This window comes from Salvelinus namaycush, chromosome 3 (genome assembly GCF_016432855.1).
Source record: "Salvelinus namaycush isolate Seneca chromosome 3, SaNama_1.0, whole genome shotgun sequence".
NCBI lineage: Eukaryota > Metazoa > Chordata > Actinopteri > Salmoniformes > Salmonidae > Salvelinus > Salvelinus namaycush.
The window spans coordinates 53726862-53871040 of NC_052309.1; the positions used below are offsets into that span (position 1 = coordinate 53726862).

At 41.5% G+C, this 144179-nt stretch overlaps 3 protein-coding genes across 4 annotated transcripts in view; 2 read left to right on the forward strand and 1 right to left on the reverse strand.

The window, feature by feature from the left end:
• LOC120044421 (insulin) overlaps window positions 1–266 on the forward strand; it is a 1230-nt gene extending 964 nt beyond the window's left edge. The window contains exon 3 of the mRNA XM_038989069.1: window positions 1–266. This exon is cut by the window's left edge and continues 31 nt beyond it. Within this exon, the coding sequence (XP_038844997.1) occupies window positions 1–112 (112 nt within the window). The 3' untranslated portion in view covers window positions 113–266.
• A 5541-nt stretch (window positions 267–5807) lies between these two features.
• Window positions 5808–21072, forward strand: LOC120044422 (magnesium transporter NIPA2-like). Its single transcript, XM_038989071.1, has 7 exons — window positions 5808–5847; window positions 13759–13796; window positions 14300–14531; window positions 15288–15344; window positions 16301–16391; window positions 20055–20215; window positions 20474–21072. The coding sequence occupies exons 1-7, from the start codon at window positions 5808–5810 to the stop codon at window positions 21070–21072; spliced, it is 1218 nt and encodes a 405-aa protein (XP_038844999.1).
• Window positions 21073–36302: 15230 nt separating this feature from the next.
• On the reverse strand, window positions 36303–117602 carry LOC120044423 (glutamate receptor 1-like). Of its 2 annotated transcripts, XM_038989073.1 has the most exons (17): window positions 117186–117240; window positions 89508–89747; window positions 73134–73321; window positions 66101–66154; window positions 63585–63743; window positions 63309–63476; window positions 62646–62750; window positions 61662–61772; window positions 57743–57949; window positions 54443–54713; window positions 54223–54325; window positions 44783–44981; window positions 43637–43884; window positions 40258–40372; window positions 38677–38815; window positions 37745–37761; window positions 36303–37114 (listed from the first exon to the last, which is right to left on the reverse strand). In XM_038989073.1, exons 1-17 carry the CDS (start codon window positions 117223–117225, stop codon window positions 36950–36952), a joined length of 2529 nt encoding a protein of 842 aa, XP_038845001.1. In that variant the 5' UTR covers window positions 117226–117240; the 3' UTR covers window positions 36303–36949. The 2 variants fall into 2 exon arrangements, with proteins under 2 accessions (XP_038845001.1, XP_038845000.1); XM_038989072.1 differs by lacking the exons at window positions 37745–37761; window positions 40258–40372 and adding exons at window positions 40906–41020; window positions 117518–117602 and having other exon boundaries at window positions 38681–38815; window positions 54223–54713; window positions 117186–117320.
• Window positions 117603–144179: the final 26577 nt, after the last annotated feature.

Below are 144179 nucleotides of genomic sequence, written 5' to 3' on the forward strand. Positions count from 1 at the left end.
CGAAGAGTACCCCTTCAAAGACCAGATGGAGATGATGGTAAAGAGAGGTATTGTAGAGCAGTGCTGTCACAAGCCCTGCAACATCTTCGACCTGCAAAACTACTGCAACTGAGGCCTGTCGCATCACTTAGCCTGCTTTCACCCACTGCCACGCTCAAATTCTCAGAGACAGCATCCTATTTCAAAGATTTGCAAACATGGAGTGCAAACAAGAAATGGTCTAGACATGTTTTATTTTTCCCAGAAAATAAAGTTATATGAAATTAGCAAGGACTTTGAGTTTTCCTTTTGTGAATGGGCCTTAGGTTCTGAGTAGGCTACTATGACTTCTGTGCAATTTGTGGTTTTGAGTTTACATGATATTGTAAATTCATATTGTTGGAGTTCAGACATGTTCGTATCATGTCCTCTTAGTTGCCTCGATTGTGGTACTATGCAGCTAAGAGCGGCCTTGCACAATTACCATTTTGTTCCCCCTTTTTCTCCCGGTATTGCATTCTTTTGACGTTCTACCTTATCATAATCAACTAATATTACAGTGTTTTCAGATATATTATGCTCTTTGCTAACATCAGTCAGTGTTTTTGAGATAAGCCTATGCACAGCTTCATTCTCCTTGCTACTGTGCTTGGTTGATTCACCATCATGTTATAGCTCTCAGACAAGCGTTTGGTTTATGAAACTTTATTTAGTGTTTGCTAATTATTATACATTTTTCTGTCTTTAAAATTCCTTCATTACTCACTTATGAAATCTTAATCACGTGGGCCCAGTTTTTCAAAACGTTTAATCTGGATCTGAGTGATCCGGATTCAGATCGATCGGGCTGTTTTTTTAGAAAGAAAAAAACCCCTGATATCACCCTCTCACCAAAGGCTCAGATAAATCAGCATGGAAATAATCGTGAAAAGGATGAACTTGTATGAAATTGACTCGTTAGGGGGGAAATGAGAAGCTAGGGATATTTCCTAATAGATATTTAAAGGCTAAGATTACTGTTTCCAGAATGTGTTCCCATGTAATAAGAATAAATGCAGTATGACTCAATAAAAATACAAACACACACGGAATACTATTTGACATGGATGTGTTATTACTGTTATGAATAAAGACGATCAGAAATACAATACAATACAATATAACAAAGAATAAATAGAAAACCCGGGTATTAGAGTACACTCTTAAAACTCAGCCACTGACACTGTTCGATCTAGCTTGCAAGCTAATGCCGGCGCGCATTGGAGCTTAATGAATGTCGATCGAAGACGAATGATTCAGTGAATGAATGGGAAACCAAATGGTACTGAGAAACCATGTAGGCTTTCTGTTACATGTAGTATAGTGGTCCCGTGTGGCTCAGTTGGTAGAGCATGGCGCTTGCAACGCCAGGGTTGTGGGTTCATTCCCCACGGGGGGACCAGGATGAATATGTATGAACTTTCCAATTTGTAAGTTGCTCTGGATAAGAGTGTCTGCTAAATGACTTAAATGTAAATGTATAGCAAAGTCATTTTCAGTTTGATTACTGCCACTAAAATGCCACAGTAATCCTTACAAAAAGTAGGAATGTTCGTTCAAATCGTTAACATGTTACATGTTCGCCTTGTTGAACTTACCTCCGGTTACATCAGTTCACATGAACGTAAACTTACATTAGTTCACATGAACGTAAACGTCAAAATACTTAAGTGGATGGTACATTGAATAATTAAAACCAACACTGATTCTTAAACTATTGGCATGTTGTTTCTTTGAAGCTTGCACATGAAAGTAGCACAAGTGTTTGACGCGATGCAAGCAACAGGCTTCACCAAAATAAGCATGTCCTCATGACAAGCAAACTAGTGTAAAGAACCGAATGTACAAACACAGTAAATGTGTCAATCCTTGTTTTCTGTTGCCTAGAGTATCTAAAAGGGAGTAAGGGATATCCAGAGTATTACCCAGTCCACTTGTATATGAAGGAGACATGTCTCACTATAGGAGCACACACCACATTAGGAACTCCAGGTGTGTCAGAGGTGAGTAGTGTAGGAGCTTTCTTAGTTATTTGAGATATTCTTATCTCTGTTTCTGCTTCCTCCCTTTCTTCTGGGTTCTCTTCAACTGGGTCAGATTCCTCAACCTACAGTCACTTGTTTCTGTTGCTTCTTCAGCTTCATTTCTTTCTTCAGTGGACTCTGTTTCATTTTTTCCTCCTGAACTCGCCACAGGTTCTCTAGTCATTACATTCTAAATCCAAACTGAAAGGTTCTGACATTTTTTCATCTTCTCTGTCTTGAAAGTTGTCTTCATCTTCTGAATCAACATCTTCAGATTTCTCTGGATTTGTCCAGTTTTTCTTCTTCACTTGAAGTACAGCCTTCTGGCTTGTTCAATCCCAGTTAATTGGTCTTATTTTCTTTCTTTCTTCTTCTTTGCAGGGTTCTTTGACTCGGTGTTGGATCAACGTCAGCCACAGATTCTAGGCACACTTGCTTTGCTAGCAGTAACAGGTAATTCCGATGAAGGATTTTGATGGGTCCATCTCCATTTTCTGGCTTCAACCGGAATGCAGTTAAGTTGAATTATTGACTGTATGTTTGTTTATTCCATGTGTAACTCTGTGTTGTTGTATGTGTCGAACTTCTTTGTATTATCTTGGCCAGGTCGCAGTTGCAAATGAGAACTTGTTCTCAACTAGCCTACCTGGTTAAATAAAGGTGAAATAAAAAATAAGAAAATAAAAGTTTGGCATTTGACTTTCAACAACATGCTGCGTAGAGGCCCAGCAATCTGCCAACTTGTGCTCTCCTTTCAGTCCTAGATTCCGTATCAGGACTCTGTCTCAGGCATAAGATTGGAATGATGAATCTTGATCATTTCCTGTGTTCTCTATGTTCTGTTTTTCCTGCAGTGGTCTCTGCGAGTTTGTATACAGCTTGCAACTTTTTGTGTCAGACTTTTCTGATGCACCATCACTCGAGACTCCAAAGCATAGATCTACAGGTAACCTTGCTTCACGGCCAACATGATAAAGTACAGAGAATATCCGGTTGCTTCGATCTGAGTGCAATTGTACGAATATACAAGATGTCTCAGGTTGAGGATCACCATAATGGTTAAATACTTCTCCCACAACCCTTTTGCAACCGTGGATGCTTTCTGATTCTTTGTAGGAAAGACAAGCATGTCTTATACAGTGATCTGTATTGACTATGACATTTGCTGTCTTACTGGAATCTGGTTCAATGGACAGGAAATCCATGCAGACAAGATCCAAAGGTCCGTCGCTATGTATATGAGACAAAGGAGCAACTATTTTGAGTAGAGTCTTTCTATGGATACAGCGAGCACAGGACATGCAGTAGTCTTTGACCTCTGGTTTCATACGTGGCCACTAGAAACTGTCTCTTACTAATCCATAAGTATTGTCGAAACCCCAGATGACCTGAGTCATCGTGTAGTGACTTCAACACATGTAGTGACTTCTCTGGCAGAAGTAGCTGAGTTCAGTGAGGTCTGTTTGGAGGATTTGTATAGCAAAATATATGGCAAATAGAAATCCAAGATGGATGGTGTTAAGAGATAGATTGGAGGGGTTGAATGGAGCTGAAGGGTGAGACTAATAACAACAAGAACACAAATGTAAAAGATATTAAGTCGGTAAAATGTATATTTCAATATACTTTTATATACTTCAAAACTTGAAATTCAAAGTTCAGACGGGGATGAACTTCTACTGATTAATGTGACTGGACGCAGGATTTGATCCTTGTATTCTCGTTACAGTATTCTGCCTAACGCTTAACCGCTTACACCGATATGTAGTATATATGGCTTTCAAGAGCCTGCACCAGCCTGCACCTGTGCCGACACAGTGTCTGGTCTCGGCCATGTGGTTACTGCTTCGATCTTTGATGGATCTATAGCCATTCGATCTTGGGAAACTGTGTGTCCAACATAGTTGACTGACGTTCAGCAGAATTGACCAGGCAACGGGTGGCTATTGTCGAAACCCCAGATGACCTGAGTCATCGTGTAGTGACTTTTTAAAGAATCTGAAATATAAAATGCATTTTGATTTGTTTAACACTTTTTTGGTTACTACATGTTTCCATATGCGTTATTTCATAGTTTTGATGTCTTCACTATTATTCTACAATGTAGAAAATAGTCAAAATAAAGAAAAACCCTTGAATGAGTAGGTGTTCTAAAACTTTTGACCGGTAGTGTAGGCCTACTGCAGCTCTAACTGGTTATGATGCACAAGTCTGTGTAGAGTACAGGCCTGAGTACTGCCTGTCAATGCAATAGAATCCTACTCCAATGTGCTTTGCCAACAACAAAATCTCTTCCATAGTTAGTTTTGCATACTAAATCTTGCATAGTTTGTTTTGATTCAGTATGTTGCATTGAAAGTAGCTAATGTTGCGTTGATTCGATCACAATTCCCACAGTAAAGGGAAACGTTGATAGTGTTAACTAACGGAGAAAACTCTAGAAAGTTGAGTGAAGTTCAATCTCGTGCTTCTCTGCACAGGCTGATTTCACGAGCAGTTTAGAGTTGACATTGCTCATAAGCCTCTTTGATGGCAGGATGAACTCTTAGTGTGCTCAGGCAGTCTTCACGTCCTTTCTCTTTGCAGGCCGTCATTAGCCTTCTCACCACATAAATGTTCATTTCAACCAGGATAGAGACTTACGCTTCCATGGCAGTGTCTGGACAAACCAACACAAGTGCTTCAATTGCCTCTGCTACACCTACTACTGATTCTGAAAACTTCAGCAACAAATAACCATCGTAGGGGTATGAAGAGGACGGAACTGCTCCAGACAGTATTCCGTGCAGCTCCTTGTCTATGACATCCTTCAATCCCAAGAAGCGTTCAGCTGCAGATATGATGATATTGATCTTTCTTGAGTTCTTATGGACTCTGGCAGTGCAGTTTATCACCTTAGCAATACATTAAAAAAAATATTATTTCACTATGAGGGTATCTGGATGGTACAGCTGGCAAACAGAACTAGACTGTGGTGTCCTCACCATGACAACTGACACACTTGCACTTTCTTTCACTATTTTGGGATTACTTCTCTTTAAATGTAATTTGCCTGATGATGCGCTAGTGGAGAAGGGTGATTCCTCACAAAACTGGAACAAAAAAAGACCATAAAAAGGTCTGTTGGAGGAAAGACATTGTTGACATATTTGACATGTATATCTTAAAGCATAACTGAGAAATCATTTATTGACTTTATTGAATATTTGAGACATTTTGGCCTCACTCAGGTCTCACTTAAGACACCATAATGTTTCATCTGTAGGTGCTACAAAACAAAAGTAGGTGTCATATGGAGGTTTACAGCTTGCTCTGTAATAGGAGTATATTCTTACTTAAATGTATGAATTCTGAAAAATATATAGAAAATAAACTGTTTTTTGATTTGTAAAATATTTCGACATATTCTAGAACATAAAATACTCTACAACTGCAAAGTATTGAAAGGGGCATGGAATTGATTAGATGTGAAAGCGCAAGCGCTGTATTCTAACGGAGGAAATTGGGCGGGCCAGACGTACACCTGAGCAGGTCAGGTTGACTTGTTTGTTTTGTTTGTCCACACTGGATGAGATAAGACACCCTGTAGCATCGATTTGTTTTAGTTAAACCTTTTATTTGTGCTTGGAATGAAAAGTCCATCCGAACTGTTTGGATAGAGAAGGAGCACATTTGATAGGAACAGATTCTTTTATACGTCTCTTTTTATCCTACTACCAGTTCTGCTACTTCGAGAGCTGTTGGATAATAGCTTTAATCAACACAATGCAAGATCTTAATTTATCTGAGGAGTCATGCCAAAACGGTAAGTTTACAGGCTTACGCTTCTATATCATTATATTAAATGGAGGCTATATTCTCTTTTTGAATGGAGGCCTACAGTATTTAGAATGCTTGTAAGGGTATTGATTTACAGTAGTCTTATTCGTGAAGGGCGTTGTTGGCCGAGCCTAGAAAAGAAGAACTGTTGGGTTGACATACATGAATAGCTTACATGAAAAACGAATAGCTTACATGAACAAAATATGATATTGTCAGAACGTCTTCATTTTGACCAGGACAGATTTTAGGATTTTAGGATAACAGCAGCTGATGTTTTTAAATGTTTTTGAATATTAAGTTTGGTTGTTCATGTCTTTGAAATATTTGAATAGGACAATTTCAAAAGGCAGTTTTTCTTCAGAACATACCACTTGAAATGTCCATATAATTGGTGATTTCTAAACTCACGAGAATAGTCACCCGTGTGTTTAAGAACACCTTTCGTCGACAGAGCAAACATGTCGTTGCATCATGGTACCAAAGTGCGGGCCTAGTTCAAGTAGTGAGGTCATGTATTGAATTACAGAAACTGTCAGTCTCACGAACATGAAATGTCACATTGATTTCTAAAGTATCTTCTTACGTTTTTGTCCATATGAAATCCGAAAGAAATTGAGCCTCATTTTATTTGACCATTACAGTATTTAATTGGGCTTTGTGTGGATAGGCTAGTGTTGATAAAAAACAACATGAATACAATGGTATCATTCTGATAATTGTCATGGTTGTCACTGGTGTGACATAACAGTCAGTCATCAAATGACCTCAGTAAAGATAGTCCTTAATTAAAACAATAAAAAAGCGGATACCCTGTCACTGTTTCGGTAAAAAGGGATAAGCCTGGAGAAATGTAACCATTCTCAAATTCATAGACAGAGCTATGGATGCAAGGATTGACCATCCATGATATCCAAATTATAGTTTTAACCATGTTTTGAGGTTATACAATGTTTGTTTACATTTACATTGTTTACAAACATAGCCCCCTTTTTTTCAATTTTCACCTAAATGACATACCCAAATCTAACTGCCTGTAGCTCAGGCCCTGAAGCAAGGATATGCATATTCTTGGTACCATTTGAAAGGAAACACTTTGTAGTTTGTGGAAATGTGAACTGAATGTAGGAGAATATAACACAATAGATCTGGTAGAAGAAAATACAAAGAATAAACCAATCTGTCTTTTTCTACCACCATCTTTGAAATGCAAGAGATAGGTCTTAGTTATAGCCATCACTCTGGTTGTAATTCCGATAGTGTCCACAAGATGACAGCAGTGTATGTGCAACGTTTCAGATGGATAACTTGAAAAATGAGTGAACAACAAGACTTTTAGTGTGAAGTCCCCAGGTACATTTGGGAAAATTGTGAAGGAGACATTCACATTCATATTCCATTTTTCTGCAAGAATATCATCAAATCTGTATACTTGGACTTTGATTTAGCTTTCCAAGTATTAGTAGCCATATTATAAGTACAACATTTGCAAAAAAAACAGTTTTCAAAACTTCATAACTGAATATCCTTATAATTTTTGTCCAAAATGAAAAGGCATGCTGTCGTACAAGGTAAATAGTTACATTTTACGACATATACACAGGGTGGCGCAGTGATCTAAGGCACTGCACTGCAGTGCTAGCTGTGCCGCGACCGGGAGGCCCATGGGGCGGCGCACAATTGGCCCAGCATCGTCCGGTTTAGGGAGGGTTTGGCCGGCAGGGATATCCTTGTCTCATGTGGCGGGCCGGGCGCAGTGCTCGCTGACCAGGTCGCTAGGTGTATGGTGTTTCCTCCGACACATTGGTGCGGCTGGCTTCCGGGTTGGATGCGCACTGTGTTAAGAAGTGCGGCTTGGTTGGGTTGTGTTTCGGAGGACACATGGCTCGACTTTCGCCTCTCCCGAGTCTGTACAGGAGGTGCAGCGATGAGACAAGACAGTAACTAGTAACAATTGGATACCACGAAATTGGGGGGTGGGGGGGAAAGGGGGTAAAAAATATAATTGGCTATCTAGCTAGCTTTGTTTGACCCCGATTGGTGCTTATTTGACAAAGATACAGTCGTTCAAGTGATGGCCGCCCGCGTCATCGGGGTGCCATGAAGGCGTCGCTCTCTGACCAAATATGGTGTCCTATAGGATATACTACACCTCTAATGAAATAGTGAAGTCTTGTTAGGATCTCTGAGGAATAGATACGAATGTGATTTGACTCATTGAAACAACGTTTAGGGTGAGATCTTCACAGATTCCTTTCTTTGCAAATTGAACGAGTGGAAATACAAAATCGATCATGCATGCTATATGGATCTTTTTAGGATATGAAAAAGGATTTTATCTAACAAAACGACACTTCATGGTATCTCTGGGACCCTTTGGATGACAAATTATAGCAAGATTTCACAATGTAAATACACATTTCACCTTCAGAGGTGAATTTATCAAACCTGTTGCAAAGAAAAAAGTGTTTTGTTGTTAGGAGCTCTCCTCAAACAATGACAAGCATGGCATTTTTTCGCAGTAATAGCTACTGTAAATTGGACAGTGCAGTTATATTAACAAGAATTTAAGCTTTGAGCTGATATAAGACACTTATATGTACCGACATTTGTTATTTCTTAAAAAATCTGCGATCTTGACATAACGCGTTGCATGATTTACAACTGTCCCGTTGACGGAACGCCGATCCTTAAATTATACAATGTTTGTTTACATTTACATTGTTTACAAACATTGGAATTAAACAGGCTTATATTTTGGGCTCTGATGGGGTATTACAGTTGAACGAATGGGTATATATAATTCATTTATAAGTCCAAAGATGGACATCAACTAAGGATTCTAGCTTTAAAGGCCCAGTGCAGTCAAGAATATTCATTTTGAAAAGACCCCCAGAAATGTTTGCCTGTTTTGGTGGGATGGAGTTACAGTGGGGCAAAAACATATTTAGTCAGCCACCAAGAGGCCTGTAATTTTCATCATAGGTACACTTTAGTTTATGTGTCGGGGGGCTAGGGTCAGTTGGTTATATCTGGAGTACTTCTCCTGTCTTATCCAGTGTCCTGTGTGAATTTAAGTATGCTCTCTCTAATTCTCTCCTTCACTCTTTCTTTCTCTCTCTCGGAGAACCTGAGCCCTAGGACCATACGTCAGGACTACCGGGCATGATGACTCCTTGCTGTCCCCAGTCCACCTGGCCTTGCTGCTGTTCCAGTTTCAACTGTTCTGCCTGCGGTTATGGAACCCCTACCTGTCCCAGACCTGCTGCTTTCAACTCTTAATGATCGGCTATGAAAAGCCAACTGACATTTATTCCTGATTATTATTTGACCATGCTTGTCATTTATGAACATTTTGAAAATCTTGGCTCTCTCTAATTCTCTCCTTCTCTCTTTCTTTCTCTCTCTCGGAGGACCTGAGCCCTAGGACCATACGTCAGGACTACCGGGCATGATGACTCCTTGCTGTCCCCAGTCCACCTGGCCTTGCTGCTATTCCAGTTTCAACTGTTCTGCCTGCGGTTATGGAACCCCTACCTGTCCCAGACCTGCTGTTTTCAACTCTTAATGATCGGCTATGAAAAGCCAACTGACATGTATTCCTGATTATTATTTGACCATGCTTGTCACTTATGAACATTTTGAACATCTTGGCCATGTTCTGTTATAATCTCCACCCGGCACAGCCAGAAGAGGACTGGCCACCCCTCATAGCCTGGGTCTAGGTTTCTTCCTAGGTTTTGGCCTTTCTAGGGAGTTTTTCCTAGCCACCGTGCTTCTACACCTGCATTGCTTGCTGTTTGGGGTTTTAGGCTGGGTTTCTGTACAGCACAACGAGATATTAGCTGATGTACGAAGAGCTATATAAAATAAACTTGATTTGATTTGATACACTTCAACTATGACAGAAAAAATGAGAAAAAAAATCAAGAAAATCACATTGTAGGATTTTTTATGAATTTATTTGCAAATTATGGTGGAAAATAAGTATTTGGTCAATAACAAAAGTTTATCTCAATACTTTGTTATATACCCTTTGTTGGCAGAGGTCAAACTTTTCTGTAAGTCTTCACAAGGTTTTCACACACTGTTGCTGGTATTTTGGCCCATTCCTCCATGCAGATCTCCTCTAGAGCAGTGATGTTTTGGGGCTGTTGCTGGGCAACACGGACTTTCAACTCCCTCCAAAGATTTTCTATGGGGTTGAGATCTGGAGACTGGCTAGGCCACTCCAGGACCTTGAAATGCTTCTTACGAAGCCACTCCTTCGTTGCCCGGGCGGTGTGTTTGGGATCATTGTCATGCTGAAAGACCCAGCCACGTTTCATCTTCAATGCCCTTGCTGATGGAAGGAGGTTTTCACTCAAAATCTCACGATACATGGCCCCATTCATTCTTTCCTTTACACGGATCAGTCGTCCTGGTCCCTTTGCAGAAAAACAGCCCCAAAGCATGATGTTTCCACCCCCATGCTTCACAGTAGGTATGGTGTTCTTTGGATGCAACTCAGCATTCTTTGTCCTCCAAACACGACGAGTTGAGTTTTTACCAAAAAGTTATATTTTGGTTTCATCTGACCATATGACATTCTCCCAATCTTCTTCTGGATCATCCAAATGCTCTCTACCAAACTTCAGATGGGCCTGGACATGTACTGGCTTAAGCAGGGGGACACGTCTGGCACTGCAGGATTTGAGTCCCTGGCGGCGTAGTGTGTTACTGATGGTAGGCTTTGTTACTTTGGTCCCAGCTCTCTGCAGGTCATTCACTAGGTCCCCCCGTGTGGTTCTGGGATTTTTGCTCACCGTTCTTGTGATCATTTTGACCCCACGGGGTGAGATCTTGCGTGGAGCCCCAGATCGAGGGAGATTATCAGTGGTCTTGTATGTCTTCCATTATCCCTTTACACTTGTGTGTATAAGGTAGTAGTTGTGGAATTGTTAGGTTAGATTACTTGTTGGTTATTACTGCATTGTCGGAACTAGAAGCACAAGCATTTCGCTACACTCGCATTAACATCTGCTAACCATGTGTATGTGACAAATAAAATTTGATTTGATTTGATTTCCTAATAATTGCTCCCACAGTTGATTTCTTCAAACCAAGCTGCTTACCTATTGCAGATTCAGTCTTCCCAGCCTGGTGCAGGTCTACAATTTTGTTTCTGGTGTCCTTTGACAGCTCTTTGGTCTTGGCCATAGTGGAGTTTGGAGTGTGACTGTTTGAGGTTGTGGACAGGTGTCTTTTATACTGATAACAAGTTCAAACAGGTGCCATTAATACAGGTAACGAGTGGAGGACAGAGGAGCCTCTTAAAGAAATTGTTACAGGTCTGTGAGAACAAGAAATCTTGCTTGTTTGTAGGTGACCAAATACTTATTTTCCACCATAATTTGCAAATAAATTCATAAAAAATCCTACAATGTGATTTTCTGGATTTTTTTTCTCTCATTTTGTCTGTCATAGTTGAAGTGTACCTATGATGAAAATTACAGGCCTCTCTCATCTTTTTAAGTGGGAGAACTTGCACAATTGGTGGCTGACTAAATACTTTTTTGCCCCACTGTATCTCCTGCCTTGTGACATCACCAGGTGCTGAATTAGTTAATAGACCAATAGACCAATAGTAGTAATAGACCAAACTTTTCTGCCAATAACAGCTAATTTTCAGTTTTCCCCTCCCAACTCAGACCACTCCCAGACAGTCCTAGCAAAATTATTGCTTGCAAAATTGCTCTTTGCCAAGCTAATTTTGTTTCTTTTTGACAATTTTAATTGAAAATATTCACAGTAAGGTACTCATTTATTATCCAGAAATAATTTGATGTTCACATAAAACGGCTGCATTGGACCTTTAAAACCTGTTTAGGCCAGGGGTGCCGCTAGCGGCACTCCTCCCACATTCCATTGAAAAGGCAGAGCGGCAAATTCAAAAAAAAAATTCTTTGAAATATTTAACTTTCACACATTAACAAGTCCAATACAGCTAATGAAAGATACAGATCGTGTGAATCCAGCCAACATGTCCGATTTTTTAAATGTTTTACAGGGAAGACACAATATGTAAATCTATTAGCTAAACACCTTAGCAAAAGACACCATTTTTTCTTTGTCCACCAACACCACTAGCTATCACCAATTCGGCCAAATAAAGATATTGATAGCCACTAACCAAGAAAAAACCTCATCAGATGACAGTCTGATAACATATTTATGGTATAGGATAGGTTTTGTTAGAAAAATGTGCATATTTCAGGTATAAATCATAGTTTACAATTGCACCCACCGTCACAACTCGACTAGAATAAATACATAGAGCAACGTGTATTACCTAATTACTAATCATAAAACATTTCGTAAAAATACACAGCATACACTAATCGAAAGAGACAGATCCTGTGAATACAGACAATATTTCAGATTTTCTAAGTGTCTTACAGCGAAAACACAATAAATCGTTATATTAGCATAGCACATGTGCAAACATTACCAGAGCATTGATTCTAGCCAAAGAGAGCGATAACGTCAACATCGCCAAAATATATTAATTTTTTCACTAACCTTCTCAGAATTCTTCAGATGACACTCCTGTAACATCATATTACAACATACATATAGAGTTTGTTCGAAAATGTGCATATTTAGCCACCAAAATCATGGTTAGACAATGACAAAAGTTGCCCAGCTGGTCAGAAAATGTCGTGCGACATATTAGACAGTGATCTAGTCGTATACATAAATACTCATAAACGTGACTAAAAAATATAGGGTGGACAGCGATTGATAGACAATTTAATTCTTAATACAATCGCTGATTTACATTTTTTAAATTATCCTTACTTTTCAATACAGTTTGCGCCAAGCGAAGCTACATCTAACAAAATGGCGGCATAAGCGATTAACATTTTTCGACAGAAACACGATTTATCATAATAAATTGTTCTTACTTTGAGCTGTTCTTCCATCAGAATCTTGGGCAAAGAATCCTTTCTTGGGTCTAATCGTCTTTTGGTCGAAAGCTGTCCTCTTGCTATGTGGAAATGCCCACTGCGTTCGGCATGAACTGGAAACGTGCCCAGAAGTTCAAAGTGTCTCAGAAATAAATGTCCCAAAATCGCACTAAACGGATATAAATTGCTATAAAACGGTTTAAATTAACTACCTTATGATGTCTTTAACACCTATTACAAGTAAAAACATGACCGGAGAAATATTACTGGCTACACTAAAGCTTGGAAAAAGAGCAGGTCGGTGTCCACCGTGCGTCCGGCGCAGCTGGAAAAGGGAAACTACCTACACGTTGTTCTGTTTTATAGAGGCTGTGATTGCGCAATCGACTCCATTCAAAGCGTCATCACGTAAAGACATCCAGGGGAAGACGTAAGCAGTGTTTGTATCCTCATAGCATTCACAGGGACCTTTAAACTGACTCCAGATCAGGGGCCAAGATGTGTGAAATCTGACTCCATGTCAGGGAAAGTGCTGTAGAATGAGTTCTGTTCCACTCAGAGACAAAATTTCAACGGCTATATAAACTAGAGAGTGTTTTCTATCCAATAATAATAATAATATGCATATTGTACGAGCAAGAATTGAGTAGGAAGCCGTTTAAAAATTACACGATTTCCAGAAAAAGTGACAACAGCACCCCCTATCCCAATGAAGTTAAGCAATCTGCATCTCTATGTAGGTCATTATCTCTGTTGTTCATTTCAATTTGAACTGGGTGATTTGGATTGGTTTCTTTTCAACAGATATTCTGATAGCAGGAATATACTTTATTTTACAGAAACGCCAGGTATTTATTTAAAAGTACATGGTAAATACACAATATTAGCACAACAGCTTTTATAAAGCTATCATGTTAAAAGTTATTGCACTCTGCTTGTTTTTCCAGGTTCCATAATAAGGCTGCTGTGTCTGTCAAAGACTGCTGTGTGGGGGGCCTCCCGGGTGGCGCAGTGGTCTAGGGCACTGCATCGCAGTGCTAACTGCGCCACCAGAGTCTCTGGGTTCGCGCCCAGGCTCTGTCGCAGCCGGCCGCGACCGGGAGGTCCGTGGGGCGACGCACAATTGGCATAGCGTCGTCCGGGTTAGGGAGGGTTTGGCCGGTAGGGATATCCTTGTCTCATCGCGCTCCAGCGACTCCTGTGGCGGGCCGGGCGCAGTGCGCGCTAACCAAGGGGGCCAGGTACACGGTGTTTCCTCCGACACATTGGTGCGGCTGGCTTCCGGGTTGGAGGCGCGCTGTGTTAAGAAGCAGTGCGGCTTGGTTGGGTTGTGCTTCAGAGGACGCATGGCTTTCGACCTTCGACTCTCCCGAGCCCGTACGGGAGTTGTAGCGATGAGACAAGATAGTAATTACTAGCGATTGGATACCACGAAAAATTGGGGAGAAAATGGGATTAAAAAAAAAAAAAAAAAAAAAAAAAAAAAAGGCTGCTGTGTGTATAGTCAATGGGGACACAGGCCTACTTAACACCTCATTCACTGACAATCACAATGCCACTGAGACAGGGCTATCAGCTGTCGGCAACAAGTGGAACAGCTATAACTTCTGGATTTGTTTGACCCTGGCGGTGCTGTCTGCCTTCCTGATTGAAGGAAGTGTGATGCTGAAGAAAAAGGCTCTGCTTCGTCTAGCCTATTTTTTTGCTCCTTTGCACCCCAGTATCTCTACTTGCACAGTGTTTACTTGCTAAATTGTAATTATTTTGCCACTATGGCCTATTTATTGCCTTACCTCCCTAATCTTACTACATTTGCACACACTGTATATAGATTTTTCTATTGTGTTATTGACTGTACGTTTGTTTATCCCATGTGTAACTGTCTTGTTTGTGCCGCACTGCTTTGCTTTATCTTGGCCAGGTCGCAGTTGTAAATGAGAACTTGTTCTCAACTGGCCTACCTGGTTAAATAAAGGTTAAATAAAAAAAATTGCCTGTATTGAACAGACAAGAGCAAGTGAGTGTCTTCTCAGGAAACAATGTTTAAGGATGTAGAAAAACAAAAAGACATCTACAGTATAGGGCTTTGTTCCTGTTCAATGAAGTGGTATCAACTGACAGTAGTTCTTGCACTATGACCTTACAGTATGATATTTCAGCTATCCATAAGAAAAGGGAAATTGAACAGTACATCCAGCCACTGTTAAAGGTTGTTGTAGCACTCGAAACTGGGCAGGAACCCTGACCGGAGCAATGCTCTGTCTATAAAGGGTTCTCTTAGTCAGTTTTATATAACATCTGATTGAACACACTGTACTAGCATCAAGGTTTTCTGAGGGCATGAAACAACTTCATGGCCTTTACAGGAGGTTGGAGGTTTCATGTCAAGCAATCAATCAACTATATTTGTTATTGGTTGATGTTATTTATTTGTTTTTCTTCTCTTTTATTGAGTGCCTTGTCTGTGTTTGTGCAGGTGAAGGTGGTCATGGATATTTAAAGGACTGGCTATGGTGGGGTGGCCTTCTAACCAGTGAGTTTGTTTTGCCAAGTAGCAAAATCTACTCTCAATATTCGCCAGAAGCACTGTAGGGCTGGAAATTGCCAGGGACCTCACGATACAATATTACCACCATACTTAGGTGCCGATACGATATGTATTATGATTGTCACAGATCTACGTGTATTACGATTCGATATTCCGATTCGATACTGCGATTTAATTGCAATTTGATGTTCCAAACATAATGCTCACCATTATGTCTGCTGCAGAGAGATGAGAGAGAGCATGATAACATTTTTTGGATCAGTCATGGAAATAAAAGTCCTGTAAACATGTTGGCTCACTATTTAAAAAAGAGAACAATCTATAGGATGAAAATACATTTGTCTTGGCTCAGGTACAGCCAACAAGCTACTAGTGTTAGCTAACGCTACCGAGCGTTTTTTTACAAATCGATACTTTGAGTCAAAGTAATAATATTGCGATGTGTAACTGTTTAAATATTTTCCCCTCATCACTAACTATATGTCATGTGGGAATACTTGTATTTTGAGTAGTTTCACTATATTTCTGTTGGGTTACTGTCACGACTTCCACCGAAGTCGGTTCCTCTCCTTGTTCGGGCGGCGTTCGGCGGTCGGTGTCGCCGGTCTTCTAGCCATCTTTGATCCACTTTCATTTTCCACTTGTTTTGTCTTGTTTTCCTACACACCTGGTTTTCATTTCCCTCATTAATTGTTGTGTATTTAACCCTCTGTTCCCCCCATGTCTTTGTGTGGAATTGCTGGTTGTAAGTGTTTGTGCACATGTTTACTGGTGCGTGTCGGGGTTTTGTACCCATTTTGGTTATTTCTTTATGCCGTTGGTTTTTGCAATTAAACTGCTCCGGCTATTACCTAGTTCTGCTCTCCTTCGTCTGACTTCCCTGCCACCAGTTACGCACCCCTTACAGTTACATAAATGTTTGTTATTTTAAGCACCCACAGTGGGTGCCGGCAAAGCGGCCAACTTTGCAGCATACATGTTTGCCCCAGCTACTGTGGTGATTCCTTTTGGTACACTGAGTGTCCTTATCAGGTACCCTTACCTCTCTGTTACCTGGCTTATATCTACATACAGCTAGCTATCATTGCATTCTCTCTGGTGCCTCACTTTCCATGACTGGAAAACCATATACCTATGTCACAAACCAGGTACCCATCCAGCCTTTTTATGCTAGTAACGAGCAAAGTACAGGTCAGATAAAAAATGTTACGACAGGCCTGATGGAAACAGAACATTTGTCTGTAAACTTTCCAAATGTCGACAAAACAAAATATCCTAGACAAGATGTGATCTTTTTGTGTCGGTAAAATTAATTATGCGAGAAATGTCAGTGGAAATGCTTTTATGTGCAAATATTGATATAATAACTATCATATCGAAGTGTACTCGGAGTCACGCGATGACATGTTGTGTGGTCCTCCCACTACGACTCATCGGGAAAGCATGCAGGTTATTAGGCTATAGAGTAAATAAATGATAATGAACGTCACAGAGTGGTGAAAGTGCAAGGTGAGTAGCTTGATGCTCCTTTCCTATTAATATTGAGGGTCTTATTCTGGTGACATGATCATGCTTGCCTGCCATCTGACAAATAAAAATTATATTTTGTCCATAATATTTTCATCATGTAAGCTATACCCGCACTGCATCTGCGAGCTGTTGGCGAGAGATCCTGTGCCAATACCAAAATGTGCACAGTCCCTATACACTGAGTGTACAAAACATTAGGAACACCTGCTCTTTCCGTTACATAGATTGACCAGGTGAATCCAGGTGAAAGATATGATCCCTTATTGATGTCACTTGTTAAATCCACTTCAATCAGTGTAGATAAAGTGGAGAAGACAAGTTAAAGGATTTTTAAGCCTGAAAACAACTGAGACATGGATTGTGTATGTGTGTCATTCAGAGGGTGAATTAGCAAGACAAAATATTTAAGTACCTTTGAACATGGTATGATAGTAGGTGCCAGGCAAAACGTTTTCAGTGTGTCAAGAACTGCAACGTTGCTGGGTTTTTAATGCTCAACAGTTTCCCGTGTGTATCAAGAATGGTCCACCACCCAAAGGACATCCAGCCAACTTGACACAACTGTGTATCACGTTCGTCATACGAAGGAGACCAAGGTGCAGCGTGGTATGCGTACATTCTTCTTTATTTAAATAGAATGAACACTGAACAAACTAACAAAATAACAAAACGAACCGTGAAGCTATATGAATAGTGCAGACAGTCAACTAAACATAGAACAAGAACCCACAAACACCAAAGGGGAAATGGCTACCTAAATATGATCCCCAATCAGAGACAACGATAAATAGCTGCCTCTGATTGGGAACCATATCAGGCCACCATAAACATACAAATACCTAGACCTACAAAACCCTAGACAATAAAAAAACCCTAGACAATACAAAACCCCTAGACAATACAAAAACTAACGTAATCCACCCTAGTCACACCCTGACCTAACCAAAATATAAAGAAAACAGAGATATCTCAGGTCAGGGCGTGACACTGTGGGAAACATTGGAGTCACCATGGGCCAGTATCCCTGTGGAACACTTTCGACACCTTGTAGAGTCTATGCCCCGATGAATTGAGGCTGTTCTGAGGAGATGTTCCTAATGTTTTGTGAGAAATGCACCATTTTTTGTGAGAGCAGAGTTGAAAATGACATGGAATATTTTTTATTCAGTACATGGGAATTTAACCGCTAAAGGTATTTTTATGTGCAATACCTCATCACGCACAGCCTTTTATCTGCCACAAGTCAATTTGATGGAAACACATCTCTGGTGGAAAAATGCACATATTGTTTATATGCAGATTTGAGAATATTCGCATGAAAATCTGTTGCCAATTAGATGAAAACCTAGCTAATGTTATCATGTTGTACCCTTATGTTGGTATATGTGAACGAGTGCTGAGTGATTAGTGCTTTTTGAGGTCTGTTAGTTTTTTTTTTACATTAAATGTATTATGTGGATTCAATGCTGTAACAACACGGAATAAAACAATTAATACAAGTCTCATGATGGTAGTGACTGTCCAATACTGCTTATCACTTTTTAACCATCATTTATTCACATTTGTTTTATTTGATGACTTAATTATTTAATTCCAAGTCATCATCTCATCTCTAAAGAGCTGCTGTCTGACAAAAAAATAAACATTCTTTTAGGAGTTCTTCAAAGTAAATCAACTTAAATCTGTTTTACCTCATTTCTACCACCATGTTACATGTGCATTAAGAGAAAAAAAAACTCTAGACCACCTTTACTTGCTCAATACGAAAGTGGTCAGATGATGCAGATGCTAAGCTACAGGACTGGTTTGCTAGCACAGACTGGAATATGTTCCGGGACTCATCCGATGGCATCGAGGAGTATACCACATCAGTCACCGGGTTCATCAATAAGTGCATCGATGACATTGTCCCCACAGTGACCGTACGTACATACCCCAAACAGAAGCCATGGATTACAGGCAACTTCCTCACTGAGCTAAAGGGTAGAGCTGCCGCTTTCAAGGATCAGGACTCGAACCCGCCGTAGCCGATATGAGTAAGACCTTTAAACAGGTCAATATTCACAAGGCAGCAGGGCCAGACAGATTACCAGGACGTGTACACCGAGCATGCGCTGACCAACTGGCAAGCATCTTCACTGACATTTTCAACCTGTCCCTGGCCGAGACTGTAATACCTACAGTTGAAGAAACAAAACAACCATTCATTGTGTAGCTGGGACCCTTGGGATTGCAAACAGAGGAAGATCTTCAAAGGTAAGTTTGTGATTTTGTGACGCCTGTGCTGGTTTGAAAAAGTATTTTGATGTGGTGCACTGTCCTCAGATAATTGCATGGTATGCTTTCGCCGTAAGGCCTTTTTGAAATCTGACAACGCAGTTGGATTAACAAGAAGTTAAGCTTTTAAAAGATGTAAGACACTTGTATTTTCATGAATGTTTAATAATATGATTTTGAATTTTGCGCTCTGCAATTTCACCGGATGTTGTCTTAGTGGGATGTTGTCTTAGTGGAACGCTAGCGGGACACCGAGCCGTAAGAGGGCTATTAAGTAAGCATTTCACTGTAAGGTCTACACATGTTGTATTCAGCGCATGTGACAAATAACATTTGATTTGATTTTGATAAATAAGGCATACTTTTATGGCTGCTAAATACCAACTATCAATCACTAAGATCATGTACTTTCAGGTAGAGATACCTCGCGAAGCAACTGCTCTTTACGCCTCTCAATCACGCGTTCTTCTTTCTTCTCTCCATCTCCGTGTCTACCCCATACAGACCGTAAGCGGCAATGGATTGTGGTCATTGTAGTTAATTACTATGTTTTCTGCGCTAAACTATAGAGAATATCGGCCTGATGGAAACTACAACTCCCTACTACATCACACAGTTCGGGCTTATTCTGATTTATCTCTAGAGAAACTGTGTATTGAGCTCACAGAAAAAATCTGAATGAAATGGTTGGTCAATTAGTTGCTTAAAAACCTAACGTGGACTCAGAAATTCAAAAGTTTTGAGAATATTTCTGGCCAAAACTTACCTAAAAAACTATTTAATTGTCAGGAGCTGTTCTGTGTAAGTCATTGGTCTACAGCAATCTGCTGTTTTGTGGTTTGCATTGATATTGAAATGACTGTAGTTCTGGCTTCTCTCTCGACACAGTGCAGTGCTTTCCTCCTACCTGTTGGGGGAGACTCTAAATCTGTTTGGGAAGCTGGGCTGTGTGCTCAGCGTACTGGGCAGCATCCTCATGGTGATCCACGCACCCGAAGAAGAGGAAGTGACAACCCTGCACCAGATGACTGACAAACTGCTTGACCCAGGTACATTATTTCTATTCATTAAAGTATAATGAGGTAATGAGCATGTAATCAAGAGGAGAGAACTTAAAAGATAACAAAATGCTAACGTCGTTGTTGAGCAAGTATGTAGACATAATGACGGACGATACTTCTGCACCAGGGAATAACACCTGTCTGTTCCCTAACCACCATCCACCACATCCTAGAGCAACACTTCTCTCTCTCCTCTGTGCCAAGCCTCACTATTATGGCTCCTGTGTATCCGCTTTGTATCTCTAGGCTTCCTTGTGTTTGCCAGTATCCTGCTGGTGGCCTGCCTGCTGCTTATCTTCTACTTCTCCCCCCGTGTGGGCCAGACCAACATTCTGGTCTACATCGGCATCTGTTGCCTGCTGGGGGCCTTCACCGTCTCCTCCGTTAAGGGCCTGGGCATTGCCATCCGCACAGTGCTCTCTGACCCAGCCGTGGTGCGCCACCCGCTGACCTGGATCCTGCTGGCCTCCTTGGTGAGTTCCATCGTCATCCAGGTCAACTACCTGAACAAATCGCTGCACACCTTCAACACACTACTAGTCTACCCCATCTACTACGTGTGCGTTACCACCATCGTGCTCACCACCTCCATCATCCTATTTCAAGAGTGGGGGACCATGTCTGGGGTAGACATGGTATGCACTATGGGTGGCATCTTGGTCATCATCCTGGGGATGGCCATGCTGCACCTGTTCAAAGACATCCATGTCACCCTGGAGGGCCTGACCAGCAGCATGTGTCAGCTGCTGGAGGAGAAACAGGAAGACAAACACATCCTCATTGAGGAAATGGAGAGCCTGCCTCCCATGAGAGAAGACGCAACCATGGTCTTCATCATCAGCTGAGAGGCTGGCACCGTAGAGGACTCTTAGCACTTTAACTTACAGTACCTATCAAAAGTTTGGATACACCTACTCATTCAAGGGTTTACTTTATGTGACTGTTTTCAACATTGTAGAAAAATAGTGAAGACCTCAAAACTATGAAATAACACATGGAATCATGTAGTAACCAAAAAGGTGTTAAACAAATCAAAATATATTTTTGATTTTAGAATCTTCAAAGGTGCCACCCTTTGCCTTGATGACAGCTTTGCACACTCTTGGCATTCTCTCAACCAGCTTCACCTGGAATGCTATTCCAACAGTCTTGAATGAGTTCCCACATATGCTGAGCATTTGTTGGCTGCTTTCTCAATTGGTTTGATTTTGGGTGATTGTGGAAGCCAGGTCATCTGATGCAGCACTCCATCACTCTCCTTCTTGGTCAAATAGCCCTTACACAGCCTGGAGGTGTGTTTTTAGCTCATTGTCTTGTTGAAAATTAAATGATAGTGCCACTAAGCGCAAACCAGATGGGATGGCGTATCGCTGCAGAATGCTGTGGTAGCCATGCTGGTTAGGTGTGTCTCGAATTCTAAATATATCACTGACAGTGTCACCAGCAAAGCACCCCCACACCGTCGCACCTCCTCCTCCTCCATGCTTCACTGTGGGAACCACACATGCAGAGATCATCCGTTCACCTATTCTGCGTCTCACAAAGACACGGCGGTTGGAACCAAAAATCTAACATTTTGACTCAGACCAAAGGACAGATTTCCACCGGTCTAATGTCCATTGCTCGTGTTTCTTGGCACAAGCAAGTCTCTTATTATTATTGGTGTCCTTTAGTAGGGGTTTCTTTGCAGCAATTTGACCATGAAGGCCTGATTCACACGGTCTCCTCTGAACAGTTGATGTTGAGATGTGTGTTACTTGAACTGTATTTGGGCTACAATATTTGAGTCTGGTAACTCTATCCTCTGCAGCAGAAGTAACTCTGTGTCTTCCTTTCCTGTGATGGTCCTCATGATAGCGCTTGGTGGTTTTTGCGACTGCACTTGAAGAAACTTTCAAAGTTTTAGAAATTTTCCGCATTGACTGACCTTCATGTTGTTTCTCTTTGCTTATTTGAGCTGTTCTTGCCATAATAAGGAATTGGTATTTTATCAAATAGGGCTATCTTCTGTATACCACCCATACCTTGTCACAACACAACTGATTGGCTAAAATGCATTATGAAGGAAAGAAATTCCACAAAGTAACGTTTAACTAGGCACACCTGTTAATTGAAATGCATTCCAGGTGATTACCTCATGAAGCTTGTTGAGAGAAGGCCAAGAGTGTGCAAAGCTGTCATCATTTAACACTTTTTTGGTTACTACATGATTCCGTATGTGTTATTTCACAGTTTTGATGTAGAAAATACAATGTAGAAAATAGTAAAAATAAAGAAAAACCCTGGAATGAGTATGTGTCCAAACTTTTGACTGGTACTGTGTGTAAATATGTATTTGTTTTTTTAATGTTTGTTTTATGTAGATTTGTGACCAAAGCTGCTGGGGACTGTGGTCTATGATGCTGCATGCTGAGGATCTCTGTCTATGATGCTCCAAGGCACCAGAGAATATATGTATTTTATACAGTTGATTATAGTTGTGGGTCTTTTTTTTACCTCAATTACAGATAAAGTAATAATAATAGTGGTTGCTGATGACTCTGAGCTATGATCCTGCAGGCCACGTAAACGGCTGCTGAGCACCCCTGTTCATGATGCATCAAGGTATTTAAAAAGGCTATGGTTATTTCAAACCCAGTATTACAGATTATTGCAAAATAGACACAAATTGCTTATTTGAACATTTGTACAGGCACACGAATAAGTATACTTTCTTTGTGTGCAGTGCATGATTTTGCATTCAGTGCATTTCAATCACAGATAAAGACAGTAAGTTACTTAAGACAGAAACAATAGGAGGGTAGTTGTTGGGGAGGATGAGTGGTTGTATAATACAAATGTCTAGTATCACAAAGGTTGTGTGTGAATCTCATTGTGGACAACTTGAGCTAATTAGCAACTACTTACTACTACTTACCACAGCAAAATTGTCAAAGTCTCCAGCCACCCTAGTCATAGACTGTTTTCTCTGCTACCGCATGGCAAGCGGTACCAGAGCTCCAAGTCTATGTCCAAGAAGTTTCTAAACAGCTTCTACCCCCAAGCCATAAGACTACTGAAAATCTAATCAAATGGCTACCCAGACTACTTGCATTGCCCCCCACCCTTTACGCTGCTGCTGCTTTCTGTTATTATCTATGCATAAGTCACTTTAGTAACTCTACGCACATGTATATATTACCTCAACTAACCAGTGCCCCCGCTAACCGGTGCCCCCGCACATTGACTGTGTACTGGTACCCCCTGTATATAGCCTCGCTATTGTTATTTTACTGCTGCTCTTTAATTATTTGTGACTTTATTTCTTATTTTTGTAGGTATTTTTCTTAAAACTGCATTGTTGGTTAAGGGCTTGTAAGTAAGCATTTCACTGTTGTATTCGGCGCATGTGACAAATAAAATTTGATTCGAATTTTAGCTACTTTTCATGTCTTTTGTAGAGGCATTGTTTTGTCTGAGTCACTTCATTGTGTGTGTGTTCGTGTGTGCTTGTGTCTGTGCGCACACGTGTGTGTGCCTGTACATGCGTGTGTGTTTGTTTTAGGAATTGGAGTCTAATAATTCAATCCACAGTATGTAGGATCTAATAATTTTGCTACAATATGAACACTATGATATTCCTCTTTGTAAACAGGATCCAGTACCATTTAAAAGTGAAATAATTACTGTAATGTGAAGTCATTATCCTTTTTCAACAATGGTCCTTATTACAGGTCAATTGATTGAATGCCAACACAGAACCCCTTAAACTGTAACAGTGCAGTTGAACATTGAATTAATATTCAGTAAGTTATTCAGTGTACTTGTTTTGGACTCCTAACTATATTCCACTATGAGACAAACAGGTTTCCCTGCTTTCTTTCCAGGAGGAAGTGTGAACTGGTCCCAGTCAACAAAGAAGTGTCAGGTGTCTGAAGCACTGAGCTTTGTCAGGAGCAGAACAGACTAATGATGTGGGTTTGTTATTAACGGCTGAGCTGAGAGCGGGACCATACTCTCTCAGACAGAGCCCAGGGACAGGTTGCTATAGAGCCCTCAGAAAGGTAACAGACTAACATAATATCAACCCTACATAAAAATACTACAGTTTACTATAGAATACTATACTACACTACGTAGTATCCCTCGATCATGTAGTGTTTAGTATATAATATTGTAGTATACTGTAGAATACTATACCACACACTGTATTGATATGCTAATATTAAGTTTGCATATGCCCTGCCCCATTCCCTCCCCCTTAATCCAAATTGTGCCACCCATGACTGAAAAATCTACTGGCCAAGTATAGATCATATATTGCGTTCCTTACCTGTTATAGATAAAAAAGCACAAGTGCTGAACTGAGCTAGTCAGACTGCAATCTGACTGACCGACCTACCTACAGGTTATGGATAATTTGCACTTTTAGAGTTTGTTCAGTAAGGAGAAAGCCCCCCCCAAAAAATATCATTAACATTACAGTATAATTTTCCATGTGGGACGCAAATACACAAATTAGTGTTTCAGTGTGACTACACCATCACTGAAGTATCTAAAACCCACAGGTCATGTAAGGGTTAATGGGTAGCCTAGTGTTACTAAGAGATTGATTCTATCATATGGTAAACTAAGCCTGCTCTGGTTCCTTGTGTATCACTATCCCAGTCTCAGCAAGGTGTACTGTGGAGAGGAGAGCACGTTTCCCCCATCCTCACACTTCAATCCCTGTTCCCTTATGAAAATCCTCATCATAATAATTTGTTAAAACGCTCGTGGTCACTGTCTGTTCTTCACATTAATTGTACGACTTTTAAATGATAATCTAAGGACTGCGTTGGAGTTTTAGAACATTAATGGTTCATGTTTCACATTGTGCATCTAATAATAAGCATACAGTAGAAAATGAAGCTTGACTGATAGCCAAACTTAATAGCACCAATAAAAGCACCAAGACATAATGATGTCACAAGCAATACACAAGATGTCCAGTAGATGGAGCTACGCACCCAGTTATAGACAAGTCTAACCATTCTTCTGGTTTAGGCTACTTATCACCCATACTACCTTAGACGACAAGAACACAATACCAGCATGCAGAATAACAGATATCTTAAATTCGTACATATCGTACAAAAACAGCTTAGACTCTTAAGAGGAATGTCTACTTAGGGTGTATTAGGGACTATTGTACTATCTTGATATAGACGCATTAGCAGCCTACACATTAGTGACAGACATTATGAACCAGTCAGCATCAGTCAAAGGTCAGGGTTGTGGCTTAGAGAAAGGTAATTTAACTGCAACACAGACGTCAATAGAATTGTTGTCCACGATTTAGTTAATCAGCTCTTTGACTGTGAAGAGAGTTTATCCTTGTGTGAAAATGTCCCAGAAGCACAAGCAATATGGAAATATATGACTTTTCTAAACTTTCCTTCAATTTGCAATCAGTATAGCCAAGAGATGATCATATTGTGTTTTTCTACTCCAATCATCGGCATTATGATTATGTCATAATTATGTCGAAGGCTGAGGAGGAGGAGGACTCATTCTGTTCTGTAATAGAAAATATAGAAGATATCGCTGTTGTTTGCTTCGTTGACCATAATGTGGTGTTGATGAAGTTATTAGTCTCAGTCATTCATCAGCCAGTGCGTCAGTGAGCCCATCACACCCTGTTCCTCCTCATGTTTATCAACCAGTTGGTTTCTGCCTTTGATGGTCATTAAAATCCCTAATCTTCTCACAGGGATTTGTCTCGCTGCCACTCAACTTGAAACAACATTTTGGTCACAGTAATATATTATGTTGTGCTTCCCTCCTTCAATCGTTCTAGTTGTATATAGTAGCAAAAACATGTTATTAACCGAAAGTGGCAAAGGGTTAAATGCATAGGCCTTCATAAGTCTGTGCATATTTCCTTTTTGTAAAATGCCTTTTGTTCACCCTCATTGTGTTGTTGTGTTAATTACTGCAATCACTCACCATTGAGTCCCGCTCGGGGTTTCAGCTGCCTCCCACTCAAATGAAGGATGCACAGAAACGATCTTTGTAATATACTCATAAAGCTTACATGTAGCTAACCTTTACGTGTAGAAACTAGAGTGCATTCGGAAAGTAATCACTTTTGGACTTTTTCCACATTTTGTTACGTTACAGGCTTATTCTAAAATTGATTAAATAAAACAATTCCTTGTCAATCTACACACAATACCCCATAATGACAAAGCGAAAACAGGTTTTTAAAAATGTTTGCAAATGTATAAAAATTACAAAACAGAAATAACTTATTTACACACTTCAAGTATTCAGACCCTTTGCTATGAGACTCGAATTGAGCTCAGTTGCATCCTGTTTCCATTGATCATCCTTGAAATGTTTCTACAACTTGATTGGAATCCACTTGTAGTAAATTCAATTGATTGGACATGATTTGGAAAGGCACACACCTGTTCATATAAGGTCCCAAAGTTGACAGCGCATGTCAGAGCAAAAAAGACAGGATGGTGTCGAGGCACAGATCTGGTTAAGGGTACCAAAAAAATTCTGCAGCATTGAAGGTCTGCAAAAACACAATGGCCTCCATCATTCTTAAGTGGAAGAAGTTTGTAACCACCAAGACTCGGCCAATCTCGGCCAAACTCGGCCAAACTGAGCAATCTGGGGAGAAGAGCCTTGGTCAAGGAGGTGACCAAGAACCCGATGGTCACTCTGACAGAGATCCAGAGTTCCTCTGTGGAGATGGGAGAAAGTTACAGAAGGACAACCATCTCTGCAGCACTCCATCCAATCAGGCCTTTATTGTAGAGTGGCCAGACGGAAGCCACTCCTCAGCGGCAGGGACTGGGAGACTAGTCAGGATCGACTGAAAGATGAACGGAGAAAAGTACAGAGGGATCCTTGATGAAAACCTGCTCCAGAGCGCTCAGGACCTCAGACTGGGGCAAAGACCTTCCAGGACCTAAGACCTTCCAACAGGACAATGCAGGAGTGGCTTCGGGACAAGTCTCTGAATGTCCTTGAGTGGCCCAGCCATAGCCCGGAATTAAACCCAATCGAACATCTCTGGAGAGACCTGAAAATAGTTGTGCAGCGATGCTCCACATCCAACCTGACAGAGCTTGAGAGGATCTGCAGAGAAGAATGGGAGAAACTCCCCAAATACAGGTGTGCCAAGCTTGTAGCGTCATACCCAAGAAGACTATAGCCTGTAATCGCTGCCAAAGATGTTTCAACAAAATCTCCATTGATCTTTGTGGTTGAATCTGTGTTTGAAATTCACTGCTCGATTGAGGGACGTTACAGTTAATTGTATATGTGGGGTACAGAGATGAGGTACTTATTAAAAAGTCCATGCAACTTATTATGTGACTTGTTAAGCACATTTTTACTCCTACATTTATTTAGGCTTGCCATAACAAAGAGGTTCAATACTTACTGACTCAAGCCATTTCAGCTTTTCATTTTTAATACATTTGTTAAAATTAATACATAATTCCACTTTGATATTATGGGGCATTGTGTGTAGGCCAGTGACACAGTCTCAATTTTATCAATTTTAAATTCAGGCTGTAACAAAACAAAATATAGAAAAAGTAAAGGGGTGTGAGTACTTTCTGAAGGCACTGCAACTATATTATATAGGCAGCAAGGATAGTTGTAACGCATGTCTTATAAATTATTTGTGGATGTTATAGAAGTAACATGTTAGAAATGCTCGTCAAGCTTCTGAACTCACAACTCAATTATTTGTTGACTATAGACTTTCAAGCCTCTCCAGATGCAAGTGGATCTCCAATGCCACCATAATCTGATTAACTTCAATCAGGCATTTCCCTCTCCTAATACATAGAAAATGCATTCGACGTTGTGGAGCTGTCATCCTAAGTACACAAGGAAGAGGCATTATAAAGACTCCATATTTTTTATGTGTGCTAAGGTCAATGTGCACGTGTCCATGTGTTAAACATCTGGATGTCTAGGCTGCCAACCAGAGGCAACAGTTTTAAAAGGATTTTCTTTATGCACACTTTATGGACAACACAACCTGTCCATGGACCAACTTTAGGCTACCTGCTATTAGAGAAGTCTCTGTGTCTGTGAAATAATGTCCAATCGTCTTTGTGCAAGGATTCGATCTCACGCCTTATGGCACACTTGATATCGTGCAGTTTAACACTCAGTTGGAATACATTTCATAACATCACATTCTCAGCACATTGGGCTGAAGTTCACCATTGTGTAACAATAAGAGAGATGTAAGAAAACAGAAACGCCACTGACTCTGCAGCAACCAGGCTCATTCAAGGACTCAAGTCATGTCGGTAGAATTGCAAAGTTGGCATGGCAAAATTTTGGGGGACTGAAAATGGAGAGGTAGTGTTAACACCTTGAACAATGAAGTTCTCCTTGAGTGTGTAAAGATACTGCTGTGCTGCCTAGGCCCCCTAGCCCACTAGTCTAAGACCCGACACAGACAGTTGACTTGATACAAGGCGGGTTCATTCTTCTCCACCCTGGGCTCTGGGAGATCTGCTTCATTAGCCCAGGCAGGCAATAAGGGTCAGTCCACTCTGGAGGGACGAGCTATTGTTCATTTGTTGTCGCCACATGGAACGATGGCCAGAGGTTGACAACACATTAGATCACGTGGTGTACAGAGGGATTGAGCCAGCGCTCATCTATCCTGGAGAGGTCTTAGATGAAGACGCTATGGTTTATACAGTGCGTACTGCAAGCATTGCATAAGGCACAAGAGAGAAGATGACAAAGTCAAGTCAACAACAACAGAAATCTTTCAGCTCCTTCTCCTTGAATCAAATGTCTCTTATCAGCTGTAACAATGCTCCCATAATGCTCCCCACTCAGGGACTTATTCAACTGGAAGTGTGAAGGAGAGAGATGGAGAGAGCAAGAGAGGGATAATAAAGTGCTGTCATTATTGCGTGGTATATCAGGAATGGTGTCTTTTTTATTTGATAAATACTTGCAAGTATTCCTGAATATTCCTGATGAAAAGGCACCTTTTCATATGAGCTTACGGCGTCTATGCGATGTCAAGAATCAGCAAGCTCACTCTGTACATAGTGAGTTTGGGATTTCAGCTACAAACCTTTTAAGATGCAAAGGTGGGTGGAAGAGATAAGAGTGGGACAAAATTATTCTATTTAAGAGCCCCATACTGTATGCACAAACTTATTTTACTCACAAAGGAAAATAAGTCACTTTACAACCTGTATGAAGATTTATAACTCTCAATAGCCTGTCAGTCCATGTAAAAAAAGCCAGTTCGTTCAAATTCAGAGGTTGGCAGTAAGTGTGACTGCAGATAAGGAAGGTTTTCTTTGGTGGATGATGGAGATCAATTTGGCTCTCTAAAGCTAAAATATGAACTGCTTTAGAAGACGTCTAATGCTTGAAACTTGGAGAATACTGTCAACTAGCAAAATTCTATACTGAACAACAAAAAATGTATAAATGGTCTCACTATCAAATAGTCATGAAATAATAAAACAATAATATTAGCTTCAAGAGACAATCAAGTGGGCCTAGAAATTTTGCAACCATATAACGGTCAGTTGTCACTGGACCCAACGCTGCTAATAGAAATACAAGGGAGGGCACAAATATCATGTAAAGAATTATGTTTATTCACAAATAAATCAGATGACGTAACAGAATAAAAAAAAAAAAAAAACTCAAATCTATATGCTCAGCCAAATTAAAATGCAAATTAACTATCTATTTTAGATCGCTAAAACAGATTCGATATGTGAATGCTTCCATACAGCCAGTACACAGTAGGTAGGGTAAAGCATAGCAGAGAGAACATTCGACCAACCTTTACTTGGCAATACTTAACTCCCGACTTGGAAGACTTCTAAACTTCCATGTCTAGTTGCAGGGGGTTCATTTGAATTTAGAAAATGCTCCATTATTAAATTAATGTTTTTCTCCATGAACTAATCCAACAATGTGTACCCCTGTACACATTGTTGGATTACTTCCTCTCTTCCTAACACACTCACTTGCTATATCAACTCAAAACAGGAAGGAAAAGTGGGATCCTTGGGATGTCCATCTCGGACGTGACCCCGTTGAAGTTGAAATGTAAAACTGTTAAGGTAAGGGTTAAGGTTAGGGTTAGGTAAGGGTTATTATAGTTTAATTTAGGGTAAGGGTAGGGTTTAAGATTAGGGTTATGGATAGAGACGTCCCAAGGATCCGGTGTGGCTAGAGGGTGACCGGGGTGGAGCCCAGAGACTATACACACTCAAGGAACCATGGAACCTTGTGGGTAACAGCTATATGAAGGTGGCAGCAGGTAGCCTAGAAGTTAAGAGTGTTGGGCCAGTAACCAAAAGGTCGCTGGTTTGAATCCTTGAGTTGACTAGATGAAACATAACATTTGTTGATGTGCCCTTGAGCAAGGCATTTAACCCCAATTGCTCCTGTAAGTTGCTCTGGATGAGAGCATCTGCTAAAATATAAAGAACAACAGTTGAAGTCGGAAGTTTACATACACCTTAGCCATATACATTTCAACTCAGTTTTTCACAATTCTTGACATTTAATCCTAGTAAGAATTCCCTATTTTAGGTCAGTTAGGATCACCACTTTATTTTAAGAATGTGAAATGTCAGAAGAAATAGAGAAAATTATTTATTTCAGCTTTTATTTCTTTCATCACATTCCCAGTGGGTCAGAAGTTTACATACACTCAATTAGTATTTGGTAGCATTGCCTTTAAATTGTTTAACTTGGGTCAAACATTTCAGGTAGCCTTCCACAAGCTCGCTCGCACACGCTTTTTCAGTTCTGCCCACACATTTTCTGTAGGATTGAGGTCAGGGCTTTGTGATTACCACTCCAATACCTTGACTTTGTTGTCCTTAAGCCATTTTGCCACAACTTTGGAAGTATGCTTTGGGTCATTGTCCATTTGGAAGAGTCATTTGCGACCAAGCTTTAACTTCCTGACTGATGTCTTGAGATGTTGCTTCAATATATTCACATAATTGTCATTCCTCATGATGCCATATATTTTGTGAAGTGCACCAGTCCCTCCTGCAGCAAAGCACCCCCACAACATGCTGCCACCCCCGTGCTTCACGGTTGGGATGGTGTTCTTCGGCTTGCAAGCCTCCCCCTTTTTCCTCCAAACATAACAATGGTCATTATGGGCATGCAGTACAATTTTTGTTTCATCAGACCAGAGGACATTTCTCCAAAAAGTACGATCTTTGTCCCATGTGCAGTTGCAAACCGTAGTCTGGCTTTTTTATGGCGGTTTGGACCAATGACTTCTTCCTTGCTGAGCGGCCTTTCAGATTATGTCGATATAGGACTCGTTTTAATGTGGATACATACACTTTTGTACTTGTTTCCTCCAGCATCTTCACAAGGTCCTTTGCTGTTGTTCTGGGATTGATTTGCACTTTTCGCACCAAAGTACGTTCATCTCTAGGAGACAGAACGCGTCTCCTTCCTGAGCGGTATGACGGCTGCGTGGTCCCATGGTGTTTATACTTGCGTACTATTGTTTGTACAGATGAACGTGGTACCTTCAGGCATTTGGAAATTGCTCCCAAAGATGAACCGGACTTGTGGAGGTCTACCATTTTTTTTCTGAGGTTTCTGCTGATTTCTTTTGATTTTCCCATGATGTCAAGCAAAGAGGCACTGAGTTTGAAGGTAGGCCTTGAAATACCTCCACAGGTACACCTCCAATTGACTCAAATGATGTCAATTAGCATATCAGAAGCTTCTAAAGCCATGACATCATTTTCTGGAATTTTCCAAGCTGTTTAAAGGCACAGTCAACTTAGTGTATGCAAACTTCTGACCCACTGGAATTGTGATACAGTGAATTATAAGTGAAATAATCAGTCTGTAAACAATTTTTGGAAAAATTACTTGTGTCATGCACACTGTAGATATCCTAACCGACTTGCCAAAACTATAGTTTGTTAACAAGTGGTTGAGTGGTTGAAAAACAAGTTTTAAAATCTCCCACCTAAGTGTATGTAATCTTCCGACTTCAACTGTATGTGGTTAAACAGCTCCATATCCTTACAATGTGTATTAAGGTGACAATGTGTATTAAGGTGTCACAAATAGGCTACTGCTGGACATAATGTTGGAATTGAACATGCTGTTTTCCAATCTGAGGCTATTCTGAAATGTTGACATTTTAGACCAAGTGTGTAGATGATGTCCAATTTCATGCAAATTGGTTCAGTGGTTGATTCCATAGCCATTGACACAGGTGCTTCTTCACACAGGCAGGTAGACTTGAATCTGGGTCAATCTACAGTACTGATTTTTACATATATTTTTTACAATTTAACTAGGCAAGTCAGTTAAGAACAAATTCTTATTTACATTGACGGCCTAATCCTGAACAACGCTGGGCAAATTGTACACCGCCTATGGGACTCCCAATCATGGTCGGATGTGATACAGCCTGGATTCAAACCAGGGACTGTTGTGATGCCTCTTGCACTGAGATGCAGTGCTTTAGACCGCTGCGCCACTCAGGAGCCCACATGGGATGCTGGAGTGCCTTATCAGTGGACAGCTGCTGGAACATCCGGGAGGGTCAATATCTCCTATGGTTTCACTTGAAACTCTTCCATTTCTATATTACGCTCTCAGACATTGTGCTAAAGTTATTTTGGAATCCATTTCATCCTGTAGTGCTGCAATGCTGTGCAGGCGACGTGTCTGTTATCTGTGTGCAGAGATACAGTAGGCTCACTGAATTAGATATTTATGTGAATAACATTTTTTACAGTGTGGGGGTAGATCTACTAAACCATTCTAGTACCGTAGGCATGTGCAGATACTGTACGAATTGTAAGGGCACTGTATGTAGGCCTATGGAACATTGACATGCAGGACACTGCGATATATAAAACATTGGCGGTTGCATTTGATCAGGTTAGATACTGGGTAGATGTTGATGATTCACTTATGAACCAACTAATGAAGCAACATCCTCAGACTGTCTCTATATAGAGAACAAGCTAACGATGATAATAATACAATCTACATCAGCAGAAAATTTAATTCACATACTTAACAAGTACCAAGATCAGATTGAACTAGTGACTTAGCCCTGTGACACTACAAGACTTCCCCAGAAAGTTTTAATGAGGGAACAATATGATGTAATGACCCATTAACTCACAATTATGGGCTTCTCAACTAATTGCCAGCTCTTTTTTTAGCGTGTCTCTCTCCCCTCCTGACGCAAGTGCAGTGATTAATGTTGTGTTATGCTGTCTGATGCCTCCAGTTCACAACAGAAAGAACAAAAGGTCCTGGACCAGGGATAATCAACTAGATTCAGCTTGAGCGGATCATTTGTAGACTGCAAATTCACAGCAAGAAGCCCAAACAAGCCCCCTTTTGCCCTCAGAACAGCCTCAATTCGTCAGGGCATGGAATCTTCAAGGTGTTGAAACCGTTCCCCAGGGATGCTGGCTCATGTTGACTCCAATGCTTCCCACAGTTTTTGTCAAGTTCACTGGATGTCCTTTGGGTGGTGGACCATTCTTGATACACACAGGAAACTGTTGAGCGTGAAAAACCCAGCAGCGTTGCGGTTCTTGACTCAAACTGATGCGCCAGGCACCTACTACCATACCCTGTTCAAAGGCACTTAAATATTTTGTCTTGCCAATTCACCCTCTGAATGGCACACATACGCAATCCATGTCTCAGTTGTCTCAAAGTTTAAAAATCCTTCTTTAACATGTCTCCCCCTTTCATCTACACTGACTGAAAGAGATTTAACAAGTGACATCAATAAGGGATCATAGCTTTCACCTGGATTCACCTGGTTAGTGTCAGTGTCATACTCAGTGTATGACAGTGTATCTCTATGTTATGTGTGGGAATACTTTGGAACAGATTTCCAAAATTAATATCACTTGGATATGTTAGTTTTTACAGTCCATTATGTCCAACAATAAAAATAAATGATCAGTAGCCAGTTGAGGAACCCTGTCATATATGTTTGATGCATTGGACATTTTGTCTCTTTAGTTTGAAGAGTAAAAACTCGTTCACTCAGAGAAAATAACAGAAAGAAGTGACAGAAAGGAACAGAGGGAAACGGAGAGATAAAATCTGAAACACTGCCATTTGAGGCCCAGTAGGTTTCAGCTAGCCCTGAAATTGTATCACGTCTGAACCTTTTTTTCCATTCTTTTAAAACCACAAAAATGCCTCAGGATGTTTCCTGTGTTTGGTATCGAGTGAAAATGGGCTGGGGTTTCTCCGACAGCGCCTTGCCTGGAAAGGTCAGCTCCGTGGGGGAAATGAAAGTGAGAACAAATGTGGCATTTATTATGCTCAATACCCCACTCTGGGCCAACAGGAAGAGTCTCACAACACAGCAGGCCATGTGAAAAGAAGACCATTGAGACAATGTATCTATGTACTCAACACCAAACACACATGCATGTACTGGTACTCACCTGTAGGAAAATCAGGGGAGGGTAAATAGGAGAAAATGTTTTACTCCTACGTAGTAATGAGGTGGGATCCACTTGATACCTTCAGTTTCAGATATTTCATCGGGCCTTTTGTGAGGATTCTAAAAGGCACTCTTAAAACAATTACCCATCTTCAGTTCACTGATTTAATGACACTGTAGACTATAGAGATACACACAAGGGGAGAGTCTCTTTCTCTCTCCCCAGACTATTTTCACTCTTAGCCTCATCCATCCATCCTCCCTAGAGCGCTGAGTAAAAGAAAAGAGAATCCAGACTATCCCAGTCATGTGGTTACAAAACTTATTTTATTGAGAGCACTGTTACTAAACAAAGTTGATTTCCCCACCTATTGAAATCCAAGTCACATCGTGGATTAGTATTTTCTAAAAGTTATCTCTTGAGACAAATGTGAACACAAAGACATAAGGTAGCTGTTTCTTGCATTTTTAGAAGTAAATTAAACAAAGTAGTGGCAGACCAAAAATAGTATTTAAAGGACAACATACATTGAATCTGACTATAAATGCACAAAATGAATTGGACTGAAAATAGATTAAAACAAAACTGGCTGAACCAATAGTCAACTGAATGGAACACCATTTCAATATCATCAGGGTGTCTGCACATATAGTTCATATCATACAAATGTGGATATTATTTTATTTTTTTAAACAAATTGATTAAGGTACAAAAACATTTTCATTTATGTGACACTCCCTTTTATTGTGCTATGCCAAAGATGATGACAAATAGGGAGGAAATGTATAGAATACAATTACTCTCAAGTCATACAGTAACATATTAGGTGATGGATAGTAACAGATACGATGGATGGCTGCTCAATGGACTATGAGATGCTTTCCCTTAACAGTAGAATACCATGTTACAGTACATACAGTATAATATACAGTGTGTATTTGGGTCCATTTTAAGAGTGTTCTTAAAAGGGAATCTTTATCACAAATCCATTCATGTACTGGTACTCACCTTAGATGTACTATGGATCAGCTGTGGAAAACTGTCTTCAATCATATGCCTTATTTCAAAATCACCATCCACAAATTAATTTAGTAGGTGTAAACGAATGAAACGTTAGTGGATTTGTAGAGTTAAATAAAAAGGCACACCTTCATTTATGGGCTAATTCTGACATCCTCTCACATTCCCTCATTTGCAGTTCTAAAGCCACTCTATTAATCATCTCATTAATGTCAAAGATGTTAAACCACTAGATGTTGTACTGCCATCTACTTACCAGCTAATTGGTAGTGGAACATTTCCATCTCTTTGTCAATGGCTTATACTTCAACCCTGAAGTATTAATGGCAAAATGCATCATGAAATACCAGGTAGAAAATATAATCTCTTCTATCTGTACTCCGTTTAACCCTTTCACCTTAGTTTGAAATCTAGTTGGATTCTTGCCAAACGTCGCTGCACTTAAAGGATATCACTGTGGTATCAAATGACAGGTTAATAGATTGCCTACAGACTGGTGGTTTAAAACATTTATGAACAACAGAGAAAATGGTTGGGAAATATGTAATGTCTGCACCAAAAATGTCTCTCTCAATAGTCATTTCAAAATGTCACATTTTTCTCCATGTCAGGTGTTGAGCAAATTAGAGAGGACATCTGTAAGTAGGCATTCCATTTCAATGGAGTGACATTAACAGAATGACAACAACAACAAAAATCCAGTCCTGTGATGTGTCCTTCCAGTGCAAACATACAACAATACTTTTATTCAGCATACTGTATGCAACTATAGATAGTGTACTAAGTGGATGTGAGTCAAATGTTTGGAATTGGAAATGCTTGGATCTTTGTGTCTCAAGGAACAAAACCACTGTTCAGTATAAGGCAGACGACATAGCTGTTCATGACTGTTATTGACATATCAAAGTAAACAGGACAAACTGAAATGGCATAGTGCAATAAGTGTCACTATTCTTGGGTTGGGGAAGAGCTTCTCTTTTTAGATACACCAAAATTATGCCCTCGATCAAAGTCCAAGACAGCCTTTTTATTGCAGCAGAAGAGATCCGAATAAATCTCTTTAGACAAGTCATTTTGTTCATTCTTTCTATCTTCAGGAGTCCAGCGTGAGCAGTCAGTAAATCCTTTTGGCAGTAGTTCAGTGGCGGTTGAGCGAAATGCCGCAGTGCAACACTTTCCCACCTTCTCTTTTTCCTTTCCTCATTTTTGTGGGGTTTGGGGAAAGGCTGCCCGATTACATACCCGTGGTGCTCAGGCCCATGCCCGCCTGGCTCATGCAGGGGAGAGTCTGTGCAGCTTTGGGGAAGTCATGGGCGACCAGCCGTCCGTTCTCTCCCCCGCTCCCTGTCCTGGTCATTCTGCTCAGGGTGGAGCTCAGCATGGCCGCATCAATGATTTGCTGCATGGGAGAGTTTCATTACACTACTGTGTTACATAACAACAACACGGAGATCACATGATAGTTACGCATGAACTCTACTGAACTCCACTAAGGTAATCTGTTGAACTATTGAACTCTACTGAGTTAATCTAATGAACTCTACTGGGTTCCTTTTCCTTTTCTGAGTTCAATCCCTCGGTTATGCGTAAAAACAATAAAAAAATTACTTGAAACAGCCACTAAGTCATCATTATCGGTTCAGTGACTTTGTATAAAGCAGGGATTCGCAAACAGACAATCCTGACTTCGGTACTCTGAGTCACTCAGTTGCTTTTATTCCTTTGTAAACTCTTGTGAAAGATGAGAGCATGAACTCATTCTCTCTGCTTATTTCTCTCTGTTTATTTCACACAGTGGAGGGCCATGTGCAATGATTGTACCATGCAAAATATGAGGCCGAACCCATAACAATAATGCAAGCAGAACCGCGCGGCGCTAGCTCCCAGCCTACTCTCTTTTGCATTAGTTTAACATAATGAAACCCTGTAGGCTTGAAACTGGAGCTAATGATCTAGATGTGGGCTGCTACATCCTCTGTGTATAAATGATTTAAATCCAGCACACTTCAATGGATTCCGAGGATTATGCTCTTCGGATGATGCAGGCTAATTGGTGTATTCGCAGCAGCGATTTGTGGCTGTGATGCTTTAAACACAGCAGTTAGGTGATTCTGCTGTCGTTCACGACATGACAAGGAAACATTTTCAACAGAATGGTTGTTTTATGCGGGAGAGTTGGACGTGTACTGTAAAGCAGGCATGTATCATATATACATTCAAGTACAATCATGTAATTAAATCACTTTTGTTGCTCATATGCACACAAAAAAAGTCCCTAGTTTCATGTCTTCTTAACTGATGTAATTGGATGTTCGTTTTTTTTTATAGAAAAACATTCAAAACCAAAACGTTGTTTGGGAAACCCTGCACTAACTGTGAGTAGCTCTGGATAAGAGGCTCTGCTAAATGAATACAATGTTTTTTTTTTTAAATGATACATTCTAATATTAAGCATTAAGTTCATGAGGTCAATGAGACGTTGCAAATGAAAGTTATATACAAGTCTGAACTAATTCTCTGATAAGATGAAAAGATACCCACATCTTTGATCGAAACAGGAACTTCTACTCTAGCATGATCAAATGCACAACACAAACGTCTCTATTTCCAGAAGATACAATACACCACAGGAGAGAATAAGTACTGTACAACTAAGAAGTGGTGTGACATATTTTCCACCTACACACAAACTCCTCAGCACAATTACTCAAATCATAGTCATCTAGTAGCTGTAGGACTGCATCGAACCCTTCATTAAAGCGGCTCTATGCCCCACAAATTGCTTTAGTCTTCAGTCCTGTAGTTCAGGGGGATGTACAGTATCTCTGTATGAGTCATAGGGGCGGCATAAGTAGATAATAATGGGTGCCAAGGTAGAGTCATGAATATTGGCTCTTATTACATTACAGAGCCTTCGTCATTGCATAAAGGTTATGGCAAGCGCTGCCTGTAGTCCTGCACTTACCTTCATCCTCCTGGACTCAATCCTGGACTTGTAACAGAACTCGACCAAGGCCACGAGCATAGCCAGCCCCAGCCCACCAATCAAGATGTAGAACACCCCGGCCACATTGCTGAGGCTCAGAGCACTGGTCTTGTCCTACAGGCACAGAGACACAGGGTAAGATGCACTAAATCATGCCCAAGAGACACACCACAACACATCATAATACACAAATATAAAAGGTAGGATAACCATAAAACTGCTCTCTAAGGCTACTATACTGTCATAGTGACCTTATAAGGCACATACCCTTAAGCGTGCCTTCATGATTAATCAACAGGTTATTGTTTATCACCTATAAAGGTGCTGGCATGTCTTTCTAATTTAAGTGACTACTATCGACAACAAACTTGATACAGTATGTATCTAAGACTGACAGAAACATGCAGAGTCATGCATATCTAACAAGCTTGGGGTGAACATATCCTCAGAAAGTAGCGAATTCATGTGCATTTATGGTATACTGTATCTTTTATATGACATAATGTCCAGTCAGTCAAAATCACATATGCATTAAAAACCATGAATTGCATTCTATATCTCCTCGCTTATTTATTTATCCTTTATTTAACCAGGAAGTCCCAGAATTATATGTAGTTGGTGTTGTGTATTCTAAATAATTCCAAGACTTGTTCTAATAGAGTGGAACCATGCAAGAGGAAAAAAGGTCAACATTGTTTTAGGTTTACTTCCTAGGTAGGGGTATCTCTATAAAATATCATTACATTTTCAAATAAATGCACCAAATAAGGGAGGGCAATTGGTTCGACAAACCATGGTAGTCATGACATCACAAGAGGGTTGTGCACATCCATGACATGCATAGTCTGGGTTTGGTGACCGACAGGCCGTGCCTTGGGTCTTATACAATAGCATGCACACTGTCTAAATAAAAGACAGAGACGAGGAAAACAGCACTAGAGGGGCCGATTCTGGGAGAGAAGATCGAGATATGGAGTTGGTCTCGTATCAAGGGCTTTCTCTCCGCACCGTCATTTACACTTGTGTCTCTTTATTTGATTTTGAAAGTTAAGATCACAAATCAATCAAAATTAAATTCAGTCAGCAAACTCTGAATACTTTGTCCGTTGATGACTCAAGAATATCCCAGACATTGGAAAAGATGGTATTGGAGCTGACAGTAACTTTATGGTTTTTAGCCATGTTTTTCATATACTATACAACTTCTATTGTTATCATTGCAATTGGCTGCATCAGAATTAGCTTCTCGGATTTTGGAGAAGAGAATCCAACCCTAGGTATACGTTTTGGTTAGATGAAACAAGCACTTGCCAAGATCTAATTACGGGCCGTTGACTTATCCATAGGATGTGAGGACACAGCAATTAACACTAATCACTAAGGTGTCTGAGTTCCACAGCTGACATGAATCGCAGTTATAAGGACACCAGTTTGGGTAAATGGCAGATTGGAGACAAAGAGAAAAAGTGCTGAGTGCTAGGAAGGGGACGAGGGACCTTACAGAAGTGCTAATGCTCAATCTTGGTGTTAAGTATAGGACCAACACATGGACTGACCTTTCTTCCGGAGTCCTTGCTTCCACACTCTCCCTTATCGTACCACCATTTGTTCTTTAGTTTGTCTAAGACGGCTTGCTCATTGAGTTTCAACACCGCTAGGTTTACGGGGATTCTTCAACCAGGGAAATAACATAAATAACATTACCCATGTTATCTTATGTTATTCAGCACATAGTAAACATACACCCATTATTATGTATAGATATCTAGATAGATAAACAAAAAAAAACACAATCACAACTTGAAACTGTCACTGCCAAAGTGATATGCATTAATACTCCATCTAGCTTTGTGTCCTTTCTCCCTACTGCAAGATGTGTATTACTATATCACTTTGGGTAACCGGCAAAATGTAAACACTCAGATATGCAAACCTGTCAATTATTGTTGCTCTATAAAGACAGTAATTGAGAAAACATACTCAAAACTGTGTTCTTTCGGGGATTGCTAATACAACTACTTTGAAAGTAAAAAGGCAAATTTTTGAAGAATTTATAATACAATATAGTTCTACGGTTAAACAAACTAACGTCACCAAGGACGAAGGGGGATTTGTGGTATTGCAGCCAGTGTGTTTTTGAAGGTACATTGCCGGTTACCCCCATCGTCGTGGTTACCCGCTAGGTTTCTCATACTGGGGCTGACCTTGGAATCACCTCCCCCGCTGCCGCATTCGCCCTTGTCGTACCACCATTTGTTTTTCAATTTGTCCAACAGGCCCTGCTCGTTCAGTTTTAACACTGCCAAGTTTACTGGGTTTCTTGAAATGATAATAGAATAATACTGGTCAGCATTTATGGAGATGTGATATGTGGTGTGTGGCAGAGGTAGTTCAGAAATAAAGTCTAAATACTAAAAAGTAGGTATTGTCGTCAGAAGAATGAGAAATGTATAAAAAAATAAGTAACTAATAATGTGGCTGACACTGTATAATTAAGAAAAACATTTGTTTCTAGTATGTAAAAAATTATATAATATGGCTAAACCATGACAGATTTTACCAAGCAAGACAACGGTTGTAGGTATGAGAACTATAAATGTCAGTAATGTCTTAGATTTTGGTGTGTGATCATATCGTTCTATGAACATTTCCTGAAATAAGTAGTTCCCTGGATAAGGAAAAGACGTAAATAGCCAACTTGCTGATTCACTTTGCAATATTCAGTTTCCGTCAGTCATCATCATTCATTGTGTTATTGTTGTGGTCAAGGAGCACCATCCAAAGCATTACTGATATTGTCCATTGTGGTCCATTCCCTTGTCTTAACCCTTTGCTATTGCTGGTCCACTGTGGACAACCCTCTTATTACTAACATGGCAGAAGGTGCTGCTGAAAAGAAGACTAATGGAAACATATAGCAGCATGAACCTCAGCAAGCTAGAGTCTTTCTCAGTAAAACCCCTGAATTCTTTCTTATCCAGAGAGAATTGGAAAGAAAGAGGTCAGTCTGCCTTATGGATGAGTAAAAGAAATCCACATCCTGTATTAGGATTAGTAGCATTTATCTTTGAGAGCATCAGTTTTCTTGTGATGCAGCTGACAAAATAAAGGGATGTGAGTGACGTTGATGTGGGGAAAAACAGGAAGGAAGAACATTACGTTTTCAACAGGTAAGGCAAGATTAGGCAAGGGTGAGATGGAATGGTGGGCCACATCAGAAGCATAGCAATGAATGACTCTTGGTCCATTTGTGTTTCATGGATATTATGGAGAACTGATTACAACTTTATATGATGGTGGATAAGGGTGTTGTCCGAATCTGACAGAGCAACATTGGTCGTATTTAGAACTCATGGTTAAGAGATTTTCCAAATGATCAAAAACAAAGCTCATATAGAATACTGTGCATCTGATGTGGCACAGTTGTTACAGTTCATACAGTAGTTATTTCAACAGTATTTTCTACTTCCAACATACACAAACTATCACTATCAAAGTGCAAATATAGTACACTGTGGCATGGTGATCATTGATTGGTTAAAGCTAGTTTTAGATGGTTCGTTTTCAAGAGCAAGATTTTTACAACTTCAAGAATATAGAATAGGAAAACATCAATCCATATACAGTACGTAAATCCAAATAAAGATCAATTCACATAATTGGCTCAGAACTTGACAGCGAATTTGAATTCCCAGCCACAGTGTGATACAAGACAGTTAATCTCAGAGCATGTATGAGGCAGTCCAGCCCAATCCGTTCCATCCATCACATCAGTGAGTGTAACTATTAAAGCCTTTGTGAAACACCACTCGCTTCAGTCACATTGATAAAGATATTATATGTGTATCAAACATATGTGATGCAGGTAATGTGGAATTGGTAGACTATAAACTAGGTAAATGACATGAGTGATCAATCAAACAGGCTGCTAGGTGTGGTTGCCAAAGCCTATGGGCTTTGTGAATGGTTCATTAACACGGGCATGTTAATATGAGGAAAATAAAATCTGATTGAACACAGATGCATGAAAAGTGGTGAAACTCATGACTTCCTAAATTTGACATAAATAAAACTGGGTTACAGTGCCTTTGCCCTGAAATAACTAGGCAAATACTGGGTAATAATTGTTTTTTGGTACTAAAATAAAATGGTAATTAAATCATGAGAGATTGTACAGGAAAGGTAACAACTAAAATGTAGGATTCTATTTCTAGGGCTCTTTCTTGCAAAAATTCTGATTTGATATTTACTACCAAAGTACACATCGTTTGTAGTGTCTCCATTGTCTACTGTGTTTCCAAATTAAGCAGTGTAACAGCACCACAGAGCTCGAAGATAAAAAAGCTGCATGTAATAACATCAGGGCTTCATTTAAAGTTCCTTTTAATTGGCTTTCATGTACTATATGTCAAGACTGAATTTATATTGTCATAACCGTTGTCGTCCCGTTTGCTTAGTTATTTAATGGAGAAAGACATTGTAACATGATATTGTATGAATAAGTAAAAGGACTGAACAGTCATGCTTCCAACATAAGTACGTGTTGATGATACTTTATTAACTGAGTTGAGACAGTGGGGACACAAGCATTCTAGAATATTGGTGAGAGTGGTTACAAACCATAAGTACAGTATAGTTATCTATGGCTGAATGAGATCTCACTATACCACTACATTAACTATTATGTAGGTATTATGCATTATTACTGAAACAGACAAAATGTTCATAATTTACCCATGAATTGTGAAATTAATATAACATTTAACTAAATGTATTGAAGCAATTATCTCTTCACTCATTATTATCTACTTTAAATTCATAATTTCATAATTCATAATTTATGTAAGCTCACTCACCTCATTGTGTCTTTGGTATTCACATGTAAAACACAACATGTGCTCGATCGTCATGGTGATGTGACCAGCCTGTAATTACCTTAGTGCTGATCCCTTGGGCGTAGCAATGCCGTATCCTTTAGAGTCCAGGTTCCCGCCCACCTTCATAGTGTCACATGGTTTCCTCTGCTCGATGTACTCGTTCATGGTGGACTCCAGCAGGTAAGCATACCTCCCTTTGGACTTCCTGACCCGCACCACGCCCTCGTCTGTGGTCTTCACAAACACTGACGGGTCAGCAGACTTCATGTAGGACCACATCTTCTCAAACACGGCGATCTTCGATCTCTGGGGTGCAAAAACATGAATGACTTGAGTGAACTATAAAAGGCTACAGATGTGCTCTTTGAGAATGTAACCGTCACATCAGAAACTATATAGCCACATCATGACTTGCTCCAGAGTGGCGCAGCGGTCTAAGGCACTGCATTTCAGGGCTAGAGGAGTCACTACAGACCCTGGTTCGATCCCGGGTGTGATCGGGAGTCCCAGAGGGCAGCGCACAATTGGCTCAGCGTCATCCGGGTTAGGGGAGGGTTTAGCCGGGGTAGGCCGTCATTGTAAATAATAATTTGTTCTTAACTGACTTGCCTAGTTAAATAAAGGTTCAATTAAAAAAAATGTAAATGACCATGCTTTTTCAGTGATAACATCGAGAGGCCCAAAAAATTGTCAATGACTCCAGTCACCCAAGTCATAGACTGTTCTCTCTGCTACTGCACGGCAAACGGTACTGGAGCGTCAAGTCTACGTCCAAAAGGCTCCTTAACAGCTTCTACCCCCAAGCCATAAGACTGCTGAACAATTAATCAAATGGCCACCTAGACTCTTTACATTTATCCCCCGCCCCCTCTTTGTTGTTACACTTCTGCTACTTGCTGTTTATTATCTATGCATTGTCACTTTACCCCTACCTACATGTACAAATTACCTCGACTAACCTGTACCCCCGCACATTGACTCGGTACCGGTACCCCCTGTATATAGCCTCATTATTGTTCTTTTGTGACTTTTTATTTCATTTTTTACTTTAGTTTATTTAGTAAATGTTTTCTTAACTATTTCTTGAACTGCATTTTTGGTTAAGGGCTAGTAATTAAGCATTTCACTGTAAGGTCTACACCTGTTGTATTCGGTGCATGTGACAAATACAATTTGAGTTGACTTGACTAGAGCAGCAGCTCACCCTAAAGAACTCTTTGGTGGAGCCTCCGTCTAGGGTACCATAGGCGATCTCTGTCTGCTTGGCCAGGTCCTCAGCACTCTCTATGGGTGACACCATCCTCTCTACTGTGAGGAAAGCAGCCAGGTTGGCCGTGTAGGAGGAGATGATGATGAGGGTGAAGAACCACCACACGCCCCCCACGATGCGACCAGAGAGGGACCTAGAGAGAAGAGAGAGGTATCTTTAACATTGCCAATCTATGATAGAAGCAAATGAAAAGGGAAAGTGTTGCGTGAGGGGAGTGACAAATCCATTTTTCAAGAGTAACACTAATCGTTTCTTGGCACACAATGACACTGCATTGCATTCTGTTGATACTACGGATAACCACTCAATCAATTGGATAATCACAGTTTCTCACAATGCCACAGGTATAGGGAGATGTCTAACATACACAATATGAGCAAAAGATAAGCACTTCAAATATTAGCGATCAATCATAGCAATAATTCTACCTTCAAAAGACCTGGCACGTCATTTATCAACTGTGCGGAAATTTCTCAGTAAATTCTGGCATATGTGGAGATTCTAGGATTTGCGTGCTCAACACATTTTGGGGGTTCATCAAACTGTCACATGTAACATATACTCATGCTTTCATTGATAAATTAGAGCCATACTATATTTGTGCGCTCGTGAACGAGTGCTACAACCCCACTTGGAAAATGCCTTCCATTCAACTTTTATGGTAACAAAAACCCTCATTTGCTGTATGATTTGGAAATGTTGGAACTGGGCCATGTTACTAAAAGAAAGCACAATGGCTAATCTTTTGCAGTGACTTTTTCAAACTGAATATGCACGCCGCCTATAACAAGTGCCAAACACTGGCCACACAATCTGCAAGATCGATATTATATTCAAACAATTTCAATGTAAATGCTGCCTACAGCCCATACGTCTATGCAAAAGACGAATGATTGTGTTTCTATCTCCTGCCTCGGTATAGGCTCTGAGATTAAACAGGCTATGATGTCGCACTGCTTACACACAGAAATGCTGATACTGTCAAATATTTTAAATAGGCTATTGGTCTATTTACTTTTGAGCGTGGTTGACTATCAAATGAGCGATGGATAAATGGTAGCCTCATATTTGTTGTGTAGCGTGAATAAACCAGTCATGTCAGAAAAGGAGAAACATGCCCTGTAATATGATTATGATTTAGGCCTATATAATAAAAGTAAAATAAATATATTAGGTGGGATGCTGCTACTTGATCTCCTCCAATGGCAAATGCATCTGTTTTATCATTAGGCCTACATTTTTATGTTTTTATTAGACTACCATTATTATAATTCCTGTGCATCAAACACTATTTTCCCCAAAATAACTATATTTGCTTGCAATGCAGTTGATCAACCGCTAGAAGTTGTGCGTGCGCATAGTCTGAGACTTGCATGGAGATACGCACACTTTCCCGTCAAGTTCAAAAGGGATCACTACCAACCTTTGCGGGAAAACCGGCGCACGCAAACCTTTGATAAATGAGGACCCTGAACCCATCCTAGGTCTAAATCTGAGAGCCTTCTACGTTCTGCTACAAATGTGTTCTAAACCACAGCAGGGACAGAGATAGCTGCTGCAGCATGTCTGCTCCAAAGATCACAGCGTCGCTGCGAAACAGTGATCACATTGATGTCAACAGAAACACGTATTGCTGGATTGTCTTTTGTAGGCGGCACCCATCCAATTATAATGCATTGTAGGAAACAATCGTCTCAAATTCAGGCAGATCAGGCGTAAACAAACATGAACGTTGTGTGGGCTGAGGGGAAGATGGGGAAAGCTGATAGATCTGTAGCAAATGGCGTTCAGCATTACAGGAGCACTGGGGGTAAATGCAGATTTCTCAAAGATGACACTTCTCTCTTGGAAGCAGCGAGGCAGCCAACCAAAGCAGAGGAATTGTGTGAAAATAAAAATAGCAAAGTGTTGTTCTCTGTTGTTTCATGCAAAGCAGAGGATAAGCCGACTCCAGTATTTGGATTCACCCTGCATATTCGGGGAGAAGAACATCCTCACCCACAGACCTGTTCCCAAATCCGGAAATCACGGCAACCGTTACTCTGGAAGATTTGCTAAATAAAAGCTCATTTTATTGCCCTGAATCCCTGCTGCACAATGCAGCTCACACACTAAAAGAGAATTTAAAAACAGCAACAACAGAGGGAGCCCAGGAATAGAGGTGGGGGGGTGGCATGTGAGAATGCCACTGATAATACCAACAAAGGAAAGCAAAAACAACTAAAGAAGTACATTTCCAGAAGAAACTGTGTGTTTGCTAGCTTGTGGTTGTGAAATAAGTTATAGTAGCGGAAGTAACTACAGTGGTAATGGCAGTGACTTGTTATAGTTGAAAAAGTAGGTAGATGGGAGAATTGATAGATTGATTCATTGATCGAATTATTCATAGGATATGATAGCTTGAACATGTGAAAGTTGTTTTGGTGTCTCTCTCTTAAACGATTCAAGAGTTGGTGGGTTGTTTTATGCTAATTTATGCAAATATAAATAGATATTAACATTGTTTAAATGTTTGTAGATTAAATTGTTAAAGAGCAGTAGCATTTAACATGTTTACCACTGTGTTTTTATAGTTGGCATTGAACCCATTAAGTTCTATGCTAATTTATGCAAATTAAATTGCTTTATAGTTCATAAAGATTTTAGAGTTGGTCTTGTAATTGGCCAAGGAGCAGGACCATTTGGAATAGCTACCACTGTATTCCTATGGTTCTTATTCAAACCCATGTTATTTTATGCAAATCATATTTGTAATTGTTATTGTTGAAAAAAAATGTATAGTATAAAAAATCTGAATGCAAACAATATAAGTTGGCTCAGTCTGAATATCTCAACGTTGGTTTGGTGTTGATAGCTTAAACGGTGAAAGAGGAGATAGGTCTAGAATTTGTATTTATTTTTACCGTTCAAGTCTCGCCCTTTTGTGCCATTGAAATGCATTGGTAGCTAATTTAAGTATTATTGTAGTTTCAAGTTTATATGGTTACAGAGATATGGCTTTTGCTCTAATATGGAAATGTAGGAACATTTTTACTTAATAACGGACGGAGAAATTAAATAATGAAGTTGAGTTTCTATCTTGAATGGTTAGAAAGTAGTGGCACTGTGAGAATCTACCTCTTATAGTCACCATTTACTCTAACGTAAATATTGTACGTTTTAAATACATAGTAAAAAGTATAAATAGTATCAAAAAGCCTTTGATATGACATCTAAGTAGGGCCGTTCTCAACATCCTAACGTTGGTTTAAACGGTGAAAGAGGAGATGCTTCACCATTCAAGTCTATGGCTATTGACTTGCATTGAGTTTTAATGCAAATATGGTTGTAGTACAAAAAGTATAAGAGGTTTCAAAAATACGTTCTTAAGGAACCTGAAGTGGTTCTAACGTTGATTTGGTGTTAATAACTTCAGCAGTTTAAGCGCTAGATAGAGCGGAATAATAATAATAATACTAATAATAATGTAAGTATGTAAGAAATCTAGAGTGTTCTTGCCTTCAGCAGGCACACTAATAAGCCATTTCTTCTGTTCAACTTCCATTCATGACAGCTAACAGGCACAAGAACTGGACACAGGGGAATGCTCCAGGTCCAGCCACAAGACGGGGAAAACCTCAGCGTGGTCGTCCACTTACACTTCCAGCATGTTAGCAGCAGGGACCTCTTCTAAAATTGACATTTGTTTACTTACATTTTCATGAAAATGCAACTAACTGGTCAGCAGGGTTGATATTAATGTGGATAGCTATAACACTGCCATCAATTCAATATAAGAGGTAATGAGGTACAATAACCACACACAAATTGCCAATGGCAACAGTAAAATGAAAATGACATAATTTCCCAAGTGTGTGCTACAGCAAACACATGCCCACACGCATACACACACACACACACACACTAAGTTCTCCGTCACGGTGAACTGTCCTCTCCAAACATTTGAGCTCATCAGAGGGAGGCAGTGTTATGTCAGTAGGTCTTTCAGCCAAGTCTGAGCAGGTAACGAGTCTCCAGAGGTCTGTATTATCTGAACAGGACAGTGCAATGATAGCAGTATACAGCTCAGATGTGACGGTCATCTCTGTTTTTGACAGAACTGTTGTTCTGTTAAACAATGTTGAGCATGTCATAACACTCAGGGTGACTGGGTCACCTCTGCACTGTGAAAGGGCTGTGAGGCACGCAGGGTTGAGTTTGTGTCTGTGTGTGTGTGTGTGTGTGTGTGTGTGTGTGTGTGTGTGTGTGTGTGTGTGTGTGTGTGTGTGTGTGTGTGTGTCTGTACGTGCATGACTATGTGTGTATGTGTTTGAGTGGGTCGGAGAAACAGTGTGTACTGTAAAAGGAGGAGAATGTGTGAGTGTGTAAACGTTTGTAGCTATGGGATGGCTGGGTGTGTAACAGCAGAGCTGAAATGACAGGCTGTGCCTGGGGAAGGAAGAGGAGCGTCTGGGCATCTGGTCACGCTGATCACATCTGCCTGGGGCCTGGAGATCTGACCCTTTCAAGACCATGGCTCACTGCAGACACACAGACAGGAGGACAGGGGGACTAGCCAATGATTACACAGTGATCCTTCTCCACTGTGTACACCAGCGGAGGCTCCTCAGGAGAGGAAGGGGAGGACCATCCTCTTCAGTGAATTTCTTTTTTTTTAAATTGTAAAACATTTTAAAAAGTTATCCTTTTTAGATAAAACTATACTAAATATATTAATGTCACCAAATAATAGACTAAAACAAAGCACCATGGTTTAGACACCTAACTTCCGTCCTCCTCTGGGTTCATTGACCAATACAAAATCTAGGAGGCTCATGGTTCGCACCCCCTTCCATATACTCACACAGTAATTATGACAACTTCCAGAGGACATCCAACCTATCAGAGCTCTTGCAGCATGAACTGACATTTTGTTCACCCAATCAAAGGATCAGAGAATTAATCTAGTTCTGAAAGCATACGCTACAGCTAGCTAGCACTGTGGTGAGTAGTTGACTCAAAGAGAGAGAAAGACAATAGTTGAACAGTTTAACAAATTAATTTCTTCCAAAATGAAGGATAAGCAAGAGAGAGATGAAGAAAGATTTTTTAAATTGAACTTTCTTAGCTAGCAAATGCAGCTAGCTAGTTCAGCCTACTCAAACACCCAGCTCAAACCAAGGGATACTATGTTAGCTAGATGGCTATGACTATCCAACACAACACTGGAACTCTTCCCAGGCAAGGTACGTTTTTGGTTTTACTCATTTATTGCCACCAAGTGCTAAACTGCTTACTGACTGTACAATGTAACATTACTGCATGATTTTAGTGGGTTTACTAATGCTTCAGTTCCATTAGCTATGTTGTCTATGACAATACTTTCTCTAATAAGGTGACAACGATGTAGGCTCTGTGTAGCGTTTATGATATGGTTTGGCTTGGAAAGGTTTTGTCGCCTGGTCACATACAGCTGATGTGTTGTGCATTTAAGTCCACAAGCCAAGGGAAAAGGTGAGAGGAGGAGAGCGCGTAGATGCGAGAAGGAATACAACGTGGCTGCTATGAAGGTGAACTGTGTTTACAAGTGATCAGGGGTGTATTCATTCCGCCGATTCTGTTGAAAAAAAACCCGCTTCTTAAACGGAAGCAAATGGAACAAAACGGGGATAAACGTAACTGAATTTGTCTAATAGAACATTCTCATTTGCAACTGCTGGACTAATAATTACACCCTAGATCAGCTAGATGCAGGCAAGAGTGTGCAAGGCGGTATTGAATGTGTGACTGTCTGTCCAAGTGTCACCTCAAAAAAAATTATTGACTTGTGTGCACCTACGTTATAAACTTTCATTCATAGGCTAGGTTGTGGCAACCTCACGATGTGTATAGGAAAAACTTGAGTATCATGTAGTATCTTAAACCTATCACTGTTACATTGAACTGGGTGAATGGAATATGAATGACAGTCATCCAATATGTTGTAATAGAAATGAGGCCATGCTCATTGAAAAAAAGTGTCCTCTCATCTTAAATGGCACCGACCTCTACTGGTGTGCACACACATACGTACTGTTCACAACTCACCTATCTACAGAAGCCTCTGTATGACATAGGTAAGTATGCAATACTTGTCCAGTAAATTACATTCATATGGTGTGAAACGTTACAGTAATGTTAGAGGTGCAGCACACATTCCTCCAGCAATAGAAGCGGAGTGTATGAGACAGAGCGAGAGGGGCGAGGCCTCGCGAAGGTGTTCATAATCAACACTGCCACTTCTTCACTGCCTCACTCAATCCCTCAGTAAAACTCAAACTATTAGATTGCCTCATTGAATGGGAGAGAATCCCATCAGCTTTGCACAGGGGAGAACAAAAAGGTTAGTGTTCGCTCTAAATCTAGCTGTCATGTATACATTGAGTATACCAAACATAAGGAATACCTTCCTAATATTGAGTTGCACCTCCCCCTTTTGTCCTCAGAATAGCCTCAATTCATTGGTGTATGGATTCTACAAAGTGTAGAAAGCATTCTAGAGGGATGCTGGCTCATGTTGACTCCAATGCTTCCCACAGTTGTGTCAAGTTGGCTGGGTGTCCTTTGGGTGGTGGACCATTCTTGATACACAAGAGAAACTGTTGAGCATGAAAAAGCCAGCAGCGTTGCAGTTCTTGACACAAATCGGTGCACCTGGCAACTACTACCATACCCTGTTCAAAGGCACTTAAATATTTTGTGTTGCCCATTCACCCTCTGAATGGCACACATAGACAATCCATGTATCAATTGTCTCAAGTTGTGAAAATCCTTCTTTAACTTGTGTCCACCCATTCATCTACACTGATTGAAGTGGATTAAAACAAGTTACATCAATAAGGGATCATAGATTTCACCTGGATTATATACTCAGTGTACATGCTGAATTAATTAATTAATGATGGATGGATTAATGCAGCTTTATGTCTGTTAAACTAATCAGTAATCTGTAATCAGCATGTATTAAGACGTCACACACAGACATTTACCTCAGAAGTTAAACTAGGCGTTAAGCGGCTCCTGTGAGTTGCAATGTGACGAGCCCTCTCCGAGTGGCAGTGCTGACATTTACAGAGAACAAACACATTTTTACCATGAATAAATAGCTGGGGTTTGCCCACAAAGCTGCTCCTTCCGTCTCCCATTGCTCTTGTAAAGATGTTGTTCTTCAAAGTCACGTTTCGATCTGGCTGTTTGGAGATTACCATCATTATGCACAACATGGCAGGTCTGCTAGTTACCGCATTCTCTGACAAATAACATCCTGCCAAACGCAGCTGGCCGACCAGTCTTTAAACTGCTTCCTCAGAGCTGTTGTCTATATATAACATTTGAGTTGTTGCACTGCAGGCCTTCTCACTGAACTCCCCAGTATGGGTAGCTAGTTGACCTTTATTTATACTGACCTTCAGGTGACCTTTCCCAATCCCCCACATCTCAGCAGCAAATTAGACCCCCTCAGAGATACAGTACCATCACTGTAGTGTACATACTCGCTCAGCATCACATTGCACACCGTGAAATGTATGCAATACTGAAGAACCTACATGTGTATACAAAACACTTAGAACACCTGCTTTTTCCATGAGAGACTGACCAGGTCAATCCAGGTGAAAGCTATGATCCCTTATTGATGTCACCTGTTAAATCCACTTCGATCAGTGTAAATGAAGAGGAGGAGATAGGTTAAAGAAGGATTTTTAAGCCTTGAGACAATTGACACATGGATTTGTTTGTGTGCCATTCAGAGGGCAAATGGGCAAGCCAAAAGATTGAAGTGCCTTTGAACAGGGTATGGTAGTAGGTGTCAGGCACGCAGGTTTGTATCAAGAACTGCAATGCTGCTGGGTTTTTCACGCTCAAAAGTTTCCCATGTGTATCAAAAATGGTCCACCACCCAAAGGACATCCAGCCAACTTGACACAACTGTGGGCCAACATCCCTGTGGAATTCCTTCGACACCTTGTAGAGCACATGCCCCAACAAATTGAGGCTGTTCTGGGGGCAAAGGGGGGGGGGGGGGGGGCAACTCAATACTAGGAAGGCGTTCCTAATGTTTGGTATACTCAGTGCAGATTCTTGCCATAAAAAATCTCAGAATGAGAAAGAGCGAAGCATAATAGTCTTCAAAGTAATGGGAGATGTGTTCTTATATAAGTAGTACCTCCATTGTGATGTGTTACTGATTAAGAGACCCCCTATGTGTGAGAGACATGAATGTAGCTCATCTGTGCTCTGGCCCCATGGGTAAAGAGCTCCTCATCCCACTGAATTCTTTCATCACTGTCTGACCCCCTGAGGTAGCAGGGAGGTGAATCACCACCGTGTCAGGCAACCTCCTCTCTTCTGACAGCCTAGGAGACAAAGTCAAATCACCCGTCCGCCCAGAGGCTTAGACTATGAAACCCGAGAGACAGACAGAGAAAGAGAGGGAGAGAGAGAGGGAGAGCGCTCCCAAGCAAGTCAACTGAGGAGAAGGCACTGAAATGTTGGGCAAAAATAGCAGATGAGAGAAGATCAACGCATTTGTAAAGATTTGATTTTGAGCAATCACCCATCTGCAGTACACCACCATGCCTGGTTGGAGAGTATAAAAGGGACAGAGGAATAGGGGAGAGGAAAATAAACATGTACAGTACAAACTAAGGCGGAGTGCTTGGGAGGTTCTTCTCCTGAAGCTTAACCATTCTGGCAGAGCTAAACGGACGCATCTATGACAGGGAAAACAACATCTGTCACAGGCAGCTTTCTGCAAATGTAATCTAATTTGAGCCCATTAGTTCCCCCCAAAGTAAAAGGATACACATGTCCTACCTAAATGTCAGACAGTGGCTGAGGAGCCAGCAGTTAGCACAAGCCAAGCGCCCAAAGGAGGAGGAGGCAGTGAGCCATCAGCAGGAACGTCACCAGACTGACCTGCACTATTGATCTTGTAAAGAATCCCCATAACTACTTTTGTTCTTGACCTAATTCATCACCATGTGGAAGGGGGTATGGGGGGGGACAGTGCATTTCATCACACTGGAGGATTTATCTTTAGCAGAGTGCAGTTGCAGTAGATTGACAATGGTCACCTGCCTTTATCAGTTCAAATGTTTTCACGCATTACCTGGGTTAATTGTATTTGCATTTCCTTGGTATTAATCATAATCATTTATTTTGTTGCAAGACATTGTATGGAGGATCTCACTGTTAACAAATACTGTATTACTCAAGTACAACAATAAAAAAAAACACAATTCAAGATTATGTCTGCTGATGATGATACACAGTAATACTGATGAATGAGGAAGGACGTTAACGTTGTTAATAGAAACACTACAGTTAACAGCGGGGGTAGAAAACAGATCACCTACCGTGGCGAGATGTCACAGCCCTGCTGCATGAAGGCGCCCAGAGAGAACCACAAGCTGTTGAATATCCCAAACTCATTGGTGTGCCCCTCGTTCTGTCCCTGGCCTTGTCCCTGTCCTTGGCCCTGGTTTTGGCCCTGTTGGGACTGGGACTGACCTGGCTCTCTCCTGGGACTGGAGGACGACGGCTGGTTGTGCTGCTGTCTCTGCTGCTGCGCTTGACCCTCCTCCCCATCAGAGTCGTCCCCCTGCCACTCGTACGGGCTGAAGCGACTGACCAGGAAGAGAACCACGCTCACGCCGATGTAAGCAAACACAATGCACATCCAGATCTCGTAGGCCAGAGGATCCAGGAAGGAAAAGACTCCAGGTTTGGACTTGGTAGGCTTCTTGATCATGATGGAGATGCCCAGGGACATGAAGGGCTTGGAAAAGTCAATCACCTCCTCTCTTACCAGGGTGATGGTCAACGGGGCTACTGCCACATCCGCTTTCTAGGAGGCAAGGAGATAATTACGTGTTTATCTACGTATCCATCAATTCAATTCAAATCAATTCACCAAGAGTATCCCTACACTCAGAAATCCCATCTCTGTACTCGTCCTTCCACCCATAAAGTCTTCAAGTGGAGATGACAAAAGTATGTCCTTAAGGTGAGGTGAAGGAATGTAAATAACTATTCCCACGGGCAGTGATTAGCATGCACATCAGTAATAGTAAACTCTCTTTTCATAAAGAGAGGACTTTCTGAGATAACTCTCTCTCGAGAGAGAGAGAGCTCCAGCTTACATAAACACTCAGTCTTTTCAAGCTGAATAATAATGAATCGCTTTCAAGAAATATTAGGCTTAATACTCTGAGAGAAAAAACAAAAACCCTCCAAGCGAGACTTGATTTGGTTGAGTCCACCCAGCACCTCTGTCATTGTATGGACAGAACATATTCTACATTACCCTAGACCAAACTGTTAGAGCGTATCTTTCATATCAAGTTCCTGAGGGCAGAGAAATAGGGTTTGACATGATTCCCATGAAAACATTGAAGATATGGGAAGTGACAGTTTGGTAAGGGACATTTCAATAACAGACTTCCTGGAATACACATCCAGCTACTGTATTGTGCTCATTCGGTTGCCTGTTACTCAACTTTTGTGGGGTAACGGGCAACGGCTTTTGACTATTTGGTACCTTACCACTTGGTACCTTACCAACATTGACAGCCTATCTGGGCCCATCTGCATTGTGTAGTTATGTTTTGACATTGAGGGAGCTGCTGGACACGTAAAGTGAGAGGTATAGACCTTTGTCAGAACATATCTTAGAGCTCATATGGACATATGGACATTGTGTCCTGACACATTGTTATTCTTCTCGGAGGTTTTATGTTAACCCTACATAGTATTGGAAAGAATTAAACTGCACTACAGTATGTCCTTTGGCTACAGCAGCAACATAACGTACAATGTAGATCTGTACGTGTTCCAGAGAACAGAACAGTATTTATACGAAAAGCCACATTGAATTTGTTTTGTGTATTTAGTGTGTGACAAACATCCACTAATGAGATCATTGTCTTTTGTAGACATTTGTTAGGTTAAAAATAGGTTTAAAGTAGTGTCTGGTTGAATATTGAAGCATATCACTGGGGAAGAGCTATAGTGAAGGTTGTGATGCAGGTATTCCCAAACTGGGGTATGCCCAAATCAAATCAAATTTTATTTGTCACATACACATGGTTATGTGATGATCAGATGTTAATCCGAGTGTAGCGAAATGCTTGTGCTTCTAGTTCCAACCATGCAGTAATATCTAACAAGTAATCTAACCTAACAATTTCACAACAACTACCTTATACACACAAGTGTAAAGGAATGAATAAGAATATGTACATAAAAATATATGAATGAGTGTGTCAAGGAGAGGGACCGACTCCGGCGGAAGTTGTGACAGAGTGATGACCGAACGGCATAGGCAAGATGCAGTAGATGGTATAGAGTACAGTATATACATATGAGATGAGTAATGTAGAGTATGTAAACATTATATAAAGTGGGGTACGCGCAATGCCGTTGGAGGTACGCCAAATAAAAATGTGATTCACATTTTCTCTTCACATTTTCAAACTGTCCATTTATATTTCCCAACGGGGCTATACATTTGGGTGAGTTTTTTTCTCTCACCTGAGTAGCCTTGTTTCACTGCCAAAAATCAAATTAAACCATCTAGTTCTCAGCGAAATAACAACACAATGTCAAATACAGGTAGCCTTGTCAAATAATGAACATCAATCACATTAACCGTTACTCTCTCAAGGGAATTCCACTAACAGTCCATATGTAGCCAAACGTAGCTGCTGCTCATGTTGGTATCTGTACTGATGGCGCAAAAGCCATGACAGGGAGACATAGTGGAGTGGTAACGCGCGTGCAAGTAGTTGTTCCCGACGCCACTTGGGTACACTGCAGCATCCACGAAGAGGCTCTTGCTGCTAAGGGAATGCCTGTCAGCTTGAAAGATGTTTTGGACACTACAGTGAAAATTGTTAACTTTGTTAAAGCAAGGCCCCTGAACTCTCATGTATTTTCTGCATTATGCAATGATATGGGCAGCGACCATGTAACGCTTTTACACATACAAAAGTGCGCTGGTTATCAAGGGGCAAAGTATTGACACCTTTTTTTAAATTGAGAGACGAGCTTAAAGTTTTCTTTACTGACCATCATTTTCACTTGTCAGAGTTTCTCACAACTGGCCTATCTGGGTGATGTTTTTTCTCGCCTGAATGATCTGAATCTTGGATTACAGGGACTCTCTGCATCTATATTTAATGTGCGGGACAAAATTGAGGCTATGATTAAGAAGTTGGGGCTCTTCTCTGTCTGCATTAACAAGGACAACACACAGGTCTTTTCATCATTGTATGATTTTTTGTGTGAAAATGAACTCAAGCTTACGGACAATGTCAAATGTGATCTAGCGAAGCACCTGAGCGAGTTGGGCGAGCAATTACACAGGTACTTTCCCGAAATGGATGACACAAACAACTGGATTCATTATCCCTTTCATGCCCTGCCTCTAGTCCACTTACCGATATCTGAACAAGAGAGCCTCATTGAAATTGCAACAAGCAGTTCTGTATGTGTGGCAGGCTTACAATGATGGCAAAAAACAACATTTGAGAGTGTGCTGACCCTGGTGCTAGAGGGGGTACGCAGCTGGAGGTTGAATGTTTGAAGGGGTACAGGAGTATAGAACGTTTGGGAATAGGGATGGTACAATGGTGTGTACTGTTGCAAATATTGCACCACATTTGGACCATTCTATTTTAGTTACTGCCACTTTATCAACCGAATGAGCGGTTACATTAAAAATGAGTCAGGCTGTGTCAAATTAAAATGCTATTTTTGTCCTTGCCATTGGACGAATTCCATGGACTGCTGTGTTGTCTGAGAGTGTATGATAAACACATTTGTCCTCTTAGAGCCTAGTGAGGTGCCCGATATGTTCATGAGATGGTTACTAACCCCATAAACCAGCTCGCCCACCATCCCGTTCCACATCTTGGACTCAGCGTCTCTGGCTCCGTACTTGCCATCGCTTACGACCTCTAGTTTATAGGTGTAGCCCACATGCTTGGCGATCTCGGCGGCCAGCTCCACACAATAGCCCTCATACTTATCGTTCCCCACCAGCTGCTCGTGGTTCTTCTTTAGCATCACGTATGGAGATTCCTTGGAAACATGAAGGACAACATTGTTGCATGGTTCTTTTAAACATTTTCATCACATATTGCATGCATTCACCACACACTTATTATAAAGCTTTTCTTGTCTACCTTTCTTTGGGATAATGTACACGGTACGGTATACTATATCACCTATGCAAACATTGGGCAGTGGTATAGTGCAATTTTTTTGGTCATAAGTTTGTACTGACAGTTTGTACTGACAGATGCAGCCTATTGAATATCATTGTAGAATAGGCCTATGCATAAAATGCATCCTCCAATTGCAACATCTGCCTATGACCACAGAAAGCATTAAGAAAATATAATATTTTTAATATCCTCAAACAAACAAAAAAAAAAATAGGCCATTATCACTGTCAATCGTGAATGATTATTCTTCACGTTTTACCAGTGAAATATCCAAACTGCATGCCAATCAATTGATCTCAATCAGTTTCATGGGAATATGCATTTAGATCTTCTTGAATTACTGTTTCATGAGCAAATTAAAGCAAATGGTGGTAACAAACTATTAGCCTTTCTTGTAGGCTTATTTTGTTTAAATCAAAGCATTTATCCTGCCCAGTGGCGCGTGCAGTTGATATTTTTTTGGTCTATTCAGCTTCAGATAAGAAATGACTGAGGTGTTTATGGTGTAACATATTGTAGGCCTACTATGCTACAGTATATGCTATTATACTGAACCAAAATATAAACGCAACATGCAACAATCTGCCAATTAGGGCCTAATGGGAATACAGATATGCATCTGTTGGTCACAGACACCTTAAAAAAAGGTAGGGGTGTGGGTCAGAAAACCAGTCTATCTGGTGTGACCTCCATTTGCTTGCCTCATGCATCTCCTTCGCATACAGTTGATCAGGCTGTTGATTGTGGCCTGTGGAATGTTGTTCCACTCCTCTTCAATGGCTGTGCGAAGTTGCTGGATATTGACGCGAACTGGAACACACTGTCGTACATGTCGATCCAGAGCATCCCAAACAAGCTTAAATGGGTGACATGTCTTAGAGAAAATGCAGGCCATGTAAGAACTGGGATATTTTCAGCTTCCAGGAATTGTGTACAGATCCTTGTGACATGGGGCTGTGCATTATCATGCTGAAACATGAGATGATGGAGGTGGATGAATGGCATGACATCGATAAAATGCAATTGTTTTTGTGGTCCGTAGCTTATGCCTGCCCATTCCATAACCCCACCGCCACCATGGGGCACTCTGTTCACAACAGCAAACCGCTTGCCCACACGACGCCAGACACGTGGTCTGCGGTTGTGAGGCCTGTTGGACGAACTGCCAAATTCTCTAAAACGACATTGGAGGCAGCTTATGGTAGAGAAATGAACATTCAATTCTCTGGCAACACCTCTGGTGGACATTCCTGCAGTCAGCATGCCAATTGCACTCCCCTCAAAACTTGAGACATCTGTGGCATTGTGTTGTGTGACAAAACTGCACATTTTAGATTGGCCTTTTATTGTATCAATCACAAGGTGCACCTGTGTAATGATCATGCTATTTAATCAGCTTCTTGATATGCCACACCTGTCAGTTGGATGGATTATCTTGGCAATGGAGAAATGCTCACAAACAGGGATGGTAACAAATTTGTGCACAACATTTGAGAGAAAAACGTTTTTTTGAGTATGGAAAATGTCTGTGATTTTATATTTTAGCTCTTGAATCATGGGACCAAGACTTTACATTTTGTTCAGTGTATCTTTGGTTCTGTTATGTAAAATACTAATGAATCATTATGTGATCTTGCGAGACATTGATTTAGCTTTGGTGTACCTTTACTAATCGAGCATCATTGTGAGAAGTGATAAGCTTCTATTTGTAATATTATTATAATTATTAAGTGATGAGTAGAACTAATAGGCAACAGATCTTGATGAGGGTTATTTTAAGTGATTTGAACATGCTTTGAATCATGGTGGTGAAAGAACAGCACCGTAACCAAGTGCTCGCATATCGTTCTGGGTTCCACTGCGCAGGAGGGGTCCCGTGGAGCTTTATGAACGTCAAGGCAGACACACTGTAAATTTGGATCCTTGATCTCGTCGGTGTGATGATGAGGTTCGTGCGGTGGATCAATTTGTCTGAATACGCAACAGAGGTGGTACTTTTCTGTAAGCTAAGCTCTCGGACAGTAAGGCGAGTTCAAGTGCGTCATACGTTGGCCCCAAGTCCATAACAAACTGTTTTGAGGACAGCCGTGTTAGAAACCCCTGGTAGAGTATTCTGTCTATCTTGCTATGTTGGATTTGGCCCGCTCAAAGTGGTCAAGCGTCCGACCAACGGGCCTCCGCACACACACGACTACAGTTATTCATAATTCGCGCCACTGCCAGAGAGAGAGAAGACAGGGAGGAAACCACCATTTACCTACCTATAGGCTGCTATAGCCTACATATTTATGTAGTTACTTGTTCTATCGTTTTCATGGAATCTTTGTGGTAATTAAATCAGAATAAAATGTACTGAAATATTTTTACCAGCCGTGCTATGGCAGCACTACATCCCTGACCATGGGGCTTCACCCCAATGTATGTACATTTCTTTGTGTAGCCTACACGAAGGGGCCTTCAAATGGCATTATTCATGGCCACCCTCTCGCACCTTCTCCTTGGTGTGGGTTGACTCAGATCTGATGGGCGAGCAGCACTCCTGCTATTTCTGTCTGGCCAGGCCGGGGTGACTGTAAAGGGGCTGTGTGGAGCTCTGCCCTCCAGATAAAGCAGAAGAGAGCTGCTGTGAAAACAGCCCTCGTGGCAAGGCTACAGGTGGACACAGCATAGCGTACAATCTGGAAATAGACCATAGTGTGGTCGAGATGGTGGTTTCAAAAGGACAGAATGAAGAGTTTAGATTAGGCCAGAAGCATTTTGAAACAGGTATGGGCTCTCCCTCCCTGATCCCTTCCTACCTCATGTAGATGACTTGACCCACTGGTATTGATAGACCATTTCAACAGGGATTGCTTAGATGGATGAATGTGCTGTACGAAATAGAAACCCTGAAATTAGGATATGAAAAGTTTAAATAAATACACTCCAATTTATCGGGGATAGTTGCCAATCATTTCTATCCCTCTGTGAATCTAACCCAAAAAAATCCCTATTTTTCAGTATAGCCTTTCCACCTGGCCATCATTCTCATGCCAGTTCTACTGGCAGTGTTATTCGGCACAGCCGACGGGACTGATCAGAGGTGACCTGAACCTCTCTGATGTGTTGATATGGCAGAGCTACAATGGAGAAGCTGAATGCAGTCACCATGCAGAAAGGGAAAGAGCATAATCAGCAGGCTTGCCAACTCTGACTGCTCGGACTTCATAGCCAGGCAGGAGAGTCACTTCTGGGACAGCCCTCAAAGACACACTAATACCACGGATTCTGCTGCCAGGGCATTGTCATATGACAACATGAGAGAATTTGTGTATCTGTTCTTTTGCTGCGGCTACCTTCTGTTTACAAAGCTGTGCAGATATCACTATGCCAAAAAAATACAGACAGTTCTCAGGACTTTGTACCATTATACTGCACTGCCATACTGCTACATGGGTTGATACAAGCGACTCTACTGTTCTATGTTTCCATACCAAACACAGCTTTAAACAACTGTCGTCTTTTGGTCCATGGAACATTATCATCACACAAATGTTGAGCCTTTCAGTTAAGCTAGTGAGACTCACAAGGATAGTGGTCACAACGTATGTCCTGTTTTGCAGTCCGAAGAATTCTTCAACCACCGGCGTGTATACCGCTGTGTTCACATAGTTCTCATTCTCATTCCAGTAGCCCACCTGCAGTCAGAAGGGGTACAGTAAATCAACACACATAGCAGAGGAAATACTACACTTCTATTTATAGTGTCATAAATATGAATATACTGTAGTGGTAGTGTGGGGATAAGCACATCCCTTAACTCATATGGTTAATCCCCTCGCTAGTCCTTAAGCCATACTCCGTGATAACCAACACCTCCTACTGTACTTCTTGGCCAGCCTGTCCTACTCTCAGGTTGTAAGACTGTCTTGGTGATAACATTAAAGAGAAATATACAGTCATCTTAATGCCCAAACACCCTGCATACTAAATGATAAGAGGAATTTGCTCCACCTATGCACGATCACTAAGTTCTATAGCTAACGTGCCTCTGGTTGAATTAATGTATTTACTCTGATAAAATGTACATTTTGTCATGTGAAATATAAATGGGTATATTATAAACTCAAAGAACTAGGGTAACTCATTTTCTGATTCAATGTAAAGAAATGATTTGCATATGAATAAAATAATATGAAAATAAAACAACTACGCTATGAAAGCAAATACAGTATGTCACATTCTGACATGACGTGAACATTGGAGACACTCATTATAGACAATGCCAATTTGTTCATTTTACTGTTATGTTTTGCTCGGCTCCAGCTGTTCTTGATGCTGGGCATATTGTTAGTAAATGACCAGTCCATTTTTAATTGAAACATTAACATTTAAATCAATCATTAAATCAAACATTTAAATCAAATCGGATGGATTCATCCTACTGTGTCTACTGTGTCTAGGTCAAATATCACACAGTATACTGTCTAACTGTACACAACAGATGTGCCCTGAGGATGAGAAAGAGGTTGATTGATCATTCTAGAGATTATAGACAAGTCCCGATTCACCTTCAGTGGTCCACTTGGGCTCAGCTCCATTATGCTGACCGTGAAGTTGGTCCGATGGCCTTTCTCGTTGAACTGGACATGTCCAGTCAATCCCTCAATCCGAACCTGTGGGACAAACCAGATATAGACCAGGATTGGTATGAAGAACTGCTAACTCTCGGAGATATGTGCAACCTGGAATCTGAATAACGCTCAAGGCTTTTTAACAGTACACAAAGAAATCAACATCTGCTACATTTTCACACAATACTGTATACATCAGCATAGCTACAAGCAAAAATATCATGACATCATTTTTCTTATCTCAAGAACACAAGATTGCTATCTCAGGATTATAATATTACCAGCTGGTTGGGTTGACATTGCATGATGTCTAACATAATATAAGTCTCCAGGTCACAAGATAACTATCTAAGAATTACATATCGCTCATAGGCTTGCAATTGCTGCTTCTTAAAATGTTGGTGGGCCTGAAACTGAGGGTTTTAACGCAATAGTACTTAATTAAGCTGGTATTGTATTTTATTGCATTGCATTTTATTGTATTGTACAGTATTTCTCATAGTCATACATGATTCATTACCTGTGCGGCTAGTATTGAGTTTGAATCGAAGTCATTGTCATCCAGCTGTGGCTGTGGAGTGAGTGATGCTAACTGCCTACCTGCTGTAGGGCTCTCTGGATGTCGATACCCTGGCCCCAGGGAGCTGGTGGGTTGGCCAGACACTCGCCAGCATTACCTCGCCGGGAAATGTCAATACGCTGCTTCCGAAGGTTCTGAAATGCAGTTGCCATGACGCTCACTCCGTCGTATGTGAGGGCTCCTGTGTACTGAGAGGGCAAATCCAAGGAGGCAACATTAGAGGCTAACATACGTTTATTGTAACCTTGAACACTTTAATAGAAAGATCTCTGAACAATGAGACAATTCGGTCACACCTTCAGTCTTCCCTTGGGTAGTTTGAGGTCTTTGCTGTCAAAGTCCACCCACTCCTCTATGGCCTTGCTGACATTTTCGTCTGAGTAGTTCATTAGTTGGAACCCGGTGATATTGGCACCACTCTTCTGGAACTCAGTGAAGTTCATGTCCAAAAAGCCCTAGGAAAGAAGGAATTCACTTCTTTCAAAACAGAAGCAAACTTGAGCTAAGTAAACAAAACAGAGCCAAAAATGTCCCAGCCGTAATGATGGTGCAGATAATTGTATGACAGTCTCTTTTCAGACTGCTGGTATTGAAAGTTTTGATTTCTCAGAGCTGCTATTCAGCTGTTCAACCCCACTTGAGAAGCCAGAGATTAAAAGTCCAAGCAATCATTACAAATCTATGAAGCGCAAGACAAAAAAACACTTTTCTACAGTTCGACAAGCAATCTCCGCAGCTGTCTTTTCAACTTCATCTGCCCTCTTTTGCTATATTGATTTACAAATATGACTACCTATATTCATGCAAAGATAGAATAACACATTTGTTTCAAGTCACACACGGGACGGCACTCTCACAGTCTTTGAGCATGCGGGTAAGTGTGCATACTAAAACATACATCAAGAAAATTGCCTGAGGACTTCAAATTGGAACTTCAAATTGAATTGTTCCTAGTGCTTTCTTTGATTGACGTAGGGATATGGTGGGCAACCATGTGGCAGAGACTCCCCTCGCCGTATTTGCATGTAATTACCTGCATCTCCTGAGTCTAAGAGCATCAAACTACATTAAACCTCCCATCTGGAGTCATACTGCAGCTTGCCTCGGAAACAGGCTTCAGCAAACATTATTTGAATGCTTTCTTTGAATGATAAAAAGTCCCATAATACATATTTCATTCTTACCCTGAGGCTATAATTAATCAGAAGAGCACTGGAAGTATAGGGAATCTTCACAGGGTTGATAACTAAGATCAAGTCTTGTTACATAGGCCATGCTTAATCAATAAAGAGAGGGAGTGTGAATGTGTTTGTGAGTTTATGTTTGTGTGTGTGTGCCCCCCTCCAGAAAATAGCTCCCATGGTAATGAACCGCAGGGATCCTATTCACACAGAGTGTTGCATCTTGCTGCCTTTATGATCATCATTATTTTAGAGTTGACAGCTCCCCCGTTTACTGGACCCAATTATAAACGAAGAAATTCTACTTGTACAATTGCCGTTTTGGGGTGTTTCTTTTTCCTATAGCACAAGCCAATTATGAATTTAACAATCCTGCCTGTGAAGTCACTGTTTTTTCTTCTTCTCTGTTTCACAGTCCAATTATGAGGTCTACCACAAATGTTTCCAGATCTCTGAGTTGAGCACTCTGGAGTGCCCTTTTAAACCATGCTCTTGACATGCAACCTCAAGCCAAATGTACAGCATCCTCTCCTAAAGAAGTACTCCGTATAACACACCTAAAAGTTAACCCAACATACCACTAGAGCAAGATGCTGGCTTGTTGCCTCAAGGGCGACAGTTAACTTCAGATCTCTGTATGAAGCTATGCTAACGTGAGAGGCAACCATAACTTACTAGACACTACAGTCCTATTTCTATGGAAACGTCTATGCTACAGTACACCTGGATACAGTAAGTGTAAATGCAGAAGCATTCTAACAGAGTCCCTTCTGCCTAATATTTATTGTATCTACTATAAGCTCATAAGATCCCTGCTGAATTTGATTTACCATCACAGTGCTTATCATTTTAGCCTACGAACAATAATAAAGTGATGGTGGCCAATGAATATAAACATCAAGCAATGAATTGATTCCATTAATAATGGAGGAATAACTTCTGTTTAGTTATGCAAAGAAAACACACACACACACACACACACACACACACACACACACACACACACACACACACACACACACACACACACACACACACACACACACACACACACACACACACTCCAATACCAAATATATAAGCACAAGTATAGTGTAAACATGCACGCCCTTACTCTTACACATGCACACTTACACACGCACGCACACACATTTTCCTACACATGAAAAGCTCAGAGCCCTACAATGCCTTGCAGGAGAATCATTCCCTTGCTCAGCGGGTAATCAGCCATCTGTCTACATTGTGTTCTGCATAGACAAGCAGAAGAGCTACAGTCAGTCAGATACAGAGAAGATGAAGAGACGCCAATACATGGAACGACGCCACCATCGATTAATCTAAACACTCCGTTTCTATCAATCCTGCATAAAATTAAGCTACAGTTGTGCTTCAAAGTTTTTGATCCTTCAGTGGGGATGGAGTTATTATTTTACTTCTCACTGTGGCATCTGTAGTGTTGTGAACAAAACAAATTCATACACCTTTCACAGTAGTGTTTCCTTACAGGGAGTTTCAGTAATATCTACGATGACATTTGAAATAGATTGAAAATAAATAATGAAATTGTATTATGCAATGGAGCTTGCATATTGCATTAAAGCTTCCATTGTTTCAGAGAGGGCCAGACTTACCAGGTTTGCCAATATGTAGTGATACTTTTTCAGGTTTTTCTTCTGAGCAGCGATCTGGAAAGCATAATAGAAAGGAAAATGATGTCATTTGGATCAAGCATTTTGCATCACGTCTAATGAAGATGAGGCTATTTCATTACAGATGTGGATTGAAGCGTCCCATTAATCGTGGTCATCCCAAAATAGGAGCTAATTGGTCCCATATTTGAGGAATTAATTGCTCATCACCCATCTCTGCCTGGATGTCTGAGTAAAATATCAAGGCTCAGTAGAAAATGGGCAGCTGGAACAACTCACCGTGGAGGGCTGGGAAGGATCTGGCATATGTCACTGTGGGAAGCCCAATTAGATCTTTAATGAATACATGTGCACAATCTGCATCAAAATCACTACTACACCTGTGATTGACAGGCCCAGGACAGCCTCTGGCTGGGGGACACAAAATGAAGCAGCCGTCAGGGTTAATTGAGCCTGACCACTGATTTCCAAATGCTCATCTGAAACCTACATGTTTGTGAACATACTAGTTTCACTAGCTCTCTGCTATTCAGACACCATGGCTGCGTTTACACAGGCAGCCCATCTCGTATCTTTTTCTACTAATTGGTATTTTCCAATAATTGGCAAAAGATCAGAATCAGGTGACCTGTTGGTAAAGTGGACACAGAGGAACATGTATGAGTACAGGGCCTGTTCTGCTCAATATCTTCATGTTGATGTCATCAAATTCTAACATCAGCATACAGTCCATTGGAAAAAGACAGTACTGAAGAGATCTTACATATTCAAAATAGCTCAAAGGAACTGTTCTCTCTCTCAAACAAGATACACTACATTTATAAAAAGATTTTTGATGGTCTTGAAAGATTTTTTTTAATTAAAAAAAATATATATACTCACTGTGGGGATGACATTTCCAGTACAGTAAATAACTGTTACCAGGGAACTGTTGTTGTTCCCGGAGAACAGACTGATGTTATGATCTAAATCATACATATCTTTCTCTTCACTACAGACCTCTCTCCACTATCCCCTGTCCAGAGACTGGCAAAGTATAGCACAGAGACACTATCAACATTACAATGTGTACAAACTGAACCCTTTTTAACCCCTTACACTCAGGGGAATTGGACTATATGGATAGGGCTAAAATGAAGTGTTTCGTACAGAAGAAATATGGAAATGCATAACCATGGTTGCAATTTGAAAAACAGAACAGTTGAGATTATGGGAACATTAGACTAAACGTGAGGACACAAAAGTTCACTTGACACAAGATGGAATACAAACATTACTTGATTTTATGTGCATTTGATATTTACTGTACTTTCTGCTGCATTTGTTGATATCTACATCTGAAAATACACTCAGTAACAATATTCTTGGAAAATTTGGGGTAGGAACTGTCCAAAGTGTGCACAGTTCCTAAGTAATTTCAATGCACTTTTGTGACTCAAAGAGTCTTCAACTAAAAGGTGCTTTTTGAGCTCTCCTAGCTGTGTCGTTGGATGAACTATAACAAACACACTTAGTTTTGTTTGGAACACAGCCCTGCATCCCCACCTTTACACAATTACTGTTGTTTACACAATCCAAAAACGGCCCATTATAAATCGCAATCTGGGTCAGGGGGAATCATTTGGAAGCGTGTTCTATTGCCAACATGACTAGTTAAATTATAAAATACAATCTTAGTGTTAGGCTTTCACAAGGCAGTTCAGAGAAGCGGGTTGTCATTATTGTGCGCATAGAATGAGTAATTCATGCATTCAGATGTGCGGTCCATCTCAAAATGTCTTACAAATACGAACATAGGCATTCTGTTCAGGACAACCCAGGGTTTAACACCATGGCATCTTGTAACTGTACATCAAACAGTGATCATGAACATTGACACTGTATAACACTTGAGTTTTATGGAAATTGGAAGTGCACTTTGACTCACTGATGTTTGGCTTGTTTGTGACATTAAAGCGGAATTTATAATCCTTAACGTCTCATCTTTCAAAATACACAGAGTCCTCGTAATTTACAGCATTTCCCTTACTCAGACAACAAAAAAATGGCAAAAGTTGCCCAATTACCGGGAGGTATGGGAGCAACTTCTTGTTGCGCGCACGGTGTTCAAGTTCTGAACAGTTGTAAAGCAAAACCCATATACAGAGTTGTGAAATACATTTCCTGAGCTCTAACGTCACGTATAACATGTTACTGCGTTCCAATTTAGGCACTCAGTGTCCAAATCTGCCATTTTCAACCAGTATAAAGGTACAAGTGTAAAGGGCTACCTGAACCGTTGTCAATACCTTGAGTTGGAAAACTTAATGTAACGATGACGCCGTGAGTCGAGAAGCAGGAGCAGGTAAAACGTTTAATGAAACAAGAACAGTAACAGAAGCGAGGTAACATGAACACAGGTGCAATACCAACTGAGGAATGAACAAAAGGAATGGACCTATAAAGGAGAGGTAATGAGGTCCAGGCGTGAGTCATAACGATGAGTGCCAGGTGCGCGTAATGATTCCCAGGACCAGTGGTTAGTATTCCGGTAACGCACGCCGGAGGGGAGGAGCAGACATGACAGTACCGACCAGGAGGATGACCCCGGGGACGAGGAGCGGGTCAATTCGGGCGGTGAAGGTGGAAATCACGGATGATGTTGGGATTCAGAATGTCCTCCACCGAAACCCAACACCGCTCCTCAGGGTCATACCCCTCCCAGTCCACCAGATACTGGAGCCGACCCCCACGACACCGGGAGTCCAGCAGAGATCTGAAAGCATACGCCGGACTGCCCTCGATGTCCAGGGGGGGTGGTGGGGTGTCGTGGGGGACAGCAGCCACTAGGGGACCAGGGACCACCGGCCTGAGAAGGGAGACATGAAACGAGGGTGAGATACGGTAGTGACTGGGCAGCTATAACCTATACGTCATCTCGTTGACCCTCCTTGAAAGGCCTTGAAAGGCCCCACAAACCAGAGGCTCAGTTTCTTGCAGGGCAGGTGGAGGTTCCTGGCAGAGAGCCAGACGCGATCCCCAGGGTGGAACACAGGGGTCTCACTGCGGTGGCGGTCTGCCTGTTCTTTTTTACGATGGACGGTGCGCTGGAGTCTCAGGTGAGCGTCGCTCCACACTTCTGCATGCCGGAACCAATCAACCGCAGGAGCCTCGGTCTGGCCCGGAGTCCATGGAGCCAGGGTCGGCTGAAAACCCAGAACATACCGGAAAGGAGTCAACCCAGTGGAGGAGTGTTGCAGTGAATTCTAGGCATACTCTGCCCATGGAAGGAATTGAACCCAATGCCGGTCCAGACAGTGACTCCTTAGGAACCTCCCCAGCTCCTGGTTCATCCTCTCCACCTGCCTGAGGCCAATACCCAGAAGTGAGGCTGACCGTGACCCCGAGCTTCTCCATGAAGGCCCTCCATACTCATGATGGGAATTGGGGGCCACGGTCGGAGACGATGTCCTCCGGAAGACCATAATGCCAGAAGACCTGCTGGAAGAGTGCCTCAGCAACCTGGAGAGCAGTGGGGAGACCTGACTTCAAAAATCTATCCACCGCCACTAGAATGGTGGTGAAACCGTCAGAGGGGAAATTGGTTACAAAGTCAATGGATAGATGAGACCAGGGTTGCTGAGGCACGGGAAGCAGTAGGAACTTCCCTGCTGGAGCATTCCAGGGAGACTTGATTTGGGCACATACGGAACAGGAGTTGAAATAACAAGTGACATCCTGTGCCAAGGTGGGCCACCAGTACTTCTCAGTGATGGAGTGGATGGTGCGAGAAATACCTGGATGTCCAGCGACGACAGCGGGGTGTGCCCAGGTCAGCAGCCGATCCCTTATCCTTGTAGGAATGTAGGTGTTCCCGGGAGGACAGTTCAGGGGTGCGGGCTCCCTCTCCAGAGCCTGGCGGCTCTCCACATATACGTCCCAGACCACAGGAGCTACTATGTCCAAGACCACAGGAGCTACTACTCGGGAGGATAGGATTATAGGCTCATTCAGGACAAGGCCCTCTCCTGAATCGTAGAGGTGGGACAAGGAATCGGCCTTGGTGTTCTTTGAGCCTGGGCGACAGATTAGTGTGAAGATAAACCTGGTGAAGAAAAGGGCCCACCTGGCTTGGTGTGGATTCAGCCTCCTCACTGTCCGTATGTACTCCAGGTTCCGATGGTCGGTGAAAATGATGAATGGTTCTGTCATTGAGACAAAACTGTCATTGAGACAAAACTGCCCCGCGCCTACCTCGGAAGCGTCCACCTCCACCACAAAGGATATAATGGGAGCTGGATGTTTCAGCACTGGGGTGGAGGTGAAACGTTCCTTGAGAAGACAAAAGGCCTCATCGGCTGCTGGACCCCACACCAACCTACGGGGGCCTCCCTTAAGGAGAGAGCTGAAATTCCTGATGATCGACGGTAGAAGTTGGCAAATCCCTAAAACCGTTGTAACCCTTTAAGTGTGGTTGGGACTGGCCATGACCTGACTGCATCTACTTTCTTGTCATCCATCTTCACTCCCTGCTGGCTGATTTGGTAACCCAAGAAAGAGACCTCCCTCTGATGGAACTCACACTTCTCAGCTTTGACGAACAGTTGATGGGCTAGGAGGCGTTCCAGGACTGCTCGAACATGTGTGATGTGATCCTCCAGATTAACCGAGAAGATGAAGGTATACGTCAATGTATACGATCACCTGGCATCTGAGCATGTCCCTGAACACCTCATTGACGAATGCCTGGAACACTGACGGAGCATTGGCTAAGCCAAAGGGCATCACCAAGTACTCGTAGTGAACAGACATTGTGCTGAATGCAGTCTTCCAGTCATCCTCCTACCGGATGCGGATGAGATTGTAGGCACTCCGCAGGTCCAATTTGGTGAAGAAGCGGGCCCCGCGGAGCTGCTCGATGGCAGACGGCACCAATACTTCATCGAGTCCTCTGTAACAAGTGCAAGGGTGTAATCCTACACCCTTCTTGGCCACGAAGAAGAACCCAGCTGACGCAGGAGAAGTAGACGTGCGGATGAACCACTGTTGGAGCGCCTCCTGAATGTAATCCTCCATTGCCTGGTTCTCAGCCACAGACAGAGGGTAGATGCATCTGCACGGAGGTGTTGCATCAGCAAGCAGGTTGATGGCACAGTCCCAGGGGCGATGAGGGAGACAGGTGGCCCGGGTCTTGGAGAATACCTCCCTCAGATCCTGGTATACCTCCGGGATGTTGGGCTGAAAGGCAACCAAAGGGCTCTCAACCAACATGGAACCACAGGGAACAGGGAAACAGGTCCTCTGACATTCAGGTGTCCAGTCTGTGATTTTCATCCTCGACCATGAAATGGTGGGGTTACGGCGTTGAAGCCAAGGGAGGCCGAGGATGATCTTGTGAACTGGTGATGAAGGGGATATTCTCCTGATGATTGGACTCCACAGTGAGGGTAAGCAGTTGAGTGATGTGTGTAATGGTTCCGGATCCTAATGGCCGACAATCTGGGCCTTGCACCGGAAAAGGAGAGGAGAGCGGGTATGAAGTAATATTGAGAGAGGCGGCAAGGGTCTGATCCATAAAATTGCCTGCGGCACCGGAATCCACTAAAACTATTGACACAGGACATGAGGGACAGTTTATTGTGTTATTGGCTTGTTTATTGTTTACTCCATGTGTAACTCTGTGTTGTCTGTGTCACACTATTTTGCTTTATCTTTGCCAGGTTGCAGTTGTAAATGAGAACTTGTTCTCAACTAGCCTACCTGGTTAAATAAAGGTGAAATAAAATACATTTATCAAATCAAATCAAATTTTATTTGTCACATACACATGGTTAGCAGATGTTAATGCGAGTGTAGCGAAATGCTTGAATTTAAAAAGTCAACCAACGAGATGAACACCAAAAAGAGCCTAGCAGGAAGTGATGAAGATGGAATATTCACTCCTGGCCCAGGGAATGGCAGATCACGTGACCGTCCCGCTGTTCTAGTAGATCCAGGATTCGGACGTGCCGGACACCGCTGGAGTCTGTGCCCTCCTTGACCACAGTACATACAGAGCCCCAGTTGTATCCATCTGCAGCGCTCCGCCGCGGGGAGGTGTGTGACCCCTTCCTCCATGGGTTCAGGCTCTGATTCCGAGTGTTCGCTCAAGGAGGGAGAGAAGCGATGAGTCCCGACACTCCCGGAAAAGGTTATGAGCGCGTCCAGGGTAAGGTTGTCGTCTCGGCAGGCCAATTCCGTCTGGACCTCGTCGCGCAGACCTCTTCTAAATAGCGTGCGAAGCGCTGGAAGGTGAGCGCGTACTCAGCAGCCGCCTGATCGCCCTGCCGTGATTGAAGTAGATGCTCACCTCCCTCTCTAGCCTCCGGGAGATGATCAAAGATCCATTTAAACAGAGCCATGAACCCCTCATGAATTTAGCTCCTCTCCTTGACCGCCGTAGCCCATTCCAATGCCCGACCTGTCAGCAGAGAAATAACCATGGCAACCTTACACCTCTCGGGGGTAGGGGTTTCCATCTGGTGTGTAAAATAAAGTGTGCACTGAAGTAAGAAGCCACGGCATTTGGATTGGGTACCGTCATATTTCTCTGGGAGGGATAAATGGGCGTCGCTGACCTGAGCAGTTTGCTGAATGGATTTTTTTTTTTAAACGTGAAACAAGACAGTGTGACAGAAGCAAGGTAACATGAACACAGGTGCAATACCAACTGAGGAATGAACAAAAGGGACCTATAAAGGGGAGGTAATGAGGTCCAGGTGTGAGTCATAATGATGAGTGCCAGGTGCGCATAATGATGAGTGCCAGGTGTGCGCAATGATGATTCCCAGGTTAGTATTCCGGCGCCGTCGCATGCCAGAGGGGAGGAGCAGGAGTAGACGTGACACTTAAGTAAGAGGAGAAAGGGTTATTTTGTCACTCTAGCTGAGTGGTCCTCTTGTTGGAGTGAACCCATCCCGTCATTGAAGTAATGTGTCTAGTTTACATCTATCTCCCTTTTCATTACTGGACAGTCTGTCAATCCAATGTTATTTACCAGGTTGAGGATCATGTTGAGTCTCTCCAGCTCACAGTCCAGGATGATGTTGTACTCCTTCTTCTTCTCTAGGTCCTGAACCACCTTCAAGAAGGCCGTCTGATCCATACCACTGTCCAGGTTCACTGATGTCACCTGCCATGCCTTCTCTGCTGCTGTGTCCAGAATCTTCTGGAGTACTGTCAGGCCTAAATGACAAGGCAAACACCAAAGGTAAATACTAATTAGTCTGGGCATATTTGAGTAAGTAAACCAAACTTAGGTCTATATATGTAATTTCTTTTCATCCTTTGTAGCCACTTAAATTGCATTTACACCTGCTTACTTGACTTCACCTACTGTATGTAGCAAGTCACAACAACGTTGTGACCTACAAAACCTATTGAATTGACAGAGTTGATTTTCTCTAATCAGCTTCTATAGTAGAGTGCCTTCATAAAGTATTCACACCCTTTGACTTACAGCCTGAATTTAAAAAGTATTACATTAAGATTTTGTGTAACTGGCCTACACACAATACCCCATAATGTCAAAGAGGAAATATATTTTTCAAAAATGTATTAAAAATGAAAAGCAGAGTCAATAAGTATTCAACCCATTTGTTATGGCAAGCCTAAATAAGTTCAGGAGTAAAAATGTGCTTAACAAGTCATATAATTATTTGCATAGGCTCACTCTGTGGACAATAATAGTATTGAACATGATTTTTGAATGACTACCTCATCTCTGTACCTCACACATACAATCATCTGTAATGTCCTTCAGTCGAGCAGTGAATTTCAAACACAGATTCAACCACAAAGACCAGGGAGGTTTTCCAATGCCTCTCAAAGAAGGGCACCTATTGGTAGATGGGTAAAAAAAAAGGACAATGAATATACCTTTGAGCATATTAATTACACTTTGGATGGTGTCTCAATATACCCAGTCACTACAAAGATGCAGGCGTCCTTCCTAACTCAGTTGCCGCAGAGGAAGGAAACTGCTTAGGGATTTCAATGGTGACTTTAAAACAATTACAGAGTTTAATAGCTGTGATAGGAGAAAACTGAGAATGGAACAACATTGTAGTTGCTCCACAATACTAACCTAAATGACAGAGTGAAAAGAAGGAAGCCTGCACAGAACCCAAATATTCCAAAACATGCATCCTATTTGCAATAAGGCACTAAAGTAAAACTGCAAAAAATGTGTCAAATAAATGTACTTTGTCCTGAATACAACTCATTATGTTTTGGGCAAATACAACACATCACTGAGGACCGCTCTCCATATTTTCAAGCATGGTGGTGGATGCATCATGTTATGGGTATGCTTGTCATCGGCAATGACAAGGGAGTTTTTTTGGGGACAAAAAGTGAGGGCCGCCACCAACCCAGAAGATTGGGTGATCTCGCTCTCCGGGGCCAACTTGAGTAAAGTCTTTAATCAGGTCAATACCCACAAGGCCGCGGGGCCCGATGGTATTTCAGGGTGCATTCGCAGAACAGCTAACCGGTATACTCAAGGTCATTTTCAACCTCTCCTTGTCCCAGTCTGTAATCCCCACATGTTTTAAGATGACCACCATCATTCCTGTTCCCAAGAACTTAAAGGCTTCCTGCCACAATGAGTACCGGCTTTAGCACTCATATCTGTAATCATGAAGTGCTTTGGCGAGGCTGGTTATGAGACACATCAACTAGATCCACTCCAATTTGCATACCGTCCCAACGGAGCCATAGACAACGCAATCTCAATTGCACCCCACACTGTCCTCACCCAACCTAGATAAGAGGAATACCTATGTGAAAAATGCTGTTCATTGTTTACAGCTCACCGATCAACACCATTGTCCCCTCCAAGCTCGTCACCAAGCTTAGGACGCTGATGGAGTGAGACTGAACACCTCCCTCTGCAAACTGGATCCTGGACTTCCTGACGGGCCGACCCCAGGTGGAGAGGGTAGGCAACATCGCCTCGCTAAGCTGACCCTCAACACGGGGACCCCACAGGGGTGTATGCTCAGTCCCATCCTGTACACCATCACAAGTTTGCTGACGACACGACTTGGTAGGCCTAATCACTGGCGACAATGAGAGCCTACAGGGAGGTGGTCAGTGACCTGGCAGTGTGGGGCTGGAAGAACTACAGGAAATTTGGGCATGAGCACGCCCTTATCCACATTGTTGGTGCTGCAGGGAAGCGTGTCAAGAGCTTCAAGTTCCTTATGTCGAAATCACTAAGAACTTAAAATGGTCCACACACATACGCGCAGTCGTTTAGAAGGCGCGTTGAAAAGGTTTGGCATGGCCGTCAAATCCTAAAAAATATATACAGTTGCACCATTGAGAGCATCTTAGCTGGCTGCATCACTGCTTGGTTTGAAAATAGCACCGCCCTCAATTGCATGGCGCTACAGAAGGTGGTGCGGACAGCCCATTACGTCACTGGCGCCGAGCTTCCTGCCAACCAGAACCTCTATATCAGGCAGTGTGAAAGGAATGCCAGGAAAATGGTTAACAACTTCAACCACCCAAGCCATAGACTGTTCTCTCTGCTTACGCACGGCAAGCAGTACCAGTGCATCAAGTCTGACATCAACAGGCTCCTGAACAGGTTATGATCCCCATACCATACCATCCCCATACCCATACCATATGACTAGCTAACAGCTGAGTTGACATTTTGTATTTTATTCTTATTTTTTTCACTGTCTATTCACAGGGCCCTACACACTAATCACATTGATACTGCAACACACATACAAACACTCACTCCATCATTTGCTCTCACACACATAACATGCACATGCATGTATAGTGACTCTACACACTCCCATACAATCATCATATACGCTGCTGCTACTGTTTATCATATATCTTGATGCCTAGACACCTTAGCCAAATACATTTAAACTCAGTTTTTCACAATTCCTGACATTTAATCCTAGTAAAAATGTAATGTCTTAGGTCAGTTAGGATCACCACTTTATGTTAAGAATGTGAAATGTCAGAATAATAGTAGAGAATTATTTATTTCAGCTTTTATTTCTTTCATCACATTCCCAGTGGGTCAGAAGTTTACATACACTCAATTAGTATTCAGTAGCATTGCCTTTAAATTGTTTAACTTGGGTCAAACGTTACGGGAAGCCTTCCACAAGCTTCTCACAATGAGTTGGGTGAATTTTGGCCCATTCCTCCTGACAGAGCTGGTGTAACTGAGTCAGGTTTGTAGGCCTCCTTGCTCGCACACGATTTTTCAGTTCTGCCCACAAATTTTCTATGGGATTGAGGTCAGGGTTTTGTGATGACCACTCCAATACCTTGACTTGTTGTCCTTAAGCCATTTTGCCACAACGTTGGAAGTATGCTTGGGGTCATTGTCCATTTGGAAGACCAATTTGCGACAAAGCTTTAACTTCCTGACTGATGTCTTGAGATGTTGCTTCAATATATCCACGTAATTGTCCTACCTCATGATGCCATCTATTTTGTGAAGTGCACCAGTTCCTCCTGCAGCCAAGCACCCCCACAACATGATGCTGCCACCCCCGTGCGTCACGGTTGGGATGGTGTTCTTCGGCTTGCAAGCCTCCCCCTTTTTCCTCCAAACATAATGATGGTCATTATGGCCAAACAGTTATATTTTTGTTTCATCAGACCAGAGGGTATTTCTCGAAATGTACAATCTTTGTCCCATGTGCAGTTGCAAACGGTAGTCTGGCTTTTTTAATGGCGGTTTTGGAGCAGTGGCTTCTTCCTTGCTGAGCGGCCTTTCAGGTTATGTCAATATAGGACTTGTTTTACTGTGGATATAGATACTTTTGCACCTGTTTCCTCCAGCATCTTCCCAAGGTCCTTTGCTGTTGTTCTGGGATTGATTTGCACAACAGTATGTTCATGTCTAGGAGACAGAACGCGTCTCCTTCCTGAGCGGTATGACGGCTGCGTGGTTCCATGGTGTTTATACTTGCGTACTATTGTTTGTACAGATGAACGTGGTACCTGATGGTACCTGATGTCAAGCAAACAGGCACTGAATTTGAAAGTAGGCCTTGAAATACATCCACAGGTACACCTCCAATTGACTCAAATGATGTCAATTAGCCTATCAGAAGCTTCTAAAGCCATGACATAATTTTCTGGAATTTTCCAAGCTGTTTAAAGGCACAGTCAACTTAGTGTATGTAAACTTTTGACCCACTGGAATTGTGATACAGTGAATTATAAGTGAAATAATCTCTGTAAACAATTGTTGGAAAAATTACTTGTATCATGCACAAAGTAGACGTCCTAACCGACTTGCCAAAACTATAGTTTGTTCACAAGAAATTTGTGGAGTTGATGAAAAACGAGTTTTAATGTCTCCAACCTAAGTGTATGTAAACTTCCGACTTCAACTGTATACTACCACCGTTCGAAAGTTTGGGGTCACTTAGAAATGTCCTTGTTTTTTAAAGAAAAGCACAATAAAATAACATCAAGTTCATCAAATATACAGTGTAGAAATTGTTCATGTTGTAAATGACTATTGTAGCTGGAAACTGCTTTAAAAATATATATATATTGGAATATCTACATAGGCGTACAGTCTAAAGTAGGCCAGATTAATTGCTTCTTTAATCAGTACAACTGTTTTCAGCTGTGCTAACATAATTACAAAAGTGTTTTATAATGATCAATCAGCCTTTTAAAATAATAAATTTGGGTTAGCTAACACAGCGTGCCATTGGAACACAGGAGTGGTGGTTGCTGATAATGGGCCTCTGTATGGCTATGTAGATATTCCATTAAAAGTCAGACGTTTCCAGCTACAATAGTCATGTACAACATTAACAGTGAAGACAATGTATTTCTGATTCATTTGATGTATTTTAATGGGCAATTTTTTTTTTGCTTTTCTTTCAAAAACAAGGACATTTCTAAGTGACCCCAAACTTTTGAACGGTAGAATGTATGTATGTATGTATGCATGTCGATCCAGTATCCCTTCAAATTGTAAATATGGTACTTGTACTGACCCTGTATATAGTATGCTTGCTTGCTTTATCATGTTCTTATTCTTATTTCTTCTGTGTTTTGGTTTTAACTTGTTATTTTTAGTTTTACATTGTTATTGTTACTGCATTGTTGGGTTTAGAGCTTGCAAGAAAGGCATTTCTCTGTACATGTGCATGTGACATTAAAACTTGAAACTAGAGCTAAGTACAGGCAAAATCTTACAGGAAAACCTGGTTCAGTCTGCTTTCCAACAGACACTGGGAGCCAAATTCACCTTTCAGCAGGACAATAACCCATAACACAAGGCCAAATGTACACTGCAGCTGATTACCAAGATGCCATTGAATGTTCCTGAGTGGCCTAGTTACAGTTTTGACTTGAATCGGCTTGAAAATCTATGGCAAGACTTGGCTGTCGCGCAATGATCAACAATCAACATGACAGAGCTTGAAGAATTTTGTACAATCCCGGTGTGCAAAGCTCTTACAGACTTACCCGGAAAGACTTGCAGCTGTAATCACTGCCAAATGTGTTTCTAACATGTTTAATTTTCAATACATTTACAAAATAAAAAATAAAAAACATGTTGTTTTCACTTTATGGGGTATTGTGTGTGTGTGTGTAGATTGGTGAGAAACAAACAATTTAATCCATTTGGAATTCAGGCTGTAACAAAATGTGTAAGTCAAGGGGTGTAAATACTTTCTGAAGGCACTATACAGACTATGTGTACTCTTGCCTTTAAAGCCACCTTGGTAAATAAACAAGTATTATAAATTCATAATGCTTTTTGATCAGGAGTGGTTTGTTTAGCACAGTGCCACTGCATAGAGAGAACAGAGGATATCACCGAGCTAAACAGCAGACTGCGTGCGAGGCAGAGCTGCCCAGGTTGTTTTCACACCAGTCACCTGAAATCACTGTCACCACACCTAAAATTGACAGCCAAGCTGAGGCACCATGCTGCTGTGTGCATGCCTATTTATTCTCCTCAGCCAAATTAAATGTGCTGCTTCGTATCTGCTTTCCCAAAGGCCCAAAGTTTAAAACCGGACAAATTTAGCATTTCAAATGGCTTCCCCCCCCCCCGTTCAATACTGGAAATGGAAAGGCTGAGTATTTTGCAATGAGGAAGATAAGGAGGAAGTATGTTTGAAGACAGTTAATCTGAAGACATTATGCAGTTGGGGGTGATCGTAGTAAAAAGAGCCTATGAAGTGGAGGGAACTACTTCAGTGGCCCCCCTCTCCCCTTCCTTCCCCCATTCACGTCTCTTCTCTCCTTGAGGAACACGACTTGGAACTTAGATGGGTGACGTGCGACTGCAGCTGAACGATTTGAATTAATGCCATTCCTTCCCTGTATCAATGCCTTTCCTTCCCTGTATCAATAACACCGGCTCATCAATATTCCCCCCATATAAATTCCGTTCGATTTAAGTTCACCCGTATGTTTAATGATGTGGTGGAGGAAGTGAGGCTTGGGTTTTCTTTCTAGTGTGCCCTTCTGTTTATGTAAATCCGTTTTGAAGCAGAAGTATTAGCATGAAAATAAGGAACTTCTGTTCTGAGACATTGTTTCTGACATATCGTACACTCCCCTACACATTTAATGTATTTGGACAGTGAAGCTAAAATGTTTAATTTGGATCTATATTCTGGCATTTGTCTTGATAAAATGTGTCATATGAGGTGACAGTGCAGAATGTCACCTTTTATTTGAGGTTATTTTCATACATATTTTTTACCACTCGTTTTTCAACCACTCCACAAATATCTTGTTAACAAACTATAGATTTGGCAAGTCGGTTAGGACATCTACTTTGTGCATGATACAAGTAATTTTTCCAACAATTGTTTACGGAGATTATTTCACTTATAATTCACTGTATCACAATTCCAGTGGGTCAGAAATTTACAAACACTAAGTTGACTGTGCCTTTAAACAGCTTGGAAAATTCCAGAAAATGATGTCATGGCTTTAGAAGCTTCAGAGAGGCTAATTGACATCATTTGATTCAATTGGAGGTGTACCTGTGGATGTACTTCAAGGCCTACCTTCAAACTCAGTGCCTGTTTGCTTGACATCATGGGAAAATCAAAAGAAATCATTCAAGACCTCAGAAAAAAAATAGTAGACCTCCACAAGTCTGGTTCATCCTTGGAAGCAATTTCCAAATGCCTGAAGGTACCGCGTTCATCTGTACAAACAATAATACGCAAGTATAAACACCATGGGACCACGCAGCCATCATACCGCTCAGGAAGGAGACGTGTTCTGTCTCCTAGAGATGAACGTACTGTGGTGCGAAAAGTGCAAATCAATCCCAGAACAACAGCAAAGGACCCGTCAGAATGCTCTCGATGGTGCAACTGTAGAACCTTTTTTGAGGATCTGAGGACGCATGCCAAATCTTCTCCTGAGGGCGAATAGGTTTGTTGTGCCCTTTTCACGACTGTCTTGGAGTGCTTGGACCATGTTACTTTGTTGGTGATGTGGACGCCAAGGAACTTGAAGCTCTCAACTTGATCCACTACAGCCCCATCGAGGAGAATTGGGGGCGTGCTCGGTCCTCTTTTTCCTGTTGTCCACAATCATCTCCTTTGTCTTGATCACGTTGAGGGAGAAGTTGTTGTCCTTGCACCACACGGTCAGGTCTCTGACCTCCTCCCTATAGGCTGTCTCGTCGGTGATCAGGCCTACCACTGTTGTCATCAAACTTAATGATGGTGTTGGAGTCATGCCTGGCCGAGTGAACAGTGAATACAGGAGGGGACTGAGCACTCACCCCTGAGGGGATCCCGTGTTGAGGATCAGCATGGTGGATATGTTGTTACCTACCCTTACCACCTGGGGGTGGCCTGTCAGGAAGTCCAGGATCCAGTTTCAGAGGAAGGTGTTTAGTCCCAGGGTTATTAGCTTAGTGATGAGCTTTGAGGGCACTATGGTGTTGAACACTGAGCTGTAGACAATGAATAGCATTCTCACATAGGTGTTCCTTTTGTACAGGTGAGAAAGGGCAGTGTGGAGTGCAATAGAGATTGCATCATCTGTGGATTTGTTGGGGCGATATGCAAATTGGAGTGGGTCTAGAGTTTCTGGGATAATGGTGTTGACGTGAGCCATGACCAGCCTTTCAAAGCACTTCATTACTATGGCTCGGTAGTCATTTTGGCAGGTTAACTTTGTGTTCTTGGGCACAGGGACTATGGTGGTCTGCTTGAAACATGTTGGTATTACACTCAGACAGGGAGAGGTTGAAAATGTCAGTGAAGACACTTGCCAGTTGGTCGGTGAATGCTCGGAGTACACGTCCTGGTAATCTGTCTGGTCCTGAGGCCTTGTGAATGTTGACCTGTTTAAAGTTCTTACTCACATCGGCTGCAGAGAGCATGATCACACAGTCATCCGGAACAGCTGATGCTCTCATGCATGTTTCAGTGTTACTTGCCTTGAAGCAAGCATAGTAATTTAGCTCGTCTGGTAGGCTCGTGTCACTGGGCAGCTCTCGGCTGTGCTTCCCTTTGTAGTCTAATAGTTTGCAAGCCCTGCCACATCCGACAAGCGTCGGTGCCGGTGTAGTACGATTTGATCTTAGTCCTGTATTGATGCTTTGCCTGTTTGATGGTGCGTCAGAGGGCATAGTGGGATTTCTTATAAGCTTCTGGGTTAGAGTCCATCTCCTTGAAAGTGGCAGCTCTACCCTGTAGCTCAGTGCGGATGTTGCCTGTAATCCATGGCTTCTGGTTGGGGTATGTACGTACAGTCACTGTGGGGACGACGTCCTCGATGCACTTATTGATAAAGCCAGTGACTGTAGTGTACTCAATGCCATCGGAAAAATCCCGGAACATATTCCAGTCTGTGCTAGCAAAACAGTCCTGGAGTTTAGCATCTGCTTCATCTGACCACTTTTTTATAGGCCGAGTCACTGGTGCTTCATGCTTTAATTTTTGCTTGTAAGCAGAAATCAGGAGGATAGAATTATGATCGGGGGATCTGGGCCTGGTTGGGTGTCTGTAGTATATCCCTCGCATCCGACTCATTGAAGAACTCCTCATCAAATTTGAGGTGAGTAATCCCAGTTCTGAAGTCCAGAAGCTCTTTTCGGAGATAAGAGACGGTAGCTGCAACATTATGTACAGAATAAGTTACGAACAACGCGGGGGAAAAAATAGCATGGTTGGTTAAGAGCCGATAAGACGGCAGCCCTCCCCTCTGGCGCCATCTTGATAGCCTACGCTGCTATCATGCCAAACAAGGAGGACAGCATCACACGTACGCAGGTGAAATATATTTTAAACCAACAACAAAAAATGTCTACAGGAAGCTGTTAAAACTGGAGGAAAATAGCTTCACAAGCTTTATCCAAATACTGGCAGACTCAATAAACAAAAGAATGGCTGATCTGACCAGAGAGGTCCAGGACCTGAAAAAACTGTCTGCATTTCTCTTAAGGAGAGCTTGATGAGTTGAAAAGGGACTGCAGCAACATGAGAACTGTGAGTCCTCGAGAAAAGACATCAACGCTGTCTAGGAATCGATGTCGATGGAATCCCAGAGTCTCCACATGATACCTGGATGGAGTACGAGGAGAAAGTGAGAAAAATCATTGATAAACTGGAGATGGATGACCATCGGGTTCTTGGTCACCTCCCTGACCAAGGCCCTTCTCCCCCGATTGCTCAGTTTGGCCGGGCGGCCAGCTCTCGGAAGAGTCTTGGTGATTCCAAAATTCTTCCATTTAAGAAAGATGGAGGCCACTGTGTTCTTGGGGAACTTCATAGCTGCAGAAATGTTTTGTTACCCTTCCCAAGATATGTGCTTCGACACAATCCTGTCTCGGCGCTCAATGGACAATTCCTTCAAACTCATGGCTTGGTTTTTGCTCTGACATGCACTGTCAAGTGTGGGATCTTATATAGACAGGTGTGTGCCTTTCCAAATCATGTCCAATCAATTGAATTTACCACAGGTGGACTCCAATCAAGTTGTAGAAACATCTCAAGGATGATCAATGGAAACAGGATGCACCTGAGCTAAATTTCAAGTCTAATAGCAAAGGGTCTGAATACTTATGTGAATAAGGTATTTCTGTTTTTTATTTGTCCCATCGCTGCAACTCTCGTACGGACTCGGGAGAGGGTAAGGTCAAGAGCCATACGTCCTCCAAAATATGACACTGCCAAGCCGCACTGTTTCTTGACACACTGCTCGCTTAACCCGGAAGCCAGCCGCACCAATATGTCAGAGGAAACACTGTACAACTGGCGACCGAAGTCATTGTGCATGCGCCCACCCCGCATGTTTTTTAATACTTTTGCAAAAATGTGAGAAGAACAAAAGTTTTCACTTTGTCGCTATGGGGTATTGTGTGTACATTTTAGAATAAGGCTGTAACGTAACAGAATGTGGAAAAAAGGGAAGGGGTCTGAATACTTAACGAATTCACTGTATAAGCTGGAAGTAGAAGCCTAAGTATTGTTGTCCATTAGTTTACTTCAATTAGGGGATGGTGGTAGGTTAGAGGAAAAACAATGAAGAAGGAAAATATATTTAAAAATCGATATATTTATCGAGGATTGGAAGTCATGCAGACAGTTGAAAAAAAGTCAGCTAAATTCTCACTTCAAAGACGCCCCCATTCTACCTTTACCTCACGGCCAGAGTGACTATCTTCAAATCACATTTTTGATCAAAACAGACAGCCTCCTACAAAATACCACTGCTAGGCAATCTTGTTAAGGCAACAATTAACAATACAGCTTAAACAAAAGTATCAGATGCAATTTAAACACACCACCTTCAGCTCTGACCTGAAAATGACCAACCTGATAAATGACTTTATAATTCATCAGGGAAGTAGGCTACTTAGCATTTTCATACGTTATAGTATAGAGGCAATTCCAGGAATTGTTAAAAAGGCAAGCCGCCACCTTTAGGATTTGGTTGGCGGATCGCATTCAACTTTTAGGTGCCTTCACCGCCACCTACTGTACTGGTGTGTGACCTACCTACATTAAATTCTTCATACGGTAATACAAAATTATTAGCCCTCTCAACAACAAAAAAACACCACCCCATTACACTATTTAACCCTATCTAATCCTCCTCCAGACCAACGGTCTGAGAGGACAGAACACTCCCGAATTCTGTCATTCTGCCCCTGAGCAAGGCAGTTAACCCAGGTGCCGATGACGTGGATGTCGATTCCGAGGGGTTGGGTTAAATGCGGAAGACACATTTCAGTTGAATGCATTCAGTTGTACAACTGACTAGGTATGCCCATTTCCTTTTACCACTCAACACCCCCTGCAACTGTTTTGTAGTAAATCCTCGCAATCCCAAGTACTTCTCAGCTGGTGCCACCACAACCTCTATTTTCTGTGATTTCTGATCCATTTATGCAGTACAATTGACAAGCATGGCTATGAATGCTAAAAAGCCCACCGTACTGAAGCACATACTCTTCCCATCGCTCTCTGTCTACTCACAGGAATCCTTTCAGTATCCCTCACTCTGCAACCAATCTCCCTCCTACACACTGCTGCAACATGCACATAAACTTGACACCTTAAACATTGTAGTATTTCAGAACAAAAGCTCTCAAGGGAGAACTTACACTTCCTAACTTGTCCTTGTCAGGCAAAGACTCTACATCAAAACACAGCAGGACAGACAATTACTTCTCTGTTTCCCCAAGCTCTCCACCGGGGGTCTGCGTCGCACCAAATGGCGGGCATCACAGACACCGGCAATATTACATTTCTGATCCTCCTCAACACTTAATGCCACCTCTGTTATCACTTCTTTCAAAGGCGCCCTGCTCCGGAGAGCAAAGAAAGTCACATTTCTCCCAAAGAAAGTCACCCTCTCCCTCTGGACTGAAGAAACACAATAAATCATCACAATTCCACTCCGAGTTACTCTCACCAACTCAAGTCCCCAACCTCTTCTCCACCCAACCTTACACCTCTTCTCCACCCAACCTTACACCACATATGGATCAGCCAAAATGCAAGGATCGATTCTCGCCACAAATCTCACTCCCACTGAGCCAGAATGATCCTTTTCATCCTCGGGACGAGGCCCGAACTCGGCGGTCCTCACCGCACGTACTACATCCATACTTTCGGCAGGTTCCATCTCTGAGAAATTAGAACCTGTATGCCTCTTTTTGCACTTGGCACCAACCTTCCTCACCACACCGCATCCCTCTACACTCAGCTCCTTCTCAGCAGTCATCACTGTACCGCCCCCACAATTAATTCGCCCTCACTCTCTTCACGTTCACTTTCCTTCTCTAACTCTTCCAAAAGTTCTGTGCGATCCTCCATTCCGTATTCCCTCAAAACATATTCCACTTTTTTTTTTTTTCCCTTATCCGCCATCTTCTCCATCACCAGATCTTCCAGAAGTCTTGTGCACTCCCCCACTCCATTTTTCTTTGTCCTTTTGTCTTGTCCAAGGCCGCTTAAGGCAAGCCTTCTCAACCAAACTATAGTATGTTCCAAACCTAACCCTAGAGTAAAATACCCAAATACCCATACCCATACCCAAAATACCCAAATACCCACTAGTGCCCAAAAGCCTGTTTTAGCATGGCAGGACCTTCACCAACTGGGAGGGACTCAGACGCAATAACAGGACAGATAAAATGAAGTGTGCTTTAAATACCTGCGAAAGATGCACTAACTGAAGTGGAAGGAGACGGGTGTCTGCAATGCAACCAAGCGTCTTGATTGGTTGGGAAAATGGCAGTAGGGTGCTGGGAGATTCACAGGTGATGTGAAGTTGGTGGTGAGAACAGTTCGCTTTTTTTTTTTTACAATAATGAAGTTGAAATTATCCTTATTGTTAGTCAAGTAAAACAGTAACTATGGGTTAGTGGTTAAGAGCATTGGGCCAGTAACCGAAAGGTTTCAGGTTTGAATCCCAAAGGCGGCAAGGTGGAAAAATCTTCCATTCTGCCCTTGAGCAAGGCAGTTAACCCCTAACAATTGCCCCCTGGGTGCAGATGATGTTGATTAAGGTAGCCCCGCAAAACCTCCTTGGCATGAACAAAGTGGGAGATGATTTCTTTAGTTGCGATATGGGAGAGATTGTTGTTGTTTTCTCTGGCCCTCTGTTTATAGTAGTATATGTTGTCTGAATCAACCAGTGGGCGACCTCAGTACCAAAGTCCTCAGAATTCTCTCTAAAACAACAGCTTTGTTCAGAAGGAAGAGCATAAGATGACATTTAGGTCTGGGTAGAGAGGAAATTGTAAATATAGATCTCTTTCTACACCGCATATGATTTGCATAAACATTAACAATGCATATCATTTACCAAAAATACCCAAGTACACCCAAATGGAGATCATACATTTGGAACCACAGCAAGATGCTGCCTTTTCTATATCAAGCTATCACTGGAGCCATGCAGTCTATGTATTAATGCACTCATAAAATTAGTCACAGCTTTTAATTTGTATGCAGATAGAGCAATTACATTATGCATTTGTGATGCACAAGGCTAAGAGTTTTCCTGACCATGTGACCTGACAAGGAAAATCTCCTAGTGATGTGTGCTATGTATAATAATTTTGCCTTTGCATTCATTAGCAGTAAAAACAAAATATTTCATGCTCTGAGAGAGATTGAATGGTTAACTAAGTCTGTTATTTTCTGTCATATATAGAAACAGAAAGTGATGTTTTTCTCATTTTAGTTGCGACATGGATTACGCAACAGATGACAAAAGTAGGTTGTCAGAAGTAACAGTGAGGTTGAAATGCATTTAATGTTAATTAAAACACTATGTCGAATCAAATTTTTAAACTGCCTCTGCTCGCCTTGCGATACACTTCCTGTCCTCGCTGTACAGGCACATAGAGCTTGTCTCAGCAGCTGTGAAATTGTCTCACACTGGAGAGCAAAACCAGCTTTATCGTCCACTGAGCAGCACTAACCTGCAGATAAACTAGGGAGACAAACGCTGTGCTCCCTCTATCTGTCGAGCGCTAGCAACGCGTCACACCACTGCAGCAGTGAAACGGAAGAGATCAGTGTTGGGATTGGCAAAGAAAGCCGCCTGGGCTCCTATCGGCCCCTTTCTCTGCTGCTTTCACTGACCTGCCCATCACAGCTCCTCTCAAATGTCGCACAAACCCAAATTCAATTTCTGCACTGTCTCTATTTGTGTAGTGTAGATTTTTTAACCCCCATATACAGTGTTTATTTAAGCGGATTTTGGTCTTTATAATATAGACCCTGTCTAGGTTAAGAGGCTGAGGCTTTGACAATAGCGTTGTCTTCTTTTTTACTATTGCAAACTAGCAAGGCAGGAAAATAAGGGTTCATATCTAATCAAACTTCATCCACCTCTACCACCACTCCCCCCCCCCCCCCCCCCCCCCCCCTCCTCCGGGACTGCACTGTGGGATGGAGTCAGTCACAAGAGGAGCCGAAAACTGGATTACAATTCTAAAGAGTCACGGAAAGCAAAAGATACCACACAACACAAAATGTAAAAAACAAGTTAAACCTTTTACAGTCCTCTTGTAGTCTGTGAGAGCAATCATTAGGGCCAGGACGATACCAGTATCGTGATACTCGTTAGTATCTAGGCAAGGAATTTAACTTCTTTAGAAATGCAGCCCTAATGTTGGAAACAAACATCAGGACATTGTTGTCATCCAGAGTCACATGTATTTATTTTCCAATCTATGACACACAATATTTTACATTCAGAAGGTTTTTAAAGGACCAAAGAGGTTAGGTCTGCTTCATGTTTGAAGTTTAGCCATGGAAAACAAATATTGTGAAACTGCTATCGTTCCAGCCCTAGCAATCATACTGTAATGTAGCACTTAAGGGAAAGTGGGATACCTAGTCAGTTGTACGACGGAATGCATCTTCCGCATTTAACCCCTCTGAATCAGAGCGGTGAAGCCTTACACTTACATCATCTGCACCCGGAGAGCAGTTGTTGGGGGTTAACTGCCTTGCTCAGGGGCTGAACTACAGATTTTTACCTTGTCAGCTCAGGGATTTGATCCAGCAACCTTTCAGTTACTGGCCCAATGGGCCTACCCACCAGACTACGGGGAATCATGTCTTTCCGTATGGTTACAAAACTGTTCTCTGGAGTCTAGCCTTGAGGCGTCACACTACTGAGCAGGGCAGTGTGGTTTCTCGAGGCCTGAGCTCTGGCTTTAGAGTTAGAGTAATGCAGGAGTGATTCATCTCTGGTTACATCCTGAAGAGTACATATGTAATGTAAGCCTCAGCGCACGCACACACACACACACACACATTACACAGACACATAGTCACAGACATAAACATTGGAGTGAAGTTCCCTAAAAGGCTTAAATAACCACTGACTGTGCAGTGCAGTATCCAGGCAACAGGGCTTGAATCAATGGCGGTGAGGGGGGTGTGTCACTCGGATGTGTCATGAAGAGGTCGACAACCTTGAGTTCCTTGTCCAAGACTAAAGCGCTACAGCTAGATAAACAAATCGATGGAGCAATTGTCCCGCTGCATGGATCTCACCGGAAATATACAACAACAAAAAACTATCCATTGTCAAAGAACCACTTATGTGCAGATCAAAGACTGTACATGTTAAAAATAAGCAAGCAAGTACACATTATGTCATTAGATTTGTTCATCTATGGTTCAGACACTTAGGTCTTACGTGTCCTGGGCACATCCACTGCATCAACCAGACTCTGCATCATTAAGCAGTTCACATCTCCTACTAGCTGCATCTGTTTCTGATGGCACTGAAGTTGAGTGAAGGTTACAGTCGAGTGGCTGCAAATTGAAGAGGAACACGCACCAGGGGCTCATTTCCCATAGGAGACCATCGCAGTTAAATATGCCCATCCAAGCACAAAATGTGCATTGAGGACGTACAGTTTACAGAGTACAGCTTACACATCGAGAGGAGCTTCTGGCAGAATACCAAACAACGCATTTAACAAACACAAATACATCCACAGATGTTGTACAACAATATCACATACCATATACAGCATGGCAACACTCGTAGTCAGAGAGGAAACAGTACAGCAAACTTTAATTGGACGGGTCTGACTGTACAACATTCCAAACCATTTCAATTAATGCCACTCTGAACCGAGAGAGAATACATCTACCAAATATCAACAATATATCCACAAATACTTCAATAATAGAACGTATCCAGAATAAGAGCGAGGTTACTTCAAATGTATCCACAACAACAATTGCAGAGACGCTTGAGCTTAACATTGATCAACTGTGCTTTATCTGTGTATTGTGAAAGTATGCATCTCTTTTTGCCAAGTAGCCTAGTGTACAGTTTGACTTTCCCAAGAGGTTCCACAAAACAAACATGACAGAATGATGAACAGTACCTGAATGTGAGCTGTACATGTAAACGAACTTGGTCCATTTGTAGTGCTGGATCAGGGCAATGAGGGGCTCCTGGAGTTCCGGTCTCAGCTGGATTACAAACTGGTTGTTGGTTTCTATGGGGAAACTGGGTGTCACAAAGCAGACGTGGAGAGCCCCACAGAATGACATGAGCATGTTCATGGTCTTCCTGTCATACAGTCCGATGATGGCGTAGACTCCTTTGGAAAACTGTGAACAAACTGTGGAGAGGAAAAAGAAAGATGAGGAGAGGTGATCACATCTGATTGCTATGTTTATTCATACAAAAGACTGAACAGACAGAAAATCGGTGAGACATTAGAATGGGTGTAGGCATACATGTTAACTGTTAACTCCCCTAGAACAGAGATGGGACCGCCTTAAGTAGGCCCGGGGATAATTTTTTTTAAAGGAACTCAGTCGGGGTCTCAACTTACTGTATACACAAAGTGCAAATTCGAAATTTGTTTGTGCATCAGCAATTTTTCTCTTATGTCAGTCACCGATAGTCACTCAATTAGCCCGTGTCAGCAAAAAATGTGATCGGTAAGTAAGTCTAGCCAGCTTTCTAAACTTGTAGTGATCGTGGTTGAATTACCGACCCGGGCGGCCCCCATTTTGATTTTGTTAGTCACTCTCGGATATCATATTAAAAACGGCAAACATTTCTCTCCACCCTATGGATCAGTAGAATTGCATGAAATTACTTATGAAATTTCAAAATCTTCTCTCTGCCCCATGGCAAAATTTGTGAACTGCAGCAAACTTGCTTTAAGTCTAATTAGGTTTTTATCTATTGGCATGATAATGTTTTTGATAAATAAAATTGTTATTTAATTATTTTAAATGAAATATCCTTGGAATGTTATCCTAGCATTCACTAAAATGTTGTGCACAACCTCTGTAACAACCACCATAGAACATTCCCAAAAAGTTCTCATTAGGTTTCCAGGTGATAACACAATGTACCTGTCATGTTTTCCAGAACATTCGTCAAGGTTGTGGCAAATGTTTTCATAACACAAAAACTGTCCAGTTGTGCTGTTGATTAGACAATGTTTGTATAAAACATTTGCCAGAACACATTTTGTCTGTTCTTTTAAAGGTTCACAGAATGTTTCATTAGGTTATGGGAACAGTCTGATGGGTACATTGTAGGGACATCACAAAATATATGTTCCCAAAACCCCAAAACTGTCCAGTTGTATGGATGATTATACAATGTTTCTTTTGGGCTGCAAAAAAACATTCACCTGATGTTACAAGAACATTCTCAGAACACATTTTGTCTGATATGTAAAGGTTCTCAGAATGTTTCTTTAGGTTTTGGGAACATTGTGGGGATATGACTAGAGTTCCAAAACACAAAAGTGACTAAAACATGGTCCAGCTCCTCTTTTTTTAACCAGCTCATGTTTAAAACAAATACAATGTGTTAAACCACCACTGGAGATACAGCTCAATACTATACCTGTGCCTCTGCTCTAGCCATTTTGTTTGCCTCCCTGTTGTGCTGTCTATCTGTCTCAGCATCTTTTCTGCTGTCATTATGTGCTTCTTCTTGTTCTCTGTCTGTCTTTATGCCTTTATGTTATTAAAGCCAAGCTAATGACATAAGATAAACTGCAAATTAGTGCCATGTCATGTGTTTTCCTACCCTAAGTTTTAATTAGTATTACAGGGCTCCCGACTAACATGCTCCCCTGGTATCTCTGGTGCCATTAACTTTTACAGTTTGTGGGACCAGCCCATGATTTGGTCGGACCCAAAATCATGAGTAATCATCTTGTGAAGTCATTCATAGTGCTTTATCAAGAAGTATGATACATAGACTACTGGGGTATTCAATAAATAAGTTGTTTCATCTAACATCTCCAAGCAGGAATGCATGATTCAAGATATTTTAATGGGCAACTTTAATCCAGTGATTATCATGAATTTTGGGTTGACAATTAGACTATAGTTACTGTCAAAAAAGGACTGCATAATGTCTTGATTTCTTTTTGTACAATAGAGATTAATCTTTGTGCACTAACTCATATCCAAGCTGGTCATTAGAAATAGACGTTGATTTGAAAAGGTCGTAGAACGTCCATATATACATTTAAAAATGTAAAAAAGATCGCCCAGCACTGGGCGCGAACTCATAGATCATACTGATATCGCAGGCTTACATTCTGTTTTGCTACAAATACAGTCTGGCCACCACCAGATTCAAACTATTTGAGCCCCTCCCTTCCATCCACTGTATGGCCCGACCAATCGGCGTCCTCTGATAATCTGTGGGGGTGGTTTAGTTGATGACGACAACGAGAAGCGCCTGTACTGGCTGCAGAAGTCAAATCATAACAAAACTGGCTGCTCTTGAGGAGGTTGGTGTTGATGCTGGTATGGCAGCAGTTAATTCAGAACTGGAGGGCATAACTTAATTGAAAGAAAAGAAAATAACAGCATTGAAGGCTTTTCTCAGGGGTGAAGACATATTTGCTCTTCCCCCGACTGGAGTTCATCAAGAGCTTGATTTACCAGCTACCAGCTAGCTATTTTTTCATGTCTCTCCAGAGATGTTCGATCGGGTTCAAGTCCGGGCTCTGGCTGGGCCACTCAAGGACTTGTCCCGAAACCTCTCCTGCATTGTCTTGGCTGTTTGCTTAGGGTCATTGTCCTGTTGGAAGCTGAACCTTCACCCCAGTCTGAGGTCCTGAGCGCTCTGGAGAAGGTTTTCAACAAGGATCTCTCTGTACGTTGCTCTTTTCATCTTTCCCTCGATCCTGACTAGGCTCCCTGTCCCTCAAGCTGAAAAACATCCCCACAGCATGATGCTGCCACCACCATGATTCATTGTAGGGATGGTGCCAGGTTTCCTCCAGACATGACACTTGGCATTCAGGCCAAAGAGTTCAATATTGGTTTCATCAGGCCAGAGAATCTTGTTTCTCATGGTCTTAGAGTTCCTTAGGTGCCTTTTGGCAAACTCCAAGAGGGCTGTCATGTGCCTTTTACTGATGAGTGTCTTCTGTCTGGCCACTCTACCATAAAGGCCTGATTGGTGGAGTGCGGTAGAGATGGGCGTCCTTATGGAAGGTTCTCCCATCTCCACAGAGGAGCTCTGTCAGAGTGACCATCGGGATCTTGATCAGAACCAAGAACCTGATGCATAATTTGCATGCTTGCATAATTTGATATCAAATGAGTCCTTGCTATCGATAAAAGACAATACTGTGCAGTCGTCTTCATCGACCTGGCCAAGGTTTTCGACTCTGTCAATCACCGTATTCTTATCAGCAGACTCAACAGCCTTGGTTTCTCTAATGACTGCCTCGCCTGGTTCACTAACGACTTCTCAGATAGAGTTCAGTGTCTCAAATCGTAGGGCCTGTTGTCCGGACCTCTGGCAGTCTCTATGGTGTCACAGGGTTCAATTCTCGGGACGGTTCTTTTCTTTGTATATATCAATGATGTCGCTCTTGCTGCGGGTGATTCTTTGATCCACCTCTATGCAGACGACACCATTCTGTATACATCTGGTCCTTCTTTGGACACTGTTTTAACAAACCACCAAACAAGCTTCAACGCCATACAACACTCCTTCCGGGGACTCAAACTGCTCTTAAATGCTAGTAAAACAAAATGCATGCTCTTCAACCGATCGCTGCCCGCCCAACTAGCATCACTACTCTGGACGTTCCGACTTAGAATATGTGGACAACTATAAATACCCAGGTGTCTAGCTAGACAGTAAACTCTCCTTCCAGACTAATATTAAGCATCTCCAATCCGAAGATAAATCTAGAATCAGCTTCCTATTTCGCAACAAAGCCTCCTTCACTCATGCTGCCAAACATACCCTCGTAAAACTGACTATCCTACCAATCCTTGACTTCGGCGATGTCATTTACAAAATTGCCTCCAACACTCTACTCAGCAAATTGGATGTAGTCTATCACAGTGCCATCCGTTTTGTCACCAAAGCCCCATATACTATCCACCACTGCAACCTGTATGCTCTCGTTCGCTGGTCCTCGCTTCATATTCGTCGCCAAACCCACTGGCTCCAGGTCAACTATAAGTCTTTGCTAGATAAAGCCCCGCCTTATCTCAGCTCACTGGTCACCATAGCAACACCCACCCGTAGCATGCGTTCCAGCAGGTATATTTCACTGGTCATCCCCAAAGCCAACACCTCCTTTGGTCACCTTTCCTTCCAGTTCTCTGCTGCCAATGACTAGAACAAATTGCAAAAATCACTGAAGTTGGAGACTTATATCTCCCTCACTAACTTTAAGCGTCAGCTGGCAGAGCAGCTTAGCCCATCCAACCAACCAACTATCTACCTCATCCCCATATTTGTTTTTGTTTTTCTGCTCTTTTGCACGCCAGTATTTCTACTTGCACATCTATCACTCCAGTGTAAATTGCTAAATTGTAATTACTTCGTCGCCTTAACTCCTTACTTAATTTGCACACACTGTATACAGATTTGTCTATTGTGTTATTGACTGTACGTTTGTTTATCCCATATGTAACTCTGTTGTTTTTGTCGCACTGCTTTGCTTTATCTTGGCCAAGTCGCAGTTGTATATGAGAACTTGCTCTCCTGGCCTACCTGGTTAAATAAAGGTTAAATAAAAAAAGTTGAACATTAATTGTACTCCTAGCTAGCAGTGGATAAGTAACAGGCCTTCTCAAAGACAATAAGCTAGCTAGCTTAGTTAGCAAACTTTAGCTAGCTATATGACTTACCCTAACATAACGTTGCAATGTTACGGACAGTAATGGACAATATGATGACTTCTGTTTGCAAGTCCATAAATATGGATGTTATTGATATACTTTCTCATTTAGACTCTTTTGGATCTTATTTTCTTTAAAGTCAAATGTTTGTCACATGCTTCGTAAACAACAGGTGTAGACTAACAGTGAAATGCTTACTTATGGGTCCTTCCCAACAATGCAGAATACAATAAAAGAATGCAATAATAACAGAAAAACATAGTGACGCGAGGAATAAATACACAATGAGCAATGATAGCTTGGCTAAATACATGGGGTATCATTACCGAGTTTGTGTGCAGGGTTACAGCAGCATAACACCATGCATCCCACTGCCTGCTTGCCTCTGAAGCTAAGCAAGGTTAGTCCTGGATGGGAGACCAGATGCTGCTGGAAGTGGTGTTGGAGGGCCAGTACAAGGCACTCTTTTCTCTGGTCAAAACACATATACTGTATATATAAATTCCCCAGGGCAGTGATTGGGGACATTATCCTGTGTAGGGTGCTGTCTTTTGGATAGGACGTTAAACGGGAGTCCTGACTCTGTGGTCACTAAAAATGCCAGGGCACTTATCGTAAGAGTAGGGGTGTTAAGCCCGGTGTCCTGGCTAAATTCCCAATCTGGCTCTCATACCATCATTTCCACCTAATCATCCCCAGCTTCCAATTGGCTCATTCTTCTCCACTGTACCTATTCCCCAGATTGTTGCTGTAAATGAGAATGTGTTCGCAGTCAACTTACCTGGTAAAATAAGGTTTAAATACAACATGTAAATGTGTACATAGGAGAGAAGTGACTAGGCTACAGGATAGATAATTGACAGTAGGTGTGTATGTGTTGTAGTGTCAGTGTGGGTAGAGTCCAGTGTGTGTGCATAGAGTCAAAAAGGGTTAGTGCGAGGGTCAAAGCAGATAGTTAACCAAATAGCTACCCGGACTATTTTAGCAATCTTATGGCTTGGTGGTATTTGTATTTGTTATCGCTCCCCATTAGCTGCTGCCAAGGCACCAGCTACTCTTCCTAGGGTCCAGCAACATTTAAGCAGTTATACCACCATTTTTAAACATTACAATACATTTCACAATACATTGTGTGTCATCACGCCACTACTCTACTACATCATATATGCAACACAAAATCCATGTGTAGTGTGTGTATAGTGCATATGTTCTCATGTGTATGTGTGTGTCTCCTCACAGTCCCCGCTGTTTCATAAGGTGTATTATATACCTGGTTTTTCAATCTCATTTTACTGCTTGCAAGAGTTACAGTACCTGATGTGGAATAGAGTTCTGTGTAGTCATGGCTCTATGTAGTACTGTGCACCTCCCATAGTCTGTTCTGGACTTGGGGACAGTGAAGAGACCTCTGGTGGCATGTCTTGTGGGGTATGCAGCTGTGTCTGAGGTTTATGTTAGTAGTTTTTACAGACAGCTCAGTGCATTCAACATGTCAAAACTTCTCACAAATACAAGAAGTGATGAAGTTAATCTCTCCTCTACTTTGAGCCAGGAAAGATGGACATGCATATTAATGTTAGCTCTCCTTGTACCAGTGTTGTAGTACTCGTCTCGGTCTCGAGACCTCATATTGAATGTCTCGGTGGATACATTTGTACTCGGTCTCGGACAGTGAGGACTCGTAATTTCCTCCCGATACGAGTGGAGACCAGGCCAAATATATACTTTCTTTTTTTTATATATATCTTAACAGCCTTTATATCTATTATAGACATTTTTGTGATTCTGAAAGGACAGCAACCGTAATACCAGCGCACTCATGTAGAAGAGTGCACTTTTTGTAAAACACAAAGGGCCAGTGGTGGAGAGGAGGCTACACTTAAGCAATAAGGCACGGGGGGGTGTGGTATATGCCAATATACCACAGCTAACGGCTGTTCTTAGGCACGACGCATACAGCGTTTAGCCGTGGTATATTATCCTTATACGACAAACCCCCGAAGTGCCTTATTGTTATTATAAATTGGTTACTAAACTAATTAGAGCAGTAAAAATAAATGTTTTGTCATACCCATGGTATACGTTCTGATATACCACGGCTGTCAGCCAATCAGTATTCAGGGCTCGAACCACCCAGTTTATAATCAGGTATATGCCGTATACCCATATACCCAGGTAGGAAAGAGGTTTCAACTTGTATCTACCAGTAAATGCTGACCACACCGTTCGCATTACGTGAGTGAGCGTTGCAAAATAAATGTACACATACATGTTATTCAATCATTGCATCCAAACTGCTCGTGCGTGTCAACGAACGTCTGCGTAGCCAGGCACAAAAATAGAACTTGGTTCTATTTGTGACTCTTGATGTGCTGCAAGTCCCGCCTCTCCCATCTCCTCGTTGGTTTTTAGGAACATATTCTCACGTGGGTAGTTGAAAGATGAACTGAGGTCCACATTACAGTGCAGTTGGTGGTGGTAATGCACCTTAAAGTTGGTTGTCAACCGCCATTTGAAGAAGAAGAAGAAGAAGAGATTACTAGAAACGAACTCGGTTTACCCTTTTATCTGTGGATTCATTGTCAGAGTAGAGGACCTTGTGCATTTCAGGTAAAATAACAACCCAATATTTAGATCCCAGGAAAAATTAGCTAGCAACAGCAAATTAGCTACCTAAATTGCCATGAATATTTAATGTTTTTTGACCTGTCCCCAAATTAATATAGTTGATTCAGAGTTCATTTTGATATTTCATCCTGCATGTCCTGATCGTGTCTGGTGTGGATGGACAAAATTAACATTAGACGCACGCACACGCCAGGTCTAGTCAGCATGTAAAAGCAACAATGGGTATGCAAGCCAGTTATTGAAAAAGTTTATTCCGAAGTGGTGGTTAGTAGGCTATTTGTGATGCACAATGAATCAGGGGTGTAGACATGTATGGGCCTGGGTTGACAGAGACCCACCCACTGGGGAGCCAGGCCCTGACAGGCCCACCCAATCAGATTGATGTGGTTTAAGCATTGTTGTGGACTTAGACCATCACATTTTTTGTATTTTTTTTTCTATGAAAAAAAGTGTGATTTGAGATTGAAAATCTCAAAAATCTATTGGAAAACATTTTTCACCCAAGGTGCCTTTCATTCGCTGGACGGGCCGTTTGGGGACTTCTTGGCAAAATTAGAGTACAGTATATCCACTTCTCCAGGCTCCACTACACCACTGCATAGGGCAGATGGGAAGACAGCAGTCACACACAGCATTATGTTAAAGGATAAGTAGTCAATGAACATAATAAGCCAGTAGGTCCCAATCATAAGAATACAAAAACACAACCATTAAGCCTTTCCCAATCGAAATGTACAACTATTACTTCCCGTTGCAAAAAAGATTTCACGTTTAGCACACAAAGTAAACCTAAACCTAAAGTTTAAAATTCAAGTGGAATTGACAGCGTTTTAACTACTTTGCAGATTTGAAACAGACAATCATAATATCAGTCAAAAATATCAAATTCCCAGTTTTTGCTACAAAACCAACTTTATAAGATATTTAAAAAATATATACAGTATATTTGACTCAACATAGATGGAGGCAGTTCAATGCATGGTTAATATACTTCACCAATACATTTCTTGGCAGTTCAAAAAACACTGCTATCAGGTTGTAAATCACCTCTGGCCTGCTACATTGTTTGTTGCCTCCATTTGGGATGCACTGTTTCAGTTTCAATGACTCCATATTCTGGACAAAAACGGACAAATGTAACTAAGGCTGGGAATGTTAATACAATCAAACTAACAAGGGCAGTGATCAGTCATAACGTGGCTAATAGCCTAGCATTTCTATTTATGTATAATAATAAAAACACAGAGCCTGAGAGTGTACAAAGCTGTCATCAAGGCAAAGGGTGGCTACTTTGAAGAATCTGAAATATATACATTATATTTTGATTTGTTTTAACACTTTTTATTTGGTTACTACATGATTCCATATGTGTTATTTCATCATTATTATTCTACAATGTAGAAAAACTTGAATGAGTAGGTGTGTCCAAACTTTTTTAAAGTCGCGCTGTTGCAACTGCCTGTAAACACACAGTCCAGTTCAAAGTGAATGATGGCAGGCCTGTGTGGCAATGGCTTGTTTGCATAAAGGCCTACAGTAGCTCTGATTTGGCTATGTTGCACCGGTCTGCGTACACTCCGGTCCTGGACGAGACAGATGTTTTTATTCGTTTTTAATTACTGCAGTGTCTATTAATTGTCCAAACACACAGCCGCTTTCCCACTCTATATTGCTATAGGATTTTCACAAATGCCTTAGTATACGTAATTCCCAAACATGTCTAAGAATTTATGAAAACGTGATAATGACCATGTCTACATTTTATTTTTATTTGAACCTTTAATTTAACTAGGCAAGTGAGTTAAGAACAAATTCTTATTAACAATGACAGCCTACCCCGGACGACGCTGGGCCAATTGTGCGCCGCCCTATGGGACTCCCAATCACGGCCAGATGTGATACAGCTTGGATTCAAACCAGAGACTGTAGTGCCTTAGACCGCTGCGCCACTCAGCACATGGCCTGTATAGAACGCTTTAATGTACGCATATCATCTGGTAGCGACTCAGCTGCCTTCATTCAAGTAGACATGGCTGTTCAGTGGAGAAAGAAAACAATGCTAACCAAAGAGTACCTTTTTAAAGGGGCAATCTGCAGTTGCTACATACATCTTTGGACTTAAATTATTGGTATGTACCCATTTTGATTTTTATAGGAATGTCCTAAGTCAACATTGTTTTGGAAGTGTCATTCTTCCTAGGGGTGTATATGAACAGATTTTTTATAATATTTGTTGCTAAAATAATGTCAGCTCCACTTTAAACCTAAAACAAATATGTTATGAATGTCATAAAAACAGAATTACTGTATTTGGAAATTGTGCAATATTGTGGGAATGTTCTGTGGAAACTGAATAACACAAGAATATTCTTGCAACATCCCAGACAACTCCTATAACTTAATTAAATATTCTGGGAACCTTTAAATAACTTAGACCAGGTGTTTTTGTCAATATTCTTACAACACTATAGGAATGTCCTGTGCAACCTAATGACTGTCAACACAACTGAGCATATCTTGTGTTTTGGGAACCTCTCTTGTAATGAACCCACACTGTTCCCACAACCTAATTAAATGTTGTCACGACCTCCGCCGAAGTCGGCTCCTCTCCTTGTTCGGGCGGCGTTCGGCGATCGACGTCACCGGCTTTCTAGCCATCGCCGCTCCATTTTTCATATGTCCATTTGTCTTGTTCCATACACACCTGGTTTTCATTTCCCCAATCAATCTACTTGTATTTAACCCTCTGTTTCCCATCATGTCTTTGTGTGTAATTGTTTCATGTTATGTGGTGTTTGATTTATGCGCTTGACTTTTATTTATGTTCCGTGTTTTAAGCGCGTTTGATCATTGTTGTGCTCTCGTTTTGGAACGGAAAATAAATGTGCGCCTGTTAACTATACTCTGCTCTCCTGCACCTGACTTCGCCTCCAGTACACGCCATAACAAATGTTCTGGGAACCTTTTAAAGAACTCAATGGCTTTTCTGGAAACATTCTAGCAACATCAAAGGAAAGTTTTGTTCACCCTGATACAAAAACCATCTGAATATCAGCACAACTGGACAGGTGTGGTGTTTTGGAAACCCATAATGTTCTCACCAGACTGTTCCCACAACCTAATGAAACATTCTGGGAACCTTTTAAAGAACAGACAGAATGTGTGTGGGATGGGATGTTTGTGACAGCTGTCTTTGCAGTCCTCCATTGATTCCCTAAGCTGGTGTTCCTTTTATCTTATTCACGTCTGTGTATATATTTAATTTCTTTCCATAGTGTAGCGCAATCATTTCTGCACTGTCACTCATTGTTGCATCTCTCTGCAGGTTTCAGTTTCAATTGTTTGCTTGTTATTCAATATGAGTCTCATGTAGGGAAACAGCCTGGAGCCAAAAGCCATCTAAAAAGACAAGAGCTGGTGGCATAAAAGGACATGATAAAGGACTGCAGCAATGGTGCTGTATACACATGGCCTATATAGAACATTTTGATGTTGTAACGGCAGATTTCCTCCTCTTCGTCTGAAGAGGAGGTGTAGCAGGGATCGGACCAAGACGCAGCGTAGTAAGTGTCCATGTTTTAATATAATCAACTGAACAAGACACAAATACAAATAACAAAGCAACCTAACCGAAAACAGTCCCGTGTGGCACAAACACTGACACAGGAAACAAACACCCACAAACCAACAGTGAAAACAGGCTACCTAAATATGGTTCCCAATCAGAGACAATGAAAAACACCTGCCTCTGATTGAGAACCATATCAGGGCAAATGACAAACCTAAACATAGAAACACAGAACATTGACTGCCCACCCCAACTCACACCCTGACCAACTAACTAAAGACAAAAACAAAGGAAATACAGGTCAGAACGTGACATATGTATGTATGTCATCTGCTAGCAACTCAGCTGCCTTCATTCAAGTAGACATGGCTGTTCAGTGGAGAAAGAAAACAATGCTAACCAAACAGTACCTTTTTAAAGGGGAAATCTGCAGTTGCTACATCAATTTATGGACTTCAATTATTGGTAGGTACCCATAGATTTTTGAAGAATATAAGTTATAAATGCCTCATGAGCTAAGTTTAACTGTCGTAGCCCATCAGAACACAAAATATAAGCTTGTTTTACTTCAATGTTTGTAAACAAAGTAAATGTAAACAAACACTGTATAGCCTCAAAACATGTATTTTTTTAAAACAATAATTTTTATATCATTAATGGTCAATGCATCCAGCCCCATCCCTCAGCTTATTACCGAAATAGTGGCTACGAGAACGCTTTGTTATTGTTTCAAATTCAGATTGCCCCTTTAGGGGAGACGGACCCAAAAAAATAATCAGAATTGGAATGACTTGTGTAATGCTGATTTGAATTAATATTCTTATGCTAGTTTGTCTGATTATATTGTGCTGATTTGATTAGCTTACTGTGTACGTTATGTTGTTTCTATTTAAACTACTGATTAATTTGTCATTGTAAAAGCCAGGGACATTTTTCCTCCAATGCCAAAGATACCAGAAGCTGACAAAGTATATTTTATTACTTTCAAGATACACATCTTTCTCTTTAGGAGACACAAAGGCAATACAAGACTCCACAGTTGTTATCTCCTTTTACCACAGTACATTTTCCCATGTACCTTTTTAATCTCGTCATAATTTACCCTGCATTGTATTTCATACAAACTATACAACACATTCCTATTCATGAGCATGACCTTGGACTGTTCTCAATTGAGGTAGTTCATGTCACAGCCTGCATTAAGCAGTGAGAAAAACAGGTGTTTCTCCTGGGGTGTTTTGGGGAGATGCAGAATGCTCCAGAAGTGAATGATCCTCTCTGATCCTCTGGCTCTCTAGTGAAGATCAGTTGATGGCAGCTGGGGCTCTCTGTTCTGGCAGCCTGCTCTCTTGCTACAGAGAGGATCAAATAAAGACTGGCCGTCCAGTTGGGACTGTCTTACACAGCCGTATCATTGCTGAAGCACTTTGTGTTGACAAACAGTGATAACACACATTGACTTTTACGAGCATCATGCTGGAACTGGAGCCAGGCCTCATCATGAATCAGAGCCAGAGCTCAATACAATCCACTTCTTAGGCCTAAACTCAGGCTCTTAACGTGAATTGTAATGCTTTCAATCTGCCCTCGTGTTCTGCTGGCTTTGGTGCAAAAAAAGTTAACTTGTTACAGTGTTCATTGAGTGAGATTTGGTGCTTTGATTCCCAAAAGAGATCTGCCATAGCCACTATCAGTAGAGCCAGACTGCACCAGACTATAGCTACATGAGCTCTGTCAATTGTGTGATGCGCCCTAGTGACACTCCCAACTGTTGTGACACTAATTCACCCAGTGTAAGAAGGATACAGACATAATGTCACTTAATGTGGACCAAGTCGTTTAGGGTTTCTAAGCCATTTCATAAAATAGGTCTGAAATGTGGCCATACCACGTATAACCAAATACTTAAAGCTCATATATATATATATATGAGTGGACTGAAAAAACAGACAGTATATCTGAACAACCCTGCACAAGGAGACCAGCTGTCCTCTTTGACCTTGGGCCTGTTCCTGTCGGCAAATTCCATCAAGCTAATGAGATATGTCACATACAATCAACATAGAAACCCCCTAAAACCAACCTATTCCACAACAGTGAGCTAAAGACAATGCCCAAGTGTGACAGCGCTTTATTTTTAAAGATCCCAGAACCTTGCTAATAGTTGCTACAGGGCCTGCAGCTCGTCCTTGCTTCAAAGGACAATGCCACACAACATGTAGGTGTTGGCTGCATGATTCAGAACCTTCAGCGGTAGTGTGTGGAGAAAGAGAGCCAGGAAAGACTTCTTGTTGAAAAGACTGCGGAGAAGGAGAGGAGAGAGGCTTTCTGCTCTCTGTGTGTGTTTAACATAAACACTGCTATCACCATGTAGGCTGCTTTGGGGCTGTGGTTGAGTGACATCACTGGGGCGTCTGGCCTGGCTGCATGTCACCACCCTGAAGGAGCTGACGTGTTGGGAGGATGACCAAAAGCACTCTGTGACGGATGAAACGAACACGCCTGACACAAGGACGACGTGCTACTAGTGTGGGTGTCCTGACAGGACTGAACAGTGGGGACTGAATTTATTTGTGCCTCTCTCTTACTGCTGGAATGCATAGTCCTACACATCTATTGGAAACACCTTGACTTAGAAAAATACAAGGCCCCATGTCATGCTCAATCTGAGAAAGACTGATTGTGTACAGGATTGCACTTGTTAGTCCAGATGTCCTATTCATGTGACAAAACACACACACGCATTCAAAATTTGACAACATGCCAATTGTTTTATCCAGACATATTGTACATTAATTCCCTTAGGCCTCAAGAGTTACCAAGATCAATTACTTTGCATTTTCTTTTGAAATATGGTGCTTTTGTTCAGAATCAATGTAAATTAATGCTGCTGCATCAGACAATAAATTAGATAGTCACGTCACTCATTCCTCAATATTCTAGCCACACCTTTAGGCAGGAGGCAAACAATGCACTCACATTGATGGATGTATGCCACACAATAGAGAGACAGTAGTCTAGACTGACAAGCATAGAATACCCAAACAATGGGAGCAGACCAGGGGCTTAAGGCGGCACAATATCTTTGCCTGTAATGGAATTACACTGAGACTCTTTGGACAATGACTATTTTGAACAATTTACACAGTAAATACAAATCTAAAAAATATTTACTGGAAAAAATGTGCACAACCAAAGTTTGGTAACAGAATTATGGTCAAATCTCCCTCAGTTTGTATCTGGACAGTTCTTAATGTAAATGTGTTTTTGTAAAACGTTCTGTGGATATAGTTAAAAGTAGTCCTTGTGCGTAAAGTGCATGGTTTGATAAAGTTTTGAATCAAAGTTTTTTTGTTTGGTATACATTTTAAAGTGAAAATCTGAGTCTGAGCTTAATTCCGTTACCATGGAATTGCCCATACGCACTGGAGAGGACAACAACCTTTAGCCTTTGATTCCCACATACTCTTCTGTCCAACTGCCCACACTGAGGTCCGTGCCATATCTAGTGGTCACTGCCCTCCCCCGCGGGACAACACCACAGGCTCCTGATCAAGCATGCTGCTCCTGCGCCCCATTTGTATCAGATCACATTGTCATTTTCTAAAAACAAGCAATGTCTTGTCACAGTTTATGGAGTATGGCTATCATCTGGATACCTGCTACTCCCCTTGATATCGTAATCTAAGCATTACAGAGCCTAACCACAGGAGAACATATGTCCTACAGCTGCTAAATACTTTCAATCCCCTCCTACTTAAAAAGATTCTTAACTGCACTTCCCCTTCTGCATTACCCCAGAGTTAATACCACATATTCACAATTCTTAACTGCAGAGAATAACCAGTTTAGTTATGATGTAATGAATAATAGATTAACCCTTTGACGCGTACGGTCAGATGTTTGTGATCATTGTTGAATGGTCCCTGCGGCGTGCCGTCGCAAATACATGATTGGAACAGTAGCAACAGAACGTATGATGCAACAAACATGTGTAAACAGCATTCTTGTCTGAAAAGCATCTAAACAATGTTTTCTACTGATGAGAAATAAAAGTCTTCACAACTTTAGTCCTCAGTTTGATCTTTTAATGTAAAAGATAAATGCAAACTTCATCATCCAAACATCACATGGAACACATCCACAGCCAAACTTATTCCATAAACAAGTCTAAATAGCAGGTTGCGCTGACAAAAAATGAAACATAATTTAGCGACCTAACAGCTAGACTTGTTTACAACGCATCACATCTCTGGTGAGCACAAGGGAGAAATTTAATATTGTTTAGAAAAGAGATATGTGCCAGCTATGCTAACGGCAGCTAAATTCTTTATGATGGCAGCCATGTTTGTTTATATTTGACAAGCGAAAATGCCCTAATCCCAGAATGCCATTCACTATAAGAGGCAAATAAACAAAGTCAAAGTCAATATGGCTGCGCCCATTGCCTTAAAAATATGAACTGAGTTTGGCCCCTTTCTAGCATATTACAAATCTTCGATGTACTTGTTACAGTGCATACAAGAACCGGAGCACATGACTTGACAAGTAGTTTACCGTTTTTGACAAATCACAAAGCAAATAAAATGTTATCACCTCACAGATCATCACCCCAAATACAAGTATACTGCTTAGTCTAACTGTCATGCCCTGATCTGTTTCACCTGTCCTTGTGCTTGGCTCCACCCCCCTCCAGGTGTCGCCCATCTTCCCCATTATCCCCTGTGTATTTATACTTGTGTTTCTGTTGCCAGTTCGTCTTGATTGTTCAAGTCTACCAGCGGATTGTCTCAGCTCTTGGTTGTCCCTAGTCTCTCTTTTTTTTTTTGTGTCCTGTTTTTTTTTTTTTTTTCTTCTTTAACGTTTGCCTGTCCTGACTTTGTACCCGCCCGCCTGACCACTGCCTGTCTCTGATCCTGCCTGTCGTCTTGTACTTTTGCTCCACCTCTGGATTACCAACCTCTGCCTGACCTGAGCCTGCCTGCCATCCTGTACCTTGGCCTCTGCTCTGGATTATTGACCCCTGCCTGCCTTGACCTATCGTTTGCCTGCCCCGGTGGTTACAATAAACGGTGTTACTTCAGTCTGGAGGTATTTGTGGCGGAGGTGAGAGGTTTTTGAGGCTCCGGTGTCCAGGAGAGAGGCTGCCCGGAGGTTACTCCAGCTTCGGCTGGACTCCCTCAGTCTGCCACACTGTGGTGGAGTTCCGTTCGCTGTTAACGGAGGGTACCTGGAACTCGGAAGCGCTGTTCGTCACGTTCCTGCACGGGTTATCAACGGGGGTAAAGGACGAGCTTGCAGCCCGGAAACTACCGACGGGTCTCAACTCACTCATCACCTTAACCATCTAGATCAATGGATGGTTATGGGAATGTAGGAGGGAGAAGAGGTCTGATTGCGGTTCCAATCGCTCACTCAAGGATCCCACCTTGCATCTGATGAACTACAGAAGACCCAGAGAATCTGAGATTACCCGAGTAAATCCAAGAGCCTCCGAAGACTGCCGAGTTGCCTCTTCTCGAGCCGATGCAGGGCTAGGCTGCCTCCAGGAGGTTGGGAGGCCAATATGAGTCTCATGAACGTTACCCTGGCGTCCGAGTTGTGCATCCCCAATCAACCCCTCTCCATTCCCCTGGGTGTTAGAGCGCTAGACGGGCGCTCTATAGGCCGGGTCACCCACCAGACCATCCCCGTCAACCTACAAGTGTTGGGGAACCACAGTGAGACGATCCAATTCCTGCTGGTTGAGTCTCTGCAGGTTCCTGTGGTATTGGGAATCTCTTGGCTCCAGCGACACAATCCCTCCATTGACTGGGCTACTGGTGCCATCGTGGGCTGGAGCCTGTCCTGCCACACTCATTGCCTGAAGTTAGCTCTGCCTGCCTGGGGCTTGGAAATTTGCCCCGGTTCTCTTCGCCTGCTCCGCAAAGTACCAGGATCTCCGGGAGGGGATCAGCAAGGCCCGGGCCACTTAGCTTCCACAGCCCTGACCGGTATCCAAGAAGGTCAAGCCTGAGGTGCTGGTATGCCGCTATAGTGCCGCGGCTACTACCCCAGAAGCCGAGACCCCCCCCCCCCCCCCCCCCCCCCGCTCCAAGATCATTAGCCCCTCTGCTGTTTTTCCTCTGTTGCCCTGTACTCTCTATTTTTCCTACCTATTTTGTGTCTAGAGTTAAAACCATGTCTGACTGCCCCTTGTCTCCTGTTTCCAGGCCCACTCTTCTCCCCCGTCTCATCGATGGCTGACCAGCTTACATGGTGAGACGCCTCCTGAAGGTTCGACCTCGGGGCAGGGGATTCCAGTACCTGGTTGACTGGGAGGGTTATGGCCCGGAGGAGAGGTGCTGGGTCTCCGCTAGGAACATCCTGGACCCAGGCATCTGAGTTCCAGCGCCGGCACCCCGCTCAACCAGGTATGCGCCCAGGTGGTGTCACTAGAGTGGGGGGGAGGTTACTGTCATGCCCTGATCGGTTTTGCTTGTCTCCACCCCCCTCCAGGTGTCGCCCATTATCCCTTGTGCATTTATACCTGTGTGTTCTGTATGTTGCCAGTTTGTCTTTTTTGTTCAAGCCTACCAGCGTTTTGTCTCAGCTCCTGTTTTTCTCTAGTCTCTCTTTTCCTCATCCTTCGGGTTTTTTTACCTCTGCCTGTACCTGTCCGTCTGACCACTGCCTGTCTCTGAGCCTGCCTGCTGTCCTGTACCTTGTCCTCTGCTCTGGATTATTGACCCCCTGCCTGCTTTGACCTGTCGCTTGCCTGCCCCAGTGGTTACAATAAACATTGTTACTTCAGTCTGCACTTGGGTCTTACCTTGATTCCTGATACTAACCGTGGTGCGAAAATGGGCATAAAACCATTTTAGGGGGATTTGTTGGGTTTTCAAGTCAATGGGGCGGTAGAAATGGAGAAGGGTATCATGGGGGGAAATTATGCAGGAAATATTACTATGATGGGGGATTTATCGATAAATGGGGTTCAAACACAGGAAGTTTATACACTAAATAAAATGTAAACCCTTGGAAAGGAGGGTCTGAGCTACCAGTTACAATCTGAAGCTGTGTTTAAAACAACTGGGAACTCGGAAATAGCAGACAACTGGGAATTAGCGCCGACTGGGAAACCGATCATCCAACCCGGAATTCCAACTTCTTCTTGAGCTCTGGATTTCCGACCTGAAGATCACTGACGTCATGATTTTTCCAAGTTCCCAGTTGTCTTGACAGCACCATAAGTTAGTCGAATGAACTATCCCTTCACCTTGTTTTTTTTCTAACATCTTTTGTCTGACAGACCCTAAAGTGAACCAGAATGCATTGTATGATGTCAACAAACATGGCACCACACATAGCTGGACAATAGCTTAGCATAAGCTCATAATCAGTACATCCTTCAAAGTATTTTACACACGTGTCTATTACAATCTATGCAAGAATCGGAATGCATGATTTGTCACCAGAACTTGAAGAAATTTGAATAAAACACAATACATTATTCCCCATACATGCATACATACATACATACATACATACATACATACGGTATGCAACAGTAGAAAGGACAACACGATATACAGAAAATAAGGAACTTACTTTGATAGTTATGCACACATTATTTGTAAGGAAAACAATGAAGGCAATGTGGCCGCCAGCCAGAAAATGTGCCTGGGGGAAAAAGTTAGTACAAGGCCTGTTCTGACTAGATGAACACTGTCTTCATACTTAATTGGGGAAACGCTTGGGCACTCGTCAAAGAGAAGTTTGTCTGCCTCAAACATAAATTGTCCGCAACAGTGAAATGGGCTACATACAGTATGTTAAGTAATGAGGCGGAACACACCTCAATTCAAACTGTTGTAAGAAAATGTAATTTGTTAGAAAATAATTTGAAATTGACAAGTTGAAACAGCCTATAGATAACTAGCAAGTAGCGTACCTTGGTTTGAGGGCAGTGTGGGTTAACTGTCTTGTTGCATAACAATCACATTTTGGAACAGTGAGTGCATTCTGACATCACGTGCATTAAAAAAACTCACGCTGGGGCGACCGTTAGAGATGTTTGGAACTCGCGCATGAAAAGGTTAAATGGGTTCATTGAGGCAGGGGCCCGCTAAACAATTCACATAACAGGCACAAGCTCCTTGGAGACACCAACGTCACTTAGGTAACAATTTCTTGCTATATCAAAGTAATCACACAGGATTAGTTCTGTATTACACATGGACCTTTAACATGATCGTCTTTCCAGCTATGACTTTTCACCACTGTCATGAGGGGAAACGGGTGTGTACTGTAAATATGCTGTTCACCTCTTCCACCAAACACACATACTGTAGGTTACAGCTCAGTTATCCCTATAGCCGAAAGTATTGGCTTCAACATAGTGATAGCACTAAACCATGTACAGTACCAGTCAAAAGTTTGGACACACCTACTCTTTTAATGTTTTTTCTTTATTTTTACTATTTTCTATACTGTAGAATAATAGTGAAGACATCAACACTTTGAAATAACACATATGGAATCATGTAGTAACCAAAAAAGTGTTAAACAAATCAAAATATATTTTATATGTGAGATTCTTCAAAGTAGCCACCCTGTGCCTTGATGACAGCTTTGCAAGGTGCCTTGCAAAAGTATTCACCCCCCTTGGTGTTTTTCATATTTTGTTGCATTAAAACCTGTAATGTAAACATAGTTTTACTTGGATTTCATGTAATGGACATACACAAAATAGTCCAAATTTGTGAAGTGAAATGAAAAAAAATACTTGTTTAAAAAAATTCAAAAAAAAATAAAACGGAAAAGTGGTGTGTGCATATGTATTCACCCCCTTTGCTATTAAGCTCCTAAATATGATCTGGTGCAACTAATTACCTTCGGCAGTCACATAATTTGTTAAATAAAGTCCACCTGTGTGCAATCTAAGTGTCACATGATCTGTCACATAATCTCAGTATATATACACCTGTTCTGAAAGGCCCCAGAGTCTGCAACACCACTAAGCAAGGGGCACCACCAAGCAAGCGGCACTATGTAGACCAAGGAGCTCTCCAAACAGGTCAGGATAAGTTTGTGGAGAAGTACAGATCAGGGTTGGGTTATAAAAAAATATCAGAAACTTTGAACATCCCACGGAGCACCATTAAATCCATTATTAAAAAATGGAAAGAATATGGCACCACAACAAACCTGCCAAGAGAGGGCCGCCCACCAAATCTCACGGACCAGGCAAGGAGGGCATTAATCAGAGAGGCAACAAAGAGACCAAACATATCCCTGAAGAAGCTGCAAAGCTCCACAGTGGAGATTGGAATATCTGTCCATAGGACCACTTTAAACCGTACACTCCACAGAGGTGGGCGTTACGGAAGAGTGGCCAGAAAAAAATAAGCAAACATGTTTGGTGTTCGCCAAAAGGCATGTGGGAGACTCCCCAAACATATGGAAGAATGTACTCTGGACAGATGAGACTAAAATTGCATTTGGCCATCAAGGAAAACGCTATGTCTGGCGCCACCCCAACACCTCTCATCACCCCGAGAACAACATCTCTACAGTGAAGCATGGTGGTGTCAGCATCAAGCTGTGGGGATGTTTTTCATCGGCAGGGACTGGGAAACTGGTCAGAATTGAAGGAATGATGGATGGCGCTAAATACAGGGAAATTATTGAGGGAAACCTGTTTGTCTTCCAGAGATTTGAGACTGGGACATAGCTTCACCTTTCAGCAGGACAATGACCTTAAGTGTAATGCTAAAGCAACACTCGGGTGGTTTAAGGGGAAACATTTAAGTGTCTTGGAATGGCCTAGGCAAAGCCCAGACCTCAATCCAATTGAGAATCTGTGGAATCTGTGATTGCTGTACACAAGCGGAACCCATCCAACTTGAAAGAGTTGAAGCAGTTTTGCCTTGAAGAATGGGCAAAACTCCCAGTGGCTAGATGTGCCAAGCTTATAGAGACATACCCCAAGAGACTTGCAGCTGTAATTGCTGCAAAAGGTGGCTCTACAAAGTATTGACTTTGCGGGGGTGAATAGTTATGCACGCTCAAGTTTCAGTTTTTTTGTCTTATTTCTTGTTTGTTTCACATAGAAAATATTTTGAATCTTCAAAGTGGTAGGCATGTTGTGTAAATCAAATGATACAACCCCCCCCCCCCCCCATAAAAAACATTTTAATTCCAGTTTGTAAGGCAACAAAAAAGGAAAAATGCTAAGGGGGTGAATACTTTCGCAAGCCACGGTACGTACACTTTCAGTCATGAAATAGTGAACCAAAAGGTTAAATAAATGTTTTATTAGTTTTATGGATGATTTTTGTAGAAGCGAGAGGTCACCAGGAAGTGACATTTCAAAGACCTCTCACACTTTCCTTCTGTGGCTGTGCAGACAAAATGGAAAAAACGTTATGATGTTTCTGTCGCTTAATTTGTCATGTTGTTAAAGGTTCGTAATGTGCAAAAGTACAATGTAAGTCTTAAAATAGTAAGATAGATACCATTGTTAACCAAATGTTTTATGAGTTTTGTGATGATTTTGTAATGTTTATTGACCAAGTTGGAAAACGTGTTGACATTTCCAGGGGCTTAGTAGCTACATTAGTGAATAAGGGGAAAATGCTAGCTATCTTTACCACCCTGTGTAAGTATGTTTTACTCACTAAATTTGTTATTGCGAGCTACGAGTCTGAAATGGGGAATTGAATTTCAATGCAGTGAATATTTGTTGAAAGTCAAACTGAAAAATGTCAATAGTAGGATTCTTCGGCGATCTCCTCAGCAAATGTTTTATGTGCTACATCTGGAAAATTGATATAAAATGTTTATATTTCCTTTACAATTTTGTGTTGTGTCCCTGTTCTTTTTAAATTCTTCATAAATCCTTTATGAATGGGAAAATATAAATTAAATTACATTGACTGCATAGAATTCATATATAGATGTTTAATGTTGGTGTTATAGAGCAGTGGCAAACTGTACAATTGATTAATATTAAGTGCTTAGCTATAAATGCTTTATAAATGGGAACATAGATTTTACTTTACCTTGACTGCATATATACTGAACAAAAATATAAACGCAACATGCAAGAATTTCAAAGATTTTACTGAGTTACAGTTCATATAAGGAAATCAGTCAATTGAAATTAATTAATTATGATTGGGAATACAGATATGCATCTGTTGGTCACAGATACCTTAAAAAAGAAACCTGTCAGTATCTGGTGTGACCACCATTTGCCTCATGCAGCGTTACACATCTCCTTCACAAAGAGTTGATCAGGCTGTTGATTAAGACCTGTGGAATGTTGTCCCACTCTTCAATGGCTGTGCAAAGTTGCTGGATATTGGCGGGAACTGGAACATGCTGTCAAACACGTTGATCCAGAGCATCCCAAACATGCTCAATGGGTCACATGTCTGTATGCAGGCCATGGAATAACTGGGACATTTTAAGCTTCCAGGAATCGTGTACAGATCCTTGTGACATGGGGCCATGCATTATCATGCTGAAACATGATGTGAAGGCGGTGGATGAATGGCACGACAATGGGCTTTGGGATCTCATTACAGTATCTCTGTGCATTCAAATCGCCATCGATAAAATGCAATTGTGTTCGTTGTCCGTAGCTCATGCCTGCCCATACCATAACCCCAACAGAAACAGACGCCTCACAGGTCATCAACTGGCAGCTTCATTAAATAGTACCCGCAAAACACCAGTCTCAACGTCAACAGTGAAGAGGTGACTCTGTGACGGTGGCCTTCTAGGCAGAGTTGCAAAGAAAAAGACATATCTCAGACTGGCCAATAAAAATAAAATATTAAGATTGGGCAAAAGAACACAGACACTGGACAGAGGAACTCTGCCTAGAAGGCCAGCATCACGGAGTCGCCTCTTCACTGTTGACGTTGAGACTGGTGTTTTGCGGGTACTATTTAATGAAACTGCCAGGTGAGGACTTGTGAGGTGTCTGTTTCTCAAACTAGACACTCTAATGTACTTGTCCTCTTGCTCAGTTGTGCACCGGGGCCTTCCGCTCCTCTTTCTATTCTGATTAGAGCCAGTTTGCTCTGTTCTGTGAAGGGAGTAGTACACAACATGGTACGAGATCTTCAGTTTCTTGGCAATTTCTCGCATGGAATAGCCTTCATTTCTCAGCACAAGAATAGACTGACGAGTTTCAGAAGAAAGTTCTTTGTTTTCTGGCCATTTTGAGCCTGTAATCGAACCCAAAAATGCTGATGCTCCAGATACCCAACTAGTCTAAGGCGGCAAGTTTTATTGCTTCTTTAATCTAATCAGAACAACACTTTTCAGCTGTACTAACATGCTTGCAAAAGGGTTTTCTAATGATCAATTAGCGTTTTAAAATGATAAACTTAGATTCGCTAACACAACGTGCCATTGGAACACAGGAGTGATGTTTGCTGATAATGAGCCTCTGTACGCCTATGTAGATATTCCATTAAAAATCTGCAGTTTCCAGCTACAATAGTCATTTACAACATTAACGATGTCTATACTGTATTTCTGATCAATTTTATGTTATTTTAATGGACAAAAATGTCGCTTTTCTTTCAAAAACAAGGACATTTTTAAGTGACCCCAAACTTTTGAATGGTAGTGTGTATATATAAATAAATAATACAGTATATACACTGAGTATAGCAAACATTAAGAACACCTTCCTAATATTTAGTTGCCTAAATGTTTTGGTTTCATTTTGTTAAGACAGTCCAGGATGGTACTTCTACATAGCAGATTGTGGAAACAATCCTTTTTTCATTTTTCTTTGTAAAATACTACAGAAAGATACGTAAAATACATTTTTGGACATTTTTTTTTAAAGAAAATGTTATCTAGAATATAAGTTCGACAACATATCAACAATTCCCTATGTATTCGTCTGGAGAATGGGTCTAAGGATAACAACACAAAATGTGGTGAATACAGATGCTTCTGAGGCTTAGAAAAATTAGTTGGTGTGTGGAAAATGGTAGTTAAAGACAAGTACACCACCAAACCCCAAACACCTATTTAGAACCAATCGCCATCTCTTCGAAGAAAGTTACTACATATATTCCAGTTTGTAACATTTTATATGAAATGGTCTTTTAAAAAGTAATTACAATTCATGACAATTTGATGACGGTAGTATGATATGACTTTTTGAAAAAACTCATTTTAATACACCGAAATACCCAAATCTCAAAATGTCATTTTAGCCTGTGGTGCCTGGTCTTAAGATGAGATCCAATAGATCCAATAGAATGTTCGGGCATTGTTTTTTGATAAACAAATTTTCAATGAGCATGTGAACGTTCCAACTTGTCTCAACAATCCTTTATCAAAAATCTGCCTGTGAACATTCAATTGCATAGACTCCCATACAACAAGACATATATAGGTATGAAAAACATAGATAGCTACATTTTTAGAGAGGTTATCATATATCAATTTGATCAAGGGCTTGTGGGGAACAATTTAATACCATCAAATCTTTGCCACCCCAAAGTGGACAAACTTCTAGTCTGACCCATGGACTACTTTGGAAACTTCTTCACTCAAGGAGGATTAGCTTCTAGTACAATGTATAATTCAACAAAAAAATACTCCAGCACTGATAAATCATACAGATAGCGGGGATGACTGGTAAATCATATTCCATTTAACTTTGTCCATCTTTATCTGTTTGTGCCTCCAAAATGAATGACAATTCCAGACACGATTGATTAGTGAACTAGTATATCTAGTCATTGAAATTGGTTTTCTCAACCTTTTCACTGGAAAAACAGTCTTTTGAATAAACAGCACTTGGTTTTACTGGACTAGAATACACTGTAACCATCACCACTTATTTTGTCTATGCCCCAACATTGCCCTTGGGGCATATGGCTTCAACCTATACACTTGTGGTGGTTAGCTTTAGGTGGTCAGAGAGTAAATATCAAGTATTTATAGAAATGTTTGAATACCTTATAGGTCTTTAAGACCAGGCTGAAATGCCATTTTTGCATCGAACTATCAATTTTGAGATTTGTTGGTATTTTGGTCCGTTCATATTAGTATTTTCAAAAAAGAAACATAAAAATGTCACATTTAGAATTTTAAAATGTACATAGATCAATAATTTCAAAGCTCGCTACATTGAATTACATATACTTTAAAAGCCCATTTCATACAGCATGTTACAAACTAGACTATATTTACCTATTTACTTTGAAGAGACAGTGATTTGATCTAAATCGGTGTTTGGCATTTGGTAGTCTTATTTCAGTGTACTTGTCTTTAACTGCAATTTTCCGAAAGTCAGACTCTTCCCACACGGCAATTTATTTTTCTCAGCTTCAGAAGAATCTGCATTCACCACATTTCACATTTTGTGTGGTTATGCTTAGCTATATTATCCAGACCTGCCCAGAGGGAATTGTTAATATGTTGTACATTTTTTGTTCTAGATAACATTTTCTTTGGAAAAATGAGCCAAAAATGCATTTTACAGATAAAAATATGATAAAAATATGATAAAAATATGAAAAGTATTTATCCACAACCTGCTCTGGACAAGTCCTGGAGTGTATAACAAAATGTAACCAAAATATTTAGGCCGACTTCATTCAAGTTTCCAGAAAAAAACCATGTTGCAAATATGCGCATTTCTAGTTAGATATTGGCAAATTCTACTTCCCCAAAATCAGATGAACCCATGGATACCATTTTGATGACTCATGATACCATTTTGATGACTGCATCCAATATGAAGGTAGATCTAGTTTTGTGTGCCAATGCTAACTAGCGTTAGCGCAATGACAGCATGCTAGCAGTTAACATAGAGTCCCAGTTATTGTGGTGAAGCTAGTTAGCAATTGCGCTAACGTTTGTTAGCAACTTCCTTCAAACTGCACGCAGAGACATAACATTTTTATCCACAAGTTCATCTGACTCTGGGGAATTGCCAAAATCCTGAAATATCCCTTTAAAACATGTAGCTATATGGGACACCTTAGGTCGTGTGTGGCACAAGAGACTGTCAAGAGTCCACTAACTCCATTTACCATTAGTGTCCGAGCTCTCTACAAGGTGAGTGATACTGTGCTGCCTCGGAAAAGCAGGCAGCTGTGTCTGCACTTCCTGAGACCCTGTCTGTAGATGAGTTTGAACGTGTTTGTGATGCATGCAGACACATTAGCCTGAATAACCTCAATGCATTCCGCATTAATCCTTCACCATGGTAGGCATCAAGTGGTTTCTCTGAGTTATTGGTAGCCTAGTTAATGGTTCTAATAGAATAATTGGATGTTATTATTATTCTACTATACAGTTATTATTGTAACTGTTATTGTGGCTCTCCATGTCTTGCCATTCCTCTCACTCACCCTGGGCTATTCAATTATGTTTTTTATGATGATGGTTGCTAGATTATGGCAACATAGCCATCTGTCTAAAGTAAATCTGACAGTATCATAATGATGACAAAAGGGTTTCCTACTAATGGTTTGCTTTCTTTAAAAATATCCTTGCATTCCCAAGACACTATAGTGTACTTAAGACAAAATCATTATTGGCCCCCATTGAGAATGCCTGGGGCAGCACAGTCAGCATGGGAGTCAGTCGGGCTGAGAACGTCCATAACAATAGAGTGACCCGACCGTGAAATCCATCAATAGGTTGTCTCCTATCTTATACAGCCAAGTATCAGTATGACGTTGATCATGACTAAGATCAATTGTGCTACCTGAAGAAAAGATGTCATTTACAGTGCATAACCTACATAGTCTACGTCTTTTTAAACGCACAATACATCATCTAGATAGTCCAGTCTATATAAATGTATAGTACAGAATCAAGATAGTCCAGTCTATTTAAATGTACAATACATACACGTAACCTAGATAGCCCAGTTTATTTACATGTGCAGTACATAATCCAGATAGACATTGACTATTTAAATCAACTGATAAAAACACAGCTTCTCCTTCCTAAAGCAAATCCAGATGTCCTGAACAGCTCACACTAATGTCTAGAATCAGGAAGCATTGATAGGAACAATACGGAATCACTGATCTCTTATAACAAGAGCCCTGAACACAAAGCCACTGTCTAGTAGTCCAATGCCTTTTATGTAGACAGGGCTGAGGTTAACATTCTTGGAAGTTTGAGGAAACTTAGGAAGACAGCCTGAATTTTTTTAATTATAGGATACTCAATTGAGTAGGTTGTGTATTTTTCAGATAATTTGTCATATTTTGTAAATTAGGGTTCCCTGATAGTGCTGTTGCACATCATTTCCCCCTGATACAGCTCAACTCCCCCTGTTGGTTGACACATTTCATGACTGAAATGATTAATAAAAGATCTCTCAGTAGTTTCTGGCGCCCTTAATGCCCATTATTCTCCAACTGTTGGGCAGCTTCCTTAGACAAAATGAAAGACAAAAAAAGTAGTTGCATGATGCCAACATATGGTGCATTAAAATGTTTTAATCTATCAGAACACTGCAGATTTATGGAGGCATGTGTGCCTAGGTAGGATCCTTTCCTACCTCCAAAATCAAAATGTTAGAATTTAGAAGGAGTGAATGAAATTATCTTTGACATTTTGTTAAAGCAACAGATGTTAATGCAATCCAGACAGCATTTGAACACCTCGAACACTAACTGTCATCAAAGTGGGAACACTGCAATTACATGTACTCTTCATTCGGGGGATAAAAGCTCAAACTTACATGCATATGTCATAGCAAAGCTACTTGCGGTGTCGACCATGTCCACTTGTGGTACCAGTCTGGGGATATCCTGGTGATGGGAGAGTGCAAAATGAAAAACCTCATTTTCATGGGAGCCCTTTGGGAACAATCCCCCTGTTAGCAAGACAAAGACAATCATTGAAGACAAGGTTGAAAGTAGGTTCACATCAACTGTCATCATACAACGAACATTTGAATGTAATTACAGAATTTGACGTATCATGCAACTTTGGAAATACGCAGCAGTTTAGATATCAAACTAACAGCATGCAGTGGTGATATAATAAGCATTCCGTGTTGATAATACTCACCTATATTGATATTACTTGGGAAACTTGACCCATAGCAAAATCCAACACAAAAACTGACAAAGACCAAGGTAAAGCTTCGCTGCATATTTCCTTTTGCATTGGCGACGAACAAAGAGACAAATTCCAAAAGGTCTGCTTCTGTTCCTCACAAGGCTCTGTCAGTTCACTGACTCACAATGCATCCATAGTTGTAATAGACAAACTGAATTTGCAGAATGTATTGCAGCCTGGTCTCATAGCAGCGTCAGAATCGCGCTCTCCCTATGCACTCTCTTTCGCTGACTCTGCTGTGCACGCAGACCTAAGAAGAATAACCATGCCAATAAACGAACCGACCGAGAGCCCTACCTACATTAGATATAGTCTGCGGAGCTTCAATTATTATATCAGTATGAAATGGGAGGGAACGATGGTTTTATCATTCTAGCACAGTATTCACACACTCTGAAAATGACGCGTAAATAAATTGGCACAGCACTGGGAATGCCCAAATCCCTTGCCCAGACTGTACCACTTTTGTAACTGTTAAAGTAGTGCAGTTGCCAATACGTTTATGGCATAATGATTGTGCATGCAGCTCTTTACCTGTCTGTTTTTGGTAATAAAGTGTAACCTAAATGGATTAGTTAATAACGATATTTATGTACACAAGTATAGTAAAAATATTGACACTTTATTAGGTTATTGCAGATAATAAAATGTATAGCCCAATCAACTGCTCTGTCACATAATAGCATATAGGACAAAGTGTTTAAATTCTGCTGCTGGAGCAGAAATAAGAAAACAAGACGTCGGATTTGTCTTCACTGGCAACCGAGATCAACTCTGCGCGCACTATTCAAGGACATCGGAAAAGAATGGGCGCCGTAGAATGCTGCGTGATTGCCTGATTGGCCTGATAATAACCTCATTACAGCCTTGTTTGAACCCACGACGGTTCTCTTGTCTGGAGCCTTGTGACTTTGGATCGTGGGAGAGACACTGACAGAGAATATATTTTTAGAGTGTTTGTTCTTTTTTGGACAGCATAATATTTGTTTTTCTGTTTAGATTGGCGGATTTGGCGCCATACTGTAGGTTTTTGCAAACGGAAGAAACAATTGATCCTGTCTATTCGAACACTTGAAAGGCTTAAAACAATATATATTTTTTAATAATTTAGTAGACGCTCTTATGCCGAGCAATTTACTGTAAAAAGTGCATATATGTTCATACTTTGCCCCAGTGGGAATCGAACCCACAACACTGGCGTTGAAAGCACCATGCTCTACCAACTAAATCAAACCCATACCGCTGACATTGCAAGTAGCATACTATACCAACTAAGCGACACGGGACAATACAGCCATACAAAGAGGTTCAACATTACTTAAAACTGCAGAGCAAAAGTTAAACCATAGGTAGTAAAACATCCCCTTGGCAGGACAACTCTCCAAACACTTCTGACACAGGTTAAAAATGCATGTTCCTTTACTAGGTAAAAGCATGTACACAGTAACAATTGACAAGACAATTATCAGCAGTGGGGTAAAGTAAGTAAAAATATTTTAAAGTATTACTTAAGTAGTTTTCTGGGGTATCTGTTCTTTACTATTTAGATTTTAGATTTTTTTAGTTTTACTTCACTAGATTCCTAAAGAAAATAATGTACTTTTTACTCCATACATTTTCCTTGACACCCAAAACTATTCCTTACATTTTGAATGCTTAGCAGGACAGGAAAATTGTCAATTATACGCTTGTCAAGAGAACATCCCTGGTCATCCCTACTGCCTCTGATCTGGCAGACTCACTAAACACACATGCGTTGTTTGTAAATTAAGTCTGAGTGTTGGAAAAATATAAACAATACAATTATGTCATCCGGTTTGCATAATATAGGGAATTTTAAATGATTTAAACTTTTACTTTTGATACTTAGATATATTTGAGCAATTACGTGTATTTTTGATAATTATGTATATTTAAAACCAAATACTTTTACTAAAGTAGTATTTTATTGGGTGACTCACTTTTACTCGAGTCATTTTCTATTCGGGTATCTTTACTTTTACTCAAGCATGACAATTGGGTACCTTTCCCATGACTGATTAGCAATTGGGGTGTGCGTGGCAATCAGCGCAGGCTATATGGGATGTTTGAATGGAATGGCAAATACAAAGACAAACACATTACTTGCATCAACGGTTAAATAAAAGAGTCTCTAGTCCAAGTGAAGTCTCTCTCTCATTCACACTGGATTTGTGAAAGGCCTACTTGGATAAAAAAAAGACTGAGTTGTTCATCTCTTACATATCTTTATCCACACCCCAGAGTTAACAATGTTTCCATGCTAGCAGTAAAGCGACATTTTAAAACAACACTGCGCAGTTCTATACATTGCAAACTCACAGCAAGAGCTCATGAAGGATTCATGTTAACTTACTTCTCTATTTTCCGTAAACTACAGTGGGAAGCCAGGAAATTAATAAATGATGAATGCATTGTGCATACACAGCATCTATAAAATGCAGAATGACAATGTATTACAAACCTGAGAAATTAAACGCTGTTTAAATCAGTTCTGCTATGTGCTGTGGGCACAGTTTGCAGTAGGGAGCGGGAGTAAAGCCCATTCATTGCTCTTACATCCATGGCATGTTGTTTTGTGGTATTCATAACACGTTATGCAAGATGCAGTGTCATCCAAACACATTTCCTCACCTTGGATTCGAGATGAAAATGTAGATATCGTAAATACAGCAATATGGTAGTACAGAGTAAAGATGGCATTTTCACCGCCACAATGAATCACAGAATTTCACAAGCAGAGGGTCAGCCATTGTTAAATTCACAATGCTTACAAGAAGATAAATATTTCTGAAATATGAACATTTCAGTGTATTGGTTAGAACACAAACACTATGTGGTAGGAAGGAATATGGTTTGACTTGTGAATGTGTTTGGAGACAGTTGAGGGTGAGTGTGGATGTCACCTCAACAGGAATGTCACCATGGTACTGGACAATATAGAATGACTAATGAGGTGAGTAGGAGGAGGAATGCAAGGTACCACTGTCACTTCATATGTATCAGAGATGGTTCACTGCACCACTCCTTCATGAAGAGCATAACCTTAACTCAGACCTGAAGACTTGTGTTAGCTCCAAGAGCCAATGTCTTGGCTTTAGCTCACCGGGCTATACTGTCATCTAGAGTTGTGCAGATGGTAAAGGGTTCGATGCCTGTCGTCGGCAACACACGCACAAGTGATTATCACTTTATGTTCTTAGTTAAAAATATATATATTTTTTGAAATCCCCAAATAATATAATGGATGTTTTACAATTGATGTGTTCAATGGACACTTGATTTGTTTCATTGAAACTACAATGACTGATATCACAAACACTCCTACAAGGCTATAATGTTCAAGATCTGTATTATTCACTTGGATACGAACGCTCTCTTTCATATCCAAGCGACAGATAGAACGCTGAGCTCTTACAGTGTGTTGTTAAAAGTAATTAAAAGAGAGGTGTGCACGAGCACTACCAACTGGGAGATCATTAGATTACATAGGGAAAGAACAACTTTGCTTTGGAATGCCATTTTACGAAACAATGTCTTGTTAGTTTACAATTATGGCTTTTGCTGTTTAAATATTAAATTTACACATAGCAGCAACACCAGGGTGGCATCAAAAGGCCTCTACGTTGTGGAATTCACCCGGCTCTCCCATGGTAATTTTGCTTCTGAAGCAAGTGCCAGGAATATGCCTTATGGGAGTTAGTTACTGTAGTTGTTGAGAGTCGGTTGAAACACAAAACAAATATATAATTGAGTATTCCTAAATAATACATTAATGCTCTAAATTTAATAATTTAGTTTGGCCTGAGGGTATGTAATCCTTGTGTGACTATATGTAAGGTGACTACAGAGTGTGTACTGCCCTTTTTGGGGAAAGAGACCCTAGTGACAGAAAAGGGGAAAAGGACAGCTTGTCTCACAGCCTTGTGTGGCACTAAACTTTTTGAACCATGTAATTAGCACTGACATGCCCCCTACAGTATACTAAGCAAGTCAAATAAACAAAGTCATTGTCCATTTGGTAAATACCATAGGAAATAGGACTGGTATGTTTGTGCGAGAGATTTTAACATCAGACCATGTTTTTAGCCCTCAAAACTGGCTATTAAAGTGCAAGGACATAAGCCTCACCATTTCACCCACTATGTTAAAGATCATGGGATGGTGATGCATCATACGTTAGTGTTTGTTGCTCAATGAACCATCTAGGATTTGAATTGTCTCTAGGTAAGTCCCACTGACCTCTTTGTCTGTGTCAGCAATAAATAATCAGATCCAAAAAAGCACATATCTCTTTGAGATTTACATTACCACATGAATCACTGAGGGCTGTAATTTGAAAATTATATAGTGCGTGCATTGATCACACCAGTTGACCACTAAAATCTCAAAGACTGGTTGAATCTGAGGCGTCGATCGCCAGGACAAATAGCCCCAGAACAGGCAGGCCCATTTTGTACATTGTGTTTAGTAATTGGTCAAGTCGTGAGGCACGACACGTTTCAACATGGCACCCATTTATGTAAAGAGGCCAATAGATGAAATATTAAACAGATGAATAATGGAACAAACCATCCGACCAGCTGACATCCATTATTCTTCAACTATGTGTCACATTGATTGTGCATTTTTGTTCACAGCGCAATCAAAACACTGGTTATTTTAGCTTCTCTCTGGGTCCTGACTGTTTTCCCTGGCTTGCGAGAAAGGTGACAGAGCATGGCTAATTCACTGGTGCTCAGAGGTAACATTTGCAGCTTTAAAAGCCTTTCACCTTTGAAAAGCAGACAGTGAGACAGGTGGTCTCAGAGCGTTCACCCCGTAGAGGAAGGAGAAGGGCTATTACCGTCATTATTACACAAAGTGGTCTGTGGTGCAAAAAAAAAAGCCTCCCGCCTTTCATATTAAGTTTGCTTTGGCATCTCAACTGTCATATCTTGTTATTGCTGGAGGCGAGAGGAGAAGCAAGTGTTTGTCTCAAAAATGAGGCGCACGGGATTTTTTTCACAAGATGGGATGATGAGGGGTAAGAATCATACTGCCAAATCTGTCTGTGAAGGACTGGCTACATCAGCTTTTCCTGTTCAAAGTCCTTGCTGTGAGAAGAAGAGAGTGAGCCTTTGATTGTGCATCTTTGATTTTTAAGTTGAAGCCTTTATAAGCCATTTCTATACACACTATATCGAATAACAGATCTAACTGTGGCTTTTGTACTGAGTGTACTGCTAGAATGAGAGTTTTGATTGATTTGATCAGAAAAAAAACACTGTGTGAATCAAAAGAAACTCAACTATCAAGTCAGCACTCTCCCAGTGCATGAAGAGTGTTGATATACCTTCACCCAGGAAACTCTGCATACTCTGAAGACCTGGATATCTGTAAACAAGTGTTACCTAACATGTGTTACTCAACATACTGTAAGTGTTACGCAACAATGGAAGTACGGTGAATTAATTTCCAATGCTACCTCTGAAAATAGAGACATTTGACATAACGGCAGGAAACAGAGATTATGGAGTGTGTTGCCTTTTTAAATTTGGCCTGTGAATTTCACTGTATCATGTCTGGATCTCCCTAATACTTACTCACATGTTGCACAAGCAGTGGATTGACAGGTAGGTCTGTTAATTTCCTCTAAGACCTGGTATAAAGAGACATAAGCTACACATGGTTATAGCTCTATTCCCTGTTGCAAGGGCACTTTATCAGCAGGCCTATGGCCTCATGAGTCTTCTCAAGCACCCCCTGTGGATAGGCCAAATACCCCCCAGGGGACCTAGTACCACTGGTTGGGAACCACTGCTCTATACTCTCAGAACGTACATAGTTCTGAGTGGCAATAGTAACCAGGATTCACAGAGTGCTTGAGAACAGTATGCCTCCTCTTTGGGCATTGCTTATCCATATTGTATCAGATCAGTCAGACTTTAAAGCAGGTCATCACTAAAGGTCAGAGAAACACCATCAAAGACACTGCAAATGCTACCCCTCATCGGAGACCTTTAGGAGCCCAACGTGAGAGAGGATCTGTCGAGAGCTCATTTCTCTCATTTCCCTTGAACTACTAACACTTCTCAGAACATTCTGACCTCCATCCTCTGTGTCTCAAATGTTATTACTGGAGAGCCAGAGGGGAAGATAGTGTCCTTACCATGAAGTGTAGAGATGTCAAATTACTCCGCTGATTGAAGAAGACTGGGATGGCTTTGTCACCGTCATAGCAGAGAGGAAGTGGATGAGCACAGCAAGTCACCTCATGAGAGAATTTTGACTGAGTGAGTGAGTGGCAGACCTCAGGTTCTCAGGTGAAACATGTTCTGAAATATTTTCTTGAATTTCCTGTAGGAACTGCAAACGTTCAAGCTGCTATTAAAAGTTAAGGCCTCATACAATTAAAGTGATTTGATGGCAATATGAGTCAGTAATTATATTGCAGTAATGTGAACACTAAGTAATTCAAGTTACTCAATAGACGTCATGTTTTCCGGGGCTCCCGAGTGGTGCTGCGGTCTAAGGCACTGCATCTCAGTGCTAGAGGGCTCACCACAGACCCTCGTTCAATTCCAGGCTGTATCACAACCGGCTGTGTTTGGGAGTCCCATAGGGCAGTGCGCAATTGGCCCAGCGTCGTTAGAGTTTGGCTAGGGTAGGCCGTCATTGTAAATTAGAATTTGTTCTTAACTAACTTGCCTAGTTAAATAAAGTGCCATGCACAGACAAACTTTAAGCTCAAACCGACATGCCAGGAAAACCCACTATTGGCCTCTTTGTTAATCTATATTTTGATTCCATGATTCTATGTCCATGAGAAGGAAGACTATGATTCATGGTTCAAGGGAACCTGATTAAGTAAAAGCATGCTGACTTGCAGGTAAAATATTTTTTGGGGAGGAGTTCTAAACCAAGATGTGGGTGACTCCATGGGCTACTTTGAAATTCCATCTCATCAGCCTTTTCTCCTTAAATCATATATAATTGATTTTATTTCGGTTGTCATGACAACTGTGGAACTCTTTGAAGCCATTTTATTGCTTCGGGAGTGGGGGGGTTGTAACGACTTTCAACTTTATAGCACCACAAATAGACTGTGCAGCGATGGAGCATAAACATTGTGCACCCTGGGCTTTGTGAAACAGAACAACTGACACGCGTAGAGATAGAGGAGGCGGAGAAGGATAAAAATGAGATAAAGACGTGACAGACACCTGCTGTGAGGACTTGCTAATGAAGCCCGTACAATGAGACGAGAACCTGCAGCTTTGCAAACACAACAGGCAGCACATAGTGAAACTTTTTTGAGAGGGTTCTTTCAGCTTTCTATTGTCTCTGGGATGCTTGACAACAGGAAACATACGGCACTAAGTGAATCTGGCAGCCAGAACTGAGGCACCCCAGAGCTCATCACACATCATGGAAGCCTAATTAATACGGTAATGGAGTCAGTAGTTTTATGCTGGAATTAAGATATCGGCTGTCAAAAAAACTAAATTACTGTTATTCAATGGAAGCTGCTTTAAGTGATGGATCACAGAAGAACAGGAGCAGATGGCAGCCCTAGCCGCGTCCTCAGAGCATGCGCTGGCTGGAGTGTTTACAGACATATTCAATCTCTTCCTATCCCAATCTACTGTCCCCACATGCTTCAACATGTCCACAATTGTTCCTGTACCCAAGAAAGCAAAGGTAACTGAACTAAATGACTACCACCCCATAGCACTAACTTCTGTCATCATGAAGTAATTTGAGAGACTAGTCAAGGATCATATCACCTATACCTTACCTGACACCCTAGACCCAATAGATCAATTTCGCATACCGCCCCAATAGATCCACAGATGATGCAATCGCCATCACACTGCACACTGCCCTATCCCATCTGGACAAGAGGAATACCTATGTAAGAATGCTGTTCATTGACTATAGCTCAGCATTCAGCACCATAGTACCCTCCAAGCTCATCATTAAGCTTGAGGCTCTGGGTCTGAACCCCACCCTGTGCAACTGGGTCCTGGGCATTCTGACAGGCCTCCCCCAGGTGGTGAAGGTAGGACAAAACACCTCCACTTTGCTGATACTTAACACTGGGGCCCCACAAGGATGTGCTCAACCCCCTCCTGTACTCCCTGTTCGCCTCCAACTCAATCATCAAGTTTGCAGACGACACAACAGTAGTAGGCCTGATTACCAACAATGACGAGACAGCCTACAGGGGGAAGGTGAGGGCCCTGGGAGTCTAGTGCCAGGACAATAACCTCTCACCCAATGTCAACAAAACAAAGGAGCTGATCGTGGACTTCAGGAAACAGCAGCGGGAGCACCCCCCTATCCACATCGACGGGACCGCAGAAGAGAAGGTGGAAAGCTTCAAGTTCCTCGGCGTATATATCACTGACAAACTGAAATGGTCCACCCACACAGACAGTGTGGTGAAGAAGGCGCAACAAATTTGGCTTGTCACCTAAAACCCTCACAAATAATGTCACAGGAAGGTCAAAAAGATCCTCAAGGACAACAACCACCCGAGCCACTGCCTGTTCACCCCGTTATCATCTAGAAAGTGAGGTCAGTACAGGTGCATCAAAGCTGGGACCGAGAGACTGAAAAACAGCATCTAATCTCAAGGCCATCAGATTGTTAAATTCTGTTAAATAGCCATCAATAGCACATTAGAGGCTGCTGCCCTGTATACATAGACTTGGAATCACTGGCCACTTTAATAATGGAACACTACTCACTTTAATAATGTTTACATATTTTGCATTACTCATCTCATATGTATATGCTGTATTCTAACCTATTCTGCTGTATCTTACACTCTGACATTGCTGGACCAAATATTTATATATGCTTAATTCCATTCCTTTACTTTATATTTGTGTGTATTGTTGTGAACTTGTTAGATATTACTGTTAGATATTACTCCACTGTTAGAGCTAGAAACACAAGCATTTCGCTACACCCACAATAACATCTGCTAAACAAGTGTATGTGACAAATACAATTTGATTTGAATTGATTTGAGATGGAAAACTTTTTGAGTGTATATGTGTGTGTTTGTGTGTTACCAGACATCCAACAGGAATATTTAGGACAGCCTCTGTAATGGTAGCTTTTTAAGTGCTTCCTTTGTCTATTATAACCCATAGCTGTAGTACGGACTCTGATGTTCCTCCCACATCAGCCATTTTGCAGAGAATAAAGTGAGGCTAAAATATGTAGCTTAGGGAATGGTTAGTAGGGGTTCCAGCTAAGCTGTGGTATGGAAAGTCGGGGAACTTGAAAGTAGAGAGAAGAGTGGTTCAGAACAGTTGGATATTCTCAGACAATCCTCTGCAACACTCGTTTTCTTGTTTTCTTCTGCTCCATCAGTAAATCACTCATCTAACTAAAGGGCCTTTTCTTTTTGCAGATGATTCATTCAAGTGCCAGCACAGAACTGTAACAGTGTTGTTCCTTATAGAAGCCAGCTAAAATAACAATCTTCCAGATATATTTAACTGATTAATATCAGTTACAAAACTGCAACCTCAATAAAAAAGCAAGCAGCGTATAAAAACGGAGTGTACAAAAGCAAAACAAAAGATAGAGCAAAATAGTTTACAAAGTTGCCATGACTAGATACAGTCATTTGAGGATAGCAACTTTGTTTTGCTTATTCGCCTGCCGTTTCCCACCCATCTGTCAGATACCTGTTATAGGAGGCGGAGGGAGAGCAGACAAGCAAACACACCTAAAGTCAACCTTACATCACTCACAGTGTTCCATTCCAGGCTTCTGCTGTGGTTGCAAGCTGATGAATAATTCATCAGATAATGTGATTAATAATTTGTAATATGACAATTAACGTGTTGGAGGTTTCCTGCTGAAAGTTGGAGATGAAGTCAATGCTTTATCCATGTTTTTGATGTTGTTATATTCGGGAAGCTAGAAAGCAGAGCTTGTAGAAGAAAATAAAAATCAACAAGAAAGTTATGGGAAATAGAAATGTGACTCATATCAACTTGCAGGCAAATTGTTACAAAGTGCTGAAGAAAATGAAACATGGACGTTTATAGCTTGAAACAGCTGTATTTATACATTTAAGAACTGCAAACTGGTGAATATCATTTCTTAGAGTTTCTCTTACAAGAGAAAACTGTACTGTAAAGAGTTGGATAACACCATATTCACATGTATATATAAACATAAAAACAAAACATACATTTTCAGGTTCCATAAATCCAAATGTTTACAGTGTTATGCATGAAACCACATAACATCATACATTTTCATAACATCATATAATGTTACATTTGTCCTTAAACAGGGAGCATGCCCAATACACCAGCATTTAAAAAAGTGAAATGTATCATCATTACTATCATCATCATGTTAACTTCTAAATATGATGGTTAACTAACCATAATGCTTTGCTAAATCTATATATTGGGCTGTTCTGGCATGGAATTACTAACTTTACTAAGTAAAGCTTACTTACTTACTTTACTTTTACTTACTATACCTGTATATTGGAGGTTCTTGTGGAGAGAGCAGAGCAGGAAGTGTAGTCAGTGCAGTGTGTACTGTCAGCAAGGGTGTCCTGCACACTTTGTCTCACTTAAGCACCATCAAACATTAAAATACATCCTTCAATTAATATTTAAACATTGCTCTTTGCCAGCCATCCAATCTAATTGTTCATGGCACAGCATTAATATTTTGGGAAGGAATTATTTAATAAAGGTGGAGGCTCTGGTGTTATAAACAATATTTGTGCTCTTTATTGAATATTGATAATTCAATGTGCATTCACTTTTCATGTTGTCACAAAATACTGTCTTTTATGAGCATGATTGGAATACGTATTGTCAGATTTAACTTATTACTGTAAGAATTTTTACATTGTGTCATTGTGTCAACTCATATGGATAATGAACAGAGTGAAAAGTGATTGAAAACACATATAGCGTAAATAAAATAGCTTCCCCCACATCTGCTCCTGGACTCCTCAATCAAAATACATCATAAAACATGGGGAAAATGCATATCTGACACTTTCATCTGCTTAGAAAATTTGCCTGCAGTCACTTGTTCAGTGGAGTGGAACTCCAGAAGGTAACTAATTGCAATGTTTACACAAATCTGGAATGCAAACTTCCTTTCGCTGCCAACAATCAGTCTGTTGAGCTAACTTAGCTTGCCTCTACATATGGCAGACAGAGTTCCGTTCTGCTGTGCAGTCTGTGCAGAGGGGCGGTCAGCCAAGGAAGACCTCAGAGAGAGGAGAGAGGACATCCAATATGACAAAGGCACTGGAGTTGGACCTGTTCTCCTGTTCTCCCTGAGTTCCTTCTCCTTCAATCACCCTGCCATGGTTGTCATCAGTATTAGTATTCCTACACACCCATGATCACCCCAGCTCTAACCTAGGGCTCATATCAATTTGGATCATATCCCAACCTAAAGAAATGACCCCCAGTTCTAACCCGGGGGTGGTTCTGATTTTCTTCTTGCTCACCACTCAAATACAGTATCTGACCAAACATTTTTCGGAATACTGGAAGTGAGGTATGTGGTTACTTATTAAGATCTTATTACAATCAAAATTGGGTTGCTCCCCCTGAAACCTGAACAGGTCATTACTATTCTTTGAATCTAGATCCAGATGAATACATAATGTATAATTTTACAATAATGTACATCATGCACTAAAGAGTATACAAAGGTTGATCTGTTTTACTACACCAGTTAATGAGTTTCACTACTGCAGGGATTATGGTACGCTGCTCATTAAAACACTGTGTAGGTCATCACTGCAGAGCTTTTAGGATACACATTTTCTTATATTCTCTAACAGGAAAACACTGATTACTCCATTAGGTGACGTAAATAAACATGGAACCCAGGCTGCTCACAGTGGTGCTCCAGCCCATTGGAGGAGACCAAGGTCAATCAGTGTGCTCACGAAGCATCAGCAGCTTCCCTAACTCTCCTGCCTGTCTGTGACCTGTTTCATCACATTCATGTGGTTACACAAGCTCTACAACGTACTTTCAGGGTTGCTTTTGGCTTAGTTCTCCAAATTAAATAAACTAAATCATAAACTTTTATAAAATATAAATATTTGACATTAAAATCTCTCCCTGCCAGTGTAACAGGGTTGGTTATGTTTCCACTTGATTCTGCATAAATATATATTTGACGTTTATATATTCTAATTGGTTGGTTCAAGTCAGATGTCAATAAGGTGTTATGCCATTGGTCATGCTTGCAGATGGGGGAGATTGCGAATGAAAATTCTTCCCAGTCTGATACTGACCTGCAAGCGGTAGGTCACATTCTGAAATACTGTATTCTATTTTCATATTTACAATGTGTAGGAATTCACTGTCCTGATGTGAATATACACTGAACAAAAATATAAACGCAACATGAAACAATTTCAAAGATTTTACAGTTCATATAAAGAAATCAGTTAATTGAAATCAATTTATTAGGCCCTAATCTATGGATTTCACATGACTGGGAATACAGATATGCATCTGTTGGTCACAGATACCTTAAAAAAAAGATAGGGGCGTGGTTCAGAAACCCAGTCAGTATCTGGTGTGACCACCATTTGCCTCATGCAGTGCAACACATCTCCTTCGCATAAAGTTGATCAGGCTGTTGATTTTGGCCTGTGGAATGTTGTCCCACTCCTTTCAATGGCTATGCAAAATTGCTGGATATTGGCGGGAACTGAAACACGCTGTCGTACACGTCAATCCAGAGCATACCAAACATGCTCAATAGGTGACATGAATGGTGAGTATGCAGGCCAAGAAAGAACTGTGACATTTTCAGCTTCCAGGAATTAGGTACAGATCCTTGCGACATGGGGCCGTGCATTATCTGAAACATGATAATGCACGGACCTCAGGATCTCGTCAAGGTATCTTTGTACATTCAAATTGCCATCAAAAAAATTGAATTGTGTTCTTTGTCCGTAGCTTATACTTGCCCATATCATAACCCCACCGCATTCTGTTCACAACGTTGACATCAGCAAACCGCTCGCTCACATGACACCATATACGCTGTCTGCCACCTGCCCGGTACAGATGAAACCGGGATTCATCCCTGAAGACCACACTTCTCCAGCGTGCCAGTGGCCATCAAAGGTGAGCATTTGCCCACTGAAGCCAGTTACAACACCGAACTGCAGTAAGGTCAATACCATGGTGAGGACGATGAGCACGCTGATGAGCTTCCCTGAGACAGTTTCTGACAGTTTGTGCAGAAATGATTCAGCTGTGCAAAACCCACAGTTTCATCAGCTGTCCAGGTGGCTGGTCTCAGATGATCCCGCAGGTAAAAAATCCAGATATGGAGGTCTTGGGCTGGCGTGGTTACACTGCCAAATTCTCAAAAATTATGTTGGAGGCGGCTTATGGTGGAGAAATGAACATTACAGTTCCTGGCAACAACTCTGGTGCACATTCTTGCAGTCAGCATGCCAATTGCACGCTCCCTCAAAACTTGAGACATCTGTGGCATTGTATTGTGTGACAAAACTACACATTTTAGAGTGGCCTTTTTTTATTGTCCCCAGCATAAGCTGCACCTGTGTAATGTTGCGTTGATATTTTTGTTCAGTGTATATGTGTACGTACTGTTAGATATTGAGGCATCCTGGGATTTTTTGTCTTAGGGTAATTTCATACAAGCATGATTTCTCCCTCCCAAAGCCATAATCTTGTTGCAGCCGTGCAGGATGCCTGTGACTCTGTATGACTTAACAGGCAGAGTGGAAAGGTATGGCCCTAATCCGCTGACAAACTCAAATAGCCGGATTCATCCTCAAAATTCCACGAGTGAACTACACACGCTTTTGATCTTTCAACAACAGAGGTGTTCTGCTTGTGTATTTGTGAGTGTGTGTGTCTCATCTGTGTCTGTGTCTGAATACTGTAAGTAGCATTTGCACTTCTGTTACAGACATATACCGAAAGCTGACAATGAGAAGTCCACACTTAAAGATATTTTTGATTGATCTGCTCCCACTGTTTTTAACACAAGGTGAAATAGAATGTGATTAACATTAGGTAAATAAAGCCATTATTCATTGTTCCTTCTCTTGCCAGTAGTGAGTTTGCTCAACATTTAGACATATACTGTAGCTGAACTAACATACATTCTCAAGCGGAATTGTAAGTTCACTCAGCATTGAATTTTAGGTTGAGTGACCATACATTTCAACTTGAGAATTTATTTTACCTTATTTGCATATTTCCCAGTGCCTCGCCTTTCAAGCAAATTGTAGTGACCTCCCATGACTGTATTTGTTAGCGATAGATTCATGGTTGTTGTATTCAATGGCTTTCAGTCCTGTAGTCTTCACCAAGTGAGTGTCTAAGTGAATGTTATCAGTCAAATTAAACTCCTTATGACAATATGTTACATATATCATAAGGCCTTTCTTGGAGGGCCTACAGTCCCTTGCAAAAGTATTCATCCCCTTTGGCGTTATTCATATTTTGCTGCATTACAACCTGAAATTTAAAATGATATTTATTTGGATTTCATGTAATGGACATACACAAAATAGTCCAAATTGGTGAAGTGAAATGAAAAAAATTACTTATTTAAAAAAAAAAAGTATATTAAAAAACAGGAAAGTGATGCGTGCATATGTATTAACCCCCTTTGTTATGAAGCCCCTAAATAAGATCTGGTGCAAACAATTACCTTCGGAAGTCACAACATTTGTTAAATAAAGTCCACCTGTGTGCAATCTAAGTGTCACATGATCTGTCACATGATCTCAGTATATATACACCTGTTTTAAAAGGTCCCAGAGTCTGCAACACCACTAAGCAAGGGGCACCACCAAGCAAGCGGCATGATGAAGACCAATGAGCTCTCCAAACAGGCCAGGGACAAAGTTGTGGAGAAGTACAAGTCAGGGTTGGGTTATATAAAAATATCAGAAACTTTGAACATCCCACGGAGCACCATTAAATCCATTATTTTAACAAGGAGAGAATATGGCACCACATCAAACCTGCCAAGAGAGGGCCGCCAACCAAAACTCACAGACCAGGCAAGGAGGGCATTCATCAGAGAGGCAACAAAGAGACCAACGTTAACCTTGAAGGAGCTGCAAAGCTCCACAGCGGAGATTGGAGTATATGTCCAATGGACCACTTAAGCCGTACACTCCACAGAGCTGGGCTTTACAGAAGAGTAGCCAGAAAAAAGCCATTGCTTAATGTGTTCGCCAAAAGGCATGTGGGAGACTCCCCAAACACATGGAAGAAGGTACTCTGGTCAGATTGAGCTTTTTGGCCATCAAGGAAAACGCTATGTCTGGCGCAAATCCAACACCTCTCATCATCCTGAGAACACCATCCCCACAGTGATGGCAGCATAATGCTGTGGGGATGTTTTTCATCGGCAGGGACTGGGAAACTGGTCAGAATTGAAGGAATGATGGATGGCGCTAAATACAGGGAAATTTGTGAGGGAAACCTGTTTCAGTCTTCCAGAGATTTGAGACTGGGACAGAGGTTCACCTTCCAGCAGGACAATGATCCTAAGCATACTGCTATAGCAACACTTGAGTGGTTTATGAGGAAACATTTAAATGTCTTGGAATGGCCTAGTCAAAGCCCAGACCTCAATCCTATTGAGAATCTGTGGTATGACTTAAAGATTGCTGTACACCAGCGGAACCAATCCAACTTGAAGGAGATGGAGCAGTTTTGCCTTGAAGAATGGGTAAAAATCCCAGTGGCTAGATATGCCAAGCTTATAGTGACATACCCCAAGAGACTTGCAGCTGTAATTGTTGCAAAAGGTATTCACTTGGGGGGGGGGGGGGGGGGCGAATAGTTATGCACGCTCAAGTTTTCTGTTTTTTTGCCTTATTTCTTGTTTGTTTCACAGTAAAAAATATTTTGCATCTTCAAAGTGCATCTTCCCACTTTTCTGTCTTAGTCTTTATTTAAAAAGAGTTTATTCCAGAGGTGACTATCACTCCATAAAGCTCTGCTAGGCTTGCTGCCAATAGTCCCTTTATGTCGTCATATCCTTTTTGATGGTTTTCTGTGTTTAGTTTTAATACATTTGCAAAAATATCCCCAAAACTTCTTTTGCATTGTCATTATGGGGTATTGTGTGTAGATTGATTATGATTTTTATTTATTTAATCAATTTTAGAATAAGACTGTAAAGTAATAAAATGGGGAAAAAGTCAAGAGGTATGAATTCTTCCTGAATGCACTGTATAACACCTTTTTGTAATGATTTTTATAGGATACTTTTTTTCATGGACCTCTTTGTTGCTGATTCTTGTGTGCAAAAGTTTCCCCTCTCTGGATTTTTCTATAGTTAACTGAAATATTGATCACTCTTAACAGTGGAATTTTCAAAACAAAGGCAGCTGCGTAGGTGCATAGGCCTTATTTCTCTGTGCAAATGCTTTTCCTGTCTTTTGCAAAGCCATTTTAGAAGATCCACAATATGCCACTCTTAATGTTGCAGCAGGAAAGTGTATTGTTGCACGGCTCATTTAAATTTCCCTGGATACCCAGATTCCCTGCTAAGGCCAAACACTACGCCACGCCCATGGACGTTAGTTTCTTATCTGCATTGAGTCTGGATCTAAGTACCTCCCCGACCTTTTACCGAATGCGGGGAATTCGGGCCGTCTGACTGGTCCAGAAAGCAATGGGTTGGGCCAGAGGCAGAACACACGTGGGTAAAGCAGCATTTTGAAAATCTGTCATTGGCTTTGATACTCTGATTGGTTGGAGAAGATCCAATCATTGGTGACTTTGTTTTGTAGAACACCTCTCATGCCCTTCGTCACCACAAACAACTTCAATGTTGGCAGTCTCAGACTAAAGTACGTAGCGAACGACAGAGCAGCGGAAGAATTTAGTGTGATTCGTCAGGCTATATTTAAATAAGGCTTCTGCTGGAAATGGCTGGAATCAACTGCAGAGAGAGACTCCATGAGTTGCAGCTGGTGTGTACATGATGCCTTCTGATGTACAGGCTAATTCCATATACAGTACATCAGCACATGTGGCAGATACAGGGGATCAGGCATTAGGGGCATCATGTGAATCCCTGCAGTCAGTAAAAGAGCAATCAAAGACTGGAAAATTGCATGCTTATATGAATATGATATTAATGCAGCAGGGTAGAATATCTTCTGTCCTCCATCTTCAACATGTCAAGTTGTGGCGTAAATCATCTTAATTTGGCCCATCTGTATTCATATTGGCTAATCATATTTCCCCATGTAAAGGCTTATTTTCACAATGGAAGTGCCATTTAACATGCCGTTTGCGCTCAAAGATTGTGGGACTGTGTTTGTGTGTGTGTTGAGTCCCATGTACTAATGCTCTCACTATCTCTTGCTGTCATTCTCCATCTTACTCACACAGACACACACAAACATATATATACACACACACACTGTAAAAAAAGACATCTTAACCAATTGCTTAATCAACGTTATTACGAGTGGACTTCAAAAGGACAAGAATTTGAGCTAATGTGTTAAAGTTTGTTTACTCAGCAAACTCTGCTCGAAGTGAGCTGAATTTGAACAAGCTTGTTGAGTAAAATTACAAATTCATGTTTGCTCAAAACCACACTCATCATCATATTTCCCAGCATGCTCTATTGAAGGTTGATTTTCAGAAATCTTTGTTTTAATACCTGTGTTTTTACATGTACATTGTATGTATTGCATCTCATCTCTGTTTCATTTCTTTCTGCAGACAAGTCAACAAATCCACACTCAAACTCACCCTCAACATCGAAGATACCATTGTCTCTCCCTTCCACCACGCATGCAACTTGGCGTCATCCTGGATTCCACCCTCTCTTTCAATCTGCAACATCTCCAGAGTCAGGTCCTCCCTCTCCCGCCCTGGCTCTAAAACCCTCATTAATTAATGTATCTATTCCCAACTAGATTATTGTAACTCACTACTTTATGGCGTAAACACAAGCTCCCTTTGTAAACTCCAAATGGTTCAAAACTCTGCAGACTTACCCAGAAAGACTCACAGCTATAGTCAATGCCAACGGTGATTGTAACATGTATTGAATCAGGGGTGTGAATACCTATGTAAATGAGATATTTCTGAATTTCATAATAATGGGGAAAATGGGCGACTCTCGGAGGGGGTTGGAGACAAGGACAAGACAGGTGAAACAGATCAGGGTGTGACAGTAAACCCCCCCCCCCCCCCCCCCTCTAGGGACGCCACCTGGTGTCCTACCCGGGCACATACCTGGTTGACTGGGTACCGGTGGTGGAATTCAGCGATGAGGGCTGGGTCCAGGATGTTCCTAGCGGGGACTCAGCACCTCTGCTCTGGACCATAACCCTCACAGTCAACCAGGTACTGACCCAGGAAGCGTTGCAGCTGTGTAGAGAACCAGGCCTCACGGACCTGGTTCTCTATACCTCAGGTGAGTGCAGCAGTGAGACAAGAGGTAGGGAGGATGGTCTCTGGGTCCTATGGTGTAGCAGCGGGGCTATAGAGGCATGACAGTGCATCCGGCTTCACATTCTTGGACCATGGGAGGTAGGAGATGTTGAAGTTGAATCGAGTGAATAGCAGGGCCCATTGAGCTTGCCTGGAGTTGAGACACTCGGCAGTGCAGAGATATTCCAGGTTCTTGTGATCTGTCCATACTATGAATGGGTGTTCTGCCCCCTCTAACCAGTGCCTCCACTCCAACGCCTTCTTCACCGCAAGTAGTTCTCGGTTACCCACGTCGTAATTCCTTTCCGTGGTGTTGAGACGATGGGAGAGGAAAGAGCAGGGATACAGCTTTTGGTCTTGGGCCGAACGATGGGACAGGACAGACCCCACTCCAACGTCTGAGGCGTTGACCTACACCACGAATTGATTCGGATGGATTAGGATGGGGGCGGTAGTGAATTGGTATTGAGGTCCAAGAACGCCCGGTCTGCAGCTGGAGACCACGTGAACGGGACCTTGGGAGAGGTGAAAGGGGAGAAAGTAGGATGCTGTACCCCCGGATGAACCTGCGGTAGAAATGGGCAAATCCCAGGAAGCGCTGCAGCTGCACTCTGGAGGTGGGTTGTGGCCAATCCACCACCGCTCTCACCTTTCCAGGATCCATCTGTATGTTGCTTGCAGATGTGATGTATCCAAGGAAGGAGATGGTGGAGCGATGGATTTTGCATTTCTCTGCTTTGACGAACAGCTGGTTCTCTAGAAGAGGATGTTCTTGCGCCGAGAGGAAAACAATGAGGATGTCATCGAGGTAGATGAACACGAACCGGTTCAACATGTCACGAAGAACATTGTTAACCAGGGCCTGGAATACAGCAGGAGCGTTGGTCAGTCCAAATGGCATCACCAAGTATTCGTAGTGCCCGCTAGCCGTGTTAAATGAGGTTTTCCACTCGTCCCCTTCCTGTATCCGTACCTGATGATAGGCGTTCCGGAGGTCCAACTTGGAGAAGATGGTAGCCCCCTGGAGCTGTTCGAAAGCCGAGGTGATGAGTGGAAGCGGGTAACGGTTTTTATCCGTGATTTCATTCAGGCCCCGGTAGTCGATACACACGTGCAGGGTTTTGTCCTTCTTCTCCACAAAGAAGAACCCCTAATACAACATTACCTTTTATATCCTCAATCCTGTTGGCCCAACTAACCGCATAGGGGTCATAACCTTAATGACAGTGATAACCACATTTAGCTACCTCCGATATGTGGTTATCATACCAAAATATACTCCACAGACATGAAAATCATCATTAGACTTTGCCAACCCAAAGTGGACAAATATGTGAAATTTGGCCCTCTCACCCATGGACTAAAAGCACCAACTGACATAGCTATGGTGTGGTTTTAATGGAAATCTGGGCATGCCCTCTCAATTTGTGCATCAGTTGGTGTCCTATCATTTCTCAATTCCCCTGCACAAGTATTAGTCACAATGCCCTCCAGTAAAAACAGACATTAACATAATCTGCCATTGAGGATGATTAAAATTAAGGCAACAAACTCATACATTTCCAATGTGCTGTTCATAGCAAGGCATGTTTCATTTAGATTCCAACATGGAAAATTCAATGGAACTTTCCATGTTTGTGCCAAAATCCCCCTTATCAGCTAATTACAGATTGGATGAGCAAAGAATGGAAATAAATTGCCTGGGTACTTTCTAGTCATCTGTTTTGTGTGTGCATAAAAATACATAATGTCAAACATTGTTGGGCAATCCAAAAAATAAAGACTGAACTTGGAGTCTTCCGTTTGCTTCTTGTGAGATAAGTTGACTTTGATGAGTGAGAGTGTGCCTCCATATTGGTAAGAAACCATTTCAGTTGGATTATACAGTTGAAGTCAGAAGTTCACATACACCTTAGCCAAATACATTTAAACTTCGTTTTTTACAATTCCTGACATTTAATCCGAGTAAAAAATCCCTGTTTTAGGTCAGTTCGGATCACCACTTTATTTTAAGAATGTGAAATGTCAGAATAATAGTAGAGAGAATTATTTATTTCAGCTTTTATTTCTTTCATCACATTCCCAGTGGGTCAGAAGTTTACATACACTCAATTATTATTTGGTAGCATTGCCTTTAAATTGTTTAACTTGGGTCAAATGTTTAGGGTAGCCTTCCACAATCTTCCCACAATAGGTTGGGTGAATTTTGGCCCATTCCTCCTGACAGAGCTGGTGTAACTGAGTCAGGTTTGTAGGCCTCCTTGCTCGCACACACTTTTTCAGTTCTGCCCACACATTTTCTATAGGATTGAGGTCAGGGCTTTGTGATGGCCACTCCAATACCTTGACTTTGCTGTCCTTAAGCCATTTTGCCACAGCTTTGGAAGTATGCTTGGGGTCATTGTCCATTTGGAAGACACATTTGCGACCAAGCTTTAACTTCCTGACTGATGTCTTGAGTTGTTGCTTCAATACACTCACATAATTTTCCTCCCTCATGATGCCATCTATTTTGTTGAAGTGCACCAGTCCCTCCTGCAGCAAAGCACCCCCACAACATGATACTGCCACCCCCGTGCTTCACGGTTGGGATGGTGTTCTTCGGCTTGCAGGCATCCCGCTTTTTCCTCCAAACATAACGATGGTCATTATGGCCAAACAGTTCTATTTTTGTTTCATCAGACCAGAAGACATTTCTCTAAAAAGTGCGATCTTTGTCCCCATGTGCAGTTGCAAACCGTTGTCTGGCTTTTTATGGCGGTTTTGGAGCAGTGGCTTCAATCAATTAAAATGTAGGTTGTAATGCAACAAAATAGGAAAAACGCCAAGGGAGATGAATACTTTTGCAAGGCACTGCACATAAGTAATAAGACCCTTTTCTATGAGACTCGATATTGATCTCAGGTACATCCTTTTTCATTGATCATCATTGAGATGCTTCTACAACTTGATTGGAGTCCACCTGTTGTAAATTCAATTGATTGAGCATGATTTGGAAAGACACACACATGTCTATATAAGGTCCCACAATTGACAGTGCATGTCAGAACAAAAAGTAACGAGGTCGAAGGAATTGTCCGTAGAGGCCCGAGACAGGATTGTGTCGAGTCACAGATCTGGGGAAGGGTACCAAAACATTTCTGCAGCATTGAAGGGCTCCAAGAACACATTGGACACATCTTTCTTAAATTGAAGAAGTTTGGAACCATCAAGACTCTTCCTAAACTGAGCAATCAGGGGAAAAGGGACTTGGTCAGGGAGGTGACCAAGAACCTGACGGTCACTCTGAAAGAGCTCCAGAGTTCCTCTGTGGAGATGTGAGAACTTTCCAGAAGGACAACCATTTCTGCAGCACCCAACCAATCATGGCCTTTGTGGTAGAGTGCCCAGACGGAAGCCACTCCTCAGTAAAAGGCCCATGACAGCCCGCTTGGAGTTTGACAAAAGGCACCTAGAGGACTCAGAACATTAGAAACAATATTCTCTGGTCTGATGAAACCAATATTGAACTCTTTGGCCATATGGTAATTGGCTAACTCCTTTAATTACTCTTATAATGTACAACCATCTCTGTAGAATAACAAAGCATATTACACTAGAAACAGTAACAAACTACAGTATTGTATATTTTACAATTCGTTTGCATGACGCATGAGCAAAGTAATACAGCTGGCAGCATACATGAAAGGCATTGCAATTTGTGTGAGTAAATGTAACCAACCAACATTGATATGTAAGCAACTCTATCAATAACAAGATTATCATCACTAGCTAAATGCTTGAATCGAACTTACGAACAAATATTTTCCGAGGCTGAAGCGTGACAAGAAATAACTACACTGAAAGGCCTAGCGTTGTTTTTAGCTGCTTCTATGCGTGCAGAACGAATTCTCTACTTCCTGTTTGCGTACAGTCTTTCTAAGTACCAGAAAGCTCCACTAGGGGGCGAATAACACCATGGAACACAATGAAAATCCATCTTAACCATTGTAATAAAATAATCTGTTAAATTCTAACAGGATGGCAGCACAGGGAGACTAATCAGGATCGAGGGAAAGATGAACGGAGCAAAGTACAGAGAAAACCTGCTCCAGAGCGCTCAGGATTTCAGACTGGAGTGAATGTTCTCCTTCCAACAGGACAATGACCCTAAGCACACAGCCAAGACAATGCAGGAGTGGCTTTGGGACAAATCTCTGAATATCCTTGAGTGGCCCAGCCAGAGCCCGGACTTGAGCCCGATCGAACATCCCTGTAGAGACCTGAAAATAGCTGTGCAGCGATGCTCCCCATCTAACCTGACAGAGCTTGAAAGGATCTGCAGAGAAGAATGGGAGAAACTCCCCAAATACAGGTGTGCCAAGCTTGTAGAATCAGACCCAAGAAGACTCAAGGTTGTAATCGCTGCTAAAGGTGCTTCAACAAAGTTCTGAGTAAAGGGTCTGTAAATGTGGTATTTCCATTGTTTTGGTTGAATGAATTGCAAAAATGTAAAAAAAAACAACAGTTTTTGCTTTGTCATTATGGGGTATTGTGTGTAGATTGATGAGGGACAAATGATTTCATCAATTTTAGAAAAAGGCTGTAATGAAACAAAATGTGGAAAAAGTCACGGGGGCTGAATACTTTCCCGAATGCACTGTATTTCCTCAAGTGAAATAGGACTAATGTAATAGAAAACAGAACATTTCCTCTCTCCTAATCATGAGTTCTGTGTGTACTCAGTCTTACGCCCCCTGTAGTGGGTGAAAGGCAAACATCCAAGTAAACCTGCTGCATTCAATCAATCTATATTCATGCTTGCTTCATTGCTAATGCTGCCTCCATCTAATGCACACCCACAAAGACAAACACACAGACAATCACATGTATAGTTAGCTCACCTCTCACAGATACTACCTTTACTCATGTTTTTTGGAGTGAAAGCTGAGCAAGAGGAATGGGAAAGGGAGTCAGCTCCATGAGCAGGGGGCATGTCATTCCCTCAGCTGCCCAGCCTGAGGGCTCACAGCTGGGAGGCGCTTCTGCTCACCCCTGGGCCTCTCCTGGAGGGGTCAGCAGTGCTTCAGCATACGCTCCATAAAGAACAGAAAAAGCCAACATTTAGATGCCATGTTTCAGGGCTATTAAGTAATGGACTAATTAAAAAAAGGATTTTGTGTCAAATGCACCAAAAACAGACTTGTCAATTGCTCAGCGCTCTTTTGACTAACAATGTGACTTCCCATATCATAGTGGCGTGTTTAATATGCATGTTTTATGCACTTCAAAGAAAATGTCAATATTAAGAGGGTAGATTTATGGTTAGCACTTTAGTTTACAGTGCTGAAATAACAGGGCAATGACTGGAAAGTAACAGGAAGCAACAGGGAATAAGACGGCAACGACAAGGTTAGAACACAGTAGAACCCATTAATAGATTCCCCATAGTTTCTGTGTACCTACAGTGCTTGGGCACTGTATTTTAAAGCAAAGATCTGTTCCCCCGTTACCATGTTAATTACTACTACTTTCTTTATAGTTTCTAAACAAAACATTCAAAGTATAAGAACCTTGTTATTGTACAAGTTACTTTCACTTACATGAATGTAGACACATGGTCAGTGTGCTCCCATGTACAGTTTGGACACCTACTCATTCAAGTTTTTTTTTTTTTTTTTTTACTATTTTCTACATTGTAGAATAATAGTGAAGACATTAAAACTTTGAAATAACACATATGGAATCATGTAGTAACAAAAAAGTGTTAAACAATTCAAAATATATTTTATATTTGAGATTCTTCAGTGTAGCCACCCTTTGCCTTGATGACAGCTTTGCACACTCTTGGCATTCTCTCAACCAACTTCATGATGTAGTCACATTTAACAGGTGTGCCTTGTTACAAGTTAATTTGTGGAATTTCTTTCCTTCTTAATGTGTTTGTGTTGTGTTGTAACAAGGTATGGGTGGTATACGGAAGATAGCCCTATTTGGTAAAAGACCAAGTCCATAATTATGGCAAGAACAGCTCAAATAAGCAATGAGTAACGACAGTCCATCATTACTTTAAGACATGAAGGTCAGTCAATGTGGAAAATTTCAAGAACTTTGAACGTTTCTTCAAGTGCAGTCGCAAAAACCATCAAGAACCGTGATGAAATTGGCTCTCATGAGTATCGCCACCGGAAAGGAAGACCCAGAGTTACCTCTGCTGCAGAGGATAAGTTCATTAGACTTACCAGCCTCAGAAATTGCAGCCCAAATAAATGCTTCACAGAGTTCAAGCAACAGACACATCTCAACATCAACTGTTCAGAGGAGACTACGTGAATCAGGCATTCATGGTCGAATTGCTGTGAAGAAATCACGACTAAAGGACACCAATAATAAGAAGAGACTTGCTTGGGTTAAGAAACACGAGCAGTGGACAATAGACCAGTGGAAATCTGTCCTTTGGTCTGAGACATATAATGGCGCCGGAGGAGATGGCTGCCGTTTTACGGTCCCCGAACCAATTGTGCCATTGTGTGTGTTTTTTCACATTATTTGCAACTTATTTTGTACATACTGTTTCTGCCACCGTCAGGACAGCGATTACTCACCTCGTACTGGAAGAAGATTCTTTCTTTAACGAGTCGGACGCGAAGGATTTACTTCAGACACCCGACAAGGCCGTCATCCCCGTAATTTGCAGGAGAAAGAGATGGAGAAATTGGGGACTTAGGTCGGGGTGCCTTGTAAGGAGCCGACGATGAGTGGGTAATCTGCCTTTACCATCGGTCCTATTAGCCAACGTACAATCATTGGATAATAAAATAGACAAACTACGATCATGTATATCCTACAAATGGGACATTAAAAACTGTAACATCTTATGTTTTACCGAGTCGTGGCTGAACGACGACATGAATAACATGCAACTGGCGGGTTTTACACTGTATCGGCAGGATAGAACAGCCACCTCTGGTAAGACAAGGGGTGGCGGTCTATGTATATTTGTAAACAACAGCTGGTGCATGAAATCTAATGAAGTCTCAAGGTTTTGCTCGCCTGAGGTAGAGTATCTCATGATAAGCTGTATACCACACTATTTACAAAGGGAGTTTTCATCTATATTCTTTGTAGCTATCTATTTACCACCACAAACTGATGCTGGCACTAAGACCGCACTCAATGAGCTGTATACGGACATAAGAAAACAGGAAAACACTCATCCAGAGGCGGCGCTAATAGTGGCCGGGGACTTTATTGCAGGGAAACTTAAATCCGTTAAACCTAATTTATTACAGCATGTTAAATGTGCAACCAGAGCGAAAAAAACTCTACACCACCTTTACTCCACACACAGAGATGCGTACAAAGCTCTCCTTTGCCCTCCATTTGGCAAATCTGACCATAATTCTATCCTCCTGATTTCTGCTTACAAGCAAAAACTAAAGCAGGAAGCACCAGTGACTCTGTCAATTAAAAAGTGGTCAGATGAAGCAGATGCTAAGCTACAGGACTGTATTTCTACTGTAGCACAGACTGGAATATGTTCCGGGATTCTTCCGATGGCATTGAGGAGTACACCACATCAGTCACTGGCTTCATCAATAATACCCCAACCAGAAGCCATGGATTACAGGCAACTGAACTAAAGGGTAGAGCTGCCGCTTTCAAGCAGTGGGACTCTAACTCCAAAGTTTATAATAAATCCCGCTATGCCCTCCGACGAACCATCAAACAGGCAAAGCATCAATAAAGGACTAAGATCGAATCGTACTACACCGGCTCCAACGCTCGTCGAATGTGGCAGGGCTTGCAAACTATTACAGACTGCAAAGGGAGGCACAGCTGCGAGCTGCCCAGTGACACGAGCCTACCAGACGAGCTAAATTACTATGCTCGCCTCGAGGCAAGCAATGCTGAAACATGCATGAGAGCATCAGCTCTTCCATCCGACCGTGTGATCACGCTCTCCGTAGCCGATGTGAGTAAGACCTTTAAACAGGTGAATTACCAGGACATGTACTCCGAGCATGCACTGACCAACTGGCAAGTGTCTTCACTGACATTTTCAACCTGTCCCTGACTGAGTCTGTAATACCAACTTGTTTCAAGCAGACCACCATAGTCCCTGTGCCCAAGAACACTAA

Excerpts from the sequence above, each read along its gene's own strand:
- LOC120044422 (XM_038989071.1), top strand. The coding sequence starts at position 5,808 with ATGCAAGATCTTAATTTATCTGAGGAGTCATGCCAAAACG. Across the intron at positions 5,848-13,758 it reads TGAGGAGTCATGCCAAAACG|GTTCCATAATAAGGCTGCTG; the intron begins GTAAGTTTACAG and ends TTGTTTTTCCAG. Across the intron at positions 16,392-20,054 it reads ACACTGAGTGTCCTTATCAG|TGCAGTGCTTTCCTCCTACC; the intron begins GTACCCTTACCT and ends CTCTCGACACAG.
- LOC120044423 (XM_038989072.1), bottom strand. The coding sequence starts at position 117,602 with ATGCAGCGAAGCTTTACCTTGGTCTTTGTCAGTTTTTGTGTTGGATTT. Across the intron at positions 44,982-54,222 it reads GGCTGTGACATCTCGCCACG|GTCCCTCTCTGGTCGCATCG; the intron begins GTAGGTGATCTG and ends TCTTCTCTCTAG. Across the intron at positions 43,885-44,782 it reads CCACCAAAGAGTTCTTTAGG|AGATCGAAGATCGCCGTGTT; the intron begins GTGAGCTGCTGC and ends TTTGCACCCCAG.